The 113039-nt window shown below is 39.6% G+C and overlaps 3 protein-coding genes across 10 annotated transcripts; 2 read left to right on the top strand and 1 right to left on the bottom strand.

The window, feature by feature from the left end:
• Positions 1–2960: 2960 nt before the first annotated feature.
• mogat2 (monoacylglycerol O-acyltransferase 2) lies at positions 2961–19326 on the bottom strand. Its single transcript, XM_038267127.1, has 7 exons — positions 19073–19326; positions 18877–18974; positions 14361–14539; positions 5295–5499; positions 4974–5148; positions 4552–4751; positions 2961–3507 (listed from the first exon to the last, which is right to left on the bottom strand). Exons 1-7 carry the CDS (start codon positions 19081–19083, stop codon positions 3353–3355), a joined length of 1023 nt encoding a protein of 340 aa, XP_038123055.1. The 5' UTR covers positions 19084–19326; the 3' UTR covers positions 2961–3352.
• A 17170-nt stretch (positions 19327–36496) lies between these two features.
• Positions 36497–68994, top strand: map6a (microtubule-associated protein 6a). Of its 8 annotated transcripts, XM_038267129.1 has the most exons (5): positions 36497–37462; positions 59026–59239; positions 61522–61736; positions 65432–65542; positions 68478–68994. In XM_038267129.1, exons 1-5 carry the CDS (start codon positions 36771–36773, stop codon positions 68623–68625), a joined length of 1380 nt encoding a protein of 459 aa, XP_038123057.1. In that variant the 5' UTR covers positions 36497–36770; the 3' UTR covers positions 68626–68994. The 8 variants fall into 8 exon arrangements, with proteins under 8 accessions (XP_038123057.1, XP_038123060.1, XP_038123059.1 ...); XM_038267132.1 differs by lacking the exon at positions 65432–65542 and having other exon boundaries at positions 61522–61699; XM_038267131.1 differs by lacking the exon at positions 65432–65542.
• A 9969-nt stretch (positions 68995–78963) lies between these two features.
• LOC119771281 (GTPase IMAP family member 9-like) lies at positions 78964–91711 on the top strand. The gene is made up of 3 exons (XM_038267139.1): positions 78964–78985; positions 81165–81926; positions 91305–91711. The coding sequence occupies exons 1-3, from the start codon at positions 78964–78966 to the stop codon at positions 91709–91711; spliced, it is 1191 nt and encodes a 396-aa protein (XP_038123067.1).
• Positions 91712–113039: the final 21328 nt, after the last annotated feature.

The raw sequence follows: 113039 nt of genomic DNA, 5'->3' as shown, positions 1-113039 counted from the left end.
AAAAGTGTTGCTTAAAATATAAACTTCCTTTTACCCACAGATTTTATCTCATATTACTCTGTTCCTCATTACTCCACTAGTTGAGTAAAACCTCTGCTTTCTGACAACACATTGATTTATGACATCACTGTGAGAGAATCTGATGGTCAACATTATTAAAACTAATTATTCCCAGTCTACCCAGTCCTCCTTCTGCCATGTAAGATCTAAAATTGTTTCTTTAATTATTATTTCATGCTCTTAAAAGCTCTGCTCTGCAGATACAGCAGTCACAGTGAGAGTTAGAGGTGAGAGGTTATCTCAAGGGCTTTTCAACGATTTGGGTAAAGCTCACAAATCTTATTGTGAAACTGTCAGTAGACAGTTTAAATTGAGTCATCTGTGATTCAGGGAGTTCTTGGAGGTTTTTTGGAGGTCTCTGTCTGAATGTTCTCCAAAAATATGTTTCTCAAAGAAGCTTAAACTGCTCTTTCATTATCTGCGCATCAAGCTGCCCCCCCAAAACCAATACAAAAGTTATTTTGCATGGCAACACTTTTGGTTTTTGCTCCCATTTTTGTAAGATGAATTTAAAGATCTAAAACTTTTTCCACATACACAATATAACCGTTTCCCTCAAATATTGTTCACAAACCAATCTAACTCAGTGATTGTGAGCACTTCTCCTTTGCTGTGATAATCCATCCCACCTGACAGGTGTGCCATACCAAAAGGATGATTAGACACCACCATTAGTGCACAGGTGTACCTTAGACTGCCTATGGTTAAAGATATATCTATGCAAAAGAAATCACAACTTATCATGAAAAAGAGGGTTATTCTTACAATAAACATATAAGAATCATTAGACAATTATTAGAAAAACAATTATCTTTTTACAAAACTTTTAACTTTAGCACATAATACTAAGTAGGCAATGATGGTACATGTTCTTCCATTTTGATTTCATTAGAAGTTATGCGCAGATCATATACAAACTGTAAAAATCCCAAAAAAAATACCCAATTGTGTTCAGAGCATGTGAAGGAAAATTATTTTTCAAAAGATAAAAGACACACATTAACTATAAGATTTGCATAATCAGAGGTTATTGCTGTTTTTGGATGTTTTCTCATATATTGTTGCAGCATATTTTTTATTTAGACTGTTTTAAAAAGTAACAGTACTTGCACAAAGTCCCAGACCCAACCACAGTCTGTTGACACACAGATCTGAGGAAATAGTGCTCTTACCTCACTCTCTCTTTCATTTTTTTGCTCAGTTTCTGCTAATTTTGAAAAAAAAACCTCATGCTTTCTCTGTGATACTTGATTTGATTGAATTAAATCATGCATTTTTCATGCAGCTACATGTTGGAGTGATTTGTAAATTTTGGGATTCAAACTCTGATCCCAGATTTCAGAAAAGTACAGCTCTGCAATTCTTTAAGTAATCTTAATCTTGCATTTTCACTTTGTTTATCTGAACTTGCTTATTCCTATAAAAAAAAGTTTTATCCATTTTATCATCTCATCGGTTTCTTTATCCTTTTCCAAATGGTTTAATCCAGAGACCTCCTAAATGGATGTGATACAAACCTTTGCACTTAGTTTAGTTTCCCCACCTGCAGACTGATGTGTCGGTGCACAAAATGATGATTTTGCAAAACAAAAATCCACTAAAACTAATTTACATCTTGAAATCAGAGCTATAACTTAAATCCCTTAGAAAAAAAATAAATTTGACCAAATACCAACCAAAGCCAAACAAACCAAACGCGTACAAACAAAAACTCAAATCAACTCCAGTAGCTCTTTTAAAGTCTACAAAACAAAACAACAAAAAACACAATAATTCAAAGCTATCAAACACGGAATAATGCATTCACGGAAAAAAAGAAACTAGTATTTTTCTGAATTATGGGGTTAAACTGTGAAGAGGAGAAGAAGGAGCGAAACATCCATGTCATGAATCAACAAAAGGACAGCAAACTCTTCTCTCAGGAACTTGAAATTTAAAAAGGGAGGCCTCTTCTGGGATTGGTGGAGAAATCAAGTGATGAGCCAAACGTGTCTCCTCTAGGTCTCAAACACGAAGTGACATGAGATCAGGAGGAGCATAGGCCAAAACCTCCGGTCACCCCACAATACCTCGGATTGTTGCAAAATATGTAACTGGATATATCTCATCCAGTTTGAGTTCAATTTAATAGTTTTTAATCTGAGTAATCTACTTGAAAAGTCATTATACAATTTATTTTGGTCTTTTGGTTGTGACATGTAAGAGATTGCTGAAATATTATCTTTGACTCATCTTTCATTTTCTATCATGCTTTATCCCAGCTGGGGTCACGAGGGGGGGTTGGTGCCTATCTCCAGCTGTCTATGGGCGGTAGGTCGCCAGTTCATCACAGGGTAACAGAGACAAAGAACAATACACACACACTCACAGAGAATTTAAAGAAGCCAATTAACCTAACAGTCATGTTTTTGGACTGTTGGAGGAACCCGGAGTACCTGGAGAGAACCCACGCATTCACAGAGAGAACATGCAAACTTCATGCAGGCCAGGAATTGAACCCAAAACCTTTTTGCTGCGAGTCCACAGTGCTATCCACTGAACCAATGAGCAGCCCCCGACATTGTTACACAGTGAGTGGGGCTGTACCTGTGGGTTCAGTCATGCTAAGGATAATGAGCAGACAACAAGCTTTTTGCGGTGGCTAGGCCGTCGCAGCTAGGGCATCAGGAAGCATTCAGTCGTCAGAAAGCAACCGATCGTCAGGAGCATCAGCATCCTCGTCCTGTTTTTTTCCTAACTTCTAGCACCATTCAGTTAGCAGACGCTCTGCTGTGATGTCATTACTGCTTTGAAGTATTAAGCCAAGGTCTGCATCCACAGTGGGGCCAGCAGGCAGGATATACAGAAGGAAAAAAGATGCAAAGCCACTGGCCGAAAAAAAGAAATAAGTTGCAACAAAATTCAGGTTCAAGGTACTTTAATGACTCCATACATCTGGATCAAATTAAAACAAATTAACAATTTTTATATAAAAAAAATAAAAAAAAAAATATTTAGACTGTATTTGGTAAAATATTAGAAAAAAATTAACTGTGAGTAATCTGGTGTCTCATAAACTATTAACCTTTCATTTAACCTAATGAAATACTTTCCTACCACATGTATGGTTTTACTCAAATTAAAGAAAATGCAGCCTTTTTTTTTTTTACACTGTAGCCATATCGAACATATGGTTCCATAAGAATCAAATGAACTAACTTAGATTAAAAGTTAAAACTAAATGAACCTGCAGCATCGGAGCTTAACAAATAAATACTGAAGACATTTAGTTCCCCTCGTTCCCGGGTCAAGGTCAGACAAAATTCAGATGAACATCCTTGTCGATCCCATATTTGCCTTTGTGCTCATCAAACAAATTGCTGAGCTCATCCATATACAGCTGGTGGAGGGCATCGAGTTCCTCGGCAGTCGGCTTCCGCTTCTTCTCCACCTTAATGGGCCGGCCCACTGCAGAGAGATGACAAGGTGCAGGGCAGCCTGCTAAGTGCCAGGTCTGTATCAGCTTCACGGTTTGCAGTGTTGCATGATGCTGTGGGAGGTCAGCTTATCTAAAGCACGTGTCGTGCATGAGGGCTGCTTGCCATCTAGCATCACAGGGCTACAGTATGTCGGGCTCTTTCTGAAGACCCATCTGTGAATATGTGGCATACAGACACTTGGAAAAGTGTTAATTACCCTAATCTTTTTTCTTAATTTACATTAAAGAAAAGGGATTCCTGAGCATTTGGTGTGATAGATCAATTCAAATTATTTAGCAATAGATGGGAGATGTTTTCTTTTTTTTTTTACAAGAAAAACAAATCTTAAATTTCTGGCTTTACTTTGTATTTATGCACCGTTCTACGATGATATCCACCTTCAAAAAAATCCAGCTCCGTTTAGAAGTCAACCACTAATTAAAGCTTAAAGCTATAGTTGGTAAAGCTTTTCAGAAACACTTTTTTTTTTATTTGATTTCAAGATTAATAAGACTTGAAAAGCATTGTTTCTGATCATTGGCCCGGTGCTGGAATTCCATTTATGCTCAAAAACATCAATTTAAGCACATTAAGAAGACTGTTTAGTGTATAAGACCTTATTTCATCAGGATCAAAATATTATAGTTGTTATTTGTACAGGCGTAGAACCTGGCCATGCACCTTTAAGAGCAGTTCAATCTCAGAATAAATCAATCAGTTCTGTTTCTAGCCTCAGAGGTTTGTTCAATTCAGTTCGAGAACATTAAAGGATAGGTTGGGGGGAGTTTAAAGCAAGGTTGGGTTATTGTAGGATTTTAGATTTCCGACTTTATTTGGATTTTTTTAGAAGACTTTTAAAAAAAATGTGTTACTTTCCTATTTGTGTTGTTTTGTTAATTTGAATGATTTCCAATAAGTTTTGTTGTTGTAACTGAGAGAAACTTGGGAATAGATTTAAAGGGTATAAATAATAAATATTTTTACTTTATGTGGTAGAGCCTGTAGTAGCATGAGACCAACCCTCCTCACTCACCGACTGTATGGATAGGTCGTCTGTAGGGCATCAGGCCAAAGGAGTACTGGAAAATGCCACGAGCGTGGAACAGAGGCAGGGATATACCCATGATGCTTTGCAGCTTTTCCTGTACCCACCGAAGCCAGGTCCCTCTGGGGTTTTCCACTTGGTCAAACACTTCATTCTCACCAAAGGAGAAAACTGGCACCAGGTGAGCTCTGAAACATTTTGATTACATTCGTCTTGGTTTAACAACATTTAAAATGAAATGAAACTCTTGTGTTTTACATAGCATGTTATTCTGATTGGATCTCAGTAGAGCTTTTCCAGGAAGTTCCATGCTAGTATCTTAAGTGAGCCTCTGTTTTCAAATAATGGGATTACTGTAGCTGCCACAGGAAACTTTTTCTTTTTTAAACCTCGGGGCTTTTTGCACTCACCCATTCTCAATCGCCATTTTGATGAAGCCTTTCTTATTTGCCAAGAGCACATTGAAGGTACCAGGATGAGCATCAAGGGCCTCTGGGGCTCCGCCAACAGCTATCACAACAGCACTGCCACCTCGCCTCATGCGGAGCGGATAAGTAGCACTCTCTTTGTCCGATGGAATCAGACCTGCAAGTTTAGAACAGGGAAAACAACTATTTTTCAAGTCTGATAAAGTACCATCATGCTTATCTCTGCTAAAATAACTATCAGTGGGACATGATGAGGCAGTTGGAGGAAAACTCTGATCAGATATAAACTTTACAGGCCCTCACCAGCACACATGATGTATTCTCTGAAGAACGGGGCTCTGAACCACAAAGGCAGCATGAGCATGTAGCTGGTAATGCCTGGGAAAAGCTGCGGGAAGCCGGTGGCGTAGATGCAAAAGTTGGTGAAGGCTCCTGCTACCAACACTCCGTGAGGGTGGAAGCCCAGGATGTAATTGTGTCTGGGGTCCAGGTCAGCTGTCTTCACCAACTGCAAAGAGAACATTGCCAAAATAATCCCCTTTAACAAAAATGTTTTACAGCGTGACTAACTTCATTAAATGCCACAGCAGTCTACAATAAGACTTTTGTTACAAAATTAAATTAAAAGATAAATTTGGAAGTGTCATGATCTTGGTACTCATGACTGGATTATTAGTTTATTTCATCCCCTTGCCTAGCTCCACCAAGTTTTCATTAAATTTCATCAGATCCACCTTTTCCAGCCGCTATTTAAACTGCTTGGTCCCAGCCATCAGTGCCAGATTATTCGAGCCATGTGTGAGAGTTCTCTAGTGTACCCTGTGTATTTATTCTGATTGCCTGATCCTGACTAGTTTATGCTCCTGAACTGCTTTTACCTGCCCCTGTTCTGATCTGTTTGCCTGACCTGTCTTCAGACTTCCATTAGATTCTGCATAATAACGGCCTTGGACCTTTCTCCTGACCCTGGCTTGGATTCCCCTTTGGTACCTCTCCTGATCTCTGATCTTATGGCCAGGACTTCTGCTTACTCATTGACATCAGCTTTGGATTCTTCATCCCGATTCTTATGTTCTTCCTCGTCTCCTGGCTACTGCTTTTCGGTCTGCTCTGCAGCACCTTTGGCTTCAACGCCTGGAACTCTCAGGGTGGCTGGACATCATCCGGCTGGATTCCACTCCTTTCTCTGGGCTCGTACTGAATTTAAAAACCAGGTTAGTGACTAACATGCTCGTTATCATCATCCATAAGAGTTTTTGGGTCACTAACCTGTGTTTCTCCCCCTAAAGAGATGCCAGCCATCTAGTCTTTGCTGATGAGATGCAGATTTCAGAACACTTCATAAGAACTTTTTATAAATCACTTCAGTCTGTCTGCCTGAATTCTGGGTCCAACGTTCTAAGTCCCGACAAGAAGTGCCAATAGGCACCAATTTCCCCAAAATCCTGTTGTTCCAGCCTACTGACCCGTACTTCATCAGACACCTCTAAAGTCCCATTTATACTACCCTTTTGAAACCGTGCCGAGATCGGTCTGAGCATGGCAATGGATATAACTGTTGAGTGTAAGTAACACCCACAAATGAACCAGACCGTGCCAGACTCAATCGAACCACGCTATAAGCCCTACTGTTGAACTATCGATCGTCAGTAGGGCTTGGTGTGGTTCAGTTCTGGTTTGGTTCTCTGATAACAAAGAGCGCATGAGCTGACCGCACCATCTTCTTACAGTAAGCCTCCATAATCAGGAAATTTCAGACATTCATAAAAATCCTAGCCTCCCTACCGTGCCACACAATTTCCAGTGATGATTCTGCTTGGCAGAGTGATGGGCCTCAACATCCGTTGTTGCTTCCTGTGTCTGTAAGCCCTGATCAGACTATTATTTGTCGTGTCCACTTCACAAAAGCTGAGTCTGTCAAGTAAATTCACCAAAGGCTGCCTTCTTCGCCATTTTCTCCGGATACTTCCTGAATGTTACGGTCATATCCATGTTGATTTGCTTGTTTACATCTACAGAGCAGTAGTACTGTAGATCCTCACTAGGAGGCGAGGAACCGTGCTAGCGTGGCTTAAAAAGTCGTAAGGAACAAAGCTCTGCACGGATCATAACAAAAAATAAAACCTTCAAGCAATCAGGCCATGCTAACCTTGAAGAATGTTACTTTTCTTTTCCACTCTTTATTTTTCTTAAAACAACTGACTGACCAATTCCAGGTCTAGATTGAAAACCATATAAAATGGCAGCAGATATAGTTTTATTCAAACCATTGGATATAAAACTTTCTAAACAATGTTTGGACTGCTGAGGTTTACTTGGCTGCAGACCAAACATGTGCCTAAACATTTCAGCTTGGATCCATCTGACCCTCTGTGAGCTCCACTGTTTGTGTAAACAGAACAGTCAAAAAAAGTGCACTATCATCCCTTTGTGATTACATTTAGGATATAGATAGATAGATAGATAGATAGATAGATAGATAGATAGATAGATAGATAGATAGATAGATAGATAGATAGATAGATAGATAGATAGATAGATAGATAGATAGATAGATAGATAGATAGATAGATAGATAGATAGATAGATAGATAGGTGAACTGTGAATTTTAAGATTCTGTAGAGTTTAAATTGAGATCATCAGTCTTAAACATCATAAAATGAGAATACATATTACATAAAAAAGAGTGAGGATTTGTTTTTCAGTAAATCTCTATATTTCTCTTTTTTCTTTAATTTTCTGTGAGAAAATATTTAATCGTTTCTGTTTAGTAATCTGTAGGTTTTGTGCAGAGGTCTATTCCCACACAGCTTGGATTAAAGATGATTTTAGGAATCTACTCATTTGGTCTGCTTAGTTACTGAGATTTGGATGATCAAATTTTTTCCTGGAAAAACCTGGAAAGTTGTTAATATTTGATCTATTTTTTCCCCATATTTGAATGGTATATTGTGTAACTCCTGTTTTAAACCCATTTAAAGTTCTCCTTCATTCTCTCTACATTAAATAAAAAGCTTAAAAGACTAGTCAGAGCAGTTTTTTTCTCTGCAGCCCAATGTGTGAATCACATTTTCATGATGCAACTGACTTACAGTATTGCTGCTTCAGTTGCTGTGCACTCTGTCACATTTACCCTTTACCCCAGCAGATATTAGGGTTGCTTCATAAAGGATTGGTCATTGCACTGTTGCTAAAATAAGTCAGTGTATGCACATTCTCTGCTCTGATCTGTTTGGTTGATTTTCTCGTTCATGAGCAGTTTTGGTGACTGTTAAGGAAACTGACCTGAGTCTGATTCACTAAGCATGGTTTAATAAAAACATGGTGTCTTGTGCTCAATCTGTTTAAATTGAAAATATCTGCTAAAATAATCGTTCACAGTAGATCAAACGAAACACTTTTATATTATTTGCTAAAAGTCACAGGTTTTCTGTTAATAGCGACTATCTTTGAATGTATTCATTTTACTGAACTGTGCCCTTTCTAGATTGTTCCAGATGAAGAACACTAACAGAACTTTCTCTGTTAAATTATCTTTGACTTAAATCTTATTAGACAGATGGTGACATTTGTCAGCAACTCTGATAAGACTAAAAATAAATGGTCTTCTTAGCAGGCGATTTTAGATCATAACATTTCCCTAAAAACCTGGGATATTCAGATCTACACCAGAAAAGGGGGATTTTGAGCGGTATCAAATACTTGCCATCAAATTTCAAGAATATTAGTTTGAAGTATGTAATACTTAAATCATTATATTTTTTTGTTAAATATAAAAGTAATTTGAAATAAGACACGTGCTGAGTGTGAAAGCTTACATCATTGATTTGTAAATCATTTCTGTAGCCCTTTGTTAAAGGTTTGTTTCGTTGTAAAGCAGTAGAGAAGTGGCTCAAAAGTTTAAACAAAGTTTTGTTTATAGTGGTAAAAAAAGAAAAAATTGTCCAAAATAGAGTTGATTCAAGATTTGCAAAGGTTTTTACATAGACAAAGCCATATTCAATAAATCAAAATATTGTCATCAGCTAGGTGCTCATGACCAGCCTAAGAAAGCACTTCCAAGGTCGGTAACCAGGCTGAATCCAGCAGGAGTCCGAAGACAGGTGAGGCAAACAGATCAGAACTGGAACACACAGGCTCAGAGGCAGAATAGGTCAGGATCAGGTAATCAGAAACAACTAGATATGTTCTAAAACTCTCACCAAGGGCTCGAATAATCTGGCACTGATGACTGGAAGAAGGCAGGTTAAATATAGGCAGGAGAAGGTGGATCAGCTGAACGATAATGAGAAACTGGGGGGAACTAGGCAGGTGAAAGAAATGACTAATCAAGCCATTCATCAGAGCCAAGATCATGACAAATATAATTGAAAAAAAAATTGATATTTAAATAACTCAACTCACCAAGTACAATGTTTTCTATAAACCAGTTATCTACAGACTGATACAAACATCACTTTAATGATAAGAATATTACATTAGACCAATAACAAACATTTATATTTATTTAGCTGTGGACTGATTGGAAAGTTTATTATCTATTTTAAAGGTGTTTTTTTTTCTTTTCAAAAACTACAATTAGTTTAATGAATTTGTTTGATCTAAGCATGGCTTAAGCAAAAATATAAGACAACAATAAAATAAACCCACAGCATTTATAGGTCTTACAGTCAAATTCAACATGTTTTCTTCAAGAAACAGCCAAAGCTGCTGTGCACCGTCTCTTCGTTGCTACCAACTGGTCTCCTCTTACTGGCAACTCAGAAGGAGCAAGAACTTAAATTTAAAATGAAATATACGTGGGGAGGATTGAGACTGAGGCTTTTCAACACCACTGAAAGAAACCAGTGGATGGTCAGCAATTAGTGGAAGGGTTAGACTCCTGTGATGTAAAAAAAAAAACTTATTTAAACTCATTGGAAGTTTGTCATGCAGATTTGACCATCCATCCATCCATCCATCCATCCATTTTCTTTACACGCTTTTCCCAAGTGGGGTCGCGAGGGGTGCTGGTGCCTATCTCCAGCAGTCAATGGGCGAGAGGCGGGGTACACCCTGGACAGGTCACCAGTCCCAGATTTGACCATGTTAAAAATATATATATTTAATGCATGTATATATATATGTATATATATAAATACATACAAAATTTTTTCAATAATCTTTTTGGAGAAGACTGCTTGATTTCCTATCAGACACAAACTTCTTGGTAAAATTTGAATTATATAAAATCTGAAAAGTGATATAAAACTTCTGTACTTAATTTAGCAAACTGCAATGTGCTAAAGGCTTAGACGGCTTTTTGTTAAGTACCACAAAAAGCAAAAACACATCATGTGAGGACAAACATTTTTCCCTGAAATGAATATTTTCATACAAAAGAAAATTTTTAGTGGTAAAATCCATGAGCAAAGGTGAAAAAAAAACAAAAAACAAAACAAAAAACATGACAACCTCCAGAGATCTAAGCATTAAAAACAGTTTTTCATGAACTATTAACTTTTCTTACTTAGATATAACAAAGTTACTTCCTATCAGTATAAGCGTAATGGTACTGGACCTTTTGCCCCAATGTTTAATAAAGAAGGCCTCTGGCTGCAGTCAGCATCTTTCATTATACTTCGATGTGAAATATGTATTGCTTAAGTGCGTATAAATCTGCGTCACCGTCTTGTCTGAATTTATTTCATTTTTAAAGTGTGAACCTACATCCAGAGAACCAGTAAGGGTGTAATTAGACACGGTGGGTCCAGGCACACCATGAAACTAATTAGGCTCCCTGGGAGTCTTTACCAATGCATGGGCTCTTTGTAGAAGATAATGTGCCATGTAGTCAGATGATGTAGGACATGATTCTCTATGAACTGAATGGATAAAAAGTGGTGAAGGTTTATTTTCTTCTCCCATTTTAAAAGTTTTAAAGTTCAAACTTTCATTTGGTAGTCGTGCCCAGCAGAGCTCTTATAGGAGACAGTTGGTGACAGCTTGATACGGAGAAATGCTGTAAATGTTTGATAGAACTTCTCATGTGTTCTTAATACAAAATCAGGATTTTAAATGATGAATAATTTTACTATTTCAGCAGATAGTCAGGTATTTATCTGATTCTGTATTGAAATGGTAGAAATATTTGTATCCTTATTTTATCAATACTTAAAATGTGCTCCTTGTATACAGCTTTGTGAAGATTGGGTGTCTGCTTGGGTGTTTTTTTTTTTTTTTTTTTGTGATATTTATCTAGCATCCAGTAAAATATGTTGTTTATTTTCCCAATAAGGGGATATAGTTGGTTGATAACAGACATTTAATTTCTTCTGAATAAGCTCAGCTTCTGTGAATTCTGTGAAATAAAAACAGAGCATTTGAATTTGCTGTTGAAAAATCATATGTGTTTACTTAGTTTTATGGCCTTGCTTCATATAAGCACGTTCATTAGAATTTATGTGTTGAAAGATATCTGTGAACAGTAATTCATGCAAACATCATTTTTGATTTGCAAACTAAACATTACTGGGTAAATTTTTTCCCAATATTATTGTAGGCAAATAACACATTTTGTAAATGGAATTTTGAAAGACAAAATGCATCCAGAAATTAAACTTTGAAACCTAAAAAAGTTTTTAAAAGTAAATCAGTTTTCTCTGATTTTCTTTTCTATTTTTTTCTATTTCGCTTTTTCATATTTTCTCTCTTTTTCTTTTTTTCTCTTTTCAATTTTTTCTTTTATTTTTTTGGAATTCTCTTTTTTATTTAATTTCAAATTGCGTTTTAAAGATCATATTTTCTTCACTTCAGAGGGCGGGCTTTCCTCTGGATTGAGGAGGAAAGACGCATTTCTATTGGTCTGCATAAACATCACAATATTTTTATTGGTCAAGAGCGATTATATCTGGTTTGAAGAAGAGAAAGTTTTCTGTAAAACTCATTTTGCAAGGAATTCTGTTTATGAAACTGAATTCAAAAAAGACATTTAAAAAATCTGTAAAAAAAAAAAAAAAAGATAAAATAAAAGAAATAAAATCTGAAATAAAGTGGAACAAAAGTAGAGAAAGTACCGTCTGAAAATTTACTCCCAAAAGCAATTTTTTTATTAAGAAGTTTTTTCATATTTCCATTTCCATTTGCTTGCAAAATTATTGGAACAAAATTCCCTCCATAATATTTTCCCTCAGGATTCTTGCTTCAGTTTTCATCACCTTATGGATATAAGGCATTCCCTTCAAAGTAAATAACTGATGCTACAGCTAATCGCACACATGATGTGAACAGGCTGCTGAACTATTGTTATTTTCTTATACTGGTTCTCATCAGGCAGCCTTTTTGAAATAAACCAGAAAAACTTCCCTGCAATGTGGCAGAATCTGTTAAAGGCTCAGGAGGCTCAACATAAAGCTGTAATTTAAATTTGGGAAACTTTTTTTAATTTTCTAACTTTTTTTTTAGAAACATGTACAACTGGTTTAAAATAGCACATGAAACAGCAGGTGGATCATAAAAGCCAGTGTTTTTCTTTCATGTATTCCTGTAGGTGCAGTAGCCCAGTATGACCAGCAGAGGGACACAATAAGCTGGCAAAGACATTTGGGAGATGCATGGTTCTAAAACCTGCTTGCTTAAATGCATCTGGTGACATAATGCATCAAATTTGTTCTTACCATGAAGTCAGTTTTATTTTTCATTGTTTTCTTTTTATATAACGTGTTTGGAATGTAACTCCTTCTGCACAGTATTTCCCTTTCCCTGCAAGGCTTCAGTTATTCCAACTTTTATGACAATGATCACCAGAAACTCTCTGCCTCTGTAAAAACTACAGAAATCTGAGTAAAGCCAACATGCGTTGCCTGTTACCGGCTTATAATGATGGGAAATGATTAAAGGAGCATATACTTTACTTCATTATAGAGTGGGGAAAAAGAAAAGAAACCATTAAAGGGGGAAATTTAAACAGAAAAATAGAAAATCAGTTGCTAACAAATGATTATTGTTGCTGTCACTGTCATAATGTTCATCATAACAACTGGTGTCAAATTCTGACTCAAACACACATAGATTAATCATTTTAGCTTAAATTGAACATAAATGCTGCAGAAACAATTTTAATTTTGTAAAAAAAAAAGCGAGTCAAATTCACACGACGCACAGGAATGGACCGGCCATTAGGCATACTGTATGCTCGACAGCTTAGCTGTGCGGGAGCAAGGAAACCTCTAAAACCTGCAGGATAGCGGGCCTCGGGGACCGAGGTTGGGGACCGAGGCTCTAAACCACAACCAAACCCTGACATCATAACTTATGTATTAAACAACCAGGTGACATGACAACAGATTCTGATATAAATTGTAATTTTGCTTTGCTCTTTAGAGAAAGGCAGCTGCTCACCTCTGGGCTCACTTCTCAGGATTAACAATTAAAAAGGCATTTTATACATCTCCAGTCTGCTACATCATCACATCATTACCTCATTACATCATACACTTTAGCAAATGAGGAGACATCCGTGGCTTCAGCCATATCAAAATATTACCCATTGTTCTTAGCTGAAGGACGCCACTCTCATTTTATTCCTAAATCTTTGCCACATTCTGTCAGAGTCTTGGTCTGTTTGTTCCTGTTTTTCTTGGTTTTCCATTTGTTGTCCTCTGCTGCCCTCTTGTGTCCTCCCTCGCTCTGTTTTTCTGTTCTGCCTGCACCTGTTTTCAATTCCCTCGTTAGCTCTGTCTCTGTCCCCTTTAAAAGCCCTCCCTCTTCAGTTCCTGTTTGCTGGATCCGGGTCTATCATCTGCCTGCCTAGTCTCGTCTCTCCCAGGCTCCTTGAGTTTTGGTTTTCCCCCGATGTCTCCTTGGTTCTGGTACGTTTGTTATTTTCAGTTGGACTCTGATTCCTGCCCCTGGATCTGTGAACCTGGATAAACGGACTTTAATTCACCTCTGCCTACTGGTCTCTGCATTTGGGTCCTCCTAACAAACACCGCTTCATGACACATTGAGAATGAAGATTATAACTGTATATCCGGACAGAGGAACTGTCCTAATCAGATAAACTACTTTGGAAAACATCAGTTCTGTTTCATTACTAACTTGCAATCAATGTATTATTGATTTTTTTTTTTTTGGGATGGAAAGAATTAAATGCTAAAATAAAAGATTAAGTAAAAAAAATTTTATTTTATCAGTTATTGTACATTTCACTTTCAGACAATCAATACTTTAGACTGAGAGGGGGGATTCTTTGTAAGACAAAATGCCCAAAAAGGGTAAACAAGTCAAAAAAGGTTGGAAAAGCAACTGCTCTACATCAGGAATATAAAAATAAATGTCACACACAGAAACCAGCTGTTAAGAATAACATACAACATACTTTCTCTCACCTTAATGGGAAAATAATCCCGCATGTGCTTCCAGAGTTTAAGGCCGCACAGAAATGGCGCCCTGCGGCCTCCGCGTGCCGGGGTGTCGTAGTCATAGTACCACCAGACGGCGTAGAGCACGCTGATCAGCCAGAAGCGAGTGAAGAGAAGGTAGAAGAACAGCAAAATGCAGGTAGGTGCTGAAGAGGAACAAGATTGACATGATGAGCAAACTGCAACACAAGAAGCTCATCTTACAGTAGAAACACTCATTGCTCTTGATGAAACAATTCAGGTCGTGATATGAGGATGAAATAATCTGCATAAACAGCATTTATTCAAAAGCTGGTTTCTGCAATGAGGAAGTTTATCTTTCTTCCTAAAAAGTAAAAAGAAAGACAAATGGCCAAAAAAGAAAGACATTTATTTTGTGTGATTGTGTTGCAGAAGTGGAAGCCAGACATTTGAATTTGAAACACTTCGAAGTCAAAGAAAAGGTTTTAAGAGTTTTCCCAAATTGTATTTAATTTTTTTCAATCAAATTTTTATTTGCAGATTTTATATTTTCATATGTATGTTTTGTAGACTGTTTTACACTTTGCATTCTTTTGAAATTTTACAAATGATATTCTAGTGTTGCACCGATACCAGTATTGGGCAGGACCCCAATCCAGCACTAAAATAGTGGTATTAGTCTCTGTGAGTACCACCAAATAGGGCACTGATACCATTTTGAGAGCCAAAAGTTTATTCAACTATTGTCACCCATTCCAAGTAGGCAATAAAAATTTCTACTGGATTCACTTTGTATTAGTCTTTTTCCTGCTTCACAAAGGTAGGCAGCAGCTTGACAAAGCCATGATGGCAAATATTTTACATCCAAGTAGGACGTAGTTCTTCATATATACACACACATCAATTTCAAACAGATGGTATCGGTATGATATTGGCCAATACTGCACAGCCAGGTATCAGGTATCGGTATCGAGGCCAAAAAATGGGATCGGCGCAATGCTATTATATTCTCTTGACTTTAAGCAATACAAGCAACACTCTTTAGTAACATAAAGTGTTACTAAAAATGCTTCTTCACTCCTGTCTCCAGAGGATAGCCTCTCCCAGAAGTAAAGAGAATATTACATATTAAACACAGTTATTAAAAAATTCAATGTCTAAAACTCAATCTGAGAGAAAATAAAAAAACTAAAGAAATAAAAATCAAAAATCAGGATAAAACAGGCAAGTTACTCTCAATGACTCTTTCTTTATTGAAAAGTTTTTCAAAGTTTTATTTCTGAATGCCATTTATTTCGAATTATGATATGACTGGAACAAAATAAACTCCTTAAGAAAGAGGCTTTTCTCTCCGGTCTCTCTTTACTGCAGGATACATCATAATGGCCCAAATCTGGAGGCTATAAGCAGCCATTCAAATCAGTTTTAACAGCATATGTAACCCACAGCACATAAGGCCCTACTTCCGGGTTCAATCTGATAGTAGTGTGCCCTGTCCCTTTAAAAAGGGGGCGGATCCGTGACCCGAACAGATTGCTCCACAGATGCTACAGTCAACGCTGCTCCCTGCTGCTCATCGCTGTGGCTTCTCTGTTTTTGAAAAAAAACCCGCCTTGACACTCCACCGCTGCTTAATTTACTCTGATGCCTTCACCATAAATCACTTTCGTTTCTTCAACTCGATTTATAAGTCATAACCTGGTGGACATTCCCTGTATCCTCTCCCAAATCATCTACTCTTCGGTCAAGTTTTTTTTTTTTTTTGTGTGTTGTTCCTTTGACTGTCCATTGGATGGCGAGCTACCAGAAAACCACCTATACAGTGTGGTAGGAAAAAGTTTTGTTCAAACCCGGATCCTCTGTATTTGATTTCCCAATGGACCTCAAGTCATGAACTGTAACTAACTGAAGTGTTTCAATTTTTTTTGGTCTTTGTTTTTTTTCCCCCTTTTGAATTATTCTGTTGGAATATATATATATATATATATATATATATATATATATATATATATATATATATATATATATATTTTTTTTTTTTTTTTCCTTTCCTTTGAAATTATATTGATCATCTAATTTGTGTGTGTATATTATATCAATTCATATCCATTTAAATCATATAATATAGCTCATTAACATGTATAATCTTTCTATTAGAGCAATAAATATACAACTATTAATCATAATTTTTTCGTTGTGCTTATTCACACCCCTTGACTCTGTAGCCGAATCTACTTCTGAGCTCATGTAGCAGTCAGTCAAGCCCTAGTGTTACACATACATCAGAAACATGAAACCATTCATCTCTAAAAGATTTGAACAAATCAAATTTCATATAAAACTTGGTGTAACTAGAAAAATAACAAAACAATAGCATTTTGTTATGTTTTGTTGATTTTCCCACAAACCTGATGCAGTCTGGTTTAGAACAGGTTCCAATTCAGGCCTACTGACTGTTTTTATTATTTATTTTTTTTGTATCTACACCCCAATACGTTTACATCTATGCTGGTCTGTCACATAAAATCCTGATAAAACCAGCTGCTTGTTGTTGTAACATCATTACTGTAACTTTTTTTAAATTTTTACTTTTTTCAAACAAGTGTATATATTTTACAGGATACTGAAGTCATATTTGGCTGTCAGGAATGAGTTAAATATAGAAATATTTACATTTACTTCATCAAAAAAGTGAATTCCCACAGAAAACTAAACACTGTCTTCTCTTAATTTGAGCAGGTAAGTAAGACATGATTATTTATGTTAGCAAAAGAAAAAAAAAACAACCCCATTATATTATTTCAAGTACATAATATCTAAATTTGAACCCCAGTCGGCCTCTGCAGATGGCCGCTCACACTGAGCCCGGTTCTGCTGGAGGTTTCTTCCTGTTGAGTCTTTCCTCTCCACTGTCGCTACAAGCATGCTTAGTGTGAGGGATTGCCTTAGAGAAAATGAGTCGATGCAATCAACTGGTTAGCTAGAAAGCTTTTGAATGCTATGATCTGGTTGAAAAGTGCCTTCAGGTGACGTGTTGTGAATTAGTGCTAGATAAATAAACTGAATTAAATTAAATATATTATTCTACGGGTAGAAATACTCATTCTTCAGGCAGATCATCATATTCCCCTGCTTAAATTAAAAACAAATGCGTTAATTTTAAGAAAATGAAACCTATTTTCAGATCAGTTGTTGCAGTGTTGGAATTCTACTGTTTAGTTGAAGCAAATCATTTTGATGTAGCATACATTCATGTAAAGAATCTCTGTTTTCTAGCATTAAGATGCAAATTTGTTGATACCCTTTTAATGGGTAAATTAAGGCAAAAATTTGATTTCAAACAAATGTTGTCCGTCATCGGGGGACTGGGTCGTGGCGGCGGACTCCAGACTTCAGTCTCCGCAGACTCCCCGAGGCGCTCCCAGGCCAGGTGAGAGACAGAGTCCCTCCATGTTGTCCTGGGTCGTCCCCTGGGCCTCCTCCCGGTGGGACGGGCCTGGAACACTTCAGAGGGAGGCATCCAGGGGCTATCCAAAAAAGATATCTGAGCTGACTCCTGAGCTCCTCATCCTATCTCTAAGAGAGAGCCCAGCTTTTCCTGCTTGTATCCATGATCTTGTGCTTTCGGCCGTGATCCATATTTAATCACCTAAGACTAAGGGTAGGAAGGTAGACCCACCGGTAAACCAAGAGCTTTGCCTCTCTGCTCAGCTCTGACTTCACCACAACAGACCATTCTCCCCTAAATCTGAACAGGAACCCAAGATACCTGAACTCCTCCACTTGAGGAAGGAACTCTCCTCCAACCTGGAGGGGACTGTCACCTTTTTCCGGTTGAGAATCATGGACTTGGAAGAGATGATTCTCATTACACTTCGCTGCAAACCGAGGTCCTGGCAGGAGGGAGCCAGAAGAACCAGGTCATCTGCAGAAAGCAGAGACGAGATCCACTGGTCCTCCCACCAGACCCTTATAGCCATTGGCTGGGCCCAGAGATGCTGTCCATAAAGGTTATGAACAGGAGCGGTGACAGAGGGCAGCCTTGCCAGAGTCCAACATGCTCTGGGAACAGATCTGACTTAAAGCCAGGCTCCTGCTCCACTTGCACAGAGTTTATCTTTATTGTCTTTATTGTTGTGTTTCATTAACAGGCTACAGATTGCTGCAGACCAAGTTAACCCCCCACCCACCCACCTCCTTTCATCACCCTTAATGAATGCAAGACCAAAGCTAAAAGTCAGTTTCAGAAATTGAATTGAAGTTCTTACTGAAGGCTGCAATCATAGATGAAATGAGGCAAACTGATTCAGACACTTTGATCAAAACATTCATTATAATTCCGGGCATCAGGTTTATGTCAGAGTCGTGCTGACTTAATAAACGCTGGCTGATCTCCCCTCCACATACCTAACACTCTTTTTATGATCCAGATCAATTGACATTGTCATGCACACTCAAATTGACATTTGTGATAATATCAGGAGCTGATCCACCGTTCCAACACGTCAACACCAACACTCACCCAGACCCAGGAAGCAGAAGACCCACTGTGCCACGGCGGCAGTCTGCAGCCTCCTGTGGAGGGGCACGTTCACAGGCGCAAAATCGATTTTCATTTTTCTGTGAGTGGAAAGGCAAACCGTTACGCTGCTGAAGAGACTAAGAAAGACAGCAAATGGAAGGAAAGTCCAAAGTCTATAAAGGTTTGCTTTTCTTACCTTTCTACCATCCTCTCCTGTGGACTGTTGGCTTATCTTGACTCAATAGGCTGTTTGATTTCTCAGAACTTAGCAGCTACATCTGACCTTTCACCCAGAGGGGCAGCGAATGCTCGGATGCAGAGCAATGAATGGATGTGAAATTCTGATTATACCACCATTAACTCCCTGCAGAGACGTTAAAGGATTGTGTCAGATCATGCGAAACGTTGCTCTTTATGATTGTAAATGCAGCCCAGCTGATTGAGCCACAACGCAAGAGTTTCTCACTGTAACACAGTGATAAAGGTCATTAGCAGAGGGCTGGCACATTTCTTATCACACTATGATGCTATCAGCACTGAAAAAAACGTCTTAAATGTTGCTACAGGCCTGATAGGAGGTGAAATGAGAAAAGAGAAACATTTGTTAGATGAGATGAGTGAAGGGGGCCATTAAAGTTGATGGATGTGGTCGTTTTTCTCTTGGTCATTTCTCAGATAATTAATTGATCCACAGATTTAGAAAAGAATAGAATACCATGATTGAGACTGTGTATATTTTTTTCTTTATTTTTATTTCATTTTTCACTTGTCAGGTTGGGGTTTGAACTGTTCGCTCTCCCAAGAACATCTCAAGTCTCAACTAAGTGCGGAGCCCATTCCCCCCGTCCTGCCCCCCCTCCTCTGGCTGACGCTGGGGCTCACCGGGGCAGTGGTGTTGCTTGGTGTTTGGAGGTGGATGCCCGGGTGGCTTATTTCTGGCGGCAGCTCCACAGGGCCTGGCCCCCCGGGGCCCGGTCCGGGCTCCCCGCTAGGTGGCGGGGCGCCCCTGGGGACTCTGGTCCCTGGGGCCCATGGCTGGATCCACTTCAGGGTGGCTAGCTGCTGGCAGAGCCCGTGGCCTTGTCCCCGCGGCTCCTGAGGGCCCTGCCATTGAGGTGGATGGAGGTTTCCTTGGGGCCGTCTCTCCACCTCCCTTGGCGGGGGGGGCGTATTTCCTAGGTTGGCCCCTCCTGGACACCTTCGCTCTTGGGATCCCTTTAGGCGTCTGGGGCTTTGGGTGCTTGCCTCGGTGCTCTGGGGGGGTTGGTCCTTGGCTGTTCACAACCACTATTGAGCATTTTTTCTTTGGATAAACTTTATTTGCACACGTGCAGTCTCACAAACAACTACAGGCGCTTGTCTCCAGGTACTTCCATACAGAAATCCTATATTCTGATCTTCAACTACCACCTTATACATGTCCTGAATAAATGATACTACTTATACATCAGCGATAGTATCAGGTTGTTATTTTATTGTATCTCTTATACTATATCCGTTGGTTGTTCTGATCTTTTTAGATCTCTTTACAGGTAATGAGGCATATTTTCTCCTTTTTTTTCTGTTTTTCCTTTCCTGTTCTACTTACTGTACATTGCAGTGTCCATATAATCTGTAAAACTCCCTGCATAATTATAATAAAGCAATTTATATGCATAAATCAAGCGGAACACTATGACCATAGCCTTACTGCTCCACCTGTGAAAGTAAAATCTATTGGGCCCTTTTTGGCATCAAGACAATTATTCTTATTGCCACATCGCCAGACTGGACACTGTTAAAAAAAGAACAGAATAGAATAGAAAATCCCTTTATTGTCCTAAAATGGGGAAATTCTGATGTTTACAGCAGCAAAAAGATTATAGAAAGAAATGGTCACACAAATGTGGACCTTGGAGGAGTGTATAAAATAATGTAAAAGTAGAGAGTTTAAAAAATAAATAAATAAAATACTAGAGTGTGAAGTGTTTTAACAGTATAAAACTGTGAACCTGGAGAATAAGTAACCAATATACATGCTATGGACATTTTTACATCAGAGATGTGCAAAATGACAGCAGCATGTTATTTAACTGACTAAGGTAGAAAATGTGCAAAAATCAGCATGAATGTAACAACTTATTGAGGTTGTTGGGAACAGTGATAGTTTTAATTGGAAAGTCTTCCAGCTGCTGGGAGGAAGGATCTGTGATAACGCTCCCTGGTGCATTTAGGGTGCAGAAGTCTGTCACTAAAGGGGCTCTCCAGCATAGGCGGATCTACTGGGGTGGCATAGGGTGACAAATGCCACCCTAAATGACAGCCTTGCCACCCCAGCTGCCACCCCATTTGGCGGTGGGGCTGGCGAGGCTTATAAATTATGGATAATTTGAGAATTACGACCGCTAATTTCCAATGTCGGACTACAGTGAATGCAACACAAGATGACGCGAGAGCAACTGAGACTGATTTGTTTTGAAAACCGAATGGGGCAAAGCGAGGGAGCCAGGTATGGAGTATGGAAGCAAATCGTTACCATATTTCCAATGAAAAAGCATTTCCAGAAATGGTTTTTCATTTTAAGAATGTGGCTGCATTTTTTGACAATAAATGAAATTAGTAATCAATATTCCTGTTTGCATTTTCATTTTCTTCTTCAACACTGCTCATCCTTTTACTTAATTAAAATGAAAAAGAAAAAGACATCTGAGATTTATTTTTCAAAATGCACCCCAGCAAATACATACCAAAATTCAATTTGAAATGTAAAATTTGAAAATGAAAAAGCATTTCCAGAAATACTTTTTCATTTCATTTTCATAAATTAAATTAGTAATCAATCCTCCCATTTGTATTTGAATTTTCTTCTTTGACACTGCACTTTTATGCAATAATCAAAGAGAAAACACAGCGGACATTGCTTTTTCGTTTTTATGGTCTGCCTGCAAAGTACTGTCCACAACTCGAAAACGAAAAAGCATTCTGAGCGGCGGGGGCAGCAGATTGACGTCAGCAGCCACTCTTCATCAGGTCCTTGCTGACCGGGCTACCCATCTTGTTCGGTAGGGGGCGCTGATTATAGCTCCAGCTCAGTCCATAGATCTCTGATGGGTAACTTTTTCTTTCTATAGTTTCTTCTTGTGCAAATGCTGCAAAGCTGCCTCTCTGACAGTCAATCTCACACATCTGCGACTCAGCACCTGTGTCTTACCTTAATACCTTTCCTGTGATAATGCCCCTCTAGAAGTAGTGTTATCATTCTTCTATCTCCTATTAAGTGAGATCGCATTGTACGATGTATTTCTAATATGAACAGTTTCACATGAAACACATACTGTACATACTATTCTCACCAAACTGTGATTAAATTCAGTGTAAACAAATGCCATATGTTGCCACCCCTCAAAAATTCCTGCCCCCCTCGCCACCCCATAAATATTTTTCTAGATCCGCCCCTGCTCTCCAGTTCTGCAACAGCTTCATGAAAGGGGTGGGAGACATTATCCAAGAGAGATGTTAATTTCCAGAGGGCATCCAATCACAGATTTACTTGGAGCAGCAAATTAATAGAGTAAAATTAGAAAGTGAACATATTTCTCAGCGCTAACAGTGATAAACAAGCAGTAAGAGGAATCAGACATCATCCATGTTCTAATCGTCAGACGGGCCAGACTGATACCAGTACGTCACTTCAAATGAGAAAAGGGAATTTCAGTAACCCATCAGCCAAGGCTTTTCTCTTTGTGTTTTGGGGGGACAAATGTACTCATGATCATGAAATAATTTTGAGAGAAAGAAAGAAATCAAAGATAAAAAATGACTAAAGAACATCTATTTTATAAAAATAAAGTTCTGTGCACAAAAATAGGCTTACGGTAATATCTTTTTTTCTTCTTGTGTTGATAGAGAACATAAAAACACACTGACTCGGTCTGGTTTGGTTCTAAATAAAAATTTCAGAAAGAATAATATAGATTAAACCAAACAATAGTTCTGCATAGACAGCAGAATATATCAATGCTCTGGTATTAACAGCATTAAAATCTCTAATTGCATTACAATTGACATAGAACTCGAAACATCATCAACATATACATTTAAAATCTAATCAAGAAGGAATATCTGATTCATCATCTGCAATATTCTTCCTGTCTCCATCCCCATTGCTTTCAGTCTTTTTTTTTGTTTTTTGGGAAAAAACAAACTTTGCTTTAATTGGAAAGATTCTCTTTACTCTCTAGGTTATCCCTTTGTTAGATGTGTTTATTAATACAAGAATTGAGCCAGTATGGAGAAAATAAGGAGCAGAAGTACAGATACAAAAAAAAAAAAAAAACCCTACATTACAGTAAAGGAGTATTTATATATTTATAATAAAAGTATAATTCCATTTTTTTTTTGGCATTTTTTCTGCATATTTTTTCAGAGCCCTCCAGCGCCCCCTGGCGGCCTCCACATTAAAAGCCTTTTAAAGAACTGCATCTTTGTAAAGTGTAAGGGAACTGAACAGTTTTTCATCATTTCAAATGAAAGTGTGACACGAGTGCAGCAATAAATGAAAGAGAAGGGTTTTAATTGTCAGCATTTTATTTAGGAGGACCACAGTTTGTATCCAGATTAAGATTTTTCCATTAACTGGTCTGTTTCTGGAGGTTTCTGGTGTTCATGCTTAAATGTCTACAGCTTATTTCTGTGCATCATCATCATATGGACCTCCCTCACTGCTGATGTTGGAACTAAAGAAGATAAACATAGAACTGAACTTTGTCAAGAAGATAGAATATGCAGATTATTTTTTTATTGATAACTTTCTAGAGGTTTTGGCGTGTATTTTTATCGGGCCTCCTTGACATGACATCAGCGCAGTTATAGCCTCAGGTATAGAGAAAAAGCAAGAAGAAAGCCATGAAGTTAACATTGTTCCACAAGACTAGTAGATCAGGGGTTCATAAAGTGCAGATTGGGATCCCTGACATATAGCTAAAATATATCATAAAACAAATATATGTTAAAGATATGAATAAATATACTATAAAAAGTAGAGGTGATTTTAATCTATTATTTCTAATAGATTATTCAAATATTAGTTACATTACCTAGTAAAATGCAGTATTAAATTAAAAAAATTATATTTAAAATGAATAAAATCTAATACAAAAAGTATTTTTTTTTAAAGTATATTAAAAAAAAGAAACCTGTTATACTTTTTAAACAGAGTAAAGTAACCACATGTGTTTTTAGAGGGTCACCAGTCTCTTGTATCTTTATTTTTTGGCGTCATACACAGGCTGACAGGTTTGTAAACATCTGGAAGGAGGAGCTCTACTCTTATATGATCAACTGAAGGTTTATCTGGAACCAAACAGCTAAACTTAAACCAATAAAATGAGCATCAGGTCAGCCACATTGACCTGGTCCTCTCCTATAAACACATTTGCTTTAGCGTCTCCGTCCTCACCTTACTCCATGCTGGGACTCCTGCCCTACACATGAGGCAGGATTCCCACCTTTTGGTCCTGAAACATTGATAAATGACAGAGCATCATTGAAATGCAAAAATATTTGTTTAAACAGCAAAGCAAGCTATTAACTTACCAACATTTGTCTTGGTAATATGAACTAAGACATTTCCTAGAGCTTAAAGGAATAGTACACCCAAAACATGATTAGCCTTCATTTTCTACTCCCCCCCATGCTGAACAACACTCTGGAGTACTTTTTTAATATCTCAAATGCATCTGGAGATCTGGGAGGCTTCTTGCTTTCTGCTGACATTCAAATAATGGAGGTCTATGGTGACCGAGACAGAAAGGTCCATAAAAGTCCACAAAAAACGTGTCAATATTCCTCCATACTGCTCGTCCAATGTATTCCAAGTGTCCTGAGTGGGTAGCATCCAGAATTTACTCGAAACGAAGTCATTTAGAATGTTTTTAGAGCATAAACAGTAGTGTATAGGATTTCCTGAAAGCGTGCACACGCGCGCTCACGACTTCTTCTTCTTCTTCTTATGAGATTTTATGGCGGTTGGCAGACTTGTGAATTGTGCATTACCGCCACCAACTGATATGGAGTAAAGCAAGAAAACAGGAAACGATTCACCCCCCCCCCAAAAAAAAAAAAAAAAAAAAAAAAAAACCTGTGTAACTTAAACCAACATAATACTAAATCACATTTGCCCATATAATTTTAATTTACTCTAGGTCATCGTAATTCTGCCAGTTTCTGATGGTCCCATCGGTCCTCCCATCATGCTTCCAACCATCTCCCAGTTCAAATCTTTAATGTCCAGATATTTTTCTGCAGCCTTCACTATTATTTTGATTTTTTCAGTTTTTTTTTTGTTGTCTGTGCAGTACAATTAATCACTTCTACCATGAAAAGAACAAAATTTGTCTTTTTAACAATAAGTGAGTCTTCATCAATTTTTGGAGATTTCTCTAGAGGTTTGGAATTTGCTGTGTGTTGAACTGTAGGTTTGGGTTTTTCTGACTGAGATGGGATCCTTTTTGCAGCTTCAGCGTAGGTTATTCCGAGCTCAAATTTAATTTTTTTAATTTCCTCAGACCTTTTGCTTGCTTCACAGCCGCGATAGGCAGCAGTATGTTCTCCACCACAATTACAGCATTTTATTTTAGCTTCTTTTCCACATTTTCCGTACTCATGTTCTCCTGCACACCTTCCACACCTCTGTTTCCCTTTACAAACTGCTGCAATGTGACCGAATTTTTGGCATTTGAAACATCTCAATGGTGGAGGATTGTAGATTTTGACATTATAGCTTATGTAACCGATGAATACTTTGCTTGGTAATTGCTCTTCTTCGAATTTAATTAACACCGATAAACTGTCAGATCTTTCTCGGTTTCTTGTTGTTTTTAACCGTTTTACTTGTTTTACTTTTGCACCGCTTATGTTTTCCAGAATCTCTTTTTCAGAAATTTTTAGAGGAACTCCTCCAATGACTCCCCTGCTGATCTTTTTGTTCTCCATTAGGCTGCACTGAACTCTTATCCCGTCAATTTTGTTGATACGTATTGCTTTGCCTTGCTGGGCGCTGTCTCTGCAGATAATTAGCAGGTCTCCACTGTACAGAATTCTGGCACCTCTGACTTCTCCGACAAGTTTATTGATGGTTTTTGTTAAGTGAACCGGATTCCAATTTGTAAAAGAGTCTGCCTGATTAACGACTTTGAATATGACTTTGAATTCATTTTGTTGTGCTGTGGAATGTATGGATTGATCATCACTGGATTGTTCTGAACTAGATTCCCCTTTAACTGATCTCTGTTTTTTCCGCTTTTTCTCATTTTTTGATGTTGCTATCTTCCAACCTTCATTGTCACTATTTCCTTCTTCCATCCCACAAGAATCGCTTCCTGTTTCCTCACTACTCACGGCCCAGGACATCTCTCCACAAGCAGCTTCAAAACACGCGCCATGCACCACCGGCCTGGTTCTTCTTCTGAGGCTCCAACAAGAAGTCCGCGCTCACGACGCTACGGAAGCCGGCAGATCAAACCAGATGAAAGTGCGCATTCAGCGTCTGCTCTTCCAATAATGCAAGCGTAGAAGAAGAAATGTGCTGTTTACCTGTGCAAAGAAAGAAACAACGAAAGAAAAATATCTGAGGACTTCAGTGTTGAGGAAGAGCATGAGTTCTTTGCCGAGCTGAATGCGCTGGTTTGGTCTGCCGGTGTCGTGCCAAACGAGTTATCCCCGACAGAATTTGTATCCCCTGCGTCGGGAGCGCGCATTCAGCTCCGCCTCATTACCAACACATTAGGCGTGGAAATAAAGATATTTTATTTTCCTTAACGAAATATAAGAAGAAAAAAACTTTTGCAAATGTGATTTACACCCACAAAAATAAAAGACTAAAATAACAGTGTGTCGGTGATTTAAAACATACATTGTTCTCATGACACTGAAATACATGATCCTCGTCACATTACAAATTTGCAAAAACATTGTGCAATTAAACATACACATAAACTGTAGTATAGCTCTGACCTATTCTTAAAATACTCCATCCCAAGATCGCTTATAGGACTTTGTCTCTCGCCATAGTTATTAATTATGCAAATTAGGTGACGTATTAGCTGAATGTTTCGCTAGCTGACAGTGCACATTTTCGAAGTGGCTTGAAAAATCTATACATCGACAAAAATGAATCCAGCAGAGTATGCAACAATTGTGACATATAAACTCAATGGATTATAAGAGGTGTTTATGTGCCAAAAATCTAGAATGTGGGATACTCTCAGTTCATTTTAGAAGGGGATACATATTTTGGCAGGCTGATACTGATATTTTTTGTATCCCCCTGTAACTTTTACATTGAAAGAGCCAACAGCTTCAAAATTCCTACAGTTGTTGGTGATTATAAGAGGTGTTTATGTGCCAAAAATCTAGAATGTGGGATACTCTTAGTCCATTTTAGAAGGGGATACATATTTTGGCAGGCTGATACTGATATTTTTTGTATCCCCCTGTAACTTTTACATTGAAAGAGCCAACAGCTTCAAAATTCCTACAGTTGTTGGTGATTATAAGAGGTGTTTATGTGCCAAAAATCTAGAATGTGGGATACTCTCAGTTCATTTTAGAAGGGGATACATATTTTGGCAGGCTGATACTGATATTTTTTGTATCCCCCTGTAACTTTTACATTGAAAGAGCCAACAGCTTCAAAATTCCTACAGTTGTTGGTGATTATAAGAGGTGTTTATGTGCCAAAAATCTAGAATGTGGGATACTCTCAGTTCATTTTAGAAGGGGATACATATTTTGGCAGGCTGATACTGATATTTTTTGTATCCCCCTGTAACTTTTACATTGAAAGAGCCAACAGCTTCAAAATTCCTACAGTTGTTGGTGATTATAAGAGGTGTTTATGTGCCAAAAATCTAGAATGTGGGATACTCTTAGTCCATTTTAGAAGGGGATACATATTTTGGCAGGCTGATACTGATATTTTTTGTATCCCCCTGTAACTTTTACATTGAAAGAGCCAACAGCTTCAAAATTCCTACAGTTGTTGGTGATTATAAGAGGTGTTTATGTGCCAAAAATCTAGAATGTGGGATACTCTTAGTCCATTTTAGAAGGGGATATATATTTTGGCAGGCTGATACTGATATTTTTTGTATCCCCCTGTAACTTTTACATTGAAAGAGCCAACAGCTTCAAAATTCCTACAGTTGTTGGTGATTATAAGAGGTGTTTATGTGCCAAAAATCTAGAATGTGGGATACTCTCAGTTCATTTTAGAAGGGGATACATATTTTGGCAGGCTGATACTGATATTTTTTGTATCCCCCTGTAACTTTTACATTGAAAGAGCCAACAGCTTCAAAATTCCTACAGTTGTTGGTGATTATAAGAGGTGTTTATGTGCCAAAAATCTAGAATGTGGGATACTCTCAGTTCATTTTAGAAGGGGATACATATTTTGGCAGGCTGATACTGATATTTTTTGTATCCCCCTGTAACTTTTACATTGAAAGAGCCAACAGCTTCAAAATTCCTACAGTTGTTGGTGATTATAAGATGTGTTTATGTGCCAAAAATCTAGAATGTGGGATACTCTTAGTCCATTTTAGAAGGGGATACATATTTTGGCAGGCTGATACTGATATTTTTTGTATCCCCCTGTAACTTTTACATTGAAAGAGCCAACAGCTTCAAAATTCCTACAGTTGTTGGTGATTATAAGAGGTGTTTATGTGCCAAAAATCTAGAATGTGGGATACTCTTAGTCCATTTTAGAAGGGGATACATATTTTGGCAGGCTGATACTGATATTTTTTGTATCCCCCTGTAACTTTTACATTGAAAGAGCCAACAGCTTCAAAATTCCTACAGTTGTTGGTGATTATAAGAGGTGTTTATGTGCCAAAAATCTAGAATGTGGGATACTCTTAGTCCATTTTAGAAGGGGATACATATTTTGGCAGGCTGATACTGATATTTTTTGTATCCCCCCGTAACTTTTACATTGAAAGAGCCAACAGCTTCAAATTTTCAGCAGGTGCTACATACAGAGGCCCTAGTCCTCAGCCTAAGGTCCTTTACCGCATTTCTTCCTCCGTCTCATAACCCCTTTCCTGTCAGCCTACTTTAAAAAAATGAGCCAATAGTGCCTCAAAAACCCAGTAAGATATGCAAAGATCAATTCTCCCAACCTAAGGATAGCAGTGTAACTTATGAATATGAAACCACTGTCACTTCATGCATGCTCAATATGAGTGATTGCTGCTAAGACATCAAAAATGCAGACATCTATCCACTGTGGTTCTACAATCTTTCAGGAGGAGAGAATGCTGCTTAGAGAGACATGAAACCTGCTGGGTTTCCTTAGAGAGGAAACTTTTTGACACACCATCTGGTCAGCATTTATAACAATGGGCTGCAGTGCTTGAAAACAATAAAACTTTTAATGTGAAGTCCAAATATTTTTTAACATCTTATTCTAATAAAATTGCAATAAAGTAGTTTTTTAAAAACTCCTCATATATTGTTATTTTTTTAAGTGACACATCTTGTGTTCTTCATATGGTTCTTGGCTGAATTAAAATCTCATTAGATCTGATCATTTTGGCAGTAACTTTCTTCACTATTCATTTATTCAAACTTGAAATTAGCTTTATATAATACATTCATGCGGTTCTATCCACACACAAAAATAACAACGAAAAAGTAGACAGCTGTGATGGACTCAGAAAGGTCGATTTTTATTTTCAACAGACAGACATGCGACAGTCATGCGACAATCGAATAACATAAACCTTATATTTTCGTTACACATCTGGAGAATACCACAGAGCCGGAATGCGCGCTCCCGACGCAGGGGATACAAATTCTGTCGGGGATAACTCGTTTGGCACGACACCGGCTTCCGTAGCGTCGTGAGCGCGCGTGTGCGCGCTTTCAGGGTTTTTTGTGGACTTTTATGGACCTTTCTGTCTCGGTCACAATAGACCTCCATTATTTGAATGTCAGCAGACAGCAAGAAGCCTCCCAGATCTCCAGATGCATTTGAGATATCAAAAAAGTACTCCAGAGTGTTGTTCAGCATGGGGGTGAGTAGAAAATGAAGGCTAATCATGTTTTGGGTGTACTATTCCTTTAAGTCAGGGGTAGGCAATTCCAGTTCCTGATGGCCGGTATCCTGCAACTTTAAGAGGTGTGTTTGGATCAACAGACCTGAATCCAATAATTAGCTTATTAAGACGACTCTGGAGGAACTGACTGCCTACTGAAGAGGTAACTCACCTTTTGATTCAGGTGTGTTGGACCAGTGATGGATCTAAAAGTTGCATGTTTTCTTAGCCAAAACATGGCTTGGCTTTGGTCCCCTCTATAAAGCCTCCAACTCAACGCTATTTCAGACATTTTGAATTGAAAAAATTTTCCTGGATGGGAAGCGAAACATCCTTAAACTTGGAAACAAATTCCAGTGGATTGTTTTTTTTTTTTAAACTTTTTTTGGCATCAACAGAAACGGAGCGTAATTATGAGGGAAATGTTACATTTACCCCATGGAGCCCAGCACAGTTTGTTGCACTACTGCCTTGCATCAAAAAGGTGTTAGGTTTGAATCCTGTCCTAGGATTGCATGCAGAGGCGATTCTAGAGTCTGTGGGGGCCCCAAGCAAAAAATCCTAGGGGGCCCTACCGACCAGTGTTCATCACCATTATGTTAGGCTATGAATAATCTGACACCAATGAAAAATGTATTAAATAAAACCAAATTTTCTAAACATGAACAACCTTGTTATTTTGGAAAATATAAAAGAATAAAAGTAAAGAATAAATTAATAAATTAAAATAAACTGAACTGATATGACAAAAAACAACAGAGTATATTATCCTAAATAATCTTTTCAGAGCATGTCACATGTTATCGATTGAGGTAAAATGTATTGAACAGAGCTGGAATAAACCATGCTTTGTCTAACCATCACAATTTGAAACCCAATGTCCACATGACTAAAAAGGCCCAAACACCATCAACCAAGAAAAAGCTCCTGTTTTAAAGATATTTTCAGCAAAGTGTTTTTCATCGTTCAAATTCAACTGCTTGACTTGGTTCTGGTAATTTGCCTAAAAATGGTGGAATCTCTTGGCTAATTTGTCTCTAAAAGTGACCATAGTTTAATCTTTAATCTGTTGCATTTCATTTAATATACCTGTTATGTTTGTTTTTCATGAAATGACATTTGATTGGAGACAGAAAATAAATAAAAATATCTTGCATACTCAGGTATTAGCTTTTCACGTTTACATGACAATGCCTTGCAAGGTCATACTTTTTGTACGAGAAAATCCACGTGTGAATTCCCTGTCTGATGTTTCATCAAACCTTGGCCATACTCATACTTACATTCATCTCTTGTTTAAAAGTGTGTGTTTCTGTATTTTAGTGGTCATCATGCTTGCCTCCCACGCAAAAGGTCCCAGGCTCGAAACCTGGCAGAAACAGTCTCCTGGGTTGTTTCTCCACTGGACAAGAGTTGTAAACATCCAACCAACTAGTGCTGGAATTCCCACCAGGTGTCTGCTCCTACCCAATATCTAGAAGTCCCAGAGAATTTCAGTTTTCCTGTAAGCCCCCCTGCCTTCTTCAAGTTTATGTATTCACTCTGCCTTACTAACTGACCCTATTGTAATTCAAATAACCTGTTATATGACCAGCCCTTCTGCATGAGACTGGATAAAGGCTGAAACAAGATATTTCTTTTGTAGCACTTTTCATTTTCCATTCCCAGTAACATCAGACCTATTTGCAGGAATTTATAACCACATGTTCTCGATGGGGTTCAGTTTAGGTGAACAAGGAGGCCATGTCATTATTTTGCACTTTACAGTTTACCAGATAATACAGTCAAATTGATTCAGTTTTCTGTCTAAGGAAAACCAGATGATTGCATCGACTCAACGACTCCAAGGCAACCCCTCACACTAAGCATGCTTGTAGCGACAGTGGAGAGGAAAAACTCCCTTATAACAGGAAGAAACCTCCAGCAGAACCAGGCTCAGTGTGAGCGGCCATCTACTGAGGCCGACTGGGTTCAAGGAGACAGAAGCAGAGATACAAAAACAACTGTAAAAGACGGCCCCGTCCAGGAAACGCACAGCCAGGCAGACAAGCTCCGAGCCAGCTCCCATGTCAGAGGATGAAGAAGCACATCCAGCCAGTCACAGTCAGAGAAACAGGACTACACTGGAAAAACAGGCAGGTCTCAAAAATCTATAAACAAAGGGGCTGATGGCAGCAGCACAGCTGATATTTCTCTCCGTTTTGGAAGGAGGGCAGGAGAGCAGACCGAGAATCTGTACATAGAGACCAGCAGAGGCTGCCGTATGACGATACCAGCTTTTAAGCTAAAGGAGCCAATGATAATTGATATAATGGTCCTTTTAAGACTAAATTAAAATGGCGTTTTTAAAGGCCATCTACAAATCTCTTAAGATTATTCCCAACTTCATCCTATATCAACATTATGTTTTCTATCTTCTGTTTTGTTTAAAGTTTAAACAAATTCTTCTTCAACAAACGTCACAGCCAGATCTGGTCCGTGATTGTTTGTCAAAAAAAACAAAACAAAAAAGCTCAGATTTTCCACCCCAGTAACCAGTACAAAGCACACTTTGCAATCGTGCCCATAAGAAGCGCATCCATTTGCATTGCAGCACTCCAGAATGCACCTCTACATAGGGATAACATATAAATTGATTGCTTCGGGCACTAGAACAGCGTTTGGTTTGAACGCACAATAAGATGCCGTTAAAAGGCTGCAGTCAGGCTGTCAGCTTCAATTTAAACATGAATGTTAAAAGCTCTCACTATAATGACCCTGTAAATATTTAATACCAAATCATCAATATTTTTTCAGTTAATTGATTAATTTAAAAATATATACTTTGATTAAATAAACTTTCTAGATAAACAAACACATGGAACTTCAAAAGTCAATTGGAAAAAGCTTTTTGCACATTTAATGACAGAAACTTAAAAAATATATCTAGTGGTGGTCACATAATTAGACCGTGTGACCGTCTAGTGGTTAGAGCAGTGGGCTTGAGCTCTGAGAAGGTTGCAAGTACCCGGTTCAATCCCCACAGCCTGTGCTCTGGGTTCCTGAGCAAGACCCTTTACCCCACACTGCTCCCTGGGTGCTGCACTATGTCAGCCTACAGCTGAATAAGTGTATAGGTATATTTGTCCAGTGTGAGATTATTACAGTTCAATCATATTATGATTGATATATCTATTATCAGTAATTCAATTCAAAAACGTAAAAAACATGTATATTATATTTAATCATTACACACAGACTGATATTTGCCAAGAGTTCATTACATGTAGATTTATAACTCACAGCTAACCTTGGTATTTTGTTTTAAACATCCTTAAATGTTCCTTTTGTCTGTCAGAGGAGTGAAATGTTAAAAACTGCTCTGAAAAACCTCTTGAATTAATTCTTGTTTTTGCAGTTTTTGAAGTATGAATGTTTGATTTTGATTTATTTCTGCTGTCCCTTAAATGTTAAAAAACAAAGGGCGGTAATTTAACTGTTATTTTCATTAATTAGATCCTCTGTGGTAGAACTGAAACTATGGATGGATCATAGATGTTGCTTAGAAGCACAACATGAAGCTGAATGTTTTCAGTGAGACTGTCGAACCTCAAATGCATCAGATTTGAGAGTTACCTGTTTTACCTATTTCACACTTTCTTCTCTCATCAAATGTTTATGCTTAATACATAGCTATCAATATCATCCCTCCCTCTTCATGCAGAGATTCAGGCTTATAAACAGCCTTTTTCCCACAGTGAGAAAATGAGCTTCCTTGCATAGAGGAGTCAAATAGAAGATGTTCTGACACTTTCAAATTGCTTTTCTGAGACACTCAGAATAACCAAAAATAGATCCAGATTGATTTTAAAAGCATTTTGTGAATTTGCTCTCCAGAAGTTCCTGTAGAAATCTATGAATATAAGATCAGATTCATCTCTGCCTGATTTCACTTCTTTCACTTCAGTGAGCATTAGAATATGCTTTAAAGGTTTTATGGAGGCCCTGAAGTGCACACGTCAACGATGTTTTACTTTATTATCTAAAATTCTTTTTCAAAGACTGGTTTGAAGATCGACTGAAGTCTGTCAGATAGATACGATTTAAACCAGTAGTGCTGTTCCTTTAACACCTAGAAAATAATCAAGTCTTTCTAAAAGAATGTTATGATCAATTGTATCAAATGCAGCACAGATCTAACAGCACAAATACAGAAACCAGTCCATTATCTGATGCCATGAGGATATCATTAGTGACTATAAGAAGAGCTGTTTCACTGCTATGATGAGCTATAAAGCCAGACTGAAACTCTTTAAAAAGTTAATTATTGTCATGATGGGTTCACTAGTGAGACCCAGTTATGCAGAACACCACGGAGATGGAAACAGAAGTAAAAGGTTTAACAATGTTTATTGTCACAAGCACTATATGAATCACTGGTTCTGGTTCAGGCCTGGGGAACTGGTTCACTGGAGTCTGCGTGGGAGACAGTTCAGTTAGCGTTTGCTCAGAAGAGTTTGATTCAGACAGTTTCAGATTAGTACCTTGAGGGTTCTTGGTTAAAGCCTTGAGAGGGAAACTGTTGGGTCCGGAGATAGTTTGTTCAGCAGAGTCCGTTAACTGCTTCAGCGTCTTACTTCTTGAGAGAGAGCTGACCTTGGCTTTGAGTTTCCAGCTCTTGGTCCAGAGCTGCATGGAAATCCAGAGAGAGACTTCAGGTTTGGCTCAGAGGGCAGGCTCGGCAGGTTAAGCTCTTCCTGAGCTTCACAGGAGAAAAACAGGTTTCCTGAAAGCAGAGACAAAGGTTAGAATCCAGTCTGGATTCAAAAGTCAACGAAGGTTCTCAAAGATACTAGGCTTAGGTGCTAACCAACTGGATTAAACACTGCGGCGTTGAGGCAAGGTCTGAAGACAGCTTAAATGCTGGGGATCCTCTGATGATGGGATGAGCTTCAGCTGTGCAGGAGGCTCGGCTCAGGAGGATCCATGGCGGACTCTGCTGGAGGAAAGTGGTACTTCTCCAGCTCCCAACAATTATGATGTAAGTGATCACACACTTGTTTGGCAACTACTTGGATCGGATATAGGTCTATAATTGACCGAGTCATCTGGGTCATGAGACATTTTCTTAAAGCTACAGTGTGTAATTTTCAGCGACATCTAGCATCCAGACTTCAGACCGCAGCAACATGAACATCTCCCCCCCACCGCTTCTCCCCCCCAACAGTACGGCGAGCGTTACGGGACAAAATGTCTTCCACGACGTCCGCATCACCTACCCTCTCAAGTGATGAGGTTTGTTTACATAGACAATTTTAATACTGCCATCTATTGTTCAGTACCGTCTCAGTTCATCTCTCTCAACTTGCCGTAGTTACTTTCGAGCGTAATGGGCGATCTCGCAATCGCTAGTTTGTTGGCTCTGCGCTGCCGTAGCGCAAAGATGTCTGCCTCCATGGCTGCGAGACCCGCTCCTATGTAATTATAAATAACGAATTCTAAGGCAACGCAAATATTAAGGTTAAGAGGCTGAGCTCGTAGATGATGATAAATAACATAGTTATGTATAATATTTTACATTTCTGACTGTATATCCCTGTAATTATTACACACTGTAGCTTTAAGTAAATGTTAAATTGCAGCTACCTTAAAAGCCTTTAGTACATATCCCTGTAACAGAGATAGATTAATCACATCTAAAATGGAGGAGGAAATCAGAGGGAATACTTCCTTAAATAACGTGGTTGAAGCTGGATCTAACAAACAAGTTGAAGGCTTAGATGAAGACAATAGTTTGGCTAACTGAAAGTTCACCTGGATGCAAACAGTCTAAACACAGTTTATATTCCATAGTTACCACAGATGCTGCTCAAAGACATATTAAACCACACAATAACACAACTAAAATAGATTACAAAATTATAGCATAAAGACATGTAGGCTATTAGCCATTACTAAAAATAAATAAATACGTTCTCCCTGCAATCTGACCTAACCTGAAGTATTTTGCAAAACAAATAATCCAAACAATCTGAGTCTAATGAGGAGCTGGTCCTAAAAAAAGGCCCAAAAATACTTCCAGAATATTCTTACTGCGATGAAGTCCAACAGAGGAAAACTAAACTTTTAGGTTCATGTATTTGTGTTTAGTTTTACACAATTAATAAGCTACTGGGTGTAATTCTTGTACATTTAGCAGAACATAATGTAAAATTGGCCAACAAATTTGGCTCCATATAATTTCTATAACCTTAAAGATAAATTCCTGCCGAAATAAACAGATAAGATATATTTTAAACCAAGTTGCATAAAATAATAGTTTTTATATGTGTTATAAAATAGGTTTTAGATGTAAAATGCGTCCTTTGCATCAATGGATTAAATTAAAAAACTGCTGCATGATTTTTAATATTTGTACCAAACGTGTTTTATGATTGAAAAGCAGCAAACGGTGCGCTCACTAAATGACTTGATGTATAATTTTATTTGCGTGTTTTATTTTATTGCAGCCTCTGTGCTTTAAAGGGGAAGTGAAGTTTTCCAGCTTGACGTTTCTTTTCCTCCTCGGTTCCTGTTGGGATGCTGAGGCGGGCGGGGCCCTTTCTCCCTGCGGTCCCCTGATGTTGCAGGAAGAGCAGATCGGACTCAGACGGAACCAGAAACGGTCCATTTTAACAGCGTCTCTCTCCTTCGGTTATTCTACACTATGGGATTATTAAATAAACGGGTTTAACGTCGGACCCTCTCTTGGTTTGCTCCAATCAGTGCAGTGGAGTGGGATTTTCTGTCGTGTCAGTGGAAGGAAGCAGTGTTTTTGGTGTATCAGTCGCCATGGCCTGGCCCTGCATCAGCCGGGCCTGCTGCATGGCCCGGTTCTGGAACCAGCTGGATAAGGCTGACATCGCGGTGCCTCTGGTCTTCACTAAATACACGGATGTGTCGGAGATGCAGCACATCCAGCTGCAGCCGCAGCTCCATCCTCCACAGGCCGGGGTCGCAATAGAAACGCAGCCTCTGCGCGCAGAACCCCGCGCCGCCAGAGCGCCGCGCGGGCCGCGGAGGTGCGTCTCAGAGGAGCGCGTGTGCAGCTCGGTGATGCGCGAGGACTTCAAACACTGGAAGGTGCGTCCGGAGCCCAGCTGCAAACCCAGGAACGAGTACCACGAACCGGAGACGCCGTTCAACACCGAGACCCAGTACCAGAAGGACTTCAAGCCCTGGCCCATCCACAAAAGGTATGACCATCCCTGGATACCCCCAGCGGGGCACGACCCGCAGCCCAGGCACGACCCGCGGCCCAGGCACGAGAAGAAGCACGTAGCGCTGGAGGCGGAGTGCGGCGTGGAGAAGGGCGCCATAGCCGACAAGGTGCAGGAGAAAGACCTGCTGCAGAGGCAGGAGAGGAAGAAGCGCTCCAGTAAGCAGGTGGTGCTGAAGGTGGAGGCAGAGGGCAAAGGCAGGGCGGCGGTGGATGCCCTGAACCGACAGATCAAGCAGGAGATCAGCGCTGGCAGCTCCTACAGGTGAGTGGATCCCAGTCAGCCTGGCTGCTGGTGGAGCAGAGGGTCCTGCTTCAGGGGTCACAAGGTCATTAGGGTCACTGCTAATAAACAGTCTAATATGAGCAGGTTTACTGTCAGATGATTAAAAAAAAAAACGGCTGGTGAAGAAATGACTCAAGTAAAAATAAAACTATGTTAACATATTTTACTAAAGTACAGGGGCGGAGCTAAATGGGGGCCAGGGGTTTTACCATTTCCCCCCTTTAATACAGATAGTGGATGCAGCAATACTCTCAAGCGGAGTACTCAAAACATTTTAATTTTTTTTGTTAATTATACACATCACTATACTAATATCAAAAATGATAAATAAAGAATACATGCTCTTTTCAGAACTATATATTTTTCTTTAATGGGGTAAAGAGAAAATGTGTCTCTACAAGTCATCTTGGAGTCTTCAGTGAAATCATAGATAAATACAATTTAGTTAAAAACTTATCAAATAATAAATTTATGTAGATATTAGTGCTTGTAAATATCAATTTTATGCAGAACGTTTATTGACAAAAGTAGGTAAGGACGATGGAAAAGGTTTAAGCCCCAGAACTCAAACTGAAAGAGATTTATCCACTATACCTTTTATCTAGAAATTACGGATGTTTAAATATATGCATCTATTTGTTAGCAAAGGCTGTAGGAAAGTATAGTTTGTCTTTATTTAGAAAATATGGATGTTTTGCTCTTTAATTTTCATGTTGGAACAGTGTAGATTGACCCTGAGGTTCTGGTGCCTATCTGCTTTCGGCCACCTCTCAGTCTCCATTGGTTATTGCCTGGACACCCTTATAAAATAATTCTGGCTACGCCTCTGCTAAAGAAGAAAGCAGTGGTCCAACAAATGAATCAAAAACAAAAAAAGTACATAAGGTTAGATGGATACTCGAGTACTGAGTAATATTGGCCCATGACATCTGATATAATATTTAGAGTTATTTAAACAGGCAGCGAGTTATTCTGATATTTAAAAGTAAAAACTAAGATAATTAAGGATCCAAATAAACAACATGATTTAAAAGAAATATTTTAACCTATAAAACCTTACTGTGTATTCTAGTGGACAATATAATATAATACAACCAAAAGATGTGTTATAATTTCACCAATCCGGTTGGTAGTTATATGTCCAACCACTCCTTTGGTTAAAACAACCCATCTAGTTTTAATAATCATAATTCAACTTTATTGATCTCACATTTGAGGAATTTACCTCTGGATTTAACCCATCCCCTCGGGATGGGCAGTGGGCTGCCATCATGGAACCCCCCGGGGAGAAGTGTGGGATTGAGGGTCTTGCTCAGAGACCCAGAGTGGCATTCTGTTGGGAGTGGGGCTCAAACTCACAACCTCAGGATTCCAAGCTCTATGCCATAACTAGTGCTGTAAATAATAATTGTTTTGTATCGATGCATCGATCCAACAGCCGACGATCTGATGCATCGAGACGTCTGCAAGAGAATCAATTCATAATTTTTTTTTCCTCCGGTTTATTTTTATCCATTTGTTCCTGGACGTAATTCTGACTCCCGTGCTGTGGTGGCGCTATACCTATTTTGCCTTCCTACCACTCTTCCTTTAGCCACTACCCTCTTTCCACATGCACACACTTACTGGCGTAAACAGTAGGCAAGACAGACATGGAGGATTCTTGAGGATTCTTGAGTATCAAATAATGGAATCGTTGGGTCAGGAAATTGATACTGAATTGAATCGCCATGATGGATGTGATTTACACCCCTAGCCCTAACCACTAGGCCATCATTCCCCTTAGATATTGATAGACAGACAGCATGTTGTACATGAACACACCACTGTGTTTGTGCTCTAGGTCCATGACTATTACTACGCTTGACTACAGCCAACGGTCAGATTATTAAACTACTGTAACCATTTTTTATTGGTTGTTTGGTTAACTGATCAAATTGGTAGATCTGAAACCAATGGGTCGGTCAGTTTCTGACCAGTATAATAGTTCATCTAAGCAAAATTGGTTTAACCAACTAGATTGGTTGTTTTTCCAACCAGTCCATTCCTAGATTGTATGTGATGCATATATGTAAGTAAAATATCTACCCTTAAACTGTATTTTCACCTGGTCTCAATGAGCTCAAGTTACTGGGTAGAGTAACCAGAAAATGTTCTCAAGAGTAGCAATACTTTCATAATGATATTAATTAAGAAAAACTTAAAAATCCAACACAACTAAAGTACAGATATATATGAAACAAGCTACCTTCAACCTCTGAAAACAAATCTATTGTAGTGATATTTGAGACGTTAGAGTTATTTACTGTCACTTTTGATTTGGCTGTAATAACCTAGGGGTGATTTGAGTCCAGGCAGAAATAGAGATAACAAAAATACTTTTTTCATTTTTTGTTCCTGCTCCCCTTACTAGACATAAAGACAAACTTTCAAATAATATCTGATACATAAGTTAGTATTTATGTTAAATGTGACTTTAAATTGAGTGTTTTTGCTGTATGTCCTTTGTATGGAAGAAACACAGTCTCATTAGAACCAGTGTTTTGACCTTGAACTTATGATACTTATTTTTAACCTGTGCAATCATATATGTGAATTTATAGTATGTTTTTCCCCCTGCTAAAATTTGGTATGAAAAAAATTCTACTGCTAAATTTCACACATAAAAAAATCAGCTGCATAACCTCATCAGCAGAAATTCAACTCTAAAAATTTTAAAGCAAGAAAAAAAGTAATAATCACCTGCAAAATCACATAAGTGTATTTTGATTGGCAAAAAGAGATCAGACTCAATCTAGTGCTGATCGATTTGGCCTGAGTCATTGAGAGGTCCACACATTTTTGCATTTTCATTTTTGCAGCTTAGTTTTTTAATATGTGAATGTCTGCAGTAGGGCTGGGTAAAACAATTTATTTAATCGATTTTGAATCAATTCCTTCACATTTTTGCAAAATCGATGTCTAGGGAATGAGATCGATTAGTTTTATAGTGACGTGCGTGACATTCACATTCAAATGAGCAGGAAAGATGCACTCAAGATAACTTCAAGCCAGACAGCTGCAGATATAGACAATAGATTGACTGAAGACATTAACAAATGGGGGCTGACCAGCAAACACCCTGTAGTTGTTACAGACAACGCTGCAGGTTTGTGCAGAGAAGATAATGCAGCTCATGCATGTCTGCTGTGTCCCTGCTGTGTCACGTCTGCTAGCTCGAGTGAGGCCTTTTCACTTTTCACTAACAAGTTTGCACTTTTGAGACAGTTTTGTTTACCTCTCAAGTTTAAACTCTGATTTACAAGTTTGCACTTTGTGCTTAATGTGACAGGAAAAAATAAAATACATGGATATTTTGAAATACAGTTGAACCACTTTCATTATTGTCAAAATAGATTGAATCGAAATTAATCGATTTAGAACTGCATTAATCAAATTTGACTTTGGCGAAAACACCAAACCCTAGTCTGCAGTATAATTTTTACAGATTAAACTTTTTTTGATTAATTTAAAGTAAAAAAAAAAGTGCAATAAATTCAGTAGCTAAACAAAGTTTGATTCTAACGAGACTATTTTTTTCCCTATTTTGTCCCTTTGCCTGGTTCTGATTCTCAGTCCCTTATTTTCTGAAATTGATTCAATTAATTAATTCAACAGTAAATGTATTGATAAATGGTACAGATATTCCTCATTTTAATGAAAATTATCACCTGCTTGAAATACATATTAGTATTTTATTTAGTTTTCATAAAAAGAACACCTGGCCTTAAGGATTAATGTTATTCTCGCCACAAAATGTTATTTTTAACCTTTTTCTACTTGTAAGCCCATCAGCTGTCACGTTAATGGCAGGATAGCAGTGTTAGCTCCATAAAAGGAAAACAGAAAAAAATTCCGAACACCTCGTATTTCCCTTTCATCCAAAAATAGGGAGAATACTTATATTAATTATTTTTAATGTTAACTCTAAAACAGGGATAATCTTTTAAGATTTGCTAAAGGTTGTCTTTCCCACAGCAGCCTTTCCGTCACTACATAGAACTCAATATTCGTATATAATATAATATTTCATTACAGCCTCTATCAGTTAATTTTTCTACACATTATGATGAATGGTATGAAGGACCAACTCTGCCATATTTAAAAATAAATACAGAAATAAATAAATGCTCATTAAATGTATAAGCATACAATTAATTGCCAACAAAAAAGTGAGACATAAATGTATATAACTCTTAATTAGCTTCTTTATTTATTTGCCTTTGTAATATTTACCTTATTTATTTTTCTGTCCTTTATAATCTTCAACTTTATTTTTTAATTACTTATATTTTTAAGTATTTATTTATGTGCATGTTATAATATTTTTGTCTGTTTTATTCTTCCTTTGTATTTTTTTACCTTAGTTATTTCTTCGCCGCTGTTTATTTCTCTCTGCCCTTTTTACATTTCTCTCTGCCCTTTTTACATTTCTCTATGCATTTCTGTCTCATTATGCAAATGAGGGGGGGGTGTGTCCTAGAGAGTCAACTTCTGCTCATTGGTTGGCTTGGCGGTCCATCTTCTTAACTCACAGAGCTCAGAGTACTAAGTTAAATGTTCTCTTTTCAGCTGAAGAAAACTGGACTTATTGTTCATTGAAGTCATTACAATGTTACACTGTTTAGACACCAGTAGTTTGTCATTGAGGAGAGTTTTCATTAAATTTTCTGCTCTAACAACAGCTGGTAAGCATAATTATTTGGAAAAAATACAGAAACCAAAGCCACTGCAGCAGTCAGGATTGTCCCTTTAGACACGTATAGTACTACTCAATCAATCAATCAATCAATCAATCAATCAATCAATCAATCAATCAATCAATCAATCAATCAATCAATCAATCAATCAATCAATTTCTTTATTGTAAACTACAGTTTGCATTGTAATCGAGATTTCAGTTTCAGTGTAAACCATTCATCAAATACATCACATACACTGGGGTGGGGGGGTCTGGCAGGGGGAACGTTTTACTAAGGGCATGCGTGCTGCAGTATTCTGCCTTTGGCGCGTTGCTATGGCTGCAATAAGAACGGCGGTTCATTATAGCACTGATTTTATCTATCTGGAAAGATAAGAGCCACATTGGGGAGGGAGAGGGAAAAAAAGAATAGTTCACACTTTATCCTTGATAGGATACAGTTTAAGATATCAAGAAAAGCTAAGCACAAGAAAAGCACATATAAACATGAGGCAAACATTTCAGCAGAGGGTTACATCGAAGGCTGGAGCCACATGGAAGTAAATCGGACATTTTAAGCATCAGTTGTGTGTTTATGATGAAATGCGTTCTACTTGTCCATGAACGCTGTCCACAGGCCATTGTACTTGATAAGGTTGAAGTATATCAACCGGCACTACAGTTCTGGATAGGGGTGTAAATCACATCCATCATGGCGATTCGATTCAGTATCGATTTCCTGACCCAACGATTCGATTATTTTCGATACTCAAGAATACACCACGATTCGATTCGATTCGATTAATCGAAACACCTTACAGGCTAAACAAAGTTTCAAGTTTGAAATAAATCAATGCACTGAAAAAAAAATAGAGGTTGACAGAACTTACATTTTCTAGGCAACGTGATGCATTTGGTTTTTTGAGTTTTCCTTACTTAAATTCACTGTGGTTGAGTTTACAAAGATTTTTGAGTTCTGCCAACTTAGGTTTTTGGAGTGTTACATAGAAATTTTGAGTTCTACCAACTTAGGTTTTTGAGTTTCACCTTTAAGTTCTGAGTTCTATCAACTTTGTTTTATGAGTTTGACATATAGATTTTGAGTTCTACAAACTCAGATTTTGTAGTGTTATCTGCAAGTTGAGTTCTATCAACTCAGTTTTTTTAGTCCTACCAATCGTCTTCACTACCAATCATTCAACACACAAAAAATTATGTTAATACAACATTTTTATTGCTTCAAGCCAAACATTGCATAGATACAGTATAAAACCATGTTCAACAACATAATCTTAACTGCACAGATCAAAGTAACCTGACACTGGACCAGAATGTTCTAGATTCGTAAGAGTGATGATGAGGGAAAAAACAGTAAGACACCATTTTAGTAAGAGGAAAACACACAGGTAATTTTTTGTGAAGTAAGTGTATTAACATATATGAAAAAATAACAGTTTTACAAATTTGGACGGCCTTCAGTTTGTTTTTTTCAATTGTAGTCTCTTTAAATTGGGTGCACCCTTTTAAAAAAAATAAAATGAAATAAAATGTCTTGTTTCCCAACGGAAAAAGAAAAAGGTTTTCCCTTTTTATCTCTGAGTTTTTCTTTTTAGTCCTACCACTCCGACAGGACGATGAATGCAAAAAAAGAAAGTCCTCTTCAGTCCAAATCCTTCTCTTCAATCCAAATCCAGATGTTCACACGGTTGGCTCGCCATCTCCATTTAAGGAGAGAATCCAGAATCCAGGGTATCCAAAAAACCCAGCCTGCATAGCACAACAGGGCTTAGTTAAATCCATTCACTTCTTGTTCTTAACTGTACAGTTTATATCTCTCCAAGTATGATAAATTTCAGTGTGTAATGTAACTTTTCTAACTCATTACGAATTAACTGCTGCATTACAGGGTTAACATATAAAATGTTAATGTCACTGTTTTTCTTGTAAAGCAAATAAAATCATGAAAGCAAAAAATCCACATGTAAATAATGTAAATAACAGTAAATACCCACATCGGATTAAGAAAGTAAAATAATGTAGTCTTGTAATATTCTGTGCCTGAGTGCAACAACACTGCACTACATAAAACAATTTAGAAATTTAATAAGTTATTACACTCAACTTAATGTCTCTTTTCATTTGTACAATGAAAATAACAGGCACACTCTTTTCTCTATGCATAAACACTCACCCGCACATGCGCGGCATAAACACGCACGCGCACACGCGCATTATACACGTGCACGTGCGCTGCTTTTCCTTTCATCAGAACGTGAAAAACATGTGAACTCATGCTTCAACTCGGTGGCAATACACCACAAGGGAATGCTAACTCACGGAGCTAACCGCTAACTGTCTGTACTTTGCAGCACTCACCGGGAAAACTGGTAAGGTCCCAGGGTCGTTCCTCCGTGGTTCTCCAGATGCATAAATCACAATGTCCGCCAATCTTCTCAAACACGAGGGAAAAAGGCTGTGCCCTTGAAGAAAGGGATAGGAAACCCCGTACCGTAGTGGGCGTGTCCATGAACATAAGCAGTGCGCATGCCCATGAGTTTACAGTTGAGGGAACTCAAAAAATCTTGTATAGGCGATTTAAAACTCCTTGTTAAACCAACTTCTGAGAATTTGAGTTGGGCAAACGTGTATTTATTTGTTAGATGTCAAATTTATATTTCTGAGTCGGATTACAATACAATTGTGTGTTAGAACAACAATTGCCATTTACTTTTTTAACAGTGTGAAAGCTGTAATAGCATTATGCATTTTCTTGAGAAACAACAGCAAATAACAGAAGTAGAAAAGTTGCATCAAAAAATACTGCAAAAATACTGCACAATATCAGTGTAATGAGTTCAATGCAATACCTCGGCTCCAGAGAAACTGTCCAACATATTTTTTTAGAATGTAATAAATATACTCAGGAAAGAGAGATGTTGCTTAGAGAGTTAGACAGGAATAAAAATAAACTACATATAAGGGAATTGTTTCAAAGGTCATCTGGGGATGTATTTTTTGGTAGTATTTTTAATTTTCTAAGAAGAACGGGTATTTTAGGGAGAATATAATAGTTTGTCTGGTCCATACTCCATTCTGGAAGGTGGCGGTAATGCACCTATAAGTTGTTTGCCAACAGCCATTAAAAAAAAGAAGAAGAAGAAGGCTTCAGAGGGTTGACGTCACCGCCCCCTTGAGAGACGCTCCGCTGCTCCTCTCCCAGATTGTAGCTGACCGCAAACAGTGCAGCAGACAGGAGGCCAGCTTGTTTTGTTTTTATGACCGAAATTGCGGAAAACAACTCGTGAAGTTTGACCCGCTAGAAGAGCGAGGTGCGCGAGAACGCTGGGAGCCTTTTTCCAGCTGAATCTACGCTCTTTTTGCCCTCATGTCCCTCCGTCGTCGGACTAAACTCGCCCCCACTTCCTCATCGCCTCGGCTGTATCTAGACCCACAGTGTGTAGCTCAGACCACGCTTCAATACTGAGCATAGGGCTGGGCGATATAGAAAAAAAGCTTATCGATAAAAAAAAAATGCATATTGATCGATATCGATAATTATTGAAAAGATTTGAAACCATATTTTATGTGCAGCTCTGCCTGGACTTGTTATAATATTGCTAAATGATTTAATTTTAATAAAAAACACAAACACAGACTTCCAATTAAATATTTATTTAACCAACTATTTTAACCATAACAGAATTGTTTTAAAGAAAAATAACTTAAGAGACCTGAGTTATGTTATTAAATACTGACAAAGAATAAACTACAGTGATCAGAAAAGTGACCAAAATAAATATAACAAATAAATAAATGCCCCCCCGCCGCCGCCCCCGTTTCCTGCTTTAACCTGAATTATTACTTTGAAGTTGCTGGCCCCTCAGCATTTTTATCTCACTTGTTAGAACTACGTGGGAAACTGCCCAGAACTGAAAATATACATATATTTTCCCGAAGATTCCTCGGAGGAGAGCCGCGTCGGGGCCTACACAGCTCGTACTCCTGCGGGTGTGAGCGGCTGAGATGATAAAAAAAAAGTTGGTTGTGTTATCAGACTTCGTTTTCACTGGTTCCCGACACATTTTCCAGATGACTGTGGTTTGTTTTTGGTCTGACTTGCCATGACCGAAATACTGCCAAACTGGCGAACTACAAAAACCCTTCTTTGAAACAATTTCCTCCGCCTCTCCTTGCTGCGACATCTTCATGTGCTCTGTGTTGTGGTTTGAGAGGGCTTGGTGACGGCATGCCTGGGTCCGCGATTGTGATTGGTTGGGAGGAAGCAGTGACTAGCATAAACCTTCATGCTAGGCTACAATGAGAAGGAAGGAAAACTGTGTTTCTTTTTTATCGAACTTTTATCGACCCTCTTTTTTTCTATTGCGCCACACGTCTATCGATCGATATATATCGTTATTGAATTATCGCCCAGCCCTAACTGAGCATAATTTAAAAATGTCTGTGTGAGGCTTGCTGCAACAAACTGCTGTAAGAGTATAACCAGGAAGCGCGGTAGGAGGGCAAAATAGGTTTAGCGGCACCGCAGCACGGGAGGAAGAATTACGCCCAGGAGCAAATGGATAAAAATAGACCGGAGAAAAAAAAAAACATGAATCGATTATCTTGCGGACGTGTCGATGCATCGGATCGTCGGCTTTTGGATCGATGCATCGATACAAAACGATTATTATTTACACCCCTAGTTCTGGATGGATCCACAGATGCCGCCCCCCCTACCAACCACAGATGGTAGGGAGACCAGCAGTGGTGGGTCCTTCCGCCATAACAGGGGAGGTATGATAAGGGGGAGTCCCAATCCGAAATAACAATTATTGTTTTGAGAGCAGGCTGCACAGGAATTACCCGTCAGCCTCGAGTCTTTTCTTGCTGGCTCCACCTTGAAGTGAGCGTGCACATCCAAGATATTATCCCATCTCCCCTTTAAAGTTCAACCTTCACACCCAGCCTACGGCTCAACTCCCAGTCCTGCTCATTCACAGCCTTTTTTAGGGCGTCGATTGCTGCCGGCAAACTGATCAGTGCCCAAATTGCCACTGACATCCTCTGTAATTGTAGATACAGCAGGTATCCTCCAAATCCAAACAGTATAAATCCAAAATCCATACATCTTCAACATCCTCCAGTGACAAGCTTGTAAAACACACCATCCTCCAAGCCGTCCAGGAGTCCATGGTGTATCCCATGAAGTATATACCGGCAGGACAGGAAGGGTCCCCTTTTTCCCTGTCTTCCAGTTGAGAAAATAAGATCAAGTGCATTGAAATACCAGCTGACCAGATCCATTGTTTGAATTTGTGTTACATGAAGAGAGAGCTCAGAAAAGCCTAGACACAGCAACGCTGAATTTTTATTCTTCTTTTTAACCTTTTAACTGACTGATCAACCAAATATTTGACCATTTGCATAGAAAAATGCAGGTTGGAGGTTGGTGGTTGACCCTGACTGCCATTGTTGTGGATTGGTTAAACTGAATAAGCTGGGAGTAATCCTGCTAAGTTGAACTAACTTTGTGGTATGGGCCTCTGATGCTGCTTTAACTTTGTTATAATTTACCTACAACTATACAGGTAACCCACAGCTCATTGTTACATGAGCAACAGAAAAATATCTGATAAAAATGTACGGTACCTAAAGAGTTCGACCATCACCAAGTGTGCATGTGGCCGAAAGTAACTGCTCTGCTGATCCATTAGGAACAGTTGCTTGAATCTAAAAATCTTAAAATTATAAAGGTTGATCTTTTATTTCCAGGTGGATCATCTACATAAGTGGTCCCCCGAATTTTCAATCATTCTGGTGATATGTTTACGTAAAGCCGTCCTACGTTCTCGTCCGGTTAGCTATCTGTTTCTGCCCATGCACACTTTCAGTCATATTTATGTGGTGAGCTACGGTTTCAGACAGTTATTGAAGCTCAGCTTTCTCAGTTTAGCACCATGTTTTTTATCCCACACTGTTTACATTTGATCACAGCTGCACTTTAAGAAATGGAAATGTCATGAAAGCTGTAGAAAATGAAATGTCGTTTTGTATACACTCTGTATACAAAACGACAGTAAAAGTTGTCTCAAAAAATGGCCGAGGGTCGTAAGAGAAAAAGTGTCTATGAAGAGTATGTGAAGACAAGAAAGGCCTTAGAAAAGGCAGGTATATCACAGAATGCTTTGCACTGAGTGCTTTCCTCGCAAAGCATTATGAGATTTACTGTCACAGTGGCACTAATAACAAAGATGGTGAGGGGCACCATGCAGTGGAGGAGGAGTTACTTGACCAAAGGAGCAAAAAGCAGTGATCATCTGTCCAAACGTTCAGTTAACTGAGTTCACTATAAAGTCCACTATAGAGTCCCTGCTGTATGTGGAAACAGTAAGCTTGTATGAGCTATGAGAACAGCACATTTTAAACAGAGCATGCATGAGGATGGGCTCGTGCAAGCTCGCCAGGTTTAAAAAAAAAAGTAATCCTCCACAATACATTTAACTTGAACATTTAATGCTCATTAATGTCAATTAGAATAAATAGTAACATCAATTGTTACCTGGAAAAGGAATAAGTACTGAAATAAATACAAAATCAAATTAAGTTACAAATCTTTGTTTGTTTTGTTTTGGTTTTTTTTAAATCTAGGGTTCTTCTGAATAAAACCCCTATAACAAATTTAAACTTGACAAATCAGGAGGAAAAAATCAACAATATAATATTCAGATTCACTGTCATTTTTACTTTGTTTTCATCATTCACTGTGTTAATGAAACACCTGAGCTTCTCCTGAATCCCCAGCAGTGGAATGTTTTAGACATTTATCCTTAACTGCAGCTGCTTTGATGCTTCTTCCTGTGCGATCTTTGTCTTTGTCCTTGTCTTCCCGCTCTCACTCAGAGAAGTAGTGCAGGTACACAGCCCTGATTGAATAGAACTTTTTTTTAATCGTTTGTTTGATAAAATCTTGGTAAAAATCTGATCTGTGTTGTGATCAGTGATTTCACCAGAGCTGCATTTCACTGCAGAAGGTCTGACTAGAAATGGATCATTAGGTGTTTTAACAGCTCATCAATCTGCTCTGCTTCATCCTGTGGCTCATGTTGGATCAGAAGGACGGCCTCTATACTGGAACTCCTACAGTTAGTGTTCATTTAGACATGCTTTACAATAAAACTGATATCTGCAATTTGCAAAGCGATATCACCTAATAATTCTCTTACTAATATTAGATACTAGGGATGGTTTCTGTTCAAAATGTGCGATCTGTTATAATGAAGACAGAAGGGCTCCTGTAAAGAATAGATATTATATGACACAACTAAACTAAAACAACTACTGAAAGCAAACATTAGTTCTTTGTAGGTCAGGGGTTTAGAAAAAGGGAGAAAAACAGAACATTTCTGATCCCAGTTTAAAGTACTTCATGAGACTTTGTAGATAAACATCCTCAGCTTCCCTGCTTGACTCTTTTAGTCCTCTCGGGTATTTCATTACAAAAACACGTGGACTTAAAGAGAGACTCCTTTGTGTACCTGGCAAAATAATAAAGGCGAATGGATTTTAATTATATAAAAGTTTTGCCAGCCACCATGTAAACCCACGAACTTTGAATCAGTGCAGCTTTTTCCACTGAAAGCCTTCAATCTTGCCTTCATATTCCAAATCTCTCCATTATCTTTAAATGTCATTTTTACACGACTATAAATCAGGAGGGAGAAGCTGCTGTTGGAGCCTTTGTTCATGATTTCTTTCTGCTACCCACTCTGTTTCAGGACAAAAGCTTTTGTTCATCATGTCAGCCTCCAGTGCTTTTTTAATGTGTCAGTTAAATCAAAGGCTTTTAAAAACAAAGCAAAGGAGCGATTTACAAGGAATTTTAATATGTGATAAAAAGTAGAAGATTTAATGATTTTGGACAGCAAACTCTCTCGAGCTTCTTTAATTTGGGGGAAAGATAAAACCCTATTTCCCTTATTAAATGTCAGATAAACTAAGATTTCTGGTTATTTACAAAAGAGCTTTTTGTTTTAGGTGTGTTTACATTGATCCGTTTGAGGTCTAAGTTGTCAGAAGGCAACATAAGGTTCAACAAAGGACAACGGTTTAAAGTAGTTCTGGTAAATTCTAGTATTCAGAAGATTCTCTAGATCAGCTGGTTGCTTTATGTAACTCTGCTAATCTGGTTTAATCAGATCTGCTCACCCAGATTTTTCATAGAAATTTATTCCTATTAAATCTCTGATGCTGAATGAACCTTTTCAAACCCGATGTTGTAACTAAACATCAACCAGGCCTTTTAATATCCAGGTCTCTACTGATGTAATCAATTTTATCTATGGAGAAAACTTTGCTCCATTATTGCTGCAGTAAAGAACATGCTTTTTAAAAACAAATTGGGGGAAAAAGGCAATTTGGAAATTAAACATTGAAAAAGATTTTAATAAAAAAAATGTTTATGGTAACTTTGTGGCTTTCTCAGATTTTGTTTATATTATATTGTTTGTTTATATATATATATATATATATATATATATATATATATATATATATATATATATATATATATATATATATATATATATATATATATATATATATATATATATATATATATATATATATATATACAACTTTATTAGTAAAGAGGGAAATGATTCCAGTTTGAAAAAGTCAACTCAATTATGTAAAAACTGTTTTGAAAAAACAGAATTTAGAAAAATTATATTTGAAAGAAAATTGCTACAGTATAAAGCATGTTCTTTGTTTTTAACATCAGTGAAATCAAATTAACTCCTTCTGAATCTTGGAGGAGAAGAGAAGGAGGAGGTGCTGAGCAGCAGGCAGGAGCAGCTCCAGCTGAAAACAAGAGCGGCTGCTTGGATTCAGATCTGGGTTCCTGAGGGAGACGATCGCCTGGACGGCTTCCACTGAGGCCAATGCTTTATCTCATGTCTGAGATGGGGTGGAGTTAGAGAGAAAATCCTTAGAAGGTAAATTTGTCTTGGCAGCATCAGTGCACGGATCATACAGCTAAGAAAGATGTGAGATTATGCTGCTAGGAGCAGTTAATATATCTGATTAGGGAAATGAAGTTACTAAATATAACTCATTGAATTTGGGGTTGGTTAACTCCTTTGTTCTGGATTGCTGTCTGTGAAGCGATGCTCAATTGCTTCCTGTTTTAATTTGTAATTCTGGATCACAAAAAAATTATTCATCGCTGGTTTAAAAATGATCCTTCGCAGCATTTATAATCAACAGAAAGCTGAGCTAAAGTAGTTTATTCTTTGATAAAAAAAAAAAAAAACACCCTACAAAGTGAGTGCAAGCAAAAAGGAATATGAAAAAAGCATTAATGTTTTAGAAATGTAAATCTCACAGCAGTCAGACATGCAGAGATACCAATGCTGGTCATTGCTGGTCATACCAATGCTGGTATATTTATTAGTTTCAACAGTTTCAACTATCAGCTTACAAAAACTATTCTAATATTTAGTTTATTCTGAGACCAGATCACACATGTTTTAGAAATACCAATCACGTGTAAGGACTTTATTCAAAAAAAAGATCTACCTCAGAGTAGAAAATGTAAATTGTAATGTCCCTAAGAGTCAAATTTAAGAGGGGGGAAATCAAAACTAAACTAGATGGCCGCCACTCGCATTGACGGCGGTAAGACTTTTCCTCATTTAAATACTAATTAGAGTACGTCTCTTGTTGACAGGTCATTTAGAATACCCTGTAACAGAGAGTTGTACCTTTTTCCTTCATCTTAAACATGGTTTGTATTATACCAAGTTCCTTCATTTTCCTAGATGGAAGAAATGTTCTTTGGAACAGAAGATGTCAAAATTAACAAACAATTATTTCAAGGTAATGAATAAGATTACTCTCGTCATATTGATCACATAAAGTACTTTACGGTGAAACACAGATCAGTTGGCCCTTTGGGGTTAAGAGCTTTGCCAAAATGCATTTCGACCTGTGGCAGAAGAACTGGAATCAAACCCCCGACTTTCACATTACAAGAGGATTTTATTTATTATTTTTTTATTTAACCCTCTGAGAAACAGTCTCTCCTTCCTTTTCATTCCAGAATAGGATTAACTAACGTTACGTTTCCCCACTTTAAAACGAAACAAACATGGTTACTCATCCTGCTGATGAGCTCTCTTCACTGCCATCGAAGGCTCCAACGTGTTTTCTTTTCAGGTGCTGCGTCATAACAGTGGTGGTTCCGTGCCATGTTCATTTGTTTTTACAAAAGTTGCATGTTACGACTTTTTTCGCTTTACAAAGCGCAGGCTATTTTAATTATTGTGATCAATTTGGCGTCAATCCCAGCGCATGCACGCTTCATTTGCAGTCTGGACGCTGAGGGTAAACATCCTGCGGCTCTGACTGCAGCGCTGAGAGGGACTCCTGCGGGAGCGCCGCGGGAGAACAGGGTTGGGATGGGAGAGGCGCCCCACGGCAATGACGACGGCGGCGGATGACGCATTAATCGCGCGACACAACTAATCGATGATTAAATTCGTTGCCAACGATTTTTATCGATTTTATCGATTCGTTGTTGCAGCCCTAATAATTTTCTATGGAACATGTGAGCTGTGAGCCCTTCTTTGTGTTGACCCAAGTCAGTCACCTATATTTTTATCATAATCCCAAACTTCTAACATTTAGACTAATTTTGTTGCTCAGGCGCGTGATTGACTTTGAAGTTCAGGATTGTGGGAGTCTGACTCTGCTGCCCCTCCATTACAGCCAGTGGCCAACCCTGCATAGCAGCTTCAGACACAGCTACAAATATCTGGGGGTTTCGTAGCACAGCATGGCTGGGTCATTGAGGTAGCAGCCCATAGGAAGAAAAGATGGAACTGACTCTGGTAACTTTATGACTTTATCATCACTCAGTTCAAATCAGGTTAATCTCAGTTTTTTTATCTCTTCTAAAATGTAAAAGATATTTAGTTTTCAGGAATTTGTCCTACCCTTCAGTCAAATAAAAACTGTCTGTTAGGCTTTCCATGAGTCCTTAAAATCCTTAAATATTATTAATTTAAGTTATGGGCCCTGGAAAGTTTGAAGTCCTTGAATTTTTTTGGGAAGGTTTTGAAAGTTGACATCAGCCTCCGTGTTTCCTCCTCTCTTGCTTCGCTCCGACTTTAATGGAGGTCGAGGAGAGCATGCGCGATATTATTATTTAAATCATAGGAGAAAAACATGTGTCTTAATTTAATATCACATAATTAAAACTCCCCATTAGTATCAGTCACACACGTTTCTACCCAAACATAATTTTTTTCTTTGTGGATCTTTCTAATAAGGATAATTGGTTTGTTCTCAACCTCCAAACTCAGCATCACATCTCTTAAATAAGAAGTTTCCTTTGAAATTATGAAATGCCTTCTTCAAAGTTGTTGTGGCTGGATTTCAATGAAACTTTTAGGCCTCTGGGTATAAAATAAATATTTTGATCAAGATTAGAAATCTGCTTCATGGTGTGTTGCATCCAACAGTTTGCGTCCAATTATTTAAACAAACGGTCTTAGTTTTTGGGAATATATTAGAATTCTGCTCTAATTTGTAGTTACCAAGCTGTCGTTACCATATTTTAATTTGACAAACCAGATCTTCTCGACGTTCTTTTTCCTGTTTGGTGCAATTTGGTGCAATTTCAATTCCAGATCTCAACCTGGTAGATTTTGACCGATAGTAGGTATAGCAAAGAATTAGGGGAAAACAAAAGGTGGCTGTGATCCTCCCACTAGATTCACATATAATGTGGCATGTGACCACATTAAACGACCCATCCAAACCCCCTAACAGCCTTTAGAAAGCCCCATGTGACCTCATTGGCCAATCAAGTTGAAAGCATTAAAGCCACCTTTTGTCCATCCTAATTTCTTTGTTCAACATACAGTATATTAATCTTAGTGCACCCCACCACTAGTTAGAACTGAAGAAGCCGAAATGTCTTAGATGTCTTAAATGTCCTAGAAAACCTCACGTCCAATTGCCTAAACTGAACTTTTTAGGCTTGACCACATAGAGATGACTGCCTATTGGACTATTATACTTGGTTTGAAATTACAGACAGTGTTAAATGCAACCTGCAGTGCTGGAAAAAGTTCTGCATCTTCCATAACAGACAGATACTGAAATATCGAAAGAGGCTACTGCAGACATACTGTATCTCAGATAGCCATAGTAAAAATGTGTACCATTAAATAGTTTCTAACATCTCTGAGTTTCTTCTGGTGAAGTTTAAAACATACACTACCTGGCCAAATAAAAAAGTCACCACCAAAAAAAAGGTCACTCACTCTAATACTTTGTTGGACCCCCTTTAGCTTTGATTACGGCACGCATTCACTGTGGCATTGTTTCGATAAGCTTCTGCAATGTCAAAAGATTTATTTCCATCCAGTGTTGCATTCATTTTTCACCAAGATCTTGCATTGATGATGGTAGAGTCTGACCGCTGCGCAAAGCCCTCTCTAGCACATCCCAAAGATTCTCAATGGGGTTGAGGTCTGGACTCTGTGGTGGCCAATCCATGTGTGAAAATTATGTGTCATGCTCCCTGAACCAGTCTTTCACAATTTGAGCCCGATGAATCCTGGCATTGTCATCTTGGAATATGTCTGTGCCATCAGGGAAGAAAAAGTCCATTGATGGAATAACCTGGTCATTCAGTATAGTCAGTTGATCTCATTCTTTGAGCACATACTGTTGCTGAACCTAGACCTGAGCAACTGCAGCAACCCCAGATCATAACACCGCCCCCACAAGCTTGTACAGTCGGCACTAGGCATGGTGGGTGCATCACTTCACCTGCCTCTCTTCTTACCCTGATTCACCCATCACTCTGGAACAGGGTAAATCTGGACTCATCAGACCACATGACCTTCTTCCATTGCTCAACAGTCCAATCTCTATGCTCCCTAGCAAATTGAAGCTTTTTTTTCCGGTTAATCTCACTGATTAGTGGTTTTCTTACGGCTACACAGCTGTTCAGTCCCAATCCCTTGAGTTCCCTTCTCATTGTGCGTGAGGAAATGCTCTTACTTTCAGTATTAAACATAGCCCTGAGTTCTACTGTTGTTTTTCTTCGATTTGATCTCACCACACGTTTAAGTGATTGCGATCACAATCATTCAGGATTTTTTTCCGGCCCAATTTCTTCCTTGAAGATGATGGGTCCCCACTATCCTTCCAGTTTTTTATAATGCGTTGGACAGTTCTTAACCCAATTTTAGTAGTTTCTGCAATCTCTTTAGATGTTTTCTCTGCTTGATGCATGCCAATGATTTGACCCTTCTCAAACAGACTAACATCTTTTCCATGACCACGGGATGTGTCTTTCCACATGGTTGTTTAGGAAATGAGAAGCAAGTCATCGCACCAGTTGGGGTTAAATAACTTGTTGCCGGCTGAAAGATAATCGCCCATGCAGTAATTATCCAATAGGAGGCTCGTACCTATGCTTAGTTGAATCCAGGTGGTGACTTTTTTTTGGCCTGGCAGTGTAGTACTGCAAGCGAAAATAGCCAACTCTGCATCTTATTCAGTAAAGAAGTGTTGTTCACGGGGAGGATCTGGTTGCATGTAGCTACTGTGTGGTGCATTCACTGATAGGGAAAATATCCTATTTTTGAATTGCAGTCAGAATTCTGCCTGAACTCTGAGTGCAAACATTGATTTACTGCAGCATTCTTCAAATCAAGATATACAAAATCTGATTCCTGAAAACAGAAACTGCTATCAGACAGAAGGTTTTTAACCTTAGTACCAAGCAGCTCTGGATCTCATAAACACTGGCTGCATTGTTACACAGTCATATGTTGCTGAATAGCAGTGATGTTGTAGCACAAACCAGTGTTTCACACTGTGAACACTGTCTGTTCTCACAATCTGCTCCTCTTTCACCGACACATGCACACACCGGTGTCATGCGGTTGTGTGGTACTCCTGATGATGATAGTTGCTGTATAACATTTCTCTGCATCGAGGCTCCTCGGCCCACTGCAGCATCAGAAATGGGACTTCAGTCCTGTTATATAATGCATGATTTTCACCTCCATTCATTTTCTACTCTCAGCAGCCTTGACATTGTGAACAGCGTGCTTTTTACAGCAGAGAGTCAGAGCCAACCATATATTATCAGCTGACTTTATTTTTAGATATATGAGATGAAATGGGCATGGTTGATGGGAGGGTTGTGATCCTTTTTTTTTTTTGCCTTTTGATCTCCTGTTTTTCTTTGAATTTTAAAACAAATTCATTTAGTTAAATGTGTCAAAAAGGATATTTTAACAGCTTAAAAAAACAGTCATGTTTAATTGCTAGTTTTTTAGGCAAATTTTAATCCCTTTGGGATTAACCATGAAAGTTACTGATGCTGTAAAACCAGCCAGCTGGACAAGGTTTTGGATTAAAGTTGTAGGGAAGTCATATTTAAATGTCAAAGCATTCCGCCTTAAACATGTATATAAATGTACTCTTTATCAGACCATATTATCTCAAAACTTAAAAAATTTCTATTAAAAAAGAAATCCTGTCTTAAAATGTGTGGAGGTTTTTTCATTATTTTATGGAGGCCAGTTAGTTATACGTCAGCCTGAACACCTAAATTCGGCCAATCATATATCAACGGTCATCTGTCAATCAAATTATTTTCGCTCATAGCATCTTTATTCATGTGTCACAGCTAATATACGGTATGGTTGAAATCAGAATCATTTCCTTTCCCATTGAGTTCCGTCCCAGTGTTCACGGGGATGGACGTCTGTGTCTTCAGCAGGCGTAGAGCTAACAGAACTGGCAGCGTTGCGAGGCAAGGGCTCAAACATGTACGGCTGGAAGCCTTCTACACCAAACCAAGCTTCTGCCGCCCTGGCGTCCTCTTCCACAACATCTACACACCACTTTCCTCCTCTAAATGAAAAATGTATGACTGAGGAGACTCATCCACGACTTCCGACACTAAACTCTCCTCCTCTTGCATGTTTCCTCTGTCCATAGCGTTCCTTGACAGTGTCATTTCTAAGTCACCAATTTAGTGCTACTTGGTCCCAATGGAATTTCCCATTGGGAACCTACTAGCACTAAGTTGCTAACTGGTTAGGTAGATGCTTACGAGAAACCGGCCAGAAACAAACATGCTTGCGAACCTTCTGCCAAAGGAAACAGAAATTATAGAGCAGCAAAGTAAAAATGCTCTGCAAATACATACATTTACAAATGACTTAAAGAAGCACTTGTCTTTTCTTTATTTAAGTTCAAATGGTGTCTGGCTGTTTTTATAAGATGGATAATCTTCTCTGTGCTTCATAAACAGTCTTTTCTTAACTTATTTGCAGTGAATCTGACTGCATGCTTGTGTTAAATTACTTAGGTTAGTTTATCACAGCAGATAGATGCTGTAGCAGCTCATGCTAACTGGCTACTTGTTTGTTTATTGAAACGTTGTTTATGGTCTAGACTCTAGAGCAGTGGTGCTGAAGTCCAGTCCTCAAAAGCAACCATCCTGTAATCTTTAGGCTACATTCACACTGCAGGCCTTGATGCTCAATTCTGAAATTTTTTTGTGAAATCCGATTTTTTTTGTGTTGCCGTTCATATTTCCAAATATATGCGACTTGTATGTGATCTCATGTGTGAACTGCATTCATACAACTTAAGTGTCTCACATCGGAGTAGAGGACGCAATGACGTCATAGGCCAGCGTGCTCTGTGTTTACGGAAGTTAACATGGATGGTAGTACCGGCGCGCATCTAGTGGTCTTTTCCAACCATAAAAATTAAATCTTTTCAATATGGTTAAATATAAATACTACTCTCCGCATTATCATTCAAAATTTAGCATTACTCTTTATCTTTCAGGTTGTTGTTTTTTAAATGCATGAAGGGTGTATTTTCTGACTCATCTAGTAGAATAGCTTTAAACAGATTTTGAGTCAGTGGTTCATATAAACCAAAGCTATTGAAGAAGAACAGTAATTTTGCTATTAAAGGGTTACTACTAAAGGCTAAAATACGAAAAGGCTTAAAATGCAAGGAAAAACGGAGTATGTCTCATATGCCCAGGCTAGTAGAAAAATTCATACAGATTTTGAGTCAGTGGTTCACATGACATAGAAGCTATTGAGGAAAAAATCTAAACTTTGACAACAAAAAAAATCTTTAAAAATATGAAAAATACTTCAAATTAAATTAAAATATGTGCCTCATTTATGTAATCTAGTAGCAGGATTTACCATTGATTGTGTTTCACTTGGCCACAAGACAATTTATTAGTTCAGAAGTTTGTAAGTGAAGCACCGGCCGTAAGAAGAGGCAGTAGCTGAAAGCGGTGACAGGTGCCACTAACTCAGCAGAGTTTGAGCTTTTTGATTTTCAAATGTAGGATAAGAAGACTTTAAAAACGAAAGTCTGGATAAGTTAGTTAAAAGGTTATGCTGTAAGATTCTAAGACACACAAAGACTGTTTAATTTTTCAACAGTGCAGTTTTTACCAGTGGCCTTTAAGGGCACCATACCATGAAATTACAGACCCAGCGCCCCCAAAGTGGCTAAAAGTTATACAGCGCTGATTTTACTCGCAGTTCGTGTTTACTCAACACAACTTTTCTTTCTGTCTTTTGTGTCTGTGTGTTAATCTATCTTTTTTATTTGGATAACTTTATATCAGTTGATGCTTAGTCTGTTATGGTCCGTTTGGTATGGTGAGCCACCAGCCAGTTTCTGCTTAACTCACTTAAGAGACCAAAAATGGAAAACTTGTGATTTCATAATGCTTTTTTCCCCCACACAGAACTGAGTTTAAGGCGTATAAAGATGTGAAGCCAGTGAAGATGATTCGTGCAAAGTCTCAGTACCTGCCTCCAGATGAAAAGACGAGCTTAGAGACCAGCTACAGCGCCAACTTTAAGGGACTCGCTCCACTGCAGCCCGCTGACAACAAGGCCCAGGAGAGGAGGAGGATACGCAGTCTGTACAGCGAGCCCTACATAGACCCCATCAAACAGGTGAGACTACCTACGTCTCAACTTGTAGTGCTGTAGTGATTGTCTAAGTGAGTCTAGACAATGAAAAAGGGATTTATAACAAACTTGTTGGGGTTTTCTTACCCCACCTTCACATTTTGCTCATCTCCTTGTGCCTGTGGGCAAAATAAGAATTGACAATGGGCTGGAGAAGAAAACCATTCTTTCCCATGTCCAGTAAAACCTTCTCACTTTTTATCACATTACAACCAGAAACCTCAGTGTAAATTATTGGAATTTTATGCTAAAAACCTACAAAATCAAATGGAGCCAGAAAATAATCTAAAAAGGTTGGCATGCACCTCTATTCAGCCCTTCTACTCTGACTCGCCTACTTAGCTTCAGAAGAAGTGCGTGGAATCACACCCAAAACGGTCTTTGTTCTGCTTCTTTGGAGTGGACCAAATGCAAACCCAATTTTTTATCGTTAGGTTTGGTTTGCATTCAATTCATACTTTTTGTAAGTGGACTACTGCTCTCAACAACGCCCCATTGGACAGAAATGATTAGGGCAGGACAGAGGTCAGACCTGGAAGATAAAGCAGACTCCAACAGGAGACCTTGCAGCGCCCCTGTCTAGACCCGGCATGCCCAAAGTCGGTCCTCGAGGCCCGCTGTCCTGCAGGTTTTAGAGGTTTCTCTGCTTTAGCACAGCTGATTCTGATGATTGCAGTTCAGCAAAACCCTGTTAATCAGCTAACAATGGAAATCAGCTGTGCTGAAGCAGGGAAACCTCTAAAACCTGCAGGACAGCGGCCCTCGAGGACCGACTTTGGGGATGCCTGGTCTAGACGGTAGCTCAACAAAAGGCACGCTATCCAGTCATAGCTGCTGGACTCCCTAAACTCCAGAGGATGTGATTGACCCAGGGACGCTTTGTTACCTTTCCAAAGTAAATGAATTACACCACCCACTCCATCTAATCTGGATCCACCGTGTTAAAGTGAAACCAACATGCAGCGGCTGAATTCCCTGGGGTTAGGTTATCCTGAGCTATCTTTATAGTTATGCTGCTATAGGCTTTGACTGCTGGAGGACATAGGGCCCATTTTCATCATTCTGCTTTATCCTATCTCTGTTCTGCCATTCAGCAGTATTTGTTATTTCCACCCCTAACTGTATCTCTTTTGTCCTCTGTCATCGGAATTGACCTTGCTATCTTTTCTGGACAGGGCCACCTGGGGAGCTAGTTGTATCTCGGCTTTTTTTTTAAGATCTTCTTCTGTCTCCTACCCCAGTCGGCCTCTGCAGAAGGCGGCTCACACTGAGCCTGGCTCTGCAGGAGGTTTCTTTCTGTTAAAATTGATTTTTTTTTGCTCTCCACTGTCACTACATACATGCTTAGTTTGAGGGATTGCTGGTTGAATTGTCTCTGTAAAGTGCCTTGAGATGACATGTGTTGTGATTTGGCGCTATAAAAATAAACTGAATTGAATAGATTAAATAGTCGAGCATTACGCTTACTAGGCAAATATCTGAAAAAGTATCAGGTAAGCAAAAGCGCTCAAAAGTGGCGATTTTCTAACTGGTTTTACAATTTGAGTGAACGCACCATATGGTTATAAAAAATATCTCAAATTCTAAAATGTCACCAATCGATCCATGCTCCTATCATGGACAGTGTATGCTACAACCTTCACCTAAACAAGATGTTATTAGCGAAACCTGTGGAAGAGCTGCAGAGATCCACTGCTCACTGCCAGGACAGCTACAGTAGGAGTCATGCTCTTCACAATGCTGGCTTTTATGAAACTGGAGCAAAAAGAAAGCCTTTTGTTGCCAGAAAATCTAAAAACAAAACTAGTTTAATGATTGCTGCAAGCTACGTAGGAAGCATAACATGTGAAAGAAGGACTGCGGTCAGATGAGACCAAAGTTGAACTGGAATCTAAACCTGAGCTTTTTCTAAAAGAGGAAAGGGCAAAAATCTCTCTGATCTGATGATTTGAAACATAATCACCAGTCAAGTTCAATTGGCAACCAAAATTTTTTCCAATACCACAGATTTTGTTGGTGTTGTGTAATGTCTCTCTTATGATTATGTTACCGTTTTAGTTCAGTCTATCAAAAAATAAAAAAAAAATAAAATGAAGTTTTTGGTTGAAATGTGACAAAGTTAAACATTTTAATGAATGCAAACACTTCAGCAAGGCACCTCATGGTCTAATGTGGTGAGACTTTATGGGTGGGGGGGTATATATTTAAAGATGACTAAAGTTTTTTTTCAGCTCAGGAATCATGTCTTTGCTGTCTGGCATCCTTAGGTTGACAGGTATAGTGCCCTACGCTCTAAACCTAAAAAGCCTGGAGCCACAGCCGCAGGCCAGGGTAAACCAGCGAGGAAAGCCAAAGATAAGCAAAGCGCCACGCTGAAGGGCTCCAAGAAGACGACTTCGGAGAATCAACCCGAGAACCGGCCGGCAGTCGGGGACAAGGAGAAAAGTAAAGAGATCAACAACAAACTGGCTGAGGCAAAAGAGTAAAAATCATTTAGCACTACTTCTCCTTTTCTTTCTTTCTGTGGGATCAAACATGGGCTGCAAAATTGGTTCCAACTTCTTGTCTTTGTTTTCGTCTTTCTCTACCTGCTTACTTGTTCTCTGCTTCGTCCTTCTTCTCTGTCCTCTCACTACCTCCTGGCTACATTTATACTCCAGTCCCATGTCCGGGTGTGAACATGACACGCCATTGCTCTTCCTGTCTCACTCTGTACTAGATCGCTATAGTAACGAGTGGGCGGAAGCTTCCTCTTTCTGTCTCTGCCATTTGATGCTACCCGCCTCCCCCACCCGCTGCTCACCACCATCTCCAGGTTGCCATGGCTACTTGGCTGCCTCGCCAACCAATTGGATGACTGTCGTTGCATGGGCTCATTTACAAGCACGTCTGAAGGGTTGGCTTTGATCAGCTGAGCAGATTGCTTAGTAGAGTTTATCAAGGATTTGTCTCTCTTCCCTTTTTTTGTTCTTTTTGGAAGAAAAAAAAAATGACTTATTGGCTCTTTTTTATTCAATCTTCATTTGTTTTTAAAAAGAAAATCTTTGATAAATGTACCGCTTGGTTATTCATGATGTGTCTGTGATCCACAGCTTTGTCTGTACTTTTCTGTCTGTGTTTAAATATATCTCCATCAATGCTTTGGTAAATGTGATTTCCTTTCTAGTGCTTTATTATAAACTCTGTTCAATGATAGTAAATGTCGTAAATCATCTAAAGATCCTGCTCCCACCATTCAGCATCTCCTTCTTTAACGTATAACGCCCCATTTGTTTCTAGAGGGGCGGTTTAGTTGTATTAGAGCGATTATGCATTAAGGTCGAGCCCTCAGGAGAACAGAGCAGGATTCCCTATGAATTACATAACGCTGTGATGCAGACATAACCCTTTTAAACCAAAGCAGCACTACCATTCTAGTAATACGAGAGGGAGGCGCTTATGGAGCAAATGCTGGTCCATTATTTTTGTAGCAGAGAACATGTTATGTAAATAGAAATTTAAAAAGAATGCAATCCAGAAATGAAACTTGCTTTGCATTAATTCACTCAAATGGATGGAAACATTATTATTATTATTATTATTTTTTTTTTTAGTTTTCCCTAAATTGGCATCACATTTGGAAGGAACACTGCTACTGTCGTTGTGGCAAAATACAACATGATGATGAACTAAAAGCATCAACGACAATGTCAGTCATAGTGTAGTTAAACATATATCATGGCAGCTTTTTCAGCATTAGTTCAGGGAATACACCCTTTCAATGAATGTCCATTTTACTAAATCATTCATCATATTTCTAAACATCTATCCAAGAACTAATGCAATGCCCTCATGTTTATTGTCATCAGTTCTCATTCTTATTACATCATTAATCCTCCAGCGAACACAGTTCATGCATAACATATGCACTATCAGCATGTAGTTAGTCCACCTGAGCACTGTCCATGTATGACAAAACCACTATTAGTGTATAAATGATGCAATCACTACATATTTAGCATAAGGTTCACATAAGACTAGTAAATATGCACAAAAACTGTCATTTTTTAAATAGAGCAACTCAGTTTGGCATTTTTTTCCTTCACTGGTTTGGAAGTTAATTGTGTTCTGGTCTTCATGCTAGACCAGAAACATGTAGAGTTCGGTTCTGCATTATTGACATTGTTTATTAAAAACATGATGCAGGATGAGCTTTATGTGGTTCTGTCTGTAAATAGAAATTTTCAATAAATTTCCCCCTAAATCTCTCCCAGCACTAAATGCTTGATTGCGATAAAGACAGACTTTTATCACAAATACCATCAACTGTATTAAACTAAAGTGGTAACTAGTCTGACAGCGTAACAGAGCGACATACCCCGTCTTTTAATGATAGTTTAAAATCTAAATTATCCATAATTTCATTCAGTAACCTAATAGGCTCTTGTTTTGTTACTTCAAAATATTTCTTGTCTAATAATGTGCAAGACATTTTTTTTTGTATATATTCAGTTTTTTAATTACATGTACTACTTGTTTTTTTAAATTCAGCGTAAGAAAATCGCTGCTCGTTTTTAATGAAAGACCCCCCTCGATACAAGAGAAAACTGTTTAACCCTATAATGCCAAATGTATCATATTTCATACATACGGTTTCTGAAATGTTTTGCGTCTGACACCTTTTGCATAATTTAATGGTAAAAACTTTGCTCAAAATCCTATTGTACACAATCAGATATACCTGATAACAGAGGGCAGAAGACTACACAAAAATTTATCTTGACTTATCGCATAGTAATAAATTATTAATATCAAAAATGTATTTCTGTTTTTTTCTTTTTACATATTTTGTTAAAAGGGAAAATAAGGAATTCAAACCAAAAAAAAGTAATTTTCTGTTTTGTTTTATTCTTGGATCAGGCTTTAAAGGGTTAAAAACAAACACCCTGCCTATCAGTTATTTGTCATTTGATCAATACAATCAATTAACTCAAGATTAGCTTATCAATCAACGACTTGCATCCCTATTTAGAATAAATTTTGTTAACTGGTGCTCCAATGATGTTCTATTCTAATTTTAAGATCTGCTCTAAAAGATCTTATTTGTTGAGCAGTCAGAAATAATTTGGTCTTTTCATTTAGTTCCCAGCTGGTCGGTGGAAAGCTTTTGGAAATGCATATAAATGCCTTTTAATACAAGCATCACCATAATCTTCCTTTCTTTGCATTCATTTCTGGGAGCAGGAGCACAGCTCCATCAGAGGGGTCATGTTCCAGCTCAGAGAAGCCGTGTAAAGTCTGTTCACTGTGTCACATCATCAGCTCAACATCTCCTCCTTCATTTAGAACGACTGAAGGTTCTCTGTCTCTGTTCCGTCTCTTCAGCAACCATCACCGCCGTTCATATCCGAGCTGAACGCCAACCCCATCTGGGACGATGGCCCGACTCATTAGCGTTTTGCAGCCTTTGATTGGGGATGGTTTGGAGGGTGGGGGTACCTTGTCATGTAACACAAGGGGGGAGGGGCTTTTTAATGTAAAGTAGAACACCAACACTCGGTGCTATCTAAATGTATTTATCAGGCAAAATAAGGATAGAAAGTATGCTGAAGAAAGTAATGTCTTGGACAAAAAATAAACTGTGACGTGCTTGTGTTTTATCTGCTTGATCTTATTTAATGAAACATAAATAAATGCGAAACGCAGAAAAAGCGGTGTCTTCTTTGCTTCTTTTGCTGAGAGGAATGGTTAAAGGTTAGTGGGTTGCAGGTATCTGTCAGCGCTCCCCCTGTCCCAGTCTTTGCCATTCAATCAGTTCTATCCACATGGAAGAGAATGCAGTTCTCAACCCCCCCCACTCCCCAGCGCTATGCTTAGCAAGGATGCATTTCGGCATGAGCCGGGGCATCTCTTCCAACACGCATGTTTTCCTCTCATGGGAACTGAAGAATATATTATTTTTGCATCACGTCTCAATATATTCCAAGAACTCATCCTGTTTATAGAGCGGCATGTGTGTGAAGAGAAGAAGCTCATTCCAGAATATGATGTCGATGCTTCAAGCTACATCCAGAAACATAGATGTATGATGTTAGACGTACCCCTCTCCTGTATGTTATTTCTAAGTGTTGTTATTATCAGATGATGCTGTGTGCAGTCTGTTCTGTGCTAATGAGTGACATTCTGATTCATTTGAAGGGTTGTGCTAAAACAGTACCACTACATACAACTCTGCCAGCCAATCCGAGATATTGGCTGGGTGCAGACTCTAAAGCAACACCTGTGGGGCTGTGCACTACCCAATCCCAGGTAATCCCAATCACAGGAGCAGAGAAAGCCAAACGCAGCCAGAAACGCCTCTCATTCATACCTGCTCATGGAGTTATTTGCTTTTCTTGTTTTTCTACTACAGTGGCACTGTTTTGTTTTTTTCTTTTCTGTTCTGAACAAACCACCACATTGTCTTTGCTCGACTCCACTCCGTGTTTCTCTTCCATATGGAGGCTTTGAGTTGGGGGGAGGGTGTGGCGGAGGCCGTCCGCCTGCCTGCCTGCTCTCACATTCTACCCATGCAAAAATCCTCATGTTGGCTCCTCTTTAGGAGGTCTGAGGTGCGGTCCAGTCATCTCCAACCATTCCTGAACCAGCTGCTGTAATGCATCCAGCCTTCATGATCTCTGGATACTGCATGATCTTTTTTTTTCTTTTGAAAGGTGACCCTCTCATACAGTTCCTTGCAAAAGTCTATCCTTTCAGCGATTTGTCAAACACAGTCTTCAGTGCAAATTTATGTGTGATAAACCAACCAAAAGGGACACATTACTGTATAGTAGGAAATAATTAAGGCTTATTTGACATGAAAATCTAAAAAAAAACAGGTTTTTGGAGAACGTTGGTGAACATGAGGACCAAGAAACAAACAGGTCAGGGAGGAAATTAGAGAAATATTACAAAAACAGTATTGGATTTTAAAAGACTTAAACTTTCAACTTCTCAAACATAGCTATTCAATCCATCATCTAGAAATTAGAAGGATGATTCATAAATTTAGAATTTTAAAGGAGAGCATGATGCTATGATCAGATAAAACCAAAACTGGACTATTTGCAAACATACCATGAAACAGGGTGGTGGCAGCATCATGCTATAACCAAAGGAGCTAATTAGACAGGGATCCTGAAGAGTGTTCACATTTGAGACCAGAATGGGTGTTCACCTTCTAACTGAAACATTTACGGTTGTCATAAACTGGTATTTGACTCATACAATCCTTCTCAAGCTCTTTGAAATTATGTTTAATAATTTTCAGGAAAAGAAAAGTCAGTCTAGCTCGTTCTGATCTCCTTTCATATCCCCTTTTTTTAATGGCCTCCAGAAGAATTTAGCAATCATTTATTTCCCTGTGTCTTACACGATAGGACCCAATTTGAATACTTCAAAGATGTGTGGACTATTAAGCAACATGGGACGTTCTACCATGGTTGCTATGTGCTACCTAGATAGTGCTAACATTAAGGACGGAGCTATAGTTAGGATGCAGTATGCCTATTAGCGCCACTGTAGTCAGCATAGGAACCAGCTGGCATCGCTTGCTGCCACTAGGCGCTCTAAGATTGACCCACAATCCTTTGCATGAAAGGACATAAAGTCACAACCCTAATTTCACAGAGTTCAACAAAAATGTATTATTTTGTCACATTAACTGATTGTAACACATGCTAATGTCCACACCCCCGTTTTATATAACGGAGAGCTTCAGCTGTTAGCTATTTTTGTTTAACTTTTGATTTTTTTTTTTTTTTTTACCAGAAGGCTGTTATAACCAGTCTATGTGAAACCACCGCATTTATGACATCTGTAAGGTTTGAGGCTGTCTGGATTCAGCGCTACAGTCCATAGCGGTATTTCCTACCCTGGATAATGTTCTTACTGTTGACCTAGCAGAAGACCCTGATTGATGGTATCACCCCTTTTAGTGGAATAGAGATGGTGTGGTGAAAGCAAGGCTGACCAACAGGCCACTCTCACAGTCCAACAACAACACACAAAAATGTATAATAGTCGGTCTCGATAGATGGCCGCTCACACCAAGCCTGGTTCTGCTGGAGGTTTCTTCCCGCCAAAAGGAATTTTTTTCTCTCCACTGTCGCTACAAGCATGTTTAGTGTGAGGGATTGCCTTGACTATGATTGCCATCATACAGTCAATTTGATTCTAAGTTTCCTATCTAAGGAAAACCAGTTGATTGCATCGACTCATTGGCTCGAATGAAATAACTCACACTAAGCAGCTGGTTTTTCTTAAATAGAAAACTTTGAATCAATCTGACTGTATGATCTGGTGAACTGTAAAGTGCCTTGAGATGACATTTGTTGGGAATTGGTGCTATATAAATAAACTGAATTGAAGTAAATTAATCAGATATTGTCCATCAATGATCTATTTAGCTAAGAGACAGTATTTAGAGTATTTGTAAAAAATCTAGTAAGCTTGATTATAAAACAGGATCCATTGTACAATCATGCTCCACTTTGGATTGGACCAGAAAATTAAATCTTTGGTTGATTTATCAGAGACTGCACACCTAACGGGATGTTGATCTGTTTTACAAGGTCTCGTATAAGAAGGGTCTCTCATGTGCTCTGCTCACATGAACATGGCCTCTTTTTTATGGCAACTGAAGTCGACGGTTAATTTACCTCTGCACTCTAACTTTTGGTTTTTTTTGCATTAAACTGTGTTTCTAAAGCATGCCACCACTGTTTTCTGTTGGACCTGCAATCTGAGTTTCACTTCCATATAGTGGCCTAGGCTTTGCCCTCTATCTTGAACAAGAAAGGATATAAGATGGAGGGTAAGTATGAATGGAATTAGGGAAGCAACGGCACCTTGGAAAGACACATTTCAGAGGAAATTGTAAGTGCATGCTAATGATTTAATGGTTCCTTCTGATTTTTTTTAAGTCTGTTTTTTTCTGGTGGTTGAACTTCATTTCTTTATCTGTATTTTGAAAGAACACTGTGAGACCCTCATTCAACAAATAATATGATTGGAGCAGATTTAAAATGTGGACTTTTGTCATTTGCAAATACTTTTTTTATATACTTCCTAAAGATGATAATGAGCGGTCTCAGGGTGAAAAGCTCAACCCCAGAAGTTGTGTTTTGCCAAATTCAAATCCCTCATCTTGTGTCTCTTTTTGTCTCTTTCTCTGGTATCTAAAAAAAAATATTCTGCCTCCTAGAGATTCTAAAGATGAGGTTCTCCGACCCGGTCATCATCATTCCCAGGGTGCTGCTGGAGGAGGATCAGTGCCACTGCTGGAAAGAGGCGAACCTCGGAGGAGCAGCGGGGTCGTACGCTTTGCCCTAGATGTTAACCAGACTGAGTAGACCCACTAATGTGGACCGAGGCAGATCAGCCTTTATGTGTAGAGACTGTAGCTCTGCTGTGTATGTATATATAGAGTTTAAGATGGATTAGAACAAAGACAAGAAAAAACTTTCAACTCTCTTGGAGGTTAGTGACTAAATGGAAACGTCAACGCATGTGTGACGCAGCCTCTGGATGGAAGCTCCCGGCTGCACGACTCGTGGCATTAAGGCAAAAGGTGCTACATAATTTTCTGGTTTCATTCATTCTGTTTCAAGAGAAAATTTCAGCATCATTAGAAGTTAAATTACACCAATAAGTGCTTAATTATACCACCAAACTGTACCACACATTATTCACTTTAGTCAAAATAAATTAGTATAACTTGCCTTTCTGTACTATAACTGTTTTCATTTTCTAACTTTATGAGGTCAAAGACATTAAAAAACTCACATGGAGGAAAGGTTGTAAATAATATCTAACTTGTTTTAACTCCTATTTTGTTCGTGTGATCATATGATGTCTCCTGGGTCTTGATACACAGAAAGTAAAAATTATGTGGCACAAGTGTTTGATAAACGCTTCCACCACCCCTTAAACCTTTCACACTGTGTCTCAACAGAAACAATGTCTATGTTGTAGAGCACATACAAAAACAGGAAATGCTGGGAAAGGATGCATGGTTTTTCAGTATTTTTTAACAAAATCTGAAAAGTGTGACATATTTTTTCAACTGCTCCACCTTTATTCCACGTACTTTGTAGAGAGGCCTGCAAACAGCAATTTCTAGTCCTCTCCACAGATTCTCTGTTAGATTTAGGCCTTAGCTTAAACTGGGTGTTACGACCCCCTGTGTGTCTAGGGGAGTGGGGGCATAAACATATAGGCAGAAACAGGTAAGTTCTGATAAAATTGTAATTTATTTCATAACAAGAGGTGTAAGTAACCAAAGAGGAGAAGTTCCTACAAAAAGCTCTGTAGTAACCTGCCAAACCGAGAAACAAGCATAATGCTTTACGAGTGGTTGGGATTAGACTTGAAACAATAGCTTCTACTTTTGCCTCAACTGGATGAACTGTACGTTGACCGACTTGAATGCCTAGATAGGTCAAAGTGGCCGTCCCAAACTCAAATCTAGTGAGTTTTATGGTAAGGTTGGCTTGAACGAGACGAGAAAACACTTCAGAGAGGGAAGACATGTGACTCTCCCAAGTTAAAGTCTGTGATAAATCTTGGTGAACCGTCAGCCTTGTTTTCTATAAGACATGGTGAACTCCATGGAGTTCATTGAATTTGCGCGGTAAGGATGCTGCTTAATGGGTCATGGGTTGGTAAGTCCAACATCATGTTTTAGAACTTTGGTTCTCCCTGGTACGTCACTGAACAAACTCGGAAACTGAGTAACAAAACCCATCACATCCTGCCTTTGAGTGTTTGCAGAGGACCACGGGGAGTGTGAATCCTAGAAATTTCTGTACCACGTCACGTGCTGTGAACAAACCGAAGGGAATGCTCTCATCCCAGTCAGTGCCATTGTCATGGCAATATTTCTTAAGCATAGACTTTTCGCCATCGTTCTAACGCACCCTGTGACTCAGGATGGTAAGCAGATGACAAATCATGCCGTATATTTAGTGTCTCTAGTACCTGTTTAAATAGTCTGGACTGGAAATTAGACTCTTGATCTGACTGTACTATATGAGGTAAACCGAAAGTTGAAAAGAATTTAGTTAGAGCTCTAACTATGCTCTCTGAAGTGATGTTTCGGAAAGGGACAGCCTCACGGAAGCGAGTAGCCGCACACATAATTGTAAACATACTGGTTACCTCTCTTAGTACGTGGCAATGGACCCACGCAGTAAATAATCACTCTGCCAAAAGGTGCTTCAATCACAGGTATAGGATGTAGAGGAACAGGGGAAACTTTTTGGTTTGGTTTCCCTGTCACCTGACATATGTGAGAACTATGGCAAAATGTAGCTGTATCTGTCTTCAACCCAGGCCAGAAGAAATGTCTTAACACTGTCTGATAAGTCTTAGTGACCCCCAAGTGGGCTGACCATTTACTTTCATGGGCAACACATAAGACATGTTGTCTGAAGACTGAAGGTACTACAATCTGATACACACTTTGCAAATCTGCATCAGAAGCTACACATGAAGACCATCGCCGCATTAGCACACCATCTTCTAGATAATATGCTACTTTTTCACCACTTGCTGCATTGTTGTCACTCATCATATTCTTGAAGCAGGCCTGTAAGGTTGGATCCTCTCTCTAAGCCTCAGCCAAGCGTTCTCTCGTAGCTGGCAGTGGTGGGGAGGAACAGGACTGTTCCATCTCGCTCTCCACTGAGGCTGGCTCCTTCACGAGTGGTGAATCAGCAGTCTTAAAAGGCTTACAAAACACAGTATCAGCTAGTGGAATATCAGACTCATCTTCACATATCATCTGCTGTGCCCTTGCATGAGTGACGACGCAGGCTTGAAATACATTGGATGAATCCGTGCTGCAGTCAGGGTCCCTTGATACATCCAAAACTTTCAAAGTTGGGGTAACTTTACCCCCCGCTATGTCATTTCCCATGAGCAACACAACACCCTGTATGGGAAGCTCATCACACACTGCTACTGTGAAAAACCCCCTGACCAGATCTGACTGAATGTGCACCTTATGCACAGGGCGAGGCGCATATCCCATTTCAATGCCCCTTAAGATGGACCCGTACCCACAGGCGGATGCAACTGAAAAAGGTAGCACCGAAGCTAAGACAACTGATTGGGAACAGACGGTGTCTCGTAAAACTTTAACAGCTTTGAGTACAAACAGGCGAAAACAGGCCTTAATCTCAGTTTGGTCATCACAGTTTAACTGAGGATTTTTCAAATCGTTAATTAACCCGACACGCGAAGAAAACTGGTCTTTGTGTTTCAAGATTACACAGTCAGCAATAACATGTCCACTCTTATGACAATAATAACAATGGCACTCTTCTTCTGGATGGGGATTCCTAGGGGGATTAGACAGAGGTAGGTTTACACTACGGGAACTTCCTACAACCTGAGGTAATGCTGGTTTGTTAATTAGCATGTACTCATCTGCTAATGTAGCTGCAGCAGACAATGTTTACAACTTTTGTTCATTCAAGTACATCACTATGCGTTCAAGTAGCCAGTGTTTATGCTCCTCTACTAGACATAGTTCTCTAAGTGAACCGAACTCAACTACACCAGATGATCGAAGATCAAAGAGAATGGCTTTCTCTCTGGCAAAGTCTGGGTAGCTTTGCGTTGCTAGCTTCTTTTGTGACCGAAACTTTTGCCTATAAGCTTCGGGCACCGCAGGGTTTGCTTCAGCAGGCTAACCAATCGCCTCGCTCAATGGATAGCCACAACCTACCATATCAATAGACCCATCTCACATACTACCTGCGAGGTGAACTATCGTTAGGAGAATACTTGACCAGCATGCAGCAGAGAAAGCCATGAAAGATTAGAAGTTGATTGAGGCTTAGACTTAGACTTTAATTTATTTTGTCATTTTGTATACTGTACATAAGTGTAAACAAAAAATAAATTTCGTTAAGAACAGCTCTCTAGACAATTACATTTTTTTTAAAGTGCAGCCTTGAAAACAGTAAAAAAACAGTAATATAAACATATGACTGTATATTTACAGTTGCAACATTTCAGTTTTTTTTATAAAATATAATAAATATAATAAAAAAACAGTTTTACAAAACTTCAGGAGTCTAATGGCAGTTGGGAAGAAACTGTTCAGGAATCTGCTGGATGTGCATCAGATGGGAAGAGTAGCCCCGATGATCCTCTCTGCTATTCTCACCACTCTCCTCGCCTTCTTCTAGTCTGTGGCGCTGCAGCCTCCACACCACACAGTGAGACAGCTGGTCAGAACGCTCTCTATGGTGCTTCTGTAGAAGGTGGTGAGGATGGGTGTGAGCAGGTGGGCTCTCCCCATCCTCCTCAAGAAGTACATCCGCTTTTGTGCCCTTTTGACCAATGAGGTGGTGTTTACATTCAATTCAATTCAGTTTATTTATATAGCGCCAAATTCACAACACATGTCATCTCAAGGCACTTTACAGTTCAACCAGATCATACAGTCAAATTGATACAAAGTTTTCTATCTAAGGAAAACCAGTTGATTGCATTGACTCATTGACTCAAATACAATCCCCCACACTAAGCATGCTTGTAGCGACAGTGGAGAGGAAAAACTCCCTTTTAACAGGAAGAAACCTCCAGCAGAACCAGGCTCAGTGTGAGCGGCCATCTGCCGAGGCCGACTGGGGATCAAGGAGACAGAAGCAGAGATACAAAAAGCAGCTGTAAAAGACGGCCCCGTCCAGGAAACACACACCCAGGCAGACGAGCTCCAAGGCAGCTCCCATGCCAGAGGACGAAGAGAGCACATCCACTCAGCCACGGCCAGAGAAACAGGACCACACCGGAAAACAGGCCGATCTCCAACATCTACCAACAAGGGCGTTGATAGAAGCAGCACAGCTGATGTTTTTTTCCAGGATGACGTCACAGCCAAACAGGAACAGACGAGGCAAAGCTACTCTGAGGAAAAGCAGAGAGAGCAGAAGGTTAGAGATTGAACTAACAGATTCTGCAGAATAGGAGAACAGAGAGAGAATGAAGCAGAATGATGAAATGGGGGTCCCTATGTCCTCCAAAAGTCTAAGCCTATAGCAGCATAACTATAGAGATAGCTCAGGATAACCTGAGCCACCCTAACTATAAGCTTTATCAAAAATGAAAGTTTTAAGCCTAGCCTTAAAAGTAGACAGGGTGTCTGCCTCACGGACTAAAACTGGTAGTTGGTTCCACATTCCAGGTGAGGGTGTCTGTGATGTGCACCCCCAGGAATTTGGTGCTGCTGACCACCTCTACAGCTGAGCTGTTGATGACCAGTGGAGCGTGGTTAGGTCAGTTCTTCCTGAAGTCCAAGATGATGTCCTTCGTCTTCTCCTCCTCTTTTCTTTGCACCAGCCCACCAGCTGCTCCACCTCCTCTCTGTTGTCCAGGTTGTTGATGTCTCTGATGAGGCCCACCACTGTGGTGTTGTCTGCAAACTTCACAGTGTGATTGGTGATGAACTTTGGGATGCAGTCATTTGTCATCAGGGTGAATAGGAGGGGGCTCAGGACGCAGCCCTGAGGGGAGCCTGTGCTTAGGATGATGGCATTAGAGGTGTTCTGTCTGACCTGGATGACTGAGGTCTGTTGGTGAGGAAGTCTAGCAGCCAATTGCAGAGGGGTGTATTGAAGCCCAGCTGTTCCAGTTTGCCCATCAGATGCTGTGGGAAGCTTAACTTAAGTCCAGGAACAGCATCCGCACGTGGGTGTTCTTCTCTTCCAGGTGTGCCAGGCTCGGGTGAAAAGCAGCAGAGATGGCGTCCTCAGTGGAGCGGTTGCGTCGGTGGGCAAACAGGAACGGGTTGAATGTTGGTGGCAGACTGGAGACGATGTGGTCTTAAACCAGCCTTTCAAAGCACTTCATCATGATTGGAGTCAGTGAGACAGGCCGGTAATAATTGAGTGAGTTTACCTGAGGCTTCTTTGAGACTGGAATAATGGAGGCAGACTTGAAGCATGCCGGCACTATGGATTGGTCCAGCCAGGTGTTAAAATGTCTGTGAGGACACCAGCCAGCTGATCTGCACACTCCTTATACACCTGCCCAGGTAAGTTACCAGGCCCTGGGGCTTTCCTTGGATTGACTCTTCTCAGAGTTTTCCTCACTTCAGCTATGTCCAGGTTTAGTGCCTCCTCCCCCTGGTGCGGAACAGCTTTCACTGCTGGAGTGCTGTTTAGTGCCTCAAACCTCCCAAAGAAGTTTTTCAGTTCATTTATGAAGTCAGTGTTTGCTGCATCTACCAGGGGTGTGTGTGTAGTCCATGATCATCAGAATGCCTTTCCACATCCTCCTGATGTTGCTGTCGCTGTGGAAAAGATCCTGGATCTTCTGGCTATGGTTCTGCTTCGCTGACCTGATGGCACAGTTTAAGTTAGCACGCGCTGTTCTCAGTGCCTCTTTATCACCAGACTTGAAAGCTGAGTTCCGTGCTTTTAGCGATTTCCAAACCTCTCCATTTATCCAAGGTGGTTGGTTGGCCCGGGTGGTGGTGTTCTATTTTATGCTGACGTCCTCAATGCCTTTGTTGATGTAGGCTGACACAGTCATGGCATTAGTGTTGCACCGATACCAGTATCGGACGGGGCCCCGATACTGCCCTAAAATGGTGGTATCGGCGAGTACCAACAAATAGGGCACCAATACCATTTTGAGAGCCATAAGTTTATTCAACTATTGTCACCCACTCCTGGTAGGCAATACAAAGTTCTACTGGATTCACTTTGTATTCGATTTTTTCCTGCTTCACAAAGGTAGGCAGCAGCTTGACAAAGCCATGAAGGCAATTATTTTACATTATTATGGTATCGGTATCGGCCAATACTGCACAGCCAGGTATCGGTATCGGGGCCAAAAAATGGCATCGGCGCGACACTACTTGCAGTGTTGGGAAAGTTCTCTTTCTACGTGAACTAGTTCAAAGTTCAGTTCACACATTTTAAAATGAACTAGTTCAGTTCATAGTTCATAATTCAAAATTTTGAACTAAGTTCACAGTTCCAAAAAATGAACTAGTTCATAGTTCTTTTTTTTTTTTCATATATTGCTCAATTACACCATAGCCTACCGTAGAACCACAGACAGCAATTATTTTATCAGTTGTAACACTGAAACTGTGCGTCTGGTTTCATCTTCATATCCAGTTTTGAATCCTTATCAAACCAGGGTTTACCAGGGGACAGCATTTCCCCATTGTTGCTTTAATGCTTTGTTGCTGTCCATTCACTTCACACTAGTAGCACCTGCAGCTTTCACCCCTATAGTATATTCTCAAAAACATCAGGAAAAATGTGCTGCTTGAATGGTCTTTTTTATGAGGAATTGTTAAAAGAAAAACAGGAAAGTAGTCTTTAAGGTGCAAATGTTTTTTCAATTTGAAATTACATTTCAGTACATACTAAAAAGGAATACTGGAATCCTGGAAAATTATACCAGGCAGGTTTAAGAAACAAGTTACATGAATAGTAAAACCCTTAAGAACATTTTACTAACACAAACTGAGGGACCAGCTGAGGTAGGAATTTAAGGTTACTGAAGTGTGGATTTTTTTACTGAAAGCCGGAGGGCAAAGTTTGCAGAAAAATGTAAGATTGTTGCCATCATCCTCACCGACTACCTGGTCATAAAACTGTTTTAAGTGATCATAATGCTGCTTTGTCACCTCCACGGTAGCCTCCATGCTGCTGTGGCTTCCACGCCGCATTTTGTTTTGATGACGCACGCGGCTGTAGACTACGACAATGGTAGCTGGTGTTGCCAGATTGGGTGTTTTTCCCGCTACATATTAAGGCCTGTTTACGGTGTGATTTAGCCGGGGTTTCGCCTGGAGGGCTCTATAGAAATCTGGCAACCTATTGAACGGAGTTGAACTAAGAGAGCGTGCCGTTCACAGACACCAGGATGAACGAGTTCACAATAACTTTCATCAGGCAGTAATGCAGTACGTTCAGTTCACGTTCGCCCAAAATATGAACGAGTTCATGAACTTTCGTTCAATGAACGCGTTCAGGCACAACACTGACTACATGGCATACTCATCAATATTTAATAAGTTGTCATATGTTGCTGCAGCCTTAAAGATATTCCAGTCAGAGCATTCAAAATACTCTTGGTTTCTCCATGGCGCCCTCAGACCAAACTCTGAACTCTTTAACTGTCGGTTTATGACTGCTCAGCTGGGGCTTATATGCAGGGATAAGCATCCTGAGAGATGATCTGATAACACGAGGTGGGGGCGGGGTACTGCTCTGAAAGCAGCTTTGATGTTAGAGTAAACCAGGTCTTAAGTGTTTTCACCCCAAGTTGCAAAGTCCACATGTTGGTAGAAATGAGGGACAACAGCCTTCAAGTTAGCCTGGTTAAAATCTCCAGCAATGATGAAAACACCCTCTGTGTGTGCAGATTGAAGCTCAGAGATAGCCGAGTACGGCCGATTTAGTGTTAGCACACGGAGGCATAAAGGCGACACGTGTCAGATTTTTGGAGACACTATATTGTTATAGGTGGACATCTATGATTGGAAGTGGGACACTATTTTTTGCAGCAAAAACACAGTAACAAATGAGCAAAAAAAGAATGACATTGTCAAAATCTTAAATAAGAAGAGGAAATTACATGTAATTTTGCAAACATAATAAAGTAAAGTTTTTCTTTTAAATTTTGGAGGTAGCACACACATATCATTAATGCCTTTGGCAGAATTCAAATGAGCAATTTTAAACTAGATTAATCTAGCTAGATTACAGTGAGATTAATCTAGACCTAATCGATAAGAGAAAACCATAAATATCAGCAAGACAGAAAGTGATTAAAAACACACTAAATAAGTTTAAAACTAAAGATGAAATCAATAAAGTAATTTGAAGCAATCAATAATATTTTAATTCAAGAAAAACTGCTTATCTTATGTGATCATATTCATCTTTAAAAGAACATTTGAGAAAACTACAATAAAAACTAAATAGAATGTTATTAAGTTCCTTAATCAATTGCGTGGTCTATTTGCAATAGGAACAATACTGTCAAATATTTAGTAATCCAGTGAGTAATACATTTTAAGTTCAACATGAAAAACAAATTAAGAAAGAATAAAAGAGGCGGAAAGGGAAATGGGTCTGTAGAGCAAAAATAAGTATGAAAGTTCCTACCTGGGTTTGGTTGATTGGATAAACTTAGCATTCACAATTAAACAGTCTTCTGCTGATGTCAAAACAAACAGAAATAAAATAAAACAAAAGAACAGAACACCTCGCCGGTTCAATTCCCTTTAACAAACCCCCCTTTCAGAGACATAGACAGGTATTGGGCATTGCAGGCTAACAAAGAACCCAAACAACTCCCCATTCCTAAGGGTTGGACCCATTCATGTGGTTCAATTTGCATGTTTTCTAAGTCAAAACAAGGCTTTGTTTTTGGTCCACTCTATAAAGCCTCAAACTCAACACTATTTCTGACATTTTTAATTGAAAAAGCTTCCTGGATGGGAAGCAAAACGTCTTTTAAACTTGAAAACAGAGTCCAGGGGATTGTAGAGAAAGTTGAGATATGACATTATGGCTTCTGGGCATATTTTCAAATCAGCTCCATCACTTGTGCTAATAAACAAGCACTGGAAGCTACTTTTTTATGCTTTTACCTTTGATGAAATGAAAATATACATATTTTGGTTTGATTAGAGCAGCATATAGACAACACAATACAGCAACACAGTTCCCTCTCATGTTACTTTAAATTGTCGGTTTCAGTCTGTAAATCAATACAAAACCCAACACAGTAATCCTATTGAATCCTCTAGAACTCTAATCAGAGCTCAACAGTACAGTAATTCAAGCTTTCAAAAATTAGACACATAACCTGTATAATTTGAAAAAGCAAATGTAACCGGTTAATGTATCACATGTTTTGTATTGAAGATAGTTGCACAAGATGGTGGGCATCAGTTCCAATCCATCGAATAACAAAATACAATTGCTCTTGTACAAATAATTTATTTTATTATCCTGGAAATACTTCAAGATGAGAAGGACAAGCAATGGGAATACATAGTGGGTTGGGATCCAACACAAAAGTGGCTAAGTGAACGCATCAACAAAAAGAAGTCAAAATATAAATACAGATGTCTTGATAAATGTATATGTCTAGTCAAAAAACAATTCAAGATATATTTAATGCAAGTGTAAAGGTAAAGCTAAAGCTGATTTTATGTTACCACTGCTTGCCATAGACTCCATCATACTGACATCCCGCCCAGAGGGAGGTAACCAACTGAGAAATATATATATAATTGAACTCCAATAAGAACAGAACCATTTGACACCAGTTCAATAACATCATAAGGTAATGATTTAAACACCTGTAAAGACAACTTAAGGAACATGGAAGGAAACATTGAAATTATAAAAAGAATTACTGGTAAGTATTCTGGGTTTCCCTTGATTAAAACATTATGTGGTTTTTCTTGCAAATTGTGTTCATATGACATTTGACAGTTGTGAATTTGTGCTGTATAAATGACCTAATTATTTTTTTTTACATACAACCATTGACTTAAAATTATGTAAAGTTTTAAAGAAAAAATAATGTTTTATTTCTAATTAACTTTAATAAATTTTAAGAAATGGAAGAAAATCTGAATGTTTCCTTAATGTTATTTTTTTTCTGAATTCTTGTTACTCCTTTGGCTCTTTGTTGTAACAATGAACTTTACTCCTTATCCAGGTAGCGGCATAAAGATCACAATTAGTGTCTCTCATTAAGGTTAGAAAAAACTCAGCTGAGCATTTCCTAAATATGTATTAGATCCTGTTGAACTGGTTCCTGCAGCTAATTGTGTTGCCTTATGTTGGTAATGGAAAAAAAAACACAATGTTCACAGGATGCCATCCTCCTTAAAGGTTAGTTAGCCTCCAATGAATAATTATAATAGGTATAATCGCTGCTTACCTTGAAAGCAAAAGCTCAGCTGCCAAACACATACAAAGCCATGGTTCATAAATTGGTTCATTATTAACAATTTTTTAAAATGTTTTTATAGATATATATATATCTATATCTATCTATATCTATACATATATATATATATATATATATATATATATATATATATATATATATATATATATATATATATATATATATATATATATATATATATATATATATATATATATCTATACATATATATATATCTATACATATATATATATATATATATATATATATATATATATATATATATATATATATATATATATATATATATATATATATATATATACAGTTCAATTTGGTTATGTCAGATGCTGCCTCGCCATTTAGTCATTATCCAACCAATGTATGTACTCCAGGAGAAGTATAAATCCTACTGCTTAAAAGCACTTTTGTAGAAATTAGAGTATCTACTCCAGCTTTCTACTGAAGTAAAAGTGTAAAAGTACAACATTGCCTCACAATCAAATCCCATTGTGAGATGCATTCAGAGATTAACAAACTGGCCAAAGTAAGAAGGTTTGCCTTGTTGCTTAACAAAAATACTGTTATTTGGATATTCTTGAATTAATTCATTTTTAAGATGTAGAGTTAATAAATAAGAACATTTAAATAAGTTTCAGTCATCCTTTAACTCTATGATATTTAACTCTATGATACCCGCATTTTGTTCATTTAGACTTAGATTTAAACTTAGTCTTAACTTGATTTATTCCTTGGGATTACTCCTTCAGGGAAATTTGAGTTCCAGTAGTTTATAAAGAGCACAAAGAGTTAAAGGAAGATGCCATTAAAGATAAAAATACAACAGACAATATAAAAAGAGTGTAGATAGTACAAAAAAGCATTACAAAAGTAATACAATTTAGACCTTTGCTCACAAATTCCTGATATAATATGTTTTTTTTTTTCTTCCCATAGATGTACATTTTATATAGTTACCCCACCCGATGCATGATTCTGGTATAGATAGCTAGAATTTACTTAAGTAAGCTAACAAAGTATATACTTTGTTTCTTATCTTATATGTAACAGAATCAATCTTATTTATAAGAATAGGATAGGATGAAGGATGTTAACAATGACAAGGTGGGGGCCTTCATTGGCATTCTTCATGCCGTCACAGTTGCTAGCTGACCAAAGAGCTGAGGTGAGGGCAGGGCATTAACTGAAGACTGGGCCGTTCCACAGCTGATGAATTCTAGCCTTTAGTGTCTTTGAAGGATCTGGTTTAAATGAGACAGGTCTTTGAAGGACACAGTCCCTTTAACATTCTTCTCTGTATTCTCAAATCCCCAGTAAAGTTCAAATAATTTACATCTTTTAATTATTTATTTTGAATCAATGGTCTTGATAAGTATATGGCTTTTCTGATTCCTTCTGTAACGAGGAATATTTGTAGTTTTATTTTTAAATGAGTCATAATCTTTTATTTAACATTCACTGTGCCTCTGAAATTGTGTTTAAAGGAACAAGAGGCAGGAAATGTGAAATAATACACATGCATATCCAGTTTTTTAATACTAATCGATAAGCATTAAAAACCAGAACCAACAAGCCTGGCCAGATATATCTCCATTGCCTTGAATGGGCTGTGTGCTGCATAACACTTTGCAACTCAGCGAGCCAGATTTCCTGGCAGTCCTATGGATGTGACGTCAACTGAAGCTGCATGCAGGTCCCCAAAGGTTTCAGTGTAGCCTTTTTAGCAGTCCACAGCACATCGACATTTGTTCTTAGTCACATGACTGTTTTATGTTTGCATAAGGCTGTAGTGTTGGAATCAAACTTCTCACAATGATATTAAGATTTTCCAAAACCTCCTCATGATCATAAACTACTAACAGTAAATGTCATTGTATAAATGCTTCTTACTAAAACAATATATCGTTATCTATATCTCTAACAGAAGCACCAGAGCAGTGCATCAGGATGGTCGTATTTGGAAAAACTGGATCTGTGAAGAGCGCAGCAGGAAACACCATTTTGGGAAAGAAATGCTTCAAATCTATCGCCTACCCCTCCTCAGTAAATTTAACGTGTCAAAAGGAAACAGCTGAGTTTGAGGGTCAGTTTCTGTCTGTAGTTGATACTCCAGGTCTGTGTTATACGGAAAAGGATCAGAAGGATATCATCAATGAGATTAGAAGATGCATGATTCTCTGCGCTCCTGGTCCTCATGTCTTTCTAGTTGTGATCCAGCCAGGCAGATTCACAGAACAAGAACAAAAAACATTAAAACTCATCCAGTCGATTTTTGGAGAGAAGGCAGCAAGTTATACCATGGTGCTGTTCACTCATGGAGATGATCTAGCGGAGGACGGGGTTGATATCACTGATTTTATAAAGGAAAATCAATCTCTGCAGAAATTCATCTCTCAGTGTGGTGGAGTGTATCATCTGTTCAACAACCGATCCAAGGATCCGTCCCAAGTTAGAGAGCTGCTTATGAAAGTTAGCTGGATGGTTCAGCGAAATGGAGGAAACTACTTCACCAACGAGACGCTTCAAAAAGCTCAGAGAGTCAAAGTAGAAGCTGTTCTGACCATCCTAACCCAAAACCCAGCAATAGATGTTAGAGAGGCGATCAGAAAAGCAGAAAAGGAATCTAAATTGGATGTCTTTGAAAGTTCTATGGAAACCACTGTAGCTGTTCTTGGGGCCGTATTAGGTACCGTTATCATTATGGGAGCCGTAGCAGGAAAATCATCACCATCAAAATGCTGCTTGCAGTAGGGTACAATACAATGATAATGATTGTGTATCTACACCTTTTTAATATGGAGACAAGGTTATTATCTGAGAGTTTTTCTAATAATTAGCAATAAAGGGAGTCTGAAAAGTTCTAAACTGTATGATTGTAACTGAAATTACCTTAAAACAGGTTATCTTGCCTTTCATTAAACTGAATATCAAAGCTCATAATGATTCTGTATCAGTTATAGCTCAGTGTTGTAAATATTGAACTTCTTTCCCCATATGATGAGGTTCTGTTCTCATTTGAATCAATAAAATAATTGCATAAATTATGTAGTGTTTCTGTGGTCTTTTAAACCCCTTCAGATGTAGCTTTAAGGAGCCAAGGCCACAAACCCAAAACAGCTGATCAATCCTGCCTTAGCAACTAGTTGATTTTTAGAAGAAAACTTGTCCAAATCTAGATAGGTGAGCAAGATTCTGATTCAGTTATATTAAGTGAAATGTTTCATTTAAATTTCCTCTCATATTAAAAGTAAAAAATCTTCAGTTAGGCCACACGAGCATGATGACTAGTTACAGTTTATATATAGTGTTAACAACAGTCACCTATATGTCAACCAATTAAACTGGTGCTAGGTATTGTGATAAACAGCTGGGTGGGGTGGATGTTTGGAAGGTGGTAGTTATGTGACCATGACCGGGAAGGAAACATTAAGTCAAAACTTTAGGCCAAGATATACAGCTGAGGTTTTAAATATAACCCATGAACCAAGCTGTGACAATCTGATTATAAAATAAAGCTAACTTTAAGGGAACTGCTAATATAAATAGCTTATCCGTGTTGCTCACTAAGCTGAAGTCCCTCAAAGTGGATTTTAAAATTTAGCAGGATAAACATGACATTTATCTGTAAAATATGGCTAAAAATGAAATATGATAGCAACAGAGGAAAGTAAGATGAAGGAAGTGAAGAGTTTAGCCTAGTCTGATCTGCCACTGGTTAGTGGAAGTGAAGCAAAAAGCAATTTGCTTAAAAGTAAGTGAGTTGCGGGAAGTTTTGGAAGAGATGATAAACATTTCTTACTGGTTTCCATAAATAAGCATCTCCCTTTTTCTGTGCCGTATTGGATTATTGATGTGCTTTTAACACATCAACAAACAAAGGGCAATGGTTGTTCCCAAAACCGGCTAGTCCTGTCAAGTGATTTGAACAAACAAATGTTCATAGGTGTGGTATCGAAACCCAACCAGCTTCATTCTACTCATGTAAAAGGCACTGAGAGCCAAGGATGGTTTCTATTTGTAAAACTAATACAGAGAATAATTAAAGGAGGCTCTCTGACTCAGAGAAGCTAAGAACAGATTGTTTATAATAAGGAAAGTTCCCATTTGTACTAGGGGTGTAAATCACACCCATCATGGTGATTTGATTCAGTATTAATTTTCTGACCCAACGTTTTGATTATTTTCGATACTCAAGAATACACCACGATACAATTCCATTCGATTAATTGGTTCATTTTTTTTTTTACCTTACAGGCTAGACAATGTTTCAAATTCGAAATAAATCAATGAAAGCTGTAATATCGTTATGCATTTTATTTGAGAAACAACAGCGACTAACAGAAGTAGAAAAGTTGTACTCCACTTATTCCTATTAAAACCTCATTCACTGAAAAATAATAATACTCCTGCGCTATAGATTCTGAAAGGCCTTCCATCAAAAAATACTGCACAAAATCAATGCAATGGGTGCAATGAAATTCCTCGCCCCCTCCGCAGACGCTCCGCTGCACCTCTTCCAAATTGTAGCTGACCGCAGACAGTGCCGCAGCTGGAGGACGGCTTGTTTTGTTTTTATGACCGAAATTACGGAAAACAACTCATGAAGTTTGACCAGCTAGAAGGGGGAGGTACGCGAGAATGCTGGGACCCTTTTTCCACCTGGATCTCCGCTCTTTTTGGCCCTCATGCCCCTCCGGTGTCGAACTACTTCGACACTCCTCTCCTCCTCGCCCATATCTAGATCCACAACGTGTAGCACAAACCACGCTTCAATACTGGGCATATCTGTGTCAAGCTTACTGCTACAAACTGCAACAAACTGCTGTAAGAGTATAACCAGGAAGCGAGGTAGGAGGGCAAAATAGGTTTAACGCCACCGCAGCACGGGAGGAGAATTACGCCCAGGAGCAAAATGGATAAAAATAGACCGATACTCTTGTGGACGTGTCGATGCATCAATACAAAACGATTATTATTTACATCCCTAATATGTACCCACACCGAACAGTGCTTGCACTCCTTTTATTTCAGACTATAGCAGGTGGCTTTCTTTGTACATGTTGGCACAAACTACAAGGATCATTAAGGCTGCAGTAGATTCACAGCAGTTCCACATGATTACACTCTGCCAACTACAAGGCAGGAAAGATTTGGATCGATTGACCATCTCAGAAACATCCAGTCAGCAAGGCCTCCACTCAAACACCCTAAGATTCTCCACACAATCAATCCAACTCCTTCAAATCCACTCACCTCTCCCTGATGGTCCAAGCCCTAATTCAAAGTTAGACCTGGTCACTAATTCATCTGAGTGCATCTCAAGCCATAGTCATTCCATGCATAGTTTCCTGGCCGCGTCCCTCTGCTGTCCCCCAACTAGATCCTCTTTGATTGCATATTTAATAAATCATTCTGTTTTTTCATCCCACTTTTTCCATTAAGACCTTTTTCTACAGTGGGGCAAAAAGGTATTTAGTCAGCCACCAATAGTGCAAGTTCTCCCACGGTAATTTTCATCATAGATATACCTCAACTATGAGAGACAAAATGAGAAAAAAAAATCCAGAAAATCACATTGTCTGATTTTTAAAGAATTTATTTGCAAAATATGGTGGAAAATAAGTATTTGGTCAATAACAAATCATTCAATCAATCAAATCAATCGTTCATCTCAATACTTTGTTATATACCCTTTGTTGGCAATGACAGAGATCAAACATTTTCTGTAAGTCTTCACAAGGTTTTCATACACTGTTGCTGGTATTTTGGCCCATTCCTCCATGCAGATCTCCTCTAGAGCAGTGATGTTCTGGGGCTGTCGCTGGGCAACACAGACTTTCAACTCCCTCCAAAGATGTTCTATGGGGTTGAGATCTGGAGACTGGCTAGGCCACTCCAGGACCTTGAAATGCTTCTTACGAAGCCACTCCTTCGTTACCCGGGCGGTGTGTTTGGGATCATTGTCATGCTGAAAGACCCAGCCACGTTTCATCTTCAATGCCCTTGCTGATGGAAGGAGGTTTTCACTCAAAATTTGATGATACATGGCCCTATTCATTCTTTCCTTCACACGGATCAGTCGTCCTGGTCCCTTAGCAGAAAAACAGCCCCAAAGCATGATGTTTCCACCCCCATGCTTCACTGTAGGTATGGTGTTCTTTGGATGCAACTCAGCATTCTTTCTCCTCCAAACACGACGAGTAGAGTTTTTACCAAAAAGTTCTATTTTGGTTTCATCTGACCATATGATATTCTCCCAGTCATCGTCTGGATCATCCAAATGCTCTCTAGCAAACTTGAGACGGGCCTTGACATGTACTGGCTTAAGCAGGGGGACACGTCTGGCACTGCAGGATTTGAGTCCCTGGCGGCGTAGTGTGTTACTGATGGTAGCCTTTGTTACTTTGGTCCCAGCTCTCTGCAGGTCATTCACTAGGTCCCCCCGTGTGGTTCTGGGATTTTTACTCACCGTTCTTGTGATCATTTTGACCCCACGGGGTGAGATCTTGCGTGGAGCCCCAGATCGAGGAAGATTATCAGTGGTCTTGTATGTTTTACATTTTCTAATAATTGATCCCACAGTTGATTTCTTCACACCAAGCTGTTTACCTATTGCAGATTCAGACTTCCCAGCCTGGTGCAGGTCTATAATTTTGTTTCGGGTGTCCTTTGACAGCTCTCTAGTTTTGGCCATGGTGGAGTTTAGAGTGTGACTGTTTGAGGTTGTGGACAGGTGTCTTTTATACTGATAACGGGTTCAAACAGGTGCCATTAATGAAGGTAACGAGTGGAGGACAGAGGAGCCTCTTACAGAAGAAGTTACAGGTCTGTGAGAGCCAGAAATCTTGCTTGTTTGTAACTGACCAAATACTTATTTTCCACCATATTTTGCAAATAAATTCTTTAAAAATCAGACAATGAGATTTTCTGGATTTTTTTTCTCATTTTGTCTCTCATAGTTGAGGTATCTCTATGATGAAAATTACCGGCCTCTCTCATCTTTTTGAGTGGGAGAACTTGCACTATTGGTGGCTGACTAAATACTTTTTTGCCCCACTGTATGTGGTTCAAAAGACTAGATAGAACAATGACAGGAGAGTTGACAAACCAAATATGGACGATAAACCAAGGAAATAGTGGGACATGAATACTTGTATATCCTTGTATAAATTTGGTTTACTAACGCCGTAACCTTTTTTTTGTAACGAGTAATCTAACTAATTACTTTGACTGTAACTATAATGCAGTTACCATTGCCGACACCCCGTTACTGGACGTTACTCAGGTCACACAATTAACCTTTTTTTTTTTCATGATAGGACTCGTGCTCGCCTTGTCATGAGAGAGTGGAGGATGAAATTGGCTGATGTACAGTGAGATTCCGTGTGTCAGTTGGGTAGGTGGGTGTTTCCGCTGGTGGGTTTTAAAATACAGCACACACAGAGAGATGGAGCGTGAGGAGGACTCCAGCAGCAAAACAGCGTTTTCCAGATGGAAATACCGGTGTTACATTGAGCTGCGTTTCCCCATCAGACATGGTTTCCCCTGCATCTCCGCACAGCGCAGGCGGCACGATTCATCGCTCAAGTGACAGGAAACGCGCATGCTATACTGGTTGGTCTTTTTTTTTTTTTTTCTTAGGATATTGAAAATGAATTTTTCATGGACTCCACTTGCTTTGGTCTCAGACAGCCATAGAAAGTTAAACAGTATACAAGGCTCCAGACTGGGTCAATATGGGAGCCGATCATTAAACGGGTCAGTGGATCAAGTGATGGTGATAGCAGAGATGAACATCTGCAGATCACAGCTTACACCACAGGACCAACCAACCAAAGCCAAGTTAAGAGAAGTCCCGAGAATAAGACCTGATAGCAATGACACAGACCCAGGAGAGAATGACTGGCGGTGATGTGATCAAAGCATCACATATCTGACTCAAGTACTACGCATCCACGGCCAGGTTTTACTCCATGTGGGTTTATACATGGTTTCCTAACCTTTGTCCTCAGCGCCTACACTCCTGCATGTTTTAGGTGCTTCCCTGCCTCCACACAGCTGAACAGAATGAAACGTTTATCAACAGACTTTAGCAGCATTTGATGGCTGCAGAGGACATATTACTATTCAGGTGTGCTTGAGAGACACATCTAAAACATGAAGGGCAGTGGTAAAGAGACCTGGTTTAGAGTGAGAAGCAGAGCTACTGTTGTTAAAGTCCTCTTTGTTTTTTTCTGAGACAGACAGACAGACAGACAGACAGACAGACAGATAGATAGATAGATAGATAGATAGATAGATAGATTGATTTTGTTTTGACTCTGACTACTTTCCAGTATTGTAAGTAAGGAGGAACGAACGCTTTCAGATCAGAACTGGGGTGGATACCAAGCAATAAAGTGCCGACTGAGTGAAATCCATTAATATCCGTTTATTTAACTTGAGCGGGCGAGCGGCCAGGCAGGCAGGCAGACAGGCAGGCTCTCCCTGCTAGAGAGAGCCTGAAAGGTGAAGGCAATGGTAGAGCCAATGGTCATTGGAGCCCTGGTGACAGTAACCACCACTGTGGAGAAATGACTCCAACAGATACCCGGAGAAACAGCAGAGATCTCAGGCCAGACCTGTGCTGTTCTAAGGAAAGCTAAGATACGGAGGAGAACCCTTAAGCTCACAGGCTTCTGGTAGAGGAATGGAGCTTAAAGGGGAATGACGTTTTTTTTTTACATTGATTTTATGTTAATACATCATGTTCTACTCACCCATATGAGTTTTGTGTCATTTGGAGCTGTTCTGAAGATATCCCTTTAGGTTATATCCAAGTAAAATCTTCCTATGGGCAAACGAGTTGAAGGCACAAACTAATCTGTTCATAATTTATTCTTTATGGTACCCCAGCATTCATAACAGACATCCGCGGTTATATTTTTTATATTTATATATTTTTTTAAACGAAGCGGCGAATGGATGACGTCATACACGCACGGCGACTACCTTTCATTCATCCTGTCCGCTGAACTACTGCTAGTTTTACTCACATGCCTGGAAGATGTCTAGTTCTACTACCACAGATGATCTTGCTCTCCAAATGGAATTGAGCGATTCAGATTAGCTAGAATGAATAGAAGGAGTAGAGCGTTGCCGCCTGTGGCCCGGGCTGCCTGTCACAACTCCAGTCTGGCACGCGGATGACGTCATACACGCGCTGCTTTGTTTTTAAAACATATAAATAAAAAAAAATATTATGGATAAATTATGAACAGTTTAGTTTGTGCCTTCAACTCATTTGCCCAAAGAAAGACGTTACTTGAATATAACCTAACGGAATATCTTAAGAACAGCTCCAAATGATACAAAACTCATATAGTCGAGTAGAACATGATGTAATAACGTAAAGTCAAGGGCCCAATGTAAAAAAAACAGCGATCCCCTTTAAGCCTTTTTTGCAATTCCAAACCAGTTCAAGCTGCAGCACTAGAGGTTGTTTTAAAAACCAGAGAATTCATGTTGGTCATCATCGCAGACCACCGACTAGCAAACATCAGAAAGGATAGGATGCCTTTGTTAACTTTCCGCAAAAAATGCTACGTCATTTTGACGAATGATAGTTGAAGATATCTTAACTATAAAGTCTGTAGTTCAAGATATCACTAATTATTTTTGAGATATCTCCAAGGGAATTTTACTTAGTCAAAAATACAATTTACAAATCTCTTAAAATAGCGTAGTCATCACTTATCTCGTGGAGTCGTACTGTTATGTGCGTCAGGCACATTAATTATTTTTGTTTCTTTTTTTTTTCTTTTAGTGTTGTATAGACCTTAGTTGAGTCACTTAAATTTTAGAGTTGATAATTATTTATTTTTTCTTTTGTAAATCGATTACGTTAATTTGCGTGATATTGTTCCGCCTATAAGTAGGCTGGGTTTCCACCTGTTAGTCTCTCTCTCTCTCTCTCTCTCTCTCTCTCTCTCTCTCTCTCTCTCTCTCCCTTCGAACCTTCTGATCGAGCCACCGTCACAGAGGGAGCGTCCAGACGCGATTCGCACGTCTCCCGTCTTTGTAGGCCGCCACTGACCTCTCCAGCCTGCCATGTGGTATTTTTGTTCGTTAGCCTTTGTTTTTGCTGATTTTTTTGTAACTTTGACCTGGTGGAACCGGTTGTCCTGTTTTTGTTCTTTTTTTTATTTTTTTTAGGGTTTTAACCCTTAGTTCATTACTAGCAGATGCTTTGACGGCCCTGTGTAGGGTTGGCCCTCTACCATAACGTTTTGTTTTCTTTGGATTAGCTCACCAGGTCCAACTTTCTGTTCATACTTTGTTTTTTTTTCTCTTAGAGTTTTTTTTGGACACGGAGAACTGGGGAAAAATCTGACTGTTTTTTTTTGTCTCTTTGCAGAAAAAAACAAAACAACTGATCTAAAAAGAAGTTCCAGAGATTAAGAATAAAATAATTCTGTTGAACATCATGTTTGTCTCGTGTCCTCAAATATGTTGTGGCCTGGGTGGTCATTACATATTTATGGGGGCTTGTCTAAACTAAGTTTGCCTTTCACAGCTATTCGTAACTGTGGTTGTTTTGGCGGTGTGTTGGGTCTGCGTGCAGCTGCCGTGCGTTGCGGTGATTTAATTGGTAACATCTGAGTGTGGCATTTTTGTGGCCTTGGTTTGTGCATGGGCTTGTGGTAGTAGTGTGGCTTGATTCTTAGGTCTAGACATGGAGTTTGACCTTGATGAGTTTCTTGTTAAGCCCACATTGGAGTCCCTGGGTAAATGCACAAAGGATCAGTTGCTGTTAGTAGCTGAGCATTTCAAGGTTACAGTGAATAAACGTGCTAAACGAGGAGCAGTTAAAGCTGAGTTTTTAGCGGCACTGGTTCAGGTTGGGATATGTCCAGCTACAATGTTACCAAAGAGTCTTCTTGAGTCTCCATCAGGGGCTTCCTTCCCAGATGATCCGGTTCGATTGAAGGAACTGAAGTTAAATTAGGTCGGCTTGCTTTGAGAGAGAAAGAGCTGTATCTGGAGGAAAGGAAATTAGAAATACAAGCTGAACTGTGTCTGAAGGAATTTGAGCTTGGTGCTAAATCTTTGCAATCTCAATCAAGTGGGTTTGATGTTGGTAAGAATGTTCGCTTGATTCCTCCATTTAATGAGCGAGATGTGGATAAATATTTCATGCTGTTTGAAACGTGGGCACTCGCACTTAATTGGCCGCGGGAGGTGTGGACTTTGTTGTTGCAGTGTGTGTTGGTTGGCAAAGCGCAAGAGGCATATGCGTCGCTGTCTGTGGCAGATAGTTTGGATTTTGATAAAGTTAAGAGTGCTTTTTTGTGTATGAACTAGTGCCTGAAGCTTATCGCCAAAAATTTCGCAATTTGAAAAAACATTATAGTCAAACTTATGTAGACTTTGTTAGAGATAAAGAAATTCTTTTTGATCGCTGGTGCGCTGCTAAAAATGTTGAGGACTTTGCACAACTTAAGCAGCTCATTAGATGGAAGATTTTAAAAACAGCTTGCCGGAGAAAATTACCACTTATTTGCATGAAAATAAAGTGTCAGAGTGTCAAAAGCTGCAGTTCTTGTTAATGAGTATATGTTGACGCGCAGGGGTAATTTTGAGCGATCACATGTTTCTAATAATTTTGTCAAACCTGGAAATAATGGAAGAGAATGTGCGAAGGCTGTTTCATTTATGGAGTCAGATACACATACTACGCTCGGGGGTGTTGAGAGTAAGTTGGACCATGGGTTGGATTTGAAGACTAATGTAACGTGTTTTTATTGTAAGAAGAGAGGACATATTGTGGCCAACTGTCCGGTTTTACAGAAAAAGAACACTAAGCCGGTCGCTTTAATTAAGACCGTAAAACCCGTTGCTCAGTCTTCCTCAGCTACACAGTCTTGCGAGTATGTTGATATTAAGCCTTTCGTTATGGATGGGTTTGTTTCTGTGTCTCCTGCTGGTGAGAAAATCCCTGTGAAAATATTTGCCTCTGAATCCTTTATTTTGGAGGGGATTTTGCCGCTAAATGGTGACACTGCGATCGGTTCTGATGTACCAGTTCGTGGTTTCGGCATGCGAGACATTGGGGTTCTGCTGCACAAAGTTGTGATCCAGTCTGGGCTGTGGTCTGGTGACGCTGTGGTTGGGGTGCGCCCTAGTTTTCAAATAGCGGGCATCTCCATGATCATGGGCAACGACTTGGCTGGGGGTCGAGTGCTGGTTACTGCAGATGTTACACCTGTCCCGTTACACCTGTCCCGGCGCACCTGTCCTGATGAACTTGCTCGTACATTCCCTGATGTGTTTACGTCCTGCGCAGTCACGCGTGCGGCATTTAAACGTCAACAAGGGGAAAATGAGAATGATAGTGATTTGAGTGACACTTTTCTGGGCAACACTGAATCTGAGCAAATCCCATTAAAGAGTGTGGAGGAGGAGTTCCGGTTGAGACTTGCGATGGGCTAGACGCATTTTTCAGCGTTCCCCAACCTTATTACTTCTACTGATTTTTTTACTCATTTCCACTGCTAACAAGTAACCCAGCAATAACCTGCCCTTATTTGGAGCAGAATCATGCCTCCAAAACCAAAGAAAGATGAACAAGACCACAAAGAAGTACCGTATTTTCACGACTATAAGGCGCACTTAAACGTCTTTTTTTCCCCTCAAAATGTGCGGTGCGCCCTATGGTTCGGTGCGCCCTATGTGTGTTGTAACTGCGACTTTTGAGACCACCTCATTGAGGAGATGATGAAAGAGTGGCTGAATGTAAGGAGACCAGGTGTTTTTTTTAATCTGTGACACCATGCGTGCCCATCTCACAGCTGATGTGAAAAACATGGTGAAACAAATTAACGCAGTGCTCGCTGTTCAACCGCTCGACATCGGTGTGAACCGGACCCAGCAGGTGCAGCAGAAGCAGTGAGTTTACATGCAAAGTCAATGGTTGACGCGCGTATAGGCGCAGCAAAAGGTCCCGCAGCGCGTTTTGAGCAGCAGGCGCTGCGCGTCGGGAGCGTTTAAGCATCTGCCAACGCGCTGCTGCTGCTCGAGATGGAAAAATTGAAGTTTTGCTGCTGGACATATGGACATATGACATATGATATTAAGGCAAATGAAAAAGGCTGGATGGATGAGGAGATGATGAAAGCGTGGCTGAGGCAGGTGTATGTGAGGAGACCAGGTGGTTTTTTCCACGCATCACCATCGCTGTTAATCTGTGACTGCGTGCCCATCTCACAGCCGATGTGAAAAAAAAGGTGAATCAAATGAACGCTGTTATCCCGGGAGGTCTGACAAAGGAACTTCAACCGCTCGACATCGGTGTGAACCGGCCGTTCAAAGTAAGGCTGCAGGCGGCGTGGGAGCGATGGATGACCGACGGAGACCACAGTTTCAGGATAAGTGGAAGGCAGTGCCGGGGAAATTACGCCACCATTTGCGGATGGATTGTTGATGCTTAGACTAACGTGTCTGCTGGCACTGTTGTTCAAGCTTTCGCAAAAGCCGGCATTATTTCTGAGGAGCCGCCCGGCACGGAAAGTGACTCTGACAGCGAAGAAGGGGAAATTGGCATGTCTGATTTAGTGCAGCTTTTTAATTCAGAAACAGAGGATGATGACTTTGATGGGTTTGATTAATACTTTGTAATAAATACATGAATAAAGCACAATCATACTCAGTTTTGCTCCCGCTCTATTTTTCTACCTGAAAACTTAATTCATCAGCAGCCTCTGGGCCGGGTCTCCTCCGGGTTCACCGCAGTGGCTGGCAGGTGTTTTTTCATCTAAATAATCTAAATCTTGCAGCTATATTTGCTGTGATCAGTGGGAGTAAAGTAGTTTTAATATGCTTTTAAGTGAGAAAGGCCACCTGAAAACTTCATAATTGCAGTCAGTTCATCCAGATTATTATCCTGCCTATACTATTTCTGTCGGACGCGCTCAGACCCCCACATACCAGCGGTACACCGACAGTAGAAATCCCTTCATCAGCAGCCTCTAGGCCGGGTAGCCTCCGGGTTCACCGCGGTGGCTGGCAGGTGTTTTTCATCTAAATAATTTAAACTGCAGGCACCAGGATACCGGTAATAAAAGCGAGCATTTTCTGTCGGCAGGTTTCAGGATTTTAAGTTAATTTAGGAGTCATCACAGCGCTCTGTCATCTGCGATGTGTCTGTCTCACGGCCGGCTCCCAGGTTTGATTAATACTTTGTAATAAATACATGAATAAAGCAGGGGCGCAGATAGGTTTTTGAAACTGTGGGGGACAGTTACTATTACTACCCAGAATATCTCTTTGGGGCCCTATGTGTTCGAGGTAGAGCAATGGGCTCTAGAGACAGCTTCTCAGCCATATCCACTGCTTCCTTAAAGACTGCCTCAAAGTGGGCTGGCTTTCTTTTGTTCCATAAACTCTCTTGGACAACTGAGACTGCAGAGACCATGCCCTCCAATGTCTGGGTGCTGTTTTGGAGCGATGTATTCAGCACTTCCAGTTCGCTCATTACATCTAAGGCCAGTGAGCCCCAGTAGCCCCAATTTCAGTAAAATCTCAGGCTTTTAAATGTTGTAAAATCACCCATAAGTTTTAGGTGTTTTAGTCCTTTATAATTAAAGTTATACATTCAAAAAAACATAAGGAAGTTATTATCAACGTCTCACTCTGCTTTACAGCTTTGTATTAACATTGCTTTAATGTGTGTTATTGTGTACAGCTGGGGATGTTAAGGGCCACGTTAATTATAGATATAGATAATAGATAAGATAATAATAGATATAGATAATTTACTGTTCTGTAGTTTAAGCAATTGTCATATTTGTAACATCACTAGTCTTTCCTGTGACATGCACCTTTTATTTATTTATATATACACACACACATATATATATATATATATATATATATATATATATATATATATATATATATATATATATATATATATATATATATATATATATATATATATATATATATATATATATGAGAGAGATTCTTTCCTCCGAGTTACAGTGACATAGACAAACTTGAAGATACGTGACATCCTCAAATTTCTATTCTATTAAAATTTCTGTATCTGTATAATGGGTCTGTTCTATATGTTGTCTTCTCAATTCAGAGGGCCCCATGCCTTTCTTTGCCTAGGGCCCCAAATTTCCTAAATCCGCCCCTGTGTAGTGGAATTTGTCAAGTTTTGAAGTTCGTTTTTCTCATGATTCAACCTGTAACAACCTAAACCATTTGGCTTGGCATAAATATGGATTCAAGTAGCCTACTGTAGCCTACACATTTCTGAAAGACCCCCAACAACTCCAGAAAAAGTCGGAACAGTCGATTTAATTATAAATAAATAAATGCCAGTCGATTCCCCCTGCCTCCCGCCTTATGACATTGGCACCTCTCTTCACGCTATTCTCACTGACCGTCTCTACTCTTTTTTTCCACGGCGACATCGAACAGACAACCAAAAAAATGCAAGGTGATATGATGAACAGTTTACTTACAGTTGGTGCTTTTCGAAAAAAGGATGCAATTGTTTTCTGTTTTTTCGGTTTGGCTGGCCTCATGTTGATGTCCGGACTCCGGAATTGGGAACTATCCCACCACTACTGTCTGTCTGAGTAACCATGGAAACCAGGCTCGAGACGTAAATGCCAGAGACAGGATAACTTTTAGATTAGAATCTCTACGACGCAGGCAGCCTGCAGTTAAACAAAACGATTGCCCGTCTATGATCTGACTGTTTTATGTTGTTGTTGCAAAGCAGTAAATTAGAAAAAGCTTTTTGATTTTTTGTGAGTTTCGCTGTATGTTTTTTTATTTATTTATTTTTTTAATAAAAGTGGGGGGGACGGATTGAGGGTCATTCTAATCTGTGTACGTCAGAACACCCCTGACGTACACGCTATCTGCGCCCTTGGAATAAAGCACAAACATACTCAGTTTTGCCCCCGCTGTATTTTTAAATACGCAGTAGAGGTATTTAAACGTAGTAGAGGACATGTACCTGTATATAAAAAACGCGCCCTATAGTCCGGTGCGCCTTATGTGTGTGTTAAATACAGAAATGGGACACATAACTGAGAGTGCGCCTTTTAGTACGGTGCGCTTTATGGTCGTGAAAATACGGTAGCTAATGTCCCGCATTCACAGCCGTGCTAACAGCTAAGCTAGCGGAGACCAAAAGTGAACTGCTAGCTAAGATCAAAGACACCTACACGAGGTAGGAGGCAAGGCTCATCAGTTTCCAGAACTCCGTTGAAGACCACGACCAACGTATTGCCAGTCTGGAGCAATTTGCAAACTCTACCAGTGATGAGCTAACTGACATGCGGGCTGAGCTAGTGATGGTAGCTGCGGAGAATGCTAAGCTAAAGGCTAGGCTGATCGATCTTTGTGGACAAACCCGCCGTAATAACATTAGAATCGTGGGTCTGCCGGAACAAATAGAAAGCCAGACTAGACAAACGGCGTTCTTTTCCCAACTACTATATGATGTGCTTGGTGCGGACATTTTATCTTCACCCCCAAAGCTGGACAGGGCCCACCGTGCGCAGCCTGCTAGGCTAGCATCCACGGGTAGGCCACGGCATGTCGTGATCTGTTTTCATCATTTCCAAACCCGGGAGCTGGTTGTGCGGGCCACCCCGACAGCTACGGGGAAAGCTGAAATATAAAGAGACACCTATCCATATCTTTGAGGACTATGCCTCGGAGTTTTTGGAACAACGCACTCAATACCTTGACGTGATGAAGAAGCTGTTCGAGTTAGGCTACAAGCCCGCACTGAGGTACCCTGCTAAGCTAACTGTTTTGCTACGCGACGGATCAAGAAAACTTCTACCCTCCGTAGAGAAAGCTGCGGACTTTGCATCTCGTCCACGTCGACAGAATGAACCAGAGGTGAACTGACTTTAGCGTCCCTAAATGACGATCACGGAGCTCTGACTTGAATATCTGCCGCAGTTTGGCCATGGCTCTATGTTTCTGTTTAAAGTGTTTCTTCTGTATACTTTGTAGAAGGTTATTGGTTTTATAAATATGTTTAAATGTTGAATAAACCTAGTTTACAGGTCTTTGTATTTGTTATATATGTATATATTTTTTTTCTTTAATGAAAAACATTACTACATTTGTTTATTTATTTATTTTTTATTTTATTTATTTATTTTTATTTTTTATAATTTATTCATTTATTTTTCTCTACACAAATCTCTGCATTGTTTTTTTTAAAAAACACTTTTTACCTACTTCTTAGTAATTATAATTTTTTTTATTATATACTTTTTTTTCTTTTTTTTTTAACCTAATTTTTGCAACAAACCTCTGTAAGTATTTTTATAACTTTTTTTATTTATTTATTTTTTTTTTACAGATTTGTTACCTTTTTGAGTAAATCTGTCTCATTTACTACAGTTTTTATTTATCATTATTTACGTTTATCTAATTTATTTAGTTATTTTAAATGATTAATATAGCTTTTTTGTTTATTTATTCAAATTTTTAATTTTTTATTTATTTATTGTTCCTACTACAATGCCTTTATTATCGTTGATGACTTGTTCTGGTGCAATTAGGTATGACAAAGAAGGGTTGAATTTATATAATTTAGGGCTGCAACAACGAATCGATAAAATCGATAAAAATCGACTTTTAAAAGCGTTGGCAACGAATTTCATCATCGATTAGTTGTGTCGCGCAATTAATGCGTCATCCGCGGCCGCCGTCCTCACATCCACTTCACTGAAACGGGGGAAGAAAAAAAAATTCGGCAGAGTGAGCCAGCACCGCAGGTGCAGTGTTGCTCAACTCAGCGACTTTTCAGACCCCTCCAGCGGCTATTTTTAAAAAAAGCAACTAGCGACAAATCTGGCGACTTTTTATGGTGTCACTGGTGGCTTTTAGAGACTCTTACGTGAAAGCATGTATCGTTCCTACTCTGCCGTGGGGCGCCTGCCCCATCCCAACCTCGTTCTCCCGCATGAGTCCCTCTCAGCGCTGCAGTCAGAGCTGCAGGATGTTTACCCTCAGCGTCCAGACTGCAAATGAAGCGCGCATGTGCCGGGATTGACGGCGCAAATTGATCACAATAATTAAAATAACCTGCGCTTTGTAAAGTGAAAAAAGTCGTAACATGCAACTTTTGTCAAAACAAATTAACATGGCACCGAACCACCATGTTTGTTTTGTTTTAAAGTGGGGAAACGTAACGTTAGTTTCTCAGGTAGCTCATCTGATGCTTTCCTTACCGTGTTAGTAGGTTACAGACAGTGATAAGGTTGGCTACTTATTTTACTTTTAATTTCATTTGAATTAGCTTAAGCAGCGTTTATATTTTCTTTATAAATAAATTAACTTGCAAATTATGAGGGCAAGGCTTTTAAAGTTTAAATCTTCTGGCAAAGATAAAGTAAAGAAGATCCTGCAATTTATGGAAGTAAAGCAGAATAAAATCCAGCAAGATCAGTAATATGTCAATTCATTATATGCCACATTTCCATGTAAATATCTGTCTTTGGAGGATGTGTGTTTTAGCACCCCTAGTTCTCTCATTTTTATTCCAAATACAATTTATAATTTGAATCACAGGGCTATTTTTATCTCTATGGTTCAGTATTTTCTCAAGTAGCAACTTTAACTGCTATACTTTCCTGTCTTAAAAGGCAGAACTCTTCTAGTCTAAAAAAAAAGAATTTGTTGAAATGGGGGGACCTATTGTTTGAACCCCTTAGAGGCTTTTAAAAACAAAAATTTCTTTTTTGCACTTTATGAAACAAAGTACCCTATATTTTGTGGATGTACAGCTACATTTCTCATGTAAGTTTGCGTAGTTTTAACACAAACATTTATTTTTCATATTGCACCAGTACAGTTAATGAACAACCTGTACTTGTGTGCTTGTTTGTTCTGTCTAAAATGTTTATTTTGGAATAAAGAGGTTTATATAAAAAATATTTTTTGTCCGATTCATCGATTAATCGAAAAAATTATCGGCCGATTCATCGATTTTTAAAATAATCGTTAGTTGCAGCCCTAATATAAATATCATCGGAATGCTTCACACATGGCTGGGGGGTTTCCACTTTTTGGATCGGGACGAAGTTGGAAGTTCTAAAGGTGTTTGACACCAATGTGCAATGGACACTGGATTTTCACGTATATATACACTCACCGGCCACTTTATTAGGCACACCTGTCTAACTGCTCGTTAACACTTATTTTCTAAGCAGCCAATCACATGGCAGCAACTCAGTGCATTTAGGCATGTAGACATGGTCAAGACAATCTCCTGCAGTTCAAACCGAGCATCAGTATGGGGAAGAAAGGTGATTTGAGTGACTTTGAACGTGGCATGATCGTTGGTGCCAGAAGGGCTGGTCTGAGTATTTCAGAAACTGCTGATCTACTGGGATTTTCACGCACAACCATCTCTAGGATTTACAGAGAATGGTCCGAAAAAGAAAAAACATCCAGTGAGCGGCAGTTCTGTGGGCGGAAATGCCTTGTTGATGCCAGAGGTCAGAGAAGAATGGCCAGACTGGTTCGAGCTGATAGAAGGGCAACAGTGACTCAAATAACCACCCGTTACAACCAAGGTGGGCAGAAGAGCATCTCTGAACGCACAGTACGTCGAACTTTGAGGCAGATGGGCTACAGCAGCAGAAGACCACACCTGGTGCCACTCCTTTTAGCTAAGAACAGGAAACTGAGGCTACAATTTGCACAAACTCATGGAAATTGGACAATAGAAGATTGGAAAAACGTTGCCTGGTCTGATGAGTCTCAATTTCTGCTGCGACATTCGGAAGGTAGGGTCAGAATTTGGCGTCTACAACATGAAAGCATGGATCCATCCTGCCTTGTATCAACAGTTCAGGCTGGTGGTGGTGGTGTCATGGTGTGGGGAATATTTTCTTGGCACTCTTTGGGCCCCTTGGTACCAATTGAGCATTGTTGCAACGCCACAGCCTACCTGAGTATTGTTGCTGACCATGTCCATCCCTTTATGACCACAATGTACCCAACTTCTGATGGCTACTTTCAGCAGGATAATGCGCCATGTCATAAAGCTGGAATCATCTCAGACTGGTTTCTTGAACATGACAATGAATTCACTGTACTCAAATGGCCTCCACAGTCACCAGATCTCAATCCAATAGAGCATCTTTGGGATGTGGTGGAATGGGAGATTTGCATCATGGATGTGGAGCCGACAAATCTGCGGCAACTGTGTGATGCCATCATGTCAATATGGACCAAACTCCCTGAGGAATGCTTCCATCACCTTGTTGAATCTATGCCACGAATTGAGGCAGTTCTGAAGGCAAAAGGGGGTCCAACCCGTTACTAGCATGGGGTACCTAATAAAGTGGCCGGTGAGTGTATATCACTCTTATTCCCGGATAGATTTTTTCCTTTTTTTAACTTAGATTTATTCCAAATTTTGCTTCCACTGACTACCACACCATTGCAATATCAGATCATGCACCAGTTTCCCTTGATTTGGCACTACCCTACCGGTCAAGCCCATTCAGGCAATGGAGATTCAACTCTGTTCTCTTAGCAGAGGACAGTTATCAAGATTTTATATGTACCAAAAATCTCCTTATTTTTGGAATTAAATGATGTGCATTATATTAGTAGGAGTAGCCTTTGGGAGGCATCTAAAGCCTACATGAGAGGCCAGCTTATTTCCTATATTTCTAATAAAAAAAGAAGTGAAACTGCCCGTTTTAATGGGCTTTTAAAGGAAATCAAGGAGGTGGATGTACAGTATGCTGCCAATCCAGATCCTGACACTTATAAAAAACGACTCTTTTTACAGACAGAACTTGATCTAATTTCCACTACTACTTATGTTAGAGTTTCTTTGCTTAAATCTAGACAACTTTTTTATGAATCGGGAGACAAGGCTGGCAAACTTCTTTCATATCAGGCTTGGGCCGAGGCATCCTCTCGACTTATACCAGCTATTAATTCCAGCTCTGGTGAAACTACCACTGACCCAAAGTGAATTAATTATGCTTTTGTTGAGTTCTATATGTAGAAAACCCTTCTACATTTTAAGTTAAGGAAGGCTGATTGAAGTGGCACCATGGATGGGAGATTCCGGTTAGAGAATCAGGAGACTGGAGATAATGTTCGGCAGCTTTAATATAGCTCCAAAAACTGAACATGGTCCTTAACATGCTGAGATGCATAATTACATGTGAAACACATGTTACATGCTGGGCTCATGGAGCATATGAGTATGGTCTGTAAAAAGAAACAGACATAAAAGTGCTTATGAGCCAAATTAGGATTTCACTAAACATTTCAGCAAACAGCTACATAAAATAAACAAATAATTAACCAAAATCCCAGCAAGCCTCATACAAACACTGCTGGATCAGTAGCAATAACACAGGCCATGCAGCTTCAAATACAGCAACTCTAGGCAGCAGCAGTTTTAAATAAACTACTATTAGCAACAAATGCTAACCGGCGCTAGCAATCACAGTAGCTTACCAGAACAGCAGGAAATGCGACAGGTTAAAATTATTAAAATATTTTAAAAGTTATCCATACACAAATTAAAATACACAGGTTTAAAAGACTGATATCTCAGTTAAAAACAAGAGTTAACAATAATTAATATTTCATAATTATCATTTTGTTATGATTGTTAAAAAGTAGTGGTAATACAGTACTAAGAGTATTAATACTATGTACACTATTTACAATTTCTTAAGAGTTCGATGGTTTGTAGATTGATTGCTTCTGTCCAGCAGAGAACTGTGTTTTGCGCTTGCGCAGAAAGGTTTTGGTTTTCTTTTGAATAAAGTTAAAGTGAGTAAAGACGTCGGCAGCATCTCCATTATTCATTTTAACTCAAAAACAACCACGTACCTCTCCCAAGATATCGGAGCAGAGGGCGCAACAGAAACACAGAAATATGGTGCAAATTACTGATTCACACTACAATTATATTAATGCAGAACATGTAAAGAGTAAAGTAATATCTAAAAGGCACTTACTTTATTTATTACACACACAAATATCCACCATGAAGAAATAAAGATTCGGCGTGCGTAACACTGATAGCGGGCTGGGCAGAAACAAGAAACTAAATTAGGTTGTCCCTCAGTCTTTCTAACACAGCCGCCCCCAATTCTCTTAACGTGAGAATTGTATCGAACATAGAAAGACTGCTATATGAACTAAGAGTCAATAGTAAACTAGGGAAGCTGGACCAGTATAACGACAGGCCTCGTGTAGATTTTGTCCTTTACCTTCACTGTGGCAATATGTACATGTCCATCTGCGCCCTTGAAGGTCTCAACTACTGAACCCACAGGCCACAGAGTCCGCGGGAGGCGTGGATCAACAACAAGAACAACCTGACCTGTAGTAGGTTCCTTGCCATCACTCTTCCACTTCTGACGTTGCTGCAGTCCCGGGAGGTAGTGTCTGATGAAGGAAGCCCAGAAGTTGTCTGCCAACACCTGGCTGTGTCTCCATCATCGCTTCCCAAGCAAATCCTCTCCACCATATAAAGCCTGGGGAAGAGATGAATCCCTGCGTCCCATGAGTAGCATGTTGGGTGTTATGGGATCAGGATCCGAGACATCTGTTGACACATAGCCCAATGGCTTGGAATTAAGAATTCCTTCCACCTCGATCAGTAAAGTCCGCAGAACTGGCTCAGCGACTGACTGCTCTCGTAGGACTACTCTCAGAGCTGTTTTCACCGACTTGACTTCCATTTCCCAGGTGCCTCCAAAATGTGGAGCAGAAGGTGGGTTGAACTGGAATCTGATCCTCTGCTCTGCTAATTGCTCCTGCAGGCAAGGAGCCATAGCTTCAAAGGCCTCTACTAATTCTCGATTTCCTCCTGTAAAGTTTGTTCCATTATCACAGAGAAGCTCAAATGGTTTACCCCTGCGTGCTATTAGGCGGTGCAGGGAGAGCAGGAAGGAATCTGTGTCCAGGCTTTCGAGGAGATCCAAATGCACACATCTGGTAGTCATGCACTTATAAAGGATACCCCATCTCTTCTCTTGACTCCGTCTGACCTTGACTGAGAATGGACCAAAGCAGTCTAGTCCAGTGGAGTAAAACGGGGGATTGTGGACACGCAGTCTCAAAGGAGGAAGGTCAGCCATCTGTGGAGGTTGTGGCTTGGCTCGCCAAAGCTGGCACTCAGGACATTTGTGCTGATGTTTACGGATAGCTTCGCGACCCCGAAGAATCCAATAATGCCGGCAAAGTTCAGCCAGAACTCGCTCTGCACCAGGATGATGAAGCCTCTCATCACAGTCCTTTATCAGCAGCTTAGTTATATGGTGCTCGGGATCAAGAATAATGGGATGAGCACGATGCAATATGTCTTACACGTCCGCCATCTTGTCCGGACTGTCGTCCAATGTATTCCAAGTGTCCTGAGTGGGTAGCATCCAGAATTTACTTGAAACGAAGTTATTTAGAATGTTTTTAGAGCATAAACAGTAGTGTATAGGATTTCCTGAAAGCGCGTTCACGACGCTACGGAAACCGCTGCAGACCAAACCAGATGAAAGTGCGCATTCAGCTCGGCAAAGAACTCATGCTCTTCCTAAACACTGAAGTCCTCAGACATTTTTCTTTCGTTGTTTCTTTCTTTGCACAGGTAAACAGCACGTTTCTTCTTCTACGCTTGCATTATTGGTAGAGCAGACGCTGAATGCGCACTTTCATCTGGTTTGGTCTGCCGGCTTCCGTAGCGTCGTGAACGCGCAGGTGCGCGCTTTCAGGAAATCCTATACACTACTGTTTATGCTCTAAAAACATTCTAAATGACTTCGTTACGAGTAAATTCTGGATGATACCCACTCAGGACACTTGGAATACATTGGACAAGCAGTATGGAGGAACATTGACACGTTTTTTGTGGACTTTTATGGACCTTTCTGTCTCGGGCACCATAGACCTCCATTATTTGAATGTCAGCAGACAGCAAGAAGCCTCCCAGATCTCCAGATGCATTTGAGATATCAAAAAAGTACTCCAGAGTGTTGTTCAGCATGGGGGTGAGTAGAAAATGAAGGCTAATCATGTTTTGGGTGTACTATTCCTTTAAGGTTGCAGTCCTCCACTCTGTGGTTGCGACCACATTTCTGGCATCGGTCTCCCTCTTTTATCCAAGTGATGATCTGATGGGTGCTAAGTCTTTTGAAGCTTTCACAAGAGTTTAGAAAATGTTTTTTGTTATTGCAATAGGGGCAATATGGCTTCGGTTTTGGGTTTCGCTTTGAGAACCCAGACTCAGCCTTCAACATTTCGCTTCTTACTGTGTGGAGAACAGGTATTGACCTTTCCTTTGAGTAAAGGGGTTTATGCTCCCTCCGGGTCGGTTTTGGCAGCTCAGTCTGGAATAGGGCAGCAGCACGACTAGAAATGCGTTTTGCCTGTGACTTAACTTGTAACCAGACGGCCAAGTCAGGGAGCGTGTAGGTTCTGTCTGTACCCGATTGTAGTATACCCCAGCTGAGACATTACTCTACAAAACTGTCTCTGTAGGAGGCTGCCATTTTGCTTAGCAGCCGGTCAACATGGGACCCACACATAAGTTCATAGCCATTTTGTCCCTCAAGAGTTTGTAGCATGCCAACTAAAGACTGAACTGAGAGAGTGAATGAGTCAAAGGCCTGAGCTTCACCCATCTTAAGTGATGGGGTATTGAGGATTGCACCTAGCTCTGATTGGACTAGCTGTCTGGGCTGACCGTATTTCTCCTGCAGTGCCTGCAGAGCTGCAGTGTACGGATGTGAGTGATGCATGTAAGCCTTTGCTAACTGGAGAGCACTAGGAAGTTTTAATTGACCAATCAGCACCTGAAATTTATATTGCTCACTTAGATGGATGTGGTTATTCAGCAAATTGTCTAGTGCCATTTTGAGTAGGGCAAAATCACTCTCACGACCACTGTGAAACACTGGCAGTGTGGGCCTTGGAATCCTATAAGCAGATGCAATGAGCAGGTCACTTCCGGATTGTGGTGCTAAACCAGGGAGGGGAACTGCTGCTAGGATTGTCTGGCTGTTACTGGGAATGGCCGTTGCCGTCCTAGGGTCTGACTGTGTAGTTAGTCAAGGCAGTGACTAACCAGAGGCACTGTACCCCTCTGGTCACTGAGTTGGAGACTGGATGTGATGGCATGAAGTTAGACTTCTGATCCTGATTCATAGTCTGAGTGACAGGACTAACTGCTGATGCACAAGCACAAGACGGCAGAGGCTGGTCAGAGTTCTGAGACATGAAGGGAATGCTAGCAGGCTGCGTGTTGGGGCATCTGACCATATGTGCTCCTGAAGGTGGTGAAACAGACTCCCCTGGATGCGGTGGCTGGTCAGCGGAGTTGGTTGCTACTAGCTGAGCTGATGGTTGATGGAAACTTGCTTGTGGAGAAGCAGGTTCAGGGGGAACTATGTTTTCGTCGGATACAACCATGGACGTAACCAATCTCGCCAGCTCTAGGTCAGACTCTGCCTGCTTCAGGTGTCGGTTCCTGTCTAGCCTTTTAATTAAAGCCTCTTTTGCTCTGAGGGCCTCCTATTGGGCGTGCTGTGCTGCTCTCATCCTAGCCTGTATCTGTTGGTCTTCTACATCAGCCTGTAAATCTTCTTCACTTTCCTGAAGGAGGCAATCAAGCTGGCGCCGCTTAATGTTTTCCTCCAGAAATGCAGCTTGAGCAGGTGAGAGATCGTGCTGTGGGTAAAACCCGGTGGAGAAGCTGGTGTGTCTTCCAGACCGAGAGGTAGAGCTGGTTATGGTGCTAATTGATTTTCTTGTGCTGCTCCTGTGCTTGCTTCTTACAGTGTGAGAAGGTGTTGCAGGATAAGCATGATAACCAACTACATAGTCCTCTAGGTGAGATGGGAGACGGCTTTCTCTATGGGGTCTGCTTTTGGACTGTCCTGCTTCTGAAGCTGCATCATCCATGGTGTTATATTGCTACTTCAATCCGGCTCGAAGGACCAATTTTAATGTAGAAAACCATTCTACATTTTAAGTTAAGGAAGGCTGATTGAAGTGGCACCATGGATGGGAGATTCCGGTTAGAGAATCAGGAGACTGGAGATAATGTTCGGCAGCTTTAATATAGCTCCAAAAACTGAGCATGGTCCATAACATGCTGAGATGCATAATTACATGTGAAAAACATGTTACATGCTGGGCTCATGGAGCATATGAGTATGGTCTGTAAAAAGGAACAAACATAAAAGTGCTTATGAGCCAAATTAGGATTTCACTAAACATTTCAGCAAACAGCTACATAAAATAAACAAACAATTAACCAAAATCCCAGCAAGCCTCATACAAACACTGCTGGATCAGTAGCAATAACACAAGCCATGCAGCTTCAAATACAGCAACTCTAGGCAGCAGCAGTATTAAAGTGTATTTTTTGTGATTCACAGGAAGCAGTACGCCGTCTTCACAACTCAGAGACTAATTGCAGGCGCTATGAACCAGAGCAAGGGTAAGATTTAAAGAATATGCTTTCATTCTGCGGTAAAAGGAAATAGATATGGATAGATACCGATCATAACTGTACATTTTGTTTTCACAGACTAATCTCGCCTCACAATAAGGCGGTGACCTCCTATTTTCTCGGAGCCATATCAGCAAGTCCAGATTTGCACGATGTTGATAAAGACGACATTGTGTGTAAGTGACTTGTTTTAATGTTTTCTCCTTCCTTGTTACTGTGACTTGCGTTTGATTTTTTTATTCATACCACTCTCATTTAATTGTTTTCCAGCTGCCTGTAAGGCGTATTTTCAGACGGTATGCAGGAGCTTCAGACATGCGCAGCCAGAGAACACGTTGTGTGCGGAAGCTGCTAAGCATTCTGCTCGGAGTCGAGCTAGAAGAAAGAGGGTAAGACTTTATTTGGTGACTATTTTTCAGGTGCATTGATAGATGTGTTGTGTCCATACGCAGTGCATCCCTTCGCATAGTGCTGATTCATTGTTTTTTTTTTTTTTTTACAGCTGCTGAAATCGAGGCAGAGTGTGCTAGCCGATGAGGAAGTGGAACTCTGGAATGGCCGCCGCCATTTCGTAGGCCGGATCTCACTGAACTCTGTGTTAAGCTGCAGTCCCGGTTAGAAGCGATGCAGAAGTACAGGGCCACGCACAGTAGGCGTCTGCACATCGGACCTGCCTCGGAGGGAATGCTGCCAGTTACCTCCAAACGGAGGAAAAACGGACAGTTCACGGAGTTGTAATTTTTGGATACGCACCTGTGGGCAGATCCTCGCGTTGTATATAGTTGTTTTTTTTAATAAAGCTCTTTCTTTGCATAAACATCTTCCTGGCAAATGTTCATTTCCTGTATAAATTCATTCATGTCCTTGATGGTAGCCTAATAATAGTGTAGTAGTGTAGGATAACATAAATATACAGCATATGAATAAATAAATATATGAATAAATAAATATATATATATAATATATATATATATATATATATGCCAACCAATCACGAGCGATTTTACTTGTTTAAAAAGAAGTGGTTCCGTCTGTAGTTCCGACTCAGTAAGAACATTCAAGCCTGGCCTGGCCACGTGTGGTTTTGCTGCCAATCACGAGCGATTTTACTTGTTTGAGAATAGTGGTTTCAGCCAATACTGACTAGGTTATTCAAGCCAGACCTGGCCAGCCGCGCGGGTTCGCTGCATTCATATGCTAATTAGGGCCATTAGTACAGCTGATCGCTTTCCACATACGTCAGAGTCCGTTTCCGACAATTTGTGGCACTGACAAACGCCGACAAGTGCGGGTTGCAAATTTTCGTTAACTGACGAAAATCAGGGAGATCTGCGGGAGTTTGCGGGGACGAAAATCTCACTTTTCATGCAGTGGAGGGTATGTGCCCTCCTTGACTCAACACTGAGAATGCCAAGATGACTTAACCTGTCATCAGCCATAGTTGTTCTAAGGTGGTTTTTGATCAGTTTTAAAGCAGAAAAACTTTGCTCACAGGACGCAGTACTGACTGGGATAACAACTGAAATCTTACAAATTCTAAACAGCTCATGAAAAACCTCTTTATAAGGTTCCAGGAACACAACAAAGTCAAGTAAAGTAGAGGGTCTCTCTAACCCACCTTTTTCTCTCCTCAGAAGAAGCCGTCTGGTTTGGTGAACCTCATTTTTAAGATCTTCTAGATCTGACTCAAATGTCTGTCCATAAGCATACAGTGTTTCCTCTTTCAAGAATAATGGGCTTTTTGGGACTAGAGACTGAACCCCTAGCATTATCTCACAATTCTTCTGTGAAAAATGCCTCTCAAGTCAAGTATCTGATGAAAGACATCTCTGTTAAAATCCTCATTACTTTGGTCACTGTGCCTCTGTCCTACAGTAGTCATTACCAGTGAGTCCAAAAACCTGGAACTGGCCCTATGCTGTTTCTTGCCGAGTGGCAGGGTGTTTATTTTGCAGCATTCTACTAGTTCTTGAGTGTCCATCAGTAGTTCACCAAAGCAAGCTTCACTTCTGTAGCTTATCAATGTCTCTGTCAGGGAGCCAACTAAATCTACGGCTTTTGATAAATCAAGATTGATAGATTGGAGCATGTCAGACAGGATTTGGATATCCACAAGCGCTTTACAAAAAGTAACTAAAGTGCTATAAACTGAAAATCAATCTGAGCCAAAAGACCCTTTGCTTCCACTTTTCTATCCCCACTGTTATTTTCAAGGGAAATATCTTGCAGAAGCCTCAAAACTGCTGGAAGCCTGTCTCTCACATTGCGACAAGCCAGGTATCTACATGCCCACCTAACATCTATTAGCCTCTGGTGCTCCCTAGGCTTCTCTTGTGGATATAGCTCTTTTTGGACAGCAAGCCACTTGGTGTGAACAGCAGAACCAGTTAAAAATTTATAAATATTCTGAAGAAGAGAAAAAAAGTCTTCAGCTTCAGGCACTGACTTTACCACATAAACAAGAACGAGATTCAAACAGTGTGTGTTACATAAAATGCAAACTTGGCATTGTTTTTAATGCGTGCAGCAACACCTGAATGCTTCCCACTCATCACAGAGGCACCATCATAACCCTGTCCTACAAGGTTGTTTCTGTAGTCCTGACCATGCTTCTCCAGACACCCCACTATAATTTTGGTCAGACCCTCAGCATCCAAGCTTTCTGCCGACTGTATGTGAAGGAAGCTTTCATGTATGGCAACACTGTAATAGTAACGAACTACAAAAGACATTTGTTCTTTCTTTTGTAAATCTCTAGTCTCATCTGCCAACACACTGAACATTTTGCTTTGTTTAACTTCAGCTATGATTTCTTTTTGAACCATTTCAGCCAATCCCTGCAGAATCTCATTTTGGATTTGGTGGCTAGTATACTTTGCATTGCCATGTGCATCTAACCTTCTCTGCTTTGCAATGTCATTTAAAATGGCTAAAAAATTGCCTTTATTGTCAGAGCCATCAAACTCCCTGTGACCCCTTTATGCAATATTTTGAGTTGCTGTTAAAAGTAACACCTTAGCAACTGTTTTAATCTAAGGCATCAAGAATAGATCTGTTACACTCATTGACCCTTTTGTACTCAGTCCAGGCATACATTGCATTTATGTGCTGCTCTGATTTTTAATTAACTTTAAACCCAGCATCCTTAAACAAGGCTTTTTTCCAGTTGAAAAACCCTGCTTCAGATGTGAAGTATAGTTCTGTATAACTAGGGAGGGAGAAATGCCTGCATGCAAAACAGTAACTGGCATTTTGAGATACAGAGTACTCAAGCCATGAATTGTCTTTGTACCAAGAGCTGTTGAAAGCCCTTGTTCTTGTTCTATGCTGAGTTCTTGGGAACTTTGACAGACATGGCTGAGCTGGACCTTCCGCTTTAGTTCTTGAGATGTCTGGAATAAATATTAGGTAATTATATTAAGTATTTTAAGAGCATTTTTGGGCAGACATCTCAATAAGTTAAGTTGTAATTAGTTAAGTTTCTGTAGCATAACATGGGTAGTGTGTGCCTACCAACTGGTCCTTTTGGTGTGCAATAGGTTGTGCTGGATGGGGGGAGTTCTGTGCCATTTCCTTCTGCTTCACTGTCTTCCTCCCCAGAGTCTGACTCTGAGTCTATATCACCTTCATCTCTCTCTGGAACTTAATTGTAAAATGCATAAACAGACACAATAAAAATGCAAAAAGCATCATGCCAACCTTTAGAATTAGGCTTATTGGATTTTACTACTTAATAAGTCTCTGTCACAGCCTCTAACCTGCTGGTGATACACTTGGGCCTGGTGTCTCCTGGCTGGCTTCTCCAGGTTGGTCACTGCTGCAGGGCTCTGTCTGGTCCTGGTCTGGCACTGGTTTTTGCCTCTTTAAGAAGAACTGGGAGATCTTTCCTTTTCTCTTCGTTTGGGCTCTACATAAAATAAGACAGCCTGGTATTTAGACTCCATGACTGTTTGGCAGAGACAACACTATTTTAACTATTATTTAAACTATAGTTTCTAGTTTTCTTTACCTAGCTAAAATAATAAAAATAAAAAATAGATTAATTAAATTAATTAATATAATTAGTTGGGTTATAATTCAAACCTTTTATATGATATAGTCTACTTACATTTCAGTCATTATAAAACTTAACAATGATTTTTCACATATTTTTACCACACACTTTTCAAGCAAGAGCTGGGAGATATATCCTGGCCAAATGAATAAAATATTACAGGGCAGCATGTGCACTAAAACATATGTTAAAAGAATCTGTCTAAAACACAATCTATCAGCACTAGCATAAACGAGGCACTACGGAGAGGTGCACAACCATTTTTTTTTTTTTTTTTTTTAGAAATGTATGACAAGTGCCGCCTCTCATTAGGAAGGTAACACAGCGGTTACCGCTGAGCGGTAAAATGTTGTAAATACCTGCAAAACTCCTCAATGTTGTTCTCTAAAGCTGCAGGTGTGTTTTGGATCAAGCAGGAACCACATGTGAGCTTAACCAATGAACATTGCAGTGAGCAGCATGTAGGCTGTGTTAAGGAAGAAAATATTCTAAAATAGTTAACTTTGGAAAAAGGTTGGCTTTTCATTCTTCCTTTCCCAGGTCCACCCGGCGAGCTGCGTGTGGTCACTATGAAAATCAGCAAGGCGTGTTGACGTCACAGAATTACAGAGTTTAATCCAATATAAGACAATGCATACACTTAGAAATAAGACAATGCACAAACCTACACCAGAAACTGCAGAACAACGGAGACATACATTCTATTACCTGACATGAATGGAGAGAAGGAAATAAAGCAAAGACGTACAAAGACATCTTTGGAGAGTTGCAAGAATGTTGCAAATCTGATTTGTTAGTTCTATGTAGAAAGCTTTATCCTCTTGTATTTAATTTATTCACATAAGGCTGGCCCTTGGTCCTCCAACCAGAAGCCATCTCTGACACTGCCTAGAGCTTCACCTAATTTACTGCAAACATCTGGGGTCATTTGCTTCTTTGTTTTAACAAGAAAAAGCGGAAAGCTTGTCCTGGCATCTAGAATTCTTAAAGTCATAAAACACAAGATAAGCTTTCACAGACAGCTTGTGGAATGCGGGCCTCTTCCTGATTCAGTTTCACACCATCCCTGGTTGTTTATTCTGGAAGACTTTTGACCTTCTGTAAACCAAGCAGAAATCTCTCCTGCAGGCTTAAATGATGTTCGCCTTCAGGAGATACTCATTTTATGGCCTGGTGCTCTAAATACTTACCCCTCAATAGCCTAGTTTTAAATCATTAACACAACCTTGTTCAAAATTAAGAAATATGTTCAAGTGAGAGTGTTTACACATGCCATAAGATTAACTGTATTAAAGACTAAAAATAATAATTTTTCTTCAACAGCTGCTACTGCATTGGGCTGCCTTCAGGGACAGTCGGAAATGACGGTTTTCCTGGCAAATCTTTGCCGATCTCATAAGTATTATATTTTAAAATTACCGTTTCGAGTGGGATGGCAGTAGGGGTGGCAAGGGCTCGGTTGGGAGTGGCAAATGGCACCCCTGCCACCCCCTGGCTCCGCCACTGCTGTACTTACCAGTGGAGGAGGGAGGACAAGGACTCATAGGGCCGGATTTATCAAGATCCAATTTTGCGTGCAGTAATTTGCGCTCGCAAACTGGAATTTTGCGCGAGGGGCTGAACCGTGGTTTGCGGGTGATTTAACAAGAGCGATTGCGTAACTGGTGACAGGTGCAAAACTGTTGGAGACGCCCTATTTAAATGATGGTTTTGCGCGTTTTGTGGTTTGCGGCATGGCGAGTTTGGACAGCAGAAGGCGCAAAAGGAAATTTGACCCCATGGAAATGGAGGTATTGGTGGATGAAGCCAACAAACATTTAAGTGAGTTACAGCAAAGAAGTGGGCCTGTCACACAGAGGAACGCTATATGTGAACAAATCTGTAATAAAGTAAACGCTGTTGGTGAAACCTTGCGAACAGTGGATGAAGTAAAAAGAAGATACCAGGATTTTAGAAGGCGAACCAAAGAAAAACTGGCATATAACAAAACATCTGCGAACAAAAGAGGAGGGGGACACAGTAGATGAGATGCCTCTGACCAGCATTGAGGAACAAGTACAGCTGACGCTCTGTGAGGAGCAAATCACTGGAATTGCAGCTCCAAAATGGCAATGCTGGATAAACGATATGTTTTGATGATCGTTTCCTCGTTCATTCCAAAAATATTCACACGGAGTGAAAAAATGCGTTCTCTGCGTCTCCTTGCTTCATTTCGATGTCTCCTTCTTGCGACAATAACCGCTGCCATGTGTGCGCAATTACGCATACAGACCATTTGCACCTTCTTTTGAAACGTGTTAAATATAGAGTCAGATACCGTTAGCAAAATTGCTTTCAGGTTTGATAAATCACTTTGCGAGTGCTAAATTAATATATTTACATGTTCTCCTCCCACAAGACGCACTTTTGCGTGTAAACGCCCCAAATTGCATATTCATAGCAGAAAAAGTACTAAATGGATAAGAGGCGCTATTTAGCACGTTTTAAAGATCAAATCCTTTTAGCACGCTGTTGATAGATCAGTTTGTACATTTTTTAGCGTGCGCAGTGAAATAGCTCACGTTTTTATACACGCAAACCTTTGATAGATCCGGCCCATAGACATCACCTCACGGATTGCAACTTTCAGGCTTCAAACAGCGCATAAACTGTTATATGGTACTGGATTACCATGGGTGGACACTGCATGTCTTCTTTTAAGGAAGGCGGGATCTTTTGGATATGATAAACATCTGTTTTTGTTACGAAAAGGATCCTTGGACTTATCTGGTCTTAATCCATTTTACCAATCGGTGTTAAATGCCTGGCAGATTTTCAGTTTTGAGAGGACGGCTGATACACCACCAGGGATGTGGATCTTTGAAGAACTTTTGAGTTTTCTGTTTGAAAACTATTTCATCTCATCACAGCTATTGTCATCTGGTACTTTAAAGTCTAAGATGAGAGAGGCCGGGTGTGTGAAGCTGGGTCATCTGATGAAGTTATCTGTGTCCACTGCATGAAAAGTGGGATTTTCGTCAATATGCGGCACTGTAGATTGTCGTGGAACTTCAGGTTAGCGGCAGTTTACGACAATTTGCAGGCTTCGCCGAAAACTCCCGTAAATTGTCAGAAATTGACGTGGACTTTGTTAGGCAGTGTTCCCCCCATGCCTCCCCCCCATGGAATTCTAGGGGAGGCTTTAACATGTAAATGAACATGCTGTGAGCTATACAAATGCAATA

This window comes from Cyprinodon tularosa, unplaced genomic scaffold, assembly GCF_016077235.1.
Source record: "Cyprinodon tularosa strain WSP-4 unplaced genomic scaffold, ASM1607723v1 ctg662, whole genome shotgun sequence".
In the NCBI taxonomy this organism is placed as follows: Eukaryota; Metazoa; Chordata; class Actinopteri; order Cyprinodontiformes; family Cyprinodontidae; genus Cyprinodon; species Cyprinodon tularosa.
Note: the sequence above shows the minus strand (reverse complement) of the source record. Positions and strands in the feature narration are given on the sequence as shown.

What these genes read in the sequence shown, in the direction of transcription:
- mogat2 (XM_038267127.1), bottom strand. An exon ending in AAAATGGCGATTGAGAATGG is followed by an intron (nt 4,752 to 4,973) that starts GTGAGTGCAAAA and finishes AAAATGTTTCAG; the next exon opens with AGCTCACCTGGTGCCAGTTT. An exon ending in ACGACCTATCCATACAGTCG is followed by an intron (nt 3,508 to 4,551) that starts GTGAGTGAGGAG and finishes ATCTCTCTGCAG; the next exon opens with TGGGCCGGCCCATTAAGGTG.
- map6a (XM_038267129.1), top strand. Translation starts at nt 36,771, where the DNA reads ATGGCCTGGCCCTGCATCAGCCGGGCCTGCTGCATGGCCCGGTTCTGG. An exon ending in ACATAGACCCCATCAAACAG is followed by an intron (nt 59,240 to 61,521) that starts GTGAGACTACCT and finishes TGGCATCCTTAG; the next exon opens with GTTGACAGGTATAGTGCCCT. An exon ending in TGTGCACTACCCAATCCCAG is followed by an intron (nt 65,543 to 68,477) that starts GTAATCCCAATC and finishes TCTGCCTCCTAG; the next exon opens with AGATTCTAAAGATGAGGTTC.
- LOC119771281 (XM_038267139.1), top strand. Translation starts at nt 78,964, where the DNA reads ATGAACTTTACTCCTTATCCAG. An exon ending in GAACTTTACTCCTTATCCAG is followed by an intron (nt 78,986 to 81,164) that starts GTAGCGGCATAA and finishes TATCTCTAACAG; the next exon opens with AAGCACCAGAGCAGTGCATC. An exon ending in TGTTCTTGGGGCCGTATTAG is followed by an intron (nt 81,927 to 91,304) that starts GTACCGTTATCA and finishes CTGATGTACCAG; the next exon opens with TTCGTGGTTTCGGCATGCGA.